The sequence below is a fragment of the Semicossyphus pulcher genome, unplaced genomic scaffold, assembly GCF_022749685.1.
Source record: "Semicossyphus pulcher isolate SPU_LCO1_2020_fin unplaced genomic scaffold, fSemPul1.0.p SCAF_22, whole genome shotgun sequence".
NCBI classification, from domain to species: domain Eukaryota; kingdom Metazoa; phylum Chordata; class Actinopteri; order Labriformes; family Labridae; genus Semicossyphus; species Semicossyphus pulcher.
In genome coordinates, this window is record NW_027211696.1 from 12963904 (window position 1) to 13076419 (window position 112516).

The 112516-nt window shown below is 41.4% G+C and overlaps 8 protein-coding genes across 9 annotated transcripts in view; 4 read left to right on the top strand and 4 right to left on the bottom strand.

The window, feature by feature from the left end:
• slc45a2 (solute carrier family 45 member 2) overlaps window positions 1-7258 on the top strand; it is a 24113-nt gene extending 16855 nt beyond the window's left edge. The window contains exons 5-7 of the mRNA XM_069673734.1: window positions 1868-1991; window positions 2581-2786; window positions 7022-7258. Coding sequence (XP_069529835.1) covers window positions 1868-1991; window positions 2581-2786; window positions 7022-7243 — 552 coding nt within the window. The 3' untranslated portion in view covers window positions 7244-7258. The remainder of the gene's footprint in view (window positions 1-1867; window positions 1992-2580; window positions 2787-7021) is intronic.
• Window positions 7259-11902: 4644 nt separating this feature from the next.
• On the bottom strand, window positions 11903-13734 carry rxfp3 (relaxin family peptide receptor 3). The gene has a single exon (XM_069673648.1). The coding sequence runs from the start codon at window positions 13435-13437 to the stop codon at window positions 12214-12216; it is 1224 nt and encodes a 407-aa protein (XP_069529749.1). The 5' UTR covers window positions 13438-13734; the 3' UTR covers window positions 11903-12213.
• A 7105-nt stretch (window positions 13735-20839) lies between these two features.
• On the bottom strand, window positions 20840-27591 carry btc (betacellulin, epidermal growth factor family member). 2 transcript variants are annotated; one of them, XM_069673695.1, is made up of 5 exons: window positions 27375-27591; window positions 26522-26620; window positions 23494-23614; window positions 23046-23192; window positions 20840-22039 (listed from the first exon to the last, which is right to left on the bottom strand). In XM_069673695.1, the coding sequence occupies exons 1-5, from the start codon at window positions 27412-27414 to the stop codon at window positions 21904-21906; spliced, it is 543 nt and encodes a 180-aa protein (XP_069529796.1). In that variant the 5' UTR covers window positions 27415-27591; the 3' UTR covers window positions 20840-21903. The 2 variants fall into 2 exon arrangements, with proteins under 2 accessions (XP_069529796.1, XP_069529795.1); XM_069673694.1 differs by having other exon boundaries at window positions 20840-22045.
• A 3290-nt stretch (window positions 27592-30881) lies between these two features.
• gng10 (guanine nucleotide binding protein (G protein), gamma 10) lies at window positions 30882-32949 on the bottom strand. The gene is made up of 3 exons (XM_069673635.1): window positions 32777-32949; window positions 31144-31271; window positions 30882-31042 (listed from the first exon to the last, which is right to left on the bottom strand). The coding sequence occupies exons 1-2, from the start codon at window positions 32855-32857 to the stop codon at window positions 31146-31148; spliced, it is 207 nt and encodes a 68-aa protein (XP_069529736.1). The 5' UTR covers window positions 32858-32949; the 3' UTR covers window positions 30882-31042; window positions 31144-31145.
• A 4231-nt stretch (window positions 32950-37180) lies between these two features.
• On the top strand, window positions 37181-39880 carry nxnl2 (nucleoredoxin like 2). The gene is made up of 2 exons (XM_069673742.1): window positions 37181-37716; window positions 39156-39880. The coding sequence occupies exons 1-2, from the start codon at window positions 37415-37417 to the stop codon at window positions 39322-39324; spliced, it is 471 nt and encodes a 156-aa protein (XP_069529843.1). The 5' UTR covers window positions 37181-37414; the 3' UTR covers window positions 39325-39880.
• Window positions 39881-43161: 3281 nt separating this feature from the next.
• LOC138601900 (chondroitin sulfate N-acetylgalactosaminyltransferase 1-like) lies at window positions 43162-90479 on the top strand. The gene is made up of 8 exons (XM_069673199.1): window positions 43162-43257; window positions 60773-62138; window positions 67316-67532; window positions 70097-70198; window positions 81517-81695; window positions 82883-82977; window positions 83207-83288; window positions 86462-90479. The coding sequence occupies exons 2-8, from the start codon at window positions 61325-61327 to the stop codon at window positions 86749-86751; spliced, it is 1779 nt and encodes a 592-aa protein (XP_069529300.1). The 5' UTR covers window positions 43162-43257; window positions 60773-61324; the 3' UTR covers window positions 86752-90479.
• Window positions 90480-92341: 1862 nt separating this feature from the next.
• On the top strand, window positions 92342-99544 carry spout1 (SPOUT domain containing methyltransferase 1). The gene is made up of 12 exons (XM_069673627.1): window positions 92342-92412; window positions 92496-92535; window positions 93403-93516; window positions 93605-93764; window positions 93862-93951; window positions 94037-94086; window positions 95847-95977; window positions 96343-96415; window positions 96511-96609; window positions 96713-96815; window positions 98485-98632; window positions 98883-99544. The coding sequence occupies exons 1-12, from the start codon at window positions 92347-92349 to the stop codon at window positions 98967-98969; spliced, it is 1161 nt and encodes a 386-aa protein (XP_069529728.1). The 5' UTR covers window positions 92342-92346; the 3' UTR covers window positions 98970-99544.
• Window positions 99545-101758: 2214 nt separating this feature from the next.
• LOC138601923 (alpha-N-acetylgalactosaminide alpha-2,6-sialyltransferase 6-like) lies at window positions 101759-107368 on the bottom strand. Its single transcript, XM_069673239.1, has 5 exons — window positions 107300-107368; window positions 106436-106627; window positions 105131-105543; window positions 104931-105038; window positions 101759-102765 (listed from the first exon to the last, which is right to left on the bottom strand). Exons 1-5 carry the CDS (start codon window positions 107321-107323, stop codon window positions 102579-102581), a joined length of 924 nt encoding a protein of 307 aa, XP_069529340.1. The 5' UTR covers window positions 107324-107368; the 3' UTR covers window positions 101759-102578.
• Window positions 107369-112516: the final 5148 nt, after the last annotated feature.

Consider the following 112516-nt stretch of genomic DNA (forward strand, 5'->3'; position numbering starts at 1 on the left):
GAGTGGAAATGGGGGTAAACAGCTAGCCTTGTTCTGTCCAGAGTCATGCTAAAGAGGTAGGAGTTTTCTTTTTAAATTTGGAGACAGCCAGGCTAGTTTCCCCTCTGCTTCAAGTATTCATGGTAAGGTAAGCTAACTGTCTCCCCCGGCTAAAGCTACATGTTATTGTACACTAAAAGCTAGCTAAGATAAAGTTGGTGGTTTTAATATGTTTAAGGCTGAAAATATATAAAAGATTAGTTTAAAAAATACAAATGAGAACACTAAATTCTTCATTTGTTTTATGTCATTGTAGACCAAATATATTTGTCTTTTAGCCAGTTTGAATGTGTCGCCTTGGGCTCTGGGAAAATTAGGTCATTTTTCATCATTATGTAACATTTTCTAAACTAAGTAGTTAATAAAGAAGGAATCAACAATGAAAGAGATAAGGTGGTGAAGAACAACAAGCTGTAATATATTGTTGCTTTCAAGCTCCATTAATCCCTGTTTGTGCGGGGGTGGACAGCGGGCGAGGGTGGGGGAGGTTTGGGGGAGAAGCCTACTTTTGTGTATAATTTTGCGTTGACATGCATTATAATGATGCATGCCCCACAGATTCACACTGTGAATGCTGATCAAAGGACGCACTGAGCACCATGACACAGTGCTCACCGCCACGGATCATTAAGACCTGAGGCGCAAGCATGTAATCTGAAAATGCAGACATTGTTATCAGGAAAGAGGAGTGGGCGATGTGCGGCCCCCTGTTGAGTTGCCTCTTTTGAAGAAAAAAAAACATGCATTAAGGCCATGAGGCCGACGTTTGATATGTTTATTAGTCAGGCTGCGTGCCGGATCTCCTCATGTTTTATTATTTACAGGGGCGTATCCAGACTTTTTTTTACCGGATTTTCACTTATTTTTGAAGTTGTATCTGTAGTCATCGATCTTTTCTTTGTTTGTTCAGCCATAGTAGATTACTGTTTACTCGCAACACTTGCAGAGACCGGAAAAGCAGCCGCTTAGCTCCGCCTACCCTCTCTGGCAGACCAACCACTGCTGGGTGATGGAAAACGCGTCACTTATACCCCTTTCCCACCTAAAATTAGCGTGTTGACGCGGGTTTTTCAGACCCTGAAGACCCGCTTATAGATGCAGATTGTCTCTGTTCCCATTGCCAGTGAAGTATACTCCTGTCAGTCTCTTTTCTGCTGCGTCACCATCTGACGTCACAAACGCGCCTGAAACAGGGTTAGTAAACAGCGAAGATGTTACGGTGGTTAGGTCTTTATTGTATCTATTACTCATTCAGTCTGTGTATCAAACTCTGCGGCGACAAATTTGGAACGATGTTCGAGCGCTGCTCAGATGGAGACGGGCGGAATTTGTAGCTGAGATGACAAGGAGTCGCAGAAGTTACTGACGAAGCATAACATCGCGCCGGAAAGGGGGCGGAGATTAGCGTTTCGACACAGGTTTTGTGTTCCCATCAATGCCGATCGGAGCCAAGGCGATAATTACCCGGGTCTACTGCAGAGTCATTTGACCCGGGTCTGAATGCCAATTGTAACCTTTCCCACTAAGCAAAAGGTTAGCAGGTTTTTGGACCAGTGGGAAAGCGGCTTAACTGGGTGCCGCTTGTGATTTTTTCCGCGAAAGACACCCAATCCGTAATACTATAAAATGTAAAGGCTTTCATCAGTGGACCATAGGCTAAATCATCATTGTGTTACCTCATTCGACGATTTATTTAAATGAAAATCTTCGAGATTATCACTTTACCCTGGTACGTGGGCTGGCCAATCAGATTTCATATTTGGTCTAATAAATTTCAAACACTCTAAAAACTCTTTCTTATCTCTTTTTGTCGTTGTTGTTTTTGCAGATTGTATACAAGGGAAATCCGTACGCAGACCATAACTCAGAATCCTACGCCAAATACGAGAGAGGAGTGGAAATTGGCTGCTGGGGGTTGTGTATCAATGCTGTTTCTTCTGCTCTCTACTCCTGTAAGTAACAGTGTGAATGATGGCAGCAAAGAGAGTAAATTATAGAGTTTTTATTTCTTTGTCCATGTTGGCAGACAGCTTCCATTTACATCACCATGTCAGGCACTGACATCATTACTTCCTGAGTGAATGACTGACAAGGTTATGTAGTGAGCAATTACCGCCTCTTCTTTATGGGATTACAGGCTGCACCCCGCTGCAGACATTCATTACAATAAATGTGCAGAGAGAAATTTGTTTAGCAGTAGCCATGTGAAGTAACAATGGTGAAAGGGAAAGAATTGATTTCCTACATAGAAAGTTCTGGCTCCTAGTGTGAAATTGGTTCTATTTATATCCTGGAGTCTGTACAGATGCTCTTTTTACATGCTTTTCTTTTTTACATTGCTGCCCTGAAACCGAGACAGCCTGTCCAATCACAAGTCCAGTCAGCCAGAGAAAATCTAATGTGTACTGTGGAGGGTTTTTAACTGTTTATGTGGTGCAATAAAAAGCGGCAGTTCACGGGGGTTTGTTGGGATCCTCAAATAAAATGGATCCTCTGTAACTAAGCATGACGTGTGCGTGTGTGTGTGTGTGTGTTTTACAGACGTGCAGAGGTTCCTTCTCCAGTACATCGGCCTGAAGGGATTATACTTTATGGGCTACTTTGTGTTCGGCTTGGGCACCAGCCTGATCGGCCTCTTCCCCAACATCATCGCCACGCTCATCCTCTGCAGCGTGTTCGGCGTCATGTCCAGCACGCTCTACACCATCCCGTTCAACCTGGTCGCGGAGTATCAGCGGGAAGAGGAGGTACTGGGCTGACTGACATGTAGAAATGCAAATGAGAAGAAGAGAAATGATTGAATTTCAATAACTGACCCTTCGCTCCAGTCCCGCCCCCCTTGGTAACTGTTGCTACGCCTGTCAATCTTTCGCACCGGCATGTAAATATTATGGCGTTTTCAACCATAACAGTGAGAGATGTTCAAAGGGAAATAATGGCACATTTCTAGAAAAAATAGTTCCCAAATATCAGAGAGAAGTCGACAGAAAGGACGATAATACGTATTTGAAAGCTTCATCCAGAATATAATCTGTCAGCGGAGTGTTGAGAATGAAGAGGACATAAAAATCGAGGCTCACCGCTCACAATGCAAGCGTCAGGCACCCCACGTCCTGACAGATCATCACATACAGGAACAACAATGTTCTCGCACAGCAGAGTCAATATATTGTTTTATTTGAAGCTAATATTCAGTTATGACTCCCTTTAACTCTCATTATCTGACATGTTTTAGCCAATGGCTAGCAAAACTAAATTATCCCACTTCAAGCGCGTCAGGATATTGCTCGCATGTCGTGGGCTTGATTCACACACTGGATCTGGATTAACTATTAATATTCAACCTTTCTTTGCTAACATGCTAACCTAGTCAAGTTAGTAAGCGTCTTTCCTTGGAGCAAAAGAAGGAGTTTTTGTTGATCCAAGCTGCAAGTCAGGTCCTCCACAATTTTTAATCCATGTCCGACATCTCTCCCCTTTGAGTTTTTGGCTTCGGAAAAAGTGAAAAATACGACACCCCTCTCTAAACTTTGAGGTGGGGGACAACGTGATTAAATATATGTTCGCTTTGTTTACATTTTCCAGGGCAGAAATTTAAAGTGAGTGATACATATGACTGTTAAAGAAAGCAGGATGAGATTTTTAAAACCACCACTTAAGCATGGACAAAATCAGCAAAGAGATAAGATGTACGGCTTTGTCCACAGGGGGCGCCAAAATCAACACAAACCAAAAGTTCCTCACAGGAGCTTTAAGAAACAAGACCAAAACATAACCCAAGACTACCAATATGTACTTTACAGAAACACAAGCTTGAGTCTGCTTATAAAAAGCGAAATTGGAAACCATGATTTGTTCTGAAAGGTGGTCCTGCATTATGTATTCATCACTTTTACAGATGACACATCGCTGTTCCTGTTAAGTTAGTCGACACTCTCAAACATCAGACTGTAAAAGATCACTTCTTTAATGGAATGATTTCACTCAGAATGAAATAAAAATATCCATCTCACCTTGGCTTTCAGGCGTCAGCCAACGTATGACTCACAGGAGCACTGCAGGGAGTGTCTGACTCTTTCTCAGAGCTGCCTCAACAAAGACCCACAAAGCCTCACGCTGACATTAACACCCAGCATAATCTCCGCCCCTTTCCGGCGCGATGCTATGCTCTGTCGGTAACTTCTGCAACTCTTTGTCATCTCAGCTACAAATTCCTCTCGTCTCTGTCCGAGCAGCGCTCGAACAAAGTTCCAAATTTGTCAACGCCGAGTTTGATACACAGACTGAATGAGTAATAGATACAATAAAGACCTAACCAGTGTAACATCTTCACTGTTTACTAACCCTGTTTCTGGTGCGTTTGTGACGTCAGACGGTGACGCAGCAGAAAAGAGACCGACAGGAGTATACTCCACTGGCAATGGGAACAAGTGGGTCTTCACGGGTCTGAAAAACCTGCGTCGACATGTTAATTTTAGATGGGAAAGAGGTATTAGAGCCAGACAGCCTTTCATGCTCAGACTTACACCTACGGGAAATTTAGAGTCACTTATTAACCTAACAAGCATGTCTTTGCACTGTGGGAGGAAGCAAAGTACCCAGAGAGAACGCACGCATGCATTGGGAGAACATGCAAACCCCGCACAGAGAGGCCCTCTGCACCATTTCTCCATTATCTACACAGGCCAATCCCAGCTTTCAGTGGGCGAAAGGCAAGTTCGCCTTGGACTGATGTCAATGACAGGGCTGACGCATAGAGACGCATGTCTTTGGACTTTGGGAGGAAGCAAACTACTCACGCATGCACGAGGAGAACATGCAAACTCCACACAGAAAGGCCACACAGGAGACTGATAGAAACAGAAAGATCAAAATAAAAGCAGAAAAGAAGACACTTTAAATTACCCTGCCTCGTTAAATCCACACTTCCAGTTTCAAAAATGACAGACTTCCTGTTTGTAGTGGCAACTTGAAATAAAAACCTTCTTTGCCACTCTTGCAGGACGTGAGGTTTCTGACACGTGCTCTCCAAAAGGCAAACTTCCAGTGATCCGAAAAGCGAAAGAGACGGATGTAAAAATTAAACAATCAGACGCTTTAATGAACAAAAGTTGTTTTCTCCTGACTTTCAACCTATAAACAAGAAAAAGGACTACAACATGCCCGTTATATTGTATTTGCAAGGCTCAGAAAAACTGGTGCTCCACGTCCTGCTCGCTTGAATGCGTCATTCACGGCGCATGTGCCCACAGATGCCCACATGGCACTTTACTACACTTGGCCGTGCTTTACGACACCAGCAACAACTTCAGATAGCAGGATGAACAAATTAAGGGAGCACAAAGGGAGCGCAAAGCTGCCCCAGTATGTGTTATTAAATAGCATTCCGGCATTGCGGAAGCATAACGTACGCGAGGTGTAAACAAACAGCACGTGCTTCAAATACACGCACACAGCGCTGTTCTGCCCTGCCGGCTCTGCAGTTTACACAGACGCCGGCTCAGAGGCAGAACAACTTCGCCCCACCATTCCACCTCCGTGCGTTTCACGTAGAAGACGGAACAGAGGCGTAATAATCCCATCTTGAACTGGCAGTGTAAAAAGGGCATGAGATAGAAGCTCCCTCCAGAGCCACAGAAGCTTTATTCAACAGTTTGCACAGGCCGAGTTGACTCAAATGACTTCTATAAATCAAATTGATTTAGTGTCCCTATAATTAGATTTACATTAGAACAACAGAGTTATTTACTTGACGGTTTCCAGTCCTGGCCTCATTTAAAAAACATTCAATAAAACCATAAAATGTCATTATATTTCACATTCAGACGTCAGATCACATTTGAAAGCCTGTAGACGAGTTTCTTTCCCCTTTTAAACTTGTTTAGTTGTTTCCAGATATAGGTTTCATTGTGGTGCTGGCAGCTGCTCTAAAACGCACCACTTTTGTCAGCAGGGAATTTCCAGGATCTGTCTGACTTTGCTGCTTATGTTTAAGGAACAGTTCAGTTCGAGAAACTGTGTTTTGACAGATGTGGAAGGCTGAAAAAATGTAGCTTTGTAAAAACATTTTGAACATAATTATTCCCACTCAGAACATTATATTTGACACCTGACAGCTGTTTTAACACTGCTGCAAACTGAACCATTAAAGGGGCCATATCTTTTGAATGGATATTCTGATATTTTATATAGATTTTTACATTTTTGGGTCTCTGGGTAAAAGTGCATAATTCTGTGTTTTCCCAGAATGACATTTTTAAAAAGGTCGCCTCTGAAATGGGCCGTTCAGAGCAGCTGCAGGTTTCTATGTAGAACCTTGCTTTCGCTGAAATCGACCAATCGTCACACACCTCAGGCTGCCTTCTTGCACAAGCTTGTAGTCAAGTCGTCGTCAAGATTTCAACTTACCGTTCTGATACCTCCTGGCGATTCTGGCTCGTACATACAAGGCCGAATAGCCGATCCTAGAGCAGCCGTGTTTTCTACAACTTTGGAGTGGCAGTGCAGTGCGGCCGCTGCCCCGTGTGGGATCGCACACGTAAGGGAAGGGGCTACGCTGTCACTCCATCGTGGCTAAGGTCACCAGTGTGAATCAAATCATTCGAATTATAGAAAACTGATTATATATATAAAATATGTCCCCTTTAAAACAAGATTATACTCAAAATTAATTTAAATACAACGTTGACTTTTTGGCGGTGGTTCAAAAATCAATGCTAAGGAGAAAAATGTGACCTGACGTAATCAATACCTTTTTTTGTGATTAACTTTTCACAGTAAGAAAGAAACAGCATCATTAAACACATGAGCTAGAAGTGACATTTAACATGATAGGATATATTGAGCATATATTAAAACATACTGTATATTTGAGCTCATATATTGCTGTTTTTCAGACCTGCATCTGTTTTATCTCTCTGTTTTCTTCCCTCCTCCTCCTCCTCCTCTCTTATCCCCTCCACACTACCCACTGTGCTTCCAGGAACAAATGAAGCTGCAAGGAAAAGAAGAAAGGCCGCGGGGCACCGGGGTGGACTGCGCCGCTCTCACCTGCATGGTCCAGCTGGCTCAGATAATTGTGGGCGCGGGGCTCGGTGCTCTGGTCAACATGGCAGGAAGTGTAATCGTGGTGGTCGTGTCGGCGTCGACCGTGTCCCTGTTAGGCTGCATCTTCATCGCCATCTTTATTAGAAATGTAGATTGATTCTGCTCGTATGAAATTATTTTAATGGTTCTCTTTTAATAAATGGAAATTCTTTATTATATCATTAAATGTCTTTGATTGGTGTGTTTCCATTCTTTTTATGCATGTGACCGTTTGATTGACATTAATGACTCTTTGTGTGGTTGGTCTTTTCACTTGGGCTGCTCTTGAAAAAATATGGGCCCTTTTCACTTTCTCGTCCACATGCGGTAATGCAATACATTCATGTAAAAGTACTTCCTAAGTAAATTACAGAACTATTATCAACTAAATGTACTTAGAATATGAAAAGTTAAAGTATTAATTCTGCAGAAAAAATTTAAAATGCTTACAACAGGCGGGGCCGGCAACATTATGCTTCAGGTTTTTGGCTGACCGACGGAGTCAGCCCTACACATGGGTCTGTATGTGACTGAGTGACGGTACTTTCCCAGCCGTAGAGAGAGACAGTTGGCGGATCATGGAGCCTATTGGACCTCCACTGACGTGACTCTCTGTCTATACGGTTCTGGATACTTTGTACGGGGAGTTGGCGGGGCTGCTCCTCCGCTACTCTTCCGCTGTCCTCACCTACGTCTGCAGCGCGCACCTGCTTTCAAAGACATCGTCATCGTCCTCATGAGAACAGTCCTTATAACACATTGCCCACAAAAGCGCACATTGACCTGATGCGGTCAGCCACATACTAGGTTTTGAGCTAGTCTTGTCGTCCATTCTTGCGAAAGTGATCTCTCAGGAAAACCTGGTGGGAATATATTTCAAATAGGCACAGATGTCCACTTGGACTCATGGATGAACTGATTTGATATTCAAGCGGTAGCCATCTTTTTTGACGTATGCTCAGACCGAGAAGCTCAAATGCTGTTGTGATATCACACTGCTGTGTTCCAGGCTGCAAGTAGTTTGAATGCAGGGAGTTGGATAAAATGTTACTGAAAAACCGATGAAAAGTCAAAACCCACAAGGTCAGCTGGCTATATTTGATAACCCGTAGCCATTGTCAGACAACAGCTAACGTTAGCATTTAAACGACGATTAAAAGGCTAACAAGAGTTTGTTAGCGTGAGTTTGTTATGATAAAATAGAAAAGGCGTAAATTCCTGGCTAACGTTAATGTTAGCTAAGAAGTGGTTGAATACTAACATTCATTGTTGTCTAAGGTAGCTAATGGGTTTCCAAATATGTTCATTTACGCTGTGTCCCAGTCCAGGGGCTGCAGCCTTTGAAGGACTTATTTGAAGGCAGATTGCGTCACAGCAGTGCGTCGGAACCTGTCTCCTTGAGATGCGGCCGACAAATGTGTCCTCCTTTTCCAATTCAAACAAGATGGCGGACTCTTATGCGGCCAAGGAATACACTTTTAAATGTAAACATTTTTGTTTTCAACTCAATCGAATAGCTAGTGTTACACGTTTAACAAAATGAAAGGGCCCTTGACACAAATTATCTTTAAAATAATAGGTTAACTTACTCGACGTTAGTTATGCTAGCTAGTTAGCCCGCTGGCTACCTGTTGCTAGGTAACAGGAGCAGCATGTGACGCAAATAGGAAATGCTCTGTAGACCAGACCGTCCCATTTCAGTTCCTCTGTAGATCGCCTCTTATTATTTATTATTTTTTACCCTAAAGGTCAGAGTTCAACTTCATTGTGACATCATAATCTACAGGAAGAAATACATTTCTGCCCATTATTCTAGCCCCATTCTTATGGGCACGATATCTCACTGGAGGGAATATCTTCTTATTTGCCACAAACGTCCATATTTTATCAAATTTTATTTTTTTAAATTTTTGAATTACTCTGAGAGAACGACACCATCCACGATCAGTTGGTAAGTGAACAATCTCTCTTCACTCTACCCCTCCAGCGCCCGTTCATTCTGCTGTTGCGAGAAAGGTCTACTGACAGTCACATGAGCTGCTGAGAAACAGAGAGAGACGTTTTAGGGTATCATGTGGCTCCTGTAAATCATTGTGGTGCGAACTCTCCTGTTTAACGCAGGCCTTCTTTAGCCAATGTTGTTTTTTTTATAAGATTTATCCTTTACATGTTTTTAATATACAATACCTTCCCCTTTAAACAATCGCAGCACAGCTACACTGTCACTCTGTGGGATACACTGGAAGAAGAAGAAGACTATGGTAATGAACTATGTTTCTCCCATTTCAGTGGTTCCAAACCTGGGGGACATGCCCGTCCAAAGGGTCACGAGACAAATGTGGGTGGTCATGTGAAGATGAATGAAGTAGGATCGATGAAATAAGAAGTTTAGCCCCAAAGATTTGTGTTAATTGTTTTGAACTTTCTCAAATTTTGAGATTTTGGTTGAAATATTGTTTGGCCTCACTCCGCTTGCCGACTAATCAATATGTTGCGGCCGTCCGCTTGTCTTGTAAGCATTGATCACACTGAGAAAACGTTCTTCTTTAACCTTCATTATTGTTATGTTTTCGCCCCAAGGCTCTGCAAGGAGAAAGCTAAGATAACTGTCAAAGCCTGTTTTCTCTCTTGTCTGTTATTCACTTGCAATAAACTGTTCTGACGTCCACAGAATACTGACAGCGTCTGAGGCATCCATAAACACTTCTTCCGACATTTCACAGGTGCTTTAAAATGTAAATTTATTTGAAAAAAAAAATGTTGCACAAAATCTTCTACTGAATGTATAAATACTTTTGAATAATTTGTTTCAATGTCCTTCAAAATCACATCAGAGAGTCTGCTCCTGCATCACTGGAGACATTAGCTTGTTTCTTGAGGTTAATTTTGAATTTCTAACTATTATTTTAATTCATGTTATTTTTCGCCCCAAGAAGCTAACAGACACTTTACCAAGAGCTACCAACAATTTAATAGGCCTACCATGTCCCTGGGGCAATTAGCCATTTATTTTTATAAGATTAGCCTGCCGGTATGTGCAGGAAGTTAGTCCATTTGCTTTGAGCTGCTTAATTAAAAAAATGAATGCTGTATTTATCTCAGGACGGATGTTGTTGTGGTTTTTGCCAGACTCCTGTGAGTCCCTCTCTTGTCAGATATGAATCTGTGCTTCCTGTTACCATCTGTCACCACCACACAAACGCACACACATGACGCCTGGAGGGTAGCAGCAGGAGAATAGGATTGATGATAATTCAACCAATTTAATCTATTTGGAATAAGCCGGAATTGAATCCAGCGTTTAATTGAATCTTCAACTTCTGTTTTGAGTCGATTTGTGGACAAAGCCCTACCTCTTATCTCTTTGCTGATTATGTCCTGTTCATGCTTAAGTGGTGTTTTAACAAAAAATCTCATCCTGCTTTCTTCAATAGTTATATGTATCACTCACTTTAAATTTTTGCCCTGGAAAATGTAAACAAAGGCAGCATGCAGTTAATCGCTTCATCTGACACCTACCCCCCGCCAGCAGTTTCAGGCATTAAAAATAACTACATAGAAATAATCAATCTTGTCGCTGATGGTCTGGTTTGCTTTTGTAGGTCATATAGAATAATCAGAATTAATTTCAGTCTGTTTCATAACCAGCGAAAAGCTCCTCACAGGAGCTTTAAAAAGAGAAAAAAAAACCTCTATCCAGGATAACATGTAGCCCACCTGGCCCAGCCCTTCATTAAACAGCCCCGCCCCTTTTCATTTTTTAAATTAAATTTTTTTATTGAATAAAATATGTAATTAATTAATATAGCGACATCAGTCTGGCTTATATTTATATCGATAAATAAATATATTCATAGTTCTTTACGACATTCATTTTTGTTATGACGTTGCAGTGACGTAGTGAAAATGACCGTTAACCTTTGCTGCATGTTTGATTTGATTGGTACGCGACTTTCCTTTCAAGTTTGATTGTATGTGTGGGACAACATAAACATACCTGTATATTACTTTTGTAGATGCTAGGCTAGCAATTACAACAAGTGTTAAATCAATTTGGTGAAATACAAGAACTTCCGCATCCCTTTTGTTGTTGATAAGAGACGAGGGAAAGTGGATGATGTTGGCAGAGGACATCAGAAGACAGCTAATTACAGCAATGAGGATGGTAATTGCTAAAGTAATAAGAGACATTTTGATGCCAAACATGGAGGATAAAGAGGAGGATGAAGAAGAGGAAGGTCTGGACGAGCTGCATTAATATTGTAAGTTAGCTTGGTGAGCTAAAAGTAAGCTACTTCTGTTAAATGCTCTTTACGTCGGGCTAACGTTAGCTAAAGCTAGCAGGCAGCTACCAGCAGTGTTCCAGTCGCGTTTGCTCATTACTTTGTAAATCAACGGATGCTTTTTGTCCTTACTTTGACATGGAAAGTGAGCGTTTGTGGTTGCTGTGCATTTGCTTTGAACATATGTAATGCACGGAATTACTCGTGTTATTGTTTGTTGCATTAGAAGTCAGTTGCGCCTGCTATAACCAATGCAGTTCTGCTCACATTTACTGTTAATTAGGAGGCATGAGTGCAGCCTTTGTGTTCATTACAAACACATTTTTTTGAATAATAAATAAAGGATTTATGTGAGATAAGGTTGGCAGGTTGCTCTGACATGTCCTTTTAAAAATAAGCACATAAAACATGATATACTTTAATTAACTTTAAAGACTTTTTGCATGTACAATGTTTTTATGTTAAAACAACTTTAAGCCAATATTCCCCCGTGTTGTTCCCCCCCAAAATCTAACACCTGAAGTTGGACTGTGTGGACCTCATGAGGACAGGCTGCTGCTCCTTTAAAACCCACTGTATGATTACGCAGGTTGTTCTTCCTCACTGAAAACCAACACAAGAGCACCTGAGTGTTTATTCTCACACACTTGACCAATGAAATGAAAAGCAAGTAGCACTTTACAAAATCTTTTTAAATATTCAAGAAATTTTTCCAGACAATTGCGAGACAATAAACGGAGCAATTAAAATAAATGCAACGCTATAAAAGAACAAAGCGGGTTTAAAAAGCTGTCCGCGTGTTCCTTTAATGGCTGTTTGGCAGATCTCGCCTGTCATTGTACATCACAGCCCCCGGAGGGTAAAACACCACAGCCGGCTCCTCGGGCGCGCTGACCGGGGCCAGCACGTGCCTCTGCTCGTCCATCTCCTGCTTCGTGGTGGCTGTGATCGGCCGGATGTTCGGCGAGGTCATCCGCCAGAAGAGTTTCTTGAGCGCCTTCCTGAACTCCCGCCTCATCAGGCAGTACAAGACGGGATTCAGGCAGCTGTTGGAGTGCGCGAGGCACACGGACACGGGGAAGACGTACACCTGCGTGGTGTAGTACTCATAACTGAAATGAACCGCGTTGAGTTTGATGAGGATGCCCCACACTGTGAGCGCCTGGTTGGGCAGCCAGCAGAGAAAGAAGGATAAAACCACAATGGTGACAGATTTGGTGACTTTTGCGCGCCGTTTTGCGCTCGATGTGTTGATGTTTTTGGATGTGATGAAGCGTAAAAGAAGAAGATAGCAGACAGAGATGATTCCTAGCGGCACCACAAATCCCAGCAGCACTTTCTGAGAGTGGTAGAGTCCCAGCCAAAGCTGCGCGCTTCCGTTTGTTTCCGGGAATTTGACGAGACACAAGTCCTCATTGGAAACTGTTACCGTTGTGGTGAAAACCGCGTGCGGCAGAGCGGCAGAGACAGCGGCAAACCAGATAAAAACAGTGATGCACCGCGCGGCGCAGCACAGCGGACGCCGCCTCCTTCCTTTGAGCGCAGAGGCGAGAGACCAGTACCGCGCCACGCTCATGGCAGTGAGGAAAAACACGCTGGCGTACATATTCATAGCTGTCACGTAGGATACGATCTTACACATCGCTTTGCCGAACAGCCACGTGAAGTCCAGCGCGTTCTCCACCGCCCAGAACGGCAGAGTCAGCACGAACTGAAAGTCAGTCACAGCCAAACTAGTTACGAAAAGATTAATTGAGGACTTTTTCCACATTTGTTTAGTCTTCATTAAATACAGGACCAGTACGTTTCCAACAAGACCCAGCGCGCAAACCAGGGAGTAAATGACAGAGATGATGATCCGGACAACAGCGGCGCCATCTCCCGCAAAGTCTGTTTTATCGAAGTCTGACAGGTGGAAGTAGTCCCCGTAGGAGCGGTTAAAGGTGTTCAGAACACCGCTGAAGTTGAAGGTTGCAGTATCGATCACTGCTGAGCCTTCATAATTAGTGTCCGTAGATTCTCCAGACATTTTGGTTCAAATCCCAGATGATGTATCCTGAAGTCATGCCCGTAAATCCAAATGCTTCACCTCTTGGAGAAAAACCCTCTGACTTTTGCTTCTTGCGCCAGATTCCATGTTTATTGTTAATAAAATGCCTCGTTAATATACACTGAAAAGCTTGTAAGTTATTAGAGAATTAAAGTATCCACAATAAAACCGGAGGGCTGTGCGTCTCCGAGAGGTGACGGAGCTTCTCCTCAGGTTTCCGTGTCGCTCTGAGATTTTTCTCTGTGCGTCTCAGCTCTCCATCCGTGAAAATATAAAAGCGTCCTGACGCAGCGCTCAGGCGCAGTCTGGCACTGTCCTTGGTTCTGATTGTATGCCGTGCCAAGTTAAAAAATAAAGTCCCAAAGCTCATTTCAAGTGAAGGAAACATCTAATTGAGTTAGATTTCAAAACAACTTACACTGCATGGAGTTAATTAGTTTTACAATAAAAGCCAACTGTTCCTGAATCGACTGTGTAATTACAGCACCACACACACACACACACACACACACACACACACACACACACACACACACACACACAGGAAGAGACAGAGCGATTGACTGTAGTGAAGGTTACAGATGTTACTGTTAAAAGCTTTTACGATCTGACTCACAGTCGCTCCATTGCAGATTCAACCATCTATTACTTTTAATTTACTTCCTATTGATTCCACCTCACTGTGCCTGTGTGTTTGAATGCAAACTGTTTCATGGTGTTTTCACTTCTGTCTGCAGATGAAACCGGCTGCATGCAGGTGGAGATGAGGGGAAGAATTGTTTCAGAGGAGGATGAACTGCGGAGTAGAGAGGGGATGGTGTCATCATGACCGGAGACTCTGGACTTCAGTTATCTGGAGAGGAGAGGTGAATCAGGGAGGTAATGATGCAGTAATTAGATTGTAAGTACCAACCAGGCCTGTTAGAATCATTAGGGTTTAATGATGTGCACAGTATGATGTGCCAGACAAGCAAGGGTGATCCACATCAATATGTCACTCACATTTTAAATTTAATTTCCACAAGCTGCAGTGGTTTAGTGTCTACTACAATGTTACTTTAAGCAAACTGCGTTTTTTGTAATTTAAGGGGGACAGGACTCACAGGTGAACCAAAGATGCACCAAATTACAAACAGGAGTGTTTACTCTAAGAACGATTAGCAGGACTAGCAACTTGCCCACCGTAAGCAGTGAATTGATTCATTTTTACAACAACGTTTACAACAAAAAATAAAATAACATTAGCATTTCCATACATTTTGGTGAACCAAAGACGCACCAAACTACAAACAGGAGTGTTTACTCTAAGGAGGATTAGCAGGACTAGCAACTTTCCATGTGCAGGCAGTGAATCGATTCATTTTTACAACAACTTTTACAACTGAAAGAAAACTACATTAGCATTCCCATACAATTTGAGCAACCAAAGATGCACAGAACTACAAACAGGAGTGTTCACTCTTTTTAGGACAAGTGTGCCTACTAACTACTAACTTTCAAATAAAACGCTGTAGTTTGATTCAGTTTTAAAACGTTTACAAACTGGTGAACCAAAGATGCACCAAACTACAAACAGGAGTGTTGACTCTCAGAAGGATTAGCAGGGCTAGCAACTTTCCCACTAAAGGCAGTGAATTTATTCAGTTTTATAACTTAAACAACAAAAAGAAAATTACATTAGCATTCCCATACAATTTGGTGAACCAAAGATGCACAGAACTACAAACAGGAGTGTTCACTCTTATTAGGATAAGTAGGACTACTTATTTTGAAATTAAAGGCTGTGATTTGATAAATTTTACAACTTTTACATCAAACATAAAATTACACTAGCATTCCTATACAAACTGGGTAACCAAAGATGCATAGACCTACAAACAGGAGTGTTCACTCTAAGTAGGAATAGAAGGACTAGCTTCTTTGCATATTACAGGCAGTGATTTGATTCAGTTTTACCTAAACAATTTTCCCCCCATTTTCTGTTAAACTCATCTGCTTTCACTTTTATACAATATGTCATTTTTCCCATCACACATATTTCCTGTACTATATCTAAGCACTGTCTATGTCTGGGTGGGTCTGTTCCAAGACAGTTTCTTGTGAGCTAGCTAACCCAGTAGGATTTTTACCAAGTAATTATCCTCCTTCAGAACCACTGTCGTCACATCACCCAGATATAGAATGGAACACTTCTTGGGGATTATATATATATATATATATATATAAATATTATATTATATATTATACCCTAACACCTCATTCAGTACTGAGTTCACTCTGTCCCAGAACGGCTCTATTTTGGGGTAACTCCAGAAGATGTGTGTGGTGTCCATCCGTATGACCACATCGCCTCCACATCATGACTTAAACATTGTTTGCTTTTTATGTTAGGTGTTTTAAAAAAACAAATGCAATTTTTCCAATTAGATTGTCTCTATTACATTAGCATTAGCACAGAACTACAAACAGGAGTATTTGCTCTTAGTAAGATTAGCAGGACCAGCAACTGTTTCATAAAAGAAATTCGGATGGAAATCATAACCTACTCGAAATGCATAATCTCAATATTACTAATGGATGTAAGGTCAACACGGTGGTAAGTTTTCTTGAGGCAGTTTTCTTGAGTTTGTCGTGCAACATACTTTTAATTAACGCACCAGACAGAATCGTGTCGGAACAAGTGTGCCGTCAGCATCGATCCTCGATGAATGAAAAAGCAAACTCGCTTCAAAATCCAGGAAATCAGCAGGGCATGAACTCCATCAATACTGATGTGTTTGGTCCTTTCACCGATTTCTATTTGTGAAATACTGTAGCTGCAGCACGGCAGTGAGTCTGGCCGGGGATTTTGAGTAGGAGGTAAAGAAAAAGGACATGGAGGAAAAAGGAGGAAGATGAAAAAACGCAAGAGGAGGAGGACAAATCTGCAGCAGATCTGTCCTGACCAAAATTAGAACTGAACTTAAAAGTCGTGTGTCCTTCATTCGCACAGCATAGTGACTATATTCTAGAACATGCGCTTCAACTGGTAGCAGCAAAGTCTGGTAGCTCGTTTTCGTGGTTGCCGTGCTGGTGCAGAGGTGAAGACTTGGAGATGGAGATGTAAGCCCTTTCTACCATCAGTTGTCGTGGGAGGTGTCAACTCTCTGCCCAAAAAAAGTGAAGCTTGAGATATTGGTGAAGACTCAGAAAGTATACCATGAGTGCAGTTTTCTGTGTTTTGCTGAAACCAGGTTGAATGAAAACATGTCTAGCTAGCAGCAAGAAAAAAGGAGGGGGTCTGGCTTTGTTTGTGAACCGGATGTGCTGTCCAGATATTGAATGATTGGCGGTTGGTGTTCGACCATGCTGTGTGCCAGGAGAATTCAGTCATGTAACAATACTGGTGTACATCCCACCCAAGGCAACTGCTGAAGTTCCATGTGAAGCTCTCCATGTAACAGTTGCCAGGATACAGACTAAACATCCTGAGGCACTTTTCATAATATCAGGAGACTGTGAAGAAGGTTTAGCCCATTCTTAACAACACGGATCATCCACTTCATAACACCTTGATGGATCAAAGAAAAAATGGTGGTGGATGGCTCCTCTCTCTTCATTAATGGAGAGATGTCAGAGTGAGGGGGCTGCACATGGACATACGCCCCGAGCCAAGTCCCTATAGACTGAGCTACCCCAAAGCTACCTTCTACCCCCAGGCATGAGATGTTATTATGTCCATTTTACATCACCCGGGTGATGGACTCACCTTTGACACCGATTGCGTGTCCTGATCATGTTGAGAAGACACAAGTCAGAGGTGGTTTCACTCTAAGACTTAAGCCCAGTTCAGATCAATGATTCGCAATGCAACAAAACAGTTTAAGAATGTTGCAGAGGAAATTGCAGCGGTGTGAACTGGTTAGTTGCAGTGCGTCTGAAGCCGTTGCATGAAGTTGCAAAAGATTTGACTTCAAATGCAGTTTTAGAATGGACTGATGTAGCTATTTCATTTCAGCCAATCAGGAAACAGCATACGCTGGCGTAGGCACCCTGTCTCTGGTGCTGCAGTAGCCAAAGACGGCTCCATGTCACTGTCACTGTCATCCATTTCTTTTTATAACGATAACAGAAATCCAGCTACGTTGTAACGCAGAAGTAGTGGGGTATGTCAGTGCGTTGTTGCTATGGAGACGGCCAGCTGCGTTGCGTTTCTTTGATGTGAACGGCCCAGTTTTAGAATGTTTACGATCAGAGGTCAAGGGATTCTATTGGCAGTTGCATCCAGTCTCGTTGCGAATCATTGATCCGAACTGGACTTTAGTCATCACCAGAGTTCCATGCATGGAAAGGCAGATGTCTTTCTCATGTTAAAGATTAACTTATTAAGACACGTATGAGAATGTAGGTATCAAGACAACAAAAGGATGTCTGTCATTTACTTTGTATGAGGATTGATGGCTCTATAAGTGACAAACTGGTGGTTTAAGTTTCTATTTTTCCTTTGGGTGGAAAATCACTGAAAAATATCTCATTTTCAAGCAGTTAAATTTACTGCATAACAATGCATCATCATTTTTTATGTTCATTCATGTTTTTGAAACATTAAAACAGCCAAGAAATAAGAAAGTTTAGCTGCAAAATAGTTTAAGTTTAGTTTAAATATTTCTGTTCAGTTTTTAATGTTACTGTGACAGATCCTCTGCTGACCTCCAGTGGTAGTCGTACAAACTGCACAAACTGAACACAAATTGAAAGTAACAGAAGAAGAAGATAAAACACTTCCTAGCGTTCACTTCTGGTGCTGATACATGGCCCCCTGTGTGCTGCGATCTCTCCCAGCCAAACTGCTTGGTAGTCATGGCACAGCTGTTGCAGCCTGCACACATACCAGGGAACAGATGGAGCTGTTAGCATTCAGTGTGAAAACTGCACTGAAGGAAGCCTGCTGTCACATCTACCCGTACTCAAGTGTAATATTTGCTAGAAGTCCACAGAGGCGTTTTCAGGATTACTGGTCAGGGTTTATGAAAGAGTTTTTATAGCGTCTGGTTGATATCAAACATCCAGCACAGTTTGTTTGGTATCTGTCTCTTATCATTCCCTCAGACACGCCCCTCATATAGAAACTCCGGCATTCCTCAGCTGTCACCCTTTTGAAGACAGCTGGGTCAATTAGGTGAAAGATCCAAACGCCTTCATCGTTAGCAGAGCACAGAATAGATGCCCTTGAGGCAAGTTAGGGGATATAAAAGTTAACTTATGAGCGGAAATTCTGTATCCTTCTTCTCTTCTTCTACAGCAAGGTTTCTGATAACATTTTTATTCACTCTCCGGCTGCTTAGTTTCCTTGAAATAGATCCTGAGACGAGCTTTCTTTTCAGGCATTTGGAGCCAAAAATTTCAGGGTAACAGAAGTCAAGAGCAAGTCAAGTCTCTGCCGTTACTAAATGAATAAAGGTCGCAATCTCACCTGTGTTCCGTTCTCTTTGGCAGCACCGACAGGGATAAGCTGTAGCCGTAGGTGTGTTTTTGGACCTCATTCGACCTCACTTTCCAGAAATCGAAACAGTCAGCTGTCAGTCACATCATTGAGCTTGGTTTTTTTCGTCTACATAACCCTGCTAACTCCGCTGATGTAAGGAGCCTTGAAATGCTATCAGGGTTTGGAAAACACTACTTCACACACAGGTGAGATGGAGAACATGCGTTGCGTTAGCTGTGCTTAGACAGGCCTCAGACTGCAGGAGGTTCCTGTAGTCCTCTCTACAACCTCTCTCGTGTACCATTCCCTGCAGTTTGACGGAAAGATTTCACTTACTGTGAGCAGCTCGAGATCTTTCACAGGACAGTCAGCTCAGCACCCATTGTTATTTCTTCTCTTTTACAGCAAATGTCTTTGATCAATGGTGTAAGAAATCACCGTTGTGTTATCGCGATAGGGACTTACAGATATTTATTGATTATTGAAAATATTTTACATCCTGTTTCAGCATCATAGACTATATAAAAAGAAGGACGACATGACAGCTCCCTAAAAGTGAAGCCAAAACATTTGGAGCGCCCCCTGCTGACTGGCTGCAGTATAGGTCATAAAGCCCGCCTCCTCCATGTTAACAGATGGGACATGAGTCAAACTATAAAATCTAAATACACGCAAAATAGATGTTTCTCAAACATGGTTTCTGTCATTATAGTTAGTTCTTATCATCCTGATTTACATCCAAGTGTTAATTTTTCTGACAAGTTTAGTTTTAATTAGTTATTTGATGCTGTAAAAAGGATGATTGACAGCTCTGTTGCTCCTGCAGCCGATCTGTTCCGGATTAGCAGAGTAGAGGAGGAACGGAGAGAGGAGACGTAACTAAAACAATCACTACAGTCATTGAAGTTTACACGTCTGAGAATGCTAACTTCAGACCAACACAAGAAGCTGTTCTGCTGTTAAACACGCCGACGTGCGGGATCCTTGCTGTTTATTTTCGGTAAATTAAGTGCGTGTTTTGGTTAGCGGAAGTGGCTATGGCGGCTCCACCTGCCGCTCTGTACTGCGCAGCTCTGGCTCCAAATCTCATCACCAGGTGAGATGGCAGCGCCTATCACAGGGGCTATTTTGGCTTATAGTTCGTACAATGAGAGCATATAGCATCTTTACTATATACAGACACTGGTCAGCATCAGTTGGGGGTAAAGAGAAGAAGTATGAAAATGAAAAAACAGTCCTCTGTTAGCTCCTCCTCTCTTCAAAAGGTGTGTAGCTCGTGGCTACTTTAGATACTATTAGCCACTAGCATACCACATCAAAATCTCTGACCAAACTGCCAGTGGTCGAGTTGCATTTTGGGTAGTGTAGGCGCTCTGCAATATAAGTATGCATGAAATAAAAATGATCTATTTACACATTGTAGGTGTGTGTGTCGACTTTACGGTTATTTGTTCAGCTAAAATAAACAGACGTTAATATCGACTACACTTAGATTCCCCTTGCCCACCTTTTCCACTTTCCATTGTGATGCTATCAATTTCATGCATTTGAATCTATAAATATATTGACACAGAATTGATACATTTCTGACAGCACATTTTAAAGAAGGACATTTAAAAGTTGTATACAAAATAATTCCCTTGTTCCAACAGGATTAAGTCTCGTTATGTCACAGGACTACACTGTATTATGACTGCTGCAACAAGACACTTCTGGTTTCAGCTTGTAATTCAGCACCATGGCAGCACAACAACACCATAAAACTGTTACCAAAGTTCAATCACATGTTGAGTAACCTCTCTTATAAAGTGCAACGTAATGTGACATTGCATTATACTGTATTTAATCTGTAAGGATTTGTGTTAAAATGCTGTAAGCAGTTCAATAACTAAACAGCTCATTAACAGTACACTTGTTTATTGATAGGTGACATAAAAAGCGACTTCACTGACTCCTTCACTCTACGTTTATATTTAATCTTAATACAGATAAACATTAAAAGTCCAGTGAAAGGCTGGCAGTTTAGAAGCTGTCTCGTACAGTGGAACACTTTCACTTGGTCGGAGCCTCCACACACAGGATCGGCTGTTCTGCCTCTTAAGCTCCGACGCTGCTCGGCTCCAAATATACAGTTCAAAAAAGCCTTCAGCACAAGTTCTCCTTGTCCTCCTCAAACCCCGGGAGTCCATACCTGCACTATTTAGTATATAGATGGCTCTTCTTGCATTGCTAACGTTGATGAGTAACAATATTCTGTGTGAGTTTACATGGAGACACTGCTGTGAATAAATTAAGATAACGGTCGATTTTGTGATTAACAAAGCTGTAGCTTACTTAAAGAGCATTCTGTAGCTACTGGAGCTTGTAATATTGCATATTTCTACTCATTTAGTGTTTCTATTTACATGGAAAGAGCTCCCAAAAGAGAGCATAGCGTGTAGTTTCTTCCCACAGTTCCTTTCCTCTAATTCTGCGGCGGCTGAGTTTCTCCCGATCAACTGTTATCACTCACTGACAGCTGGTGCCACAGCTTTTTCCAACATAGCAACAATTTATTAAGCGCTATGCAGGCTGCAGTGCCAAGTCAAAGGCTACAAGTGAGTGGGGGGAAAAAAACTCCCCTGCCAACGCACAACCAGCTGAACACTCGTCTCCAACTTGTGTTTATCGTAAATCCAGGAAGGCATCTTCTTTGTTCTGAAGCTTCAGCCAACTTCCAGACAGAGCTGCCCTTTAAGGGAAGGGTGCTAACGCCTGCGCTCCTGCTCGATCAAAAACAGCAAGACCAAAACTTTATCCAGAAATGTCCTTCCTTTGAGCAGGCCTCCCTCAGTCCAGCACAGAGGGGACCTCCTATAGCACTCGGCTGTCATTGTGAGACAAAGGGCAGCAGCTGTTACATTAATGGACAAAATCCTTTCAGGTCCCCATGTCTAAACAATTCCTATTTTTGTTGTCGCGCATGTGCTCACACACTCTCCTCACACACCGTCGGTTTGTGGTGGCTCTGTTGAGTCTAAGGTGGTGTGTGCAGCACCAGTGTCCATCATGCTGAGTTTCTCCGTCCCGTTCCTTGGTTCTTCCCTCCGTCTTCTCCTCCGCCAACACAATCTGCACCTGCGACTGACAGAGGTGTAAACATTACACAAACATTATACGGAGGATCCAATTCATTTAAGTGCAGCAGTAATAGCAAAGCCAGTCAGGAATATTTGTTCCTTTTTAAAGAACAGGTCAAAACTTACACGGGAAATACACTTGTTTGCCTTTTTGACGAGAATTAAGCAAGAACATTGATCATCTTAGTGTACTTGTTTAGCTATAGCCAGCAGGTGGTTACCTTAGCATAAAGACTGAAAACAGCAGGAAACCTACATTTGCCTGCTTAATGAGTATTAATTGAGAAGACTGATACAACGCTTGTCTCCGTATGCCAAGCTACAGCCAGCAGCATGTTAGCTTAGCTTAGCATAGAGACTATTAACATCAGGAAACACTTGCCGTCTTCATGGGCATTAAATGAGAAGATTGATACCACTCTCACCTTAGTACAATAAAAACAGCAGCCTGTTAGCTTAGCTTAGCTTAGCTTAGCAGCAAAAAGTGGGAAACACTTATTTCCTTTCTTTATAGACATGAAATGAGAAGACTGATACCACGCTAATCTAAGTACGCCAAATATGAAGCTACAGCTAGCAGTCACTTAGCTTAGCTTAGCATAAAGACTAGTAACACCAGGAAACACTTATTTGTCTTCTGTATGGACATGACATAGGAAGACAGATACCACTCTTGATTAGCATTAAATGTGAAGATACATAACACTCATCTCAGTATGGCAAGTATTAATATACAGCCATCAGCCGGCTAGCTTAGCTTAGCATAGACAATGAAAACAGCAGGAACCATCATTTGCTCCCTTGATGGGCATGAAACGAGAAGATACCATTCCATGCCATTCTCATCTCAGTACCCCAAATATGAAGCTACAGTCATGAGCCGGTTGGCTTAGCTTAGCATAGGAACTGAAAACAGCGGGTTTAACGTCAAAGGACAGTTCCCAAAATGTCAAACTATTCAGTACATTTTATTGACCAGTAAACCCATTTCTTATGTCGCTTACCTTGAACAAAAGCAGATGAATACAATAAGAAGAACGAGGATAACGAGCAATGTGATGACGCAGATAATTATGATTTTTCGCTTCTCTCCTATCTGCACGTCCAGGTTCACATATTCACACCTGGACCCAGTGTAACCATGCAGACACCTAAAAGAGAAGAAAAGACACTTTCATTACTTTTTCCTTGCAGCCCTCTGTGAGTCTGTCTGCTTCTTTAAATATATCAGGACTGTGATAAACTTTAAAACCCACAAACATACTGTACTTCAAATGAAACTTTACTGCCAATTTCATTTGTTCTTTTTTTTCTTCCTTGCCATTTAACTCTGTCTTTGACTCTGTCTTTAATTTGACTTTCTCTTGCCTGCCTTTTTAATACTACATCTGTCTCTTTATACATTTTTTAATCACCATCACCTCCATCCTTTTTGCAGTAGATGTCTCTCACCTGCAAGATGCTGTCTTCTGTTCTTTAACGTAACGACAGTCCCCGTGGACACAGTAGTGTGTTAGTTCCTCGGGACATTTTGAGAAGTGGCCGTTCCACTGTCCTGTATCCTCTGGGTCTGCTGGAGAGATCAAATGAAAAATCAGCATTTCATCATCTAACGTATAAGTATGCAAACTATTGAAAACCGATACCGATTATTAGTAGTCAAGGAGGCCGATAATCGATATTTGAAGCAGATATTCATTTGCAGTAAAAGTGAAAATATTGGCGTCAAAATTTTGAATAATACAAACTCCAACACTTAACTTTGTTTAAATGCCTTTAAGCATATGCATCAGAGCCAAAATAACCCAGTTTTAAATTGATCTCTTATCGGCCATCGAGAAAAAAATAAAAATAAATAAATTTAAAATAAAAAAAAGAAAAAGAAAAAGGCAAATGCCGATATGCGTCAAAATGCCGAATATCGGCGCCGATCCCTAGTAAAATACTCACACGATGAGCTAAATTGTGATCAAAGAAATAACGAGGAAACTATTTTTATTTACAGCTGCAGCCAGCAGTTGTTTAGCTTAGCCTAGCTTAGTTTAGCATATAAAGCTAGCCCGGCTCTATCTGAAAGTAACACAATCCACTTCAAAGCACCTCTTAATCTCAATAATAAACACTTTGGCCATCTGCTAAGCTAAGCCATCTCTCCTGGCTGTCACGTAATATTTCCCGTACAGACATTAAAGTGGCGCTGATGTTGTCACCTTACTTTTAAGTATCTCATTTTCAGAAGTGTCGAGAACTATTTCTGTAACTGTGTCACATTCTGTCAGCTTGCCTCTTTGACGTACACGCTCACCTTCTGGCATGGTCTGGTGTATTAATAGACTGTTTGCAATATGACCCGGAGAGAAGTCCTGATGAATCAGTGCCAGGAAAAGCCTGGTGTCATCGAGGTCTTATTAACCACGTGCCGAAATTTTAGCTGTTCTTTACATAAACATGCTGAAGTGGGATACCGTTTCAGTACAATTCCCGTTCTTCCTGTCTATGTCTTCCTATGCCACAAACAAATACACACTAAAACATCCTAACTGCTAGTAGGCTAGGTCACAATGCTGAACCTTTGACCCCCAGTTACACATAGCACTTTTAGCTGCCGCTATCTCTACAACCCATCCGCATGAAATTATCTTTGGAAAATGAGCTTGTAAAAGAATACTGCTTTTCAGGTGACTTCAATGAGAGCGCCTCTGTTGTTTGCTGAAACATGAGGCCCCGCTTGCTGCCATGACTTCCTTGTTGTAAAGAAAAATATCCAGTTACAGAGTTCAAAGGGATGATATGTTAATTTGCTTTCTGGACGAGAGTCAGCTTTGTTAAGTAGATGTCTATTCACTATACATAAAGCTAAAGCCAGCTGTTAGATAGCTTAGCTTAGCTTAACAGCAAAACAGCTGGCCTGAACTGAAATTAGAACATCTATGAGCATCAAAGCTAACTAATTAACATGTAAAATCTCCCATTGACTATGTACAAAAGCCATGGTGTCTAATTTACAAGTTACATTTGTTAGAAGAAAGTTGAGTAATTTGTTACATTAACCCCTGTTTCATTGTACAAGCTTAGCTAACATGGCCCGTACAGTGAAATTGCGAATGGCTCATTAAATCAGTTATCAGTTATCGTTAGCTGCATGTTTAAGCAGCCCAGCAGTTGGTTAGCTTAGTTTAGCTTCACTGTGGAAACACCTTAGGAATGATTAAAAACATCTTCCTTGACCTAATCTATTTAATTCACATTTCTTATTTGTGTAATGAGTTACATTCACCCATATATTTATCTGCCGAGCTTAGCTAATCTGCTCTCTTAAGCAGCCCCACAGTTGGTTAGATTAGCCTAGCTTAACGTGGGAAACAGCTAGTCTCGAAATAATTAAAAAGCCTACCAGCAACAAAGCTCATGTAAACACATAATCAGTTTTCTTTCATCTGTAAAGTTGCCATAGAATAAAAATTACAAGTTATGTTCCTAAATGAAGTTGAGAGATGAGTTACATTTAACCCTACGTCTTTCTGCTACACTAAGCTAACCTTGCGCTGGTTTTAATTAGGTTAGTAGTTGGTTATAGCTGAAAAGAATACAGTTCAAAAATTAATAGTTGTGGTGTTAGAGGAAGTTGTTGTCATGAGTTGTCTCTAGTCTTCTCCTATGCTAACCTGTTGCTGGTTGTAGCATGCCAGCAGTTGGCTAGTTTAGCTGAGCTCTTAAGGAAAAACAGCTAACCTTGAAAGGAATGCAAACTTCTAGCAGCCCCTAGACTAAGTAGTTACTTTGACATGTCAATTTGTTTAAACTGTATGTTAAATAGTGTAAAATGGCATGTTTTAGTTTAAAAGGGAGTTGGGTGATACCCCTGTTTCCAATCTTTCTGCTAAGCTAAGCTAACCTGCTGCTGGTTATTGCTTCATGTTTAGTGTACAGATTAGAGAGTGGTATGAATCTCCTAGCTTTTGGTATAAAGCAAAATGATATAGCAGCTTATAAATCACTTATTAGTGTTAGCGAAAGATACCTTTACTTTTATAGTTTAAACAGGAAGTTTTTGAATCAGAATCTGAAACAGGTTTTTTAGTTCAAACATGCCTACAAGACACACACCTCAGTAAAAGTAAATGTCAAGAGTCCTAAATACAATACATGATTTGCAAGTATATTTGCTTGTAAGAAGAACAAATACTCTGCAGAGTTAGTCGACCCTGCTTCTCAACAATACTCAGAGGAGTTGCTGACAACCAGTCCAGGCCGCTGACCAGTTCAGACACCTTAATTACTCCTCTGCTCTCTGGACGGCCAGGAATATGACTCCTCTACAATTAACCCTCCCTCTCTTTCTGTGTTTTTCCCCCCCGTGTTTCTAGGCATAGGTGTGTTTGCACGTTCACATCTGTGCTGTTCCCATTTTTCCAATAAACCTTCACTTCAAGGCAACATTTATGACCCCACAAAGGACCCGCCTCCTGTCCATATCTACCTGTGCAATTGCCTCTGTGATGACAGTCGGACACAGTGCGGTTGGCAGTCTCCTCGGTGACATTCCACTCAGCCTCAGAGTATTTGCACAAAGCCAGAGCTGCAGCCAGAAACACAAACAAAAAGGGCAATTACAGACACACACACACACAACAATCAAATATACGCATGTGCGCAATGCGCAAACATTTGCGATCACATTCCAACCACAGTATAGGATCTACGTAAGCGATGACAGGAAAAAAACATACAATCATATTGGATTGAATTGCTGCTGAGTCATGATGCCAGCCAGCCTTTTAGGGTAGGAGAGAGAGGTGATTCCTCTCGATCACGCCCACTACTGTTTCTCTCAAACACACACTTTTACTGCTCTAAACAGAACCATATTAATGGGTCAGTCTCAGAGCAGTCTGGGTTTACCACACACACTATATAAACCTGTATACATACGAGAATATTCCACATTAGGGAAGCCTGTTATGACAAGGATTAGTAATCACAGGGGATATACTGCAGGTGTATGGACTCAACACTGAAGTCTACTGTACAAATATAGCTCTGCCGGGAGAGCACTGTCTTCAAACTGGCTTTAGCTGCAGTGCTTTAAAGGCACATGGGTGGTGAAGAAGTGTGCCAACAATCACAACAATAGACTTGACTGACACTGTGGCCTTTTTTAACCTTATGTATCTTCAGAAGAAAATGAGCGTCTGCCTTGAACAACATTATACATAAACATCCCTTTAATAAGCGCGTCTGTGGCTGCCAACTTCTTATATTAAAGCCAGCCGTTCATTAACGATACAATAAGTATGGAGGTGAACACAAGATAAAGCAACAGTAAATCTTACCTGTTATTAGGCCTACATAGAGTCTGTACACCTTGGCCATCTCCTCACTTGATTAAAGCGCTCATCCGATAGATGAAAGTTCAGTTTCATTGACAAATCGAAGTGAAACTGGGTCAAGCCTTTCTCAGAGGTCGTTGACCTTTGAAAAAGGTGTGGACAAGCCGCGCAGGTTCCCCAGTGGCGTGTCGTATCGTGGTCCTTCATTGATGGCGGTTAAGTTCATAGTCATCCAGAAAGCTTGAGGCTAAAACCAAAGCACGCACACACACAGCTCAAAGTGCCTCCCTGGACTGGACTGCGCCACAGTGTGTGTGTGTGTGTGTGTGTGTGTGAGAATAGAGAAAAGGGGGATGGCACTGAAACCTAACTCTGCTCCCCGCCCACACCTTTAAAAGGAGAATACGACTCCTTTCAAGCTATGCCGGTTATTTCCTCGTCCAAGAACAACTGCACCTTTATGCGCGGGTTTCCTTAGAATGAAGTGGCAGGTTCAACTCTCATTGAAGAAGACAACAGATTAACAGCCAAGTTCCTACATGTATTTTCCATTGAATTTCTCTTTAAGGAAGTTTTTCAGGTTCCTTGGACCAACGGAAAGAGATACATTTAGAAAGCCTGACAGATACAGACAATGTAACACACTGCAGAAACATGAAACTGCTCGTGGGTCTCCTGCTCAGTATCAACAGGCAGAAAGTTAGTATGAAACTTTTAAACCTTTTTATACTTCTCTACATTACAGAGAGAAATATTGTACTTTTCCATCTTTTCATTCATCTCATAGCTGTAGTTACAAATTACTTGTACGTGTACCCAGAATGTAATTTCTACCACTAGGGGTCCAGTGATCAAAACAATAACAAAAGACGTAGTTTGATAACATTGTAAAGAAGCATGGAATCATGGGAGTTATTGTGTTCATTCATAATAATAATAACAAAAAAACACTATTAGTGATGAAAATATATCTCATATTCTGAAGCTTTATTCACGTTACTTTTAGTCATGTCTATTTATGTTATGTAGTTAAAGTGGTAATCTCGAAGATCTTAGTTTCGTTCTCTTTGGCGGCACCTATGGCGATAAACGGTAATTGCGGGAGCACACTTCCCAGCTATCCAGACAGTGCTGCATGTGTGACGTCCACGGTTGGCTCCAACTGTAACTCTTGATTTTCCTGGCTAACGGTCGCTTTCCTTTTTAGATTGTTTGTCTTCATCTGAGCGTCAAGTTTGTTTCTTTTTCTTTTGATTTTCACTTATTTTTGAAGTTGTATCTGTAGTCATCGATCTTTTCTTTGTTTGTTCAGTCATAGTAGATTACTGTTTACTCGCAACACTTGCAGAGAGCGGAAAAGCAGCCGCTTAGCTCCGCCTACCCTCTCTGGCAGACCAACCACTGCTGGCTGATGGAAAACGCGTCACTAACTGGGCGCCACTTGTGACACCCAGTCTGTAATACTGCAAATGCAAAGGCTTCATCAGTGGGCCATAGGCTCAATCACCATTGTGGTACCTCCTTCGGTGATGGATAGAGACTAAACAGACATTTATTTAAATGAAAATCTTTTCGATTATACCTTCAATTTTTTATGATATAGCTATAAATAATGTTAGCTCACGTAAACCTCCGACATTATCTGTTTTTCACAAGAAGACAAGTGACCAAGTGAAAAGCATTTTTACCTTGAATAAAAACCTGAAACATTTCTCTAGTATTTGGAATATATGACATGAATCAAATAATTTTAAAAGGAAAAAAAACTTCTCTGAAGTATTAGCAGAGATTTGACCAAGAAACAGTGGTGAAAAAGCAGAAAATTATATACATTTTGTTGATAATACTTAACCTAAGTTACATTTTCAGGGCAGGGCTTTAACTTTGTTGTATTTCTACTTTTAGCCTCATAAAGTATCTGAATACTTCTCCCCCGAGTAGCTGTCCCTGCTTCATAGAGCTGAAATGTTTGTAATTAGGGAAGTAACCAGCAGATGGCGTAAGTTGTCACTTTAAATAAGTATTTTTCCACATGTCTTGTAAAATGATGGTTGGTTTATGATAACCCACTTTCACCTTTGATTTTTATCTCATCCGTGTCGAGCCAGCCCCACAACATGCACTAACACAGCATGTAATGGTTAAAGTTATAATAAAAACTGCCTCTCATACTTTTCCTCTGATTTAATCTGCATGTGAAAAAACAGGTCGGTCATTTAGAAGAGTAAACAAAAACATCAGGAGGAAAAAGAAAAACAGATTGTGCCAGTTGCACCAATAAAAGTGGAGCAGTGCAAGATTTTGTTCAACCTGCACAGACAGCACTAAGAAAATGTAGTCTAAATCTAGCTATGTTTCTATACAGCGTAACACACACCAACTGCACTGTACCAAACACACAGGCCTGATTCAAACTTTTAGTCATGAACCTCTGACGAGTTTAAACAGGTTGAGTTACACCTGTGCTCTTTTACCGTCTTCTTTTGCGTCACAGGGTGACTGAGAAAAGTGCTAATTTCTGTTCCTTAAAAGAAGTGTAGAAACCGCCTCATACGCAGGGCAATCTGCCGCTCGCTGAGGTGGTGAGGGGGTAGCAGACGGATTGTGCAATAAGCATTAAATCCCTTACAACACACTGAACTCTCTGAACTGGTTTAAACCAATGTCTCTGATAGTTGTTGCACCTGCACCAAATCCCCAGAGTTACACCTTAACACCTCATGCATTTAGGTTGTTGTTAAAGTGCTTTATAAGTACTTATAAGTAATTAATACAGGGACAAAAACAATGTTTCTCTGTATCCTATTTAAGCAAAGCACATGTTGAAATGTACTAAAAAGTTTGAGCTCATTTTTATGTAAGATGTATCAAAAAGGAGGAACACCTGATGCCCTCATTGTGTTCTGCATCTGAACAAAGGTTGTAAGGAAAGGAGGCATCAACATGACTATTGAGACTCGTCCATGCACAGTGTACAGGGAGGAAAAGGAAGTGGCAAAGTAGAGAGCTCATGACCGGTTAGACCTCTTTAGAGCTGATCTAGACAGTTACTAGGGTCAATGTCGACATCTTCAAATATAGTAGTTCACTTTTATACTGAATATTTACACAAAAAAAGTGACTTTAATGATCTAAATAAAACATGATTCATAATTTCCACTTCCTACAATATGATGATTCATATTTTATTTCTAATCCAGCGTCGCCTTTAGCCTGTGAATAATAATCTAAAGTCTATAAAAGCTCAGTGAAGGAGTGAAGTGTGACTTTGTGTGGAGTGTGTTTGTAGTTTTGAACAGGAAGACCCAGTTTCCTCTCTCTCTCCCTCGTGCTCCGAAGTTAGACTGAACATCAGGAAGCTCCGACTCCACCAGATTCCAAGGCGTGATTTAGAGCCCGGCTATAAACATCCGCTTTCTACGCTGCAGAGATGATCTCTGTCAACTTTCACAGCAGTAGCTTTCAAAAGGTAAAGAAATATAGACATGAGAATTATGTAAGGCCTTTAATTTGTTAAGCAAAATAATATTTAAGGCATACAGTTGTGTAAAACAAGACATTTATTTGAAATACAAAAAAGTGTAAGACTTCATTTTCATGTGTTTTTCTTAATGAAATTAACAACCAATGAAAAAGGTCTTCGATGCCGCCATTGTGTCCGCTTCTTCTTCCTATGCAAAACAATGCAAATCATTTTATTCCTCGTTTGAAATTCTGCCACAATAACAGCTGATATATACAAATAAAGGCTGCAAACTTAGTGGACTCTGACCTTCACACGACAGCACAGGAGCGCGGCTCTCTGAAGGGGTTGCTGCCTGTGGGGACGCCGACCAGCAGGGCGTCTTTGCCCGCGTTCTGCAGACAGTACTGCTGCAGCTCTGCGGCCGCCTGGGACACCTGGAACACAAAAACACAGATTTATTTATACCTCTTTTTAAACCCCTACAACTGATTAACATTCCTTTATTAACAACGTATCAACATTAACAATGGCAGTGATAGATTACAAGAGGAGCCCTTTATAAATGGCTGGATAATATTTGTTTGCTTATAGTCTTTATTAAGATAAGATAAGATAGTCCCTTATCAATCCCCAGTACAACGACAAACTAAAAATACGAGGTATGCAAGTAGGAGTAAGTGACAAGATAAAGTGACATGTTATGCAGGATGAGATAATACAGTATGGTATGAGGTCTAAGGTTTACGATATGGTACAATATAAGGTGCAGTATAAAAGTGCTTAAGTAATATAACGGTAATAATTGCAATTATAGTATAAGATAGTATAGTGTATTACACGGCTGTGTTAAATACTTGATTCTGATTGGTTGATTACGGCATTCCAAGGTCAGTTATTTCTCGATATCAGACCGTTGTTATGAAGATATATAGGGATATAAAAACCGTAAGTTGTGGCCTTAGTAACTGCAGAGTTGAGGGCCTATGGGAAAGGGAGAAACCTGTGACTCTCTGCTTACTAATAAATATGAGTCCCTCATAATTTTAAGAGCTGAATATTGTTTAAAATGTTTTTGAAAAAAAACAGAAGCCCCACCAGTTAAATTCTGGCTCACTATCAAATAAATTGAGGCACTTTAACAAGATCTGGCATCCTCTTCTTCAGTACTTTGAAGATGCAAACTCAGGATAACTACACGACATTGATGAGCCCCTTTGGAGTGACAGTAAGTAAAGTCCCGGGGTCGGGGGAGGGGATAATTGTGTACCCTTGTTTTTTTCCCCCTCTTTTTTTGTGTCTTTTCTTCCTTCTGTTATTTTGCTTGCTGACTTGTGTGTTTGCTTTTTATTTTCCTAATTATAAATGAGGACAAATCTGTAATATTGAATATTTTATTACCGCTTCCTCAATAAAAAAAGATTAACAGAAGCAAGCAGCTGAAAGCAGAGTACATGCAGAGTAGGCAATTATAACATGAAAACAGAAGACATCAAGATAGTCTAAGATAGTCTAAGTAGGATAGAAAACATTTCTTATAAGTAGTCTGAAAATATTCAAACTGTTACATGTGTTGAAAGTCTTAATAATTCATGTTGTATTCTAAGTATATGTAAAAGTGTCAACACTTGAAAGTATTCAATTAAGGAGGGAGAGCACACTAACTATTTCCATCATTCTCTAAATTCACAACTGTGTGTGTAATGATGAATAATAGGAGAAGTTATGTGGCAGTGTTTAATAAGCAGGTTGTAATAGAAAAAGTAGGTGGATAATAAACTAACTTTCAAATATCTAAACAGTTACAGGCTGACTATAATACAGTTAGCTGTTGCTTTTTCAGTGCTCATATTTCATACAAACTTAGTTAAACTAATCAGGAAAGGCTTGTGAGTAAAGCCTAATCTCTTATCATCTTCTGTTGTGTTTCTTTTCTCTTTACCTTGATCCTCTCCACGCTGGCCTCCAGCTTCAGCTGCTCCACCAGCCGTCTCATGTTGGATAAATTAGAATTAGATGTCATGTCGGTGAAAGTTGTTTTGGGTAGAGAGAAAAATTTCCCTGTAAGAAACTTCCCTTCGGTCTTTCAACACAGGAGCGGACTCCACTAATGGGCAGAAAACGCTGGTGAAGGAAGAGCAGGGCTGGGTTTCTTTCCAAAGAGGTCAGTCCACTCCAACGAGGAAACAAGGAGGGATAGAACACTCAGCTCATGTGTACTTTATTCACACACCTATCTAAGTATTTAGACATCTTACTTTTTTTTTTTTTTTCTTACAATTGTGCGTTTGTTTGTTTCTTGCATTAATTTCTTGTATTATTATTATTCTAAGTTAACAGCAGTTTAAATATTTTGCTGTATGTTTATCACAGATACAACTTCTGAAATGTTGACAAGAACCTGGTTGCAGACAAGGTGGCAGACAACAACCCCAGTGGTCATTCTTACAGGAAATCATGTTGCGACAACAGGTGGAAGTGATTCTTCTATGCTGTTCTGTCATTGGAGAACAAAGAAGAAGACAACACCAGAGTCTTCTGCAACTTTTACAAGAAGAAGAAGAAGTGGTGTTGAATGCATTCTGAAGCTACGGCTTTCTTCAATACCGCAATTGGAGTATTATTTGGCACAAGTAAGTTAAAAATCCAGGTGTGTACCTACTTTGTCATGCAGTGTAAGATGTGCTCTGGTAACACAATGTTTTAATTGTAAGTTGTGGATTTCAAGTAATTAAGCAATACTGAGTAGTTTACACATTTCTAAAGTAGCAGAGTGTGTGATCTTGTGCGGATATTGAAACATTACAAAGCGGACAATATTAATGTGCCTGTTAACGTCTGACCCTGACAGTGAACAGCCTGGTTGGCCATAAGACTCTGATGATAAGATGATTGTTTCTATGTAAAGCAATCACAAAAGAAAACAGATCTTATTTAAAGCTCCTTGCGGTTTGTGTTGATTTTGGCGCCCCCTGTGGACAAAGCTGTCCCTCTTATCTCTTTGCTGATTTTGTCCTGTACATGCTTAAGTGGTGGTTTTTAACAAAAAATATCATCCTGCTTTCTTTAACAATCATGTAGCACTTTAAATTTTTGCCCTGGAAAATGTAAACAAAGGCAGCGTGCAGTTAATCGCTTCGTCTGACACCTACCCCCCCCGCCAGCGGTTTCAGACATTAAAAATAACTGTATAGAAATAATCAATCTTGTCGCTGATGGTCTGGTTTGCTTTTGTACGTCACATAGAGGCCTCAGAATTAATTTCAGTCTGTTTCATAACTAGTCAAAAAACACCTCACAGGAGCTTTAAGTTAAACAAATTAATATAATGAGGTTTATTGTTACATTGTGTATGCATCCACAATCAACCTAAAAAGTAAATAAATAAGAAATCCAGCAAAGTAAATATAATATAATGTGCTTTCTATGAAATTGTCATATCAACTAAACAGGACTTAATTAAAGTAAGAAGTCCGTGGGCCAGACCAGATATCGGTACCATCTGAGTGGGCAAAACCTTACCTATCCTAAATTGTCTATAGGGTCAATATAAGTAAATTAAAATATGATAGCCTTTCTACAGGAGCAGCTTTTCATATTTTGTGAGCATTTTCTTATTTTCCCGTATTTATGGCTTTTGAATGATTTGCAAAAAGCACAGAAACAGCCAATATCACATAAAGAGTGATGTAATCTTGAATCGAAGGCAACTAAAACATTAATAAAGGTTGTTCACAGTCATTTAAGCAATGTGTTAGAATGTGCAAACACATTCTGTTGTTTTGAAATGAAAAAAATGCTGTTTAAATAAGTAGGTTGAATAGTAATAGGGTGGAGTGGGACATTAAGCTTAATAATTTATGCATATACTTACATCCTACATACTAAAAATCCATACTGAGCTCATCATAAGCAAATATGTGCTAAAAAATATATAGGCTATATAGATTCTGCGGCCATGACATCTCTTCAGAGAGCGTAGAACATTCAACTCTGCAGTGAACTGTGATGGTAAGTAGCTCCATAGTGTTCTGTGTTATGGTGTTTGCAGTTTGGACTACTCCCTAGGCTGATGTGGCCACTGGCAGTCTATGAAATACCGATATCAAAGGTGGAAAGGCGAGAGAGGCTGGTTCATTTGTATATTAGGAAATGGCTTGGAGATACGGGAAAGGCATACTGCAGCTACCAATTACTAGCTGAACAGAGGAGTTTAAGTGTCGAAAGGTCAGGACAGAATTGTTGTTTTTAGGGAGCAAAGACATGGTAGTGAGTAAATTGTCCCCAATCCAACGAGAGGGAGGAAATGGAACCCAAGACGAGCAGTACAGGAAGCAAAGGCAGCTCCGAGGCATTCAGAGATGGTAGGCAACGTGCAGCAAGGCCGGAGGGGCTTGGGGCTTAGCTCGAGTAAACCAATGTGGAACAAAGGAAATCCCAGGGAAAGAAGGAAGCGGGAATGGAGCAGGTACGCCAACAAGAAGAAGTTGTAAGGTGTACTCAGCCTGTGACTCAGGCTAAGCAGGGACAGTGGATGAACTGGGAGAGTGTAGAGAAGAGGAAGCTTAGCTGGAGGGACCTGTGGAGTACGGAGGATAGTCAGATCAAGTTCCTGATAGGGGTTACTTATGATGCTCTGCTATCATCCCAGAACCTAAAATGTTGGGAAGAGGGGGACCCAGCGTGCCCATTGTGTTCAGAGACAGCCACCTTGAGGCATACTCTGCCAGGTTGTAAGTTTAGTCTGTCACAAGGCCGGTATATATGGCGACATGAACTTGAAAAGTTTAGCAGCGGGGGTTGAAGGTAGAAAGCAACAGGTGAATTTAATCAGGAAAAGAGTGCAGCAGTTTGTCCGTGAGGGTGAGAAACGTAAAGGAGGTAGGGGTTTAAGCAGGCAAGAGTCAGGCCAGCTAAAGGTTGCTCTAACTTGAGGCCTGACATATTGTTAGGGTCTGTGAGTCAGCAGAGAGTTTATTTCATAGACCTGACCGTGCCCTGGGAGGACTCAGTGGAGGAAGCGTATCAAAGGAAAAAGGTTAGGGATTAAAGGTTAGGGTTTGTCCTGTAGAATTTGATGTAGAGGGTTCATAGCACCATCAACTATCTCATTACTGGGAGAACTGGGATTGAGTGGACAAAGTCAGCGAAAGGCTGTAAAAGAGATGTCAGAGGAAGCAGTTAAAACAAATCAGTGGATTTGGATGAGGAGAAATAATACCAAAACAAATCTAACAGTAATCCTTATTCTATTCTTTCTTCGTACATAAAGTTAGCACAAAGAATAGTTGCATTGTTAACATAAGGATTTGATAGCACAAGGTTGTGATGGGCGGTGAGAGCTAGCATGGAAGGGGTGGCTCTGGGACACCAGAGCTAACTGTTGAGCCTCCCAGAGGTGTCGTGGGCCAAATGTAATGAAACACTAGTAAAGGGAGGTGCCTACTTGATAACCCTGTTGATTTGCTGCCTCTCGCCGCCCATCTAACTACAAGTTTGAGTTGTGGGGGCCGTTCAAAGCCGTGCGGTAGGGTAGGTAGTAACGGCTTGGGGTTAGAGTTACCCTTACCTACCTTAGCCTAAATCCACCATCTTCCTTGCTCTCTCTTCTCTCCTCTCTTCCCTCATGAAAGTGGGGAAGAAGCGGGAGGTAGAGCGTACAGCCTGATCCGGCAGGGGTGAGTGTTAGCCCCGGACTAGCCCTCTCTCTCTATTTTTCTTTTTGTGTTTAAAACATTACTTTAGTGTCAGTGTTGTCAATACCTGGAGCTCATATGAACGGAGCCTAAGTCTGTTGAAGATGACAATGCTGCTCGGGTTGCGGTGACGATTAGTGAGGGAGTGGCTTGCTAAGGTGAGCAGTGATGCAGGCAGGGTGGAGACTTGTGATTTAACATACCTTTGTTGATCCAATTAAAAAGAAAAATGATACAGGGGTGTGACAGGAAAGACAGGAAAAACAACAAGGTTCACTTGTAAGCAAAAGTAATTTTACAGAACAGAGCATGACATAAAGAGCTATTTTTGGTACAGTTTATTTTTTTGTTTGGAAAATCCACAAGAAGAAATTAATTTTTTTAATTAAAAACTGCATCAACAGGACTTAACTATAAGAGGCCTTTAAAATAAGAGGCATTTTAAACTAATTGTGTGTGTGTAAAAGTCGGATCAACCACTGATAAGTTATAAGATATGGACAGTTTTATGTTTAATGCTGTCAATATTCCAAAATACACTATATAAAGAATCAAAATCAAAAGAAGAACCTAAAGCGGCTCTGCGCATGCGCTCGTCTTGGCTGCCGTAAAGGGTCCAGAGTTGTCGTGCTGCGCCCGGTCTGGAAATTACTAGCATACGAGCGGCGTCTGAATGCAGCTTTCCCCAGAAACCCACATGGCTAATGAATTACAACAGTGTGTTCTTGTGTCCTCATTGGTCCACGGGTGATTATCGGGATTGGCTGTAAGTAGCTTTCTCAGAAAGGTGCACATTACAGCGGAACTAACACAAGGAAATGTGAGCTGGAGCGGTCACACCTCCACCTCTTTATTTTGAAGTGTGTCGGGAGACTCTCGCAGACATGGTGGAGGTTTTTACCGGGCGGACACTGCTGAATAAAGACGGGGATTTCGTGGACCCTGAAGAGGCTTTGAGGAATAAAGTAGTGGGGATCTATTTTTCTGCGGGATGGTGTCCGCCTTGTCGAGACTTTACACCCATCCTGTGCGACTTTTACACGGAGCTGGTGGAAGAAAATGAACCTCCTGCTCAATTTGAGATAGTTTTTATCTCTTCTGACAAGTCGACGGATGACATGGTTGAATACTATCATGATATGCACGGAGACTGGCTCGCTCTGCCCTGGACGGATGATTACAAACAGTGAGTATCAAAACTGAGTGAAAAGTCAATGGAGTTTGGTTCTTCAAGTTAGAAAGTGTATTTCTTTTAGCCTTTTCACTACTTAAATACATAAAACATACATTTTGGACTTCATTAAGTATGCCAAATACTTAATTAGCTGCTTTATTTGTCTTCTATCTTGTTAAGGTTTGACACTATTGACTCTCCAGCCTATTAGGCTGCGCTCCAGCTTATGTAAAATGCTTATGAGGGTCACCCTCTCAGGGATTAGGTTTAAGTGCAGAACAGGCAGCTGAGAGTGACAGTTACTTCAAGAGTGATCTAGGCTAGTCAGTTTTAATGTTATGGTTTAGTTTTTATTTCAATTTTATAACCTATGTTTCATTTCGTCTTTGTCTTTTGTTGTGTACACAAGTTTATCTTTGGACCTGCAGCAGCATATTCAGTACTTGTCTTCTTGTAAACGCATGTTCAGTGGTTGCATGAGTGGTGGATGAAGTGCTTTAAGTCAAAGTAGCAATACCACAGTAAAATCTCTGCATTTGAATGATTTTTTTAAGTAAAAGTAAAGATGTATAACAAGCTACATTTTCTTATCAATCAAAAAACGACTGTCAGCGTTATGTTGTATTAGAATATATTCATCTTTGATAATAACTTGTAATTTGAATAAAGTTAATCATAGTTACAACAATAACAATACAAGGGTTACAGCAATACAGCGGTTATTGTCACTACTGACTGATCTGCTGATTATTTTCATTGGTTTACAACATGTCAGGAAGTGGTGAAAGGTGTCCTTTCATATCTCGAGGAGTTCAAATCAACATGTTGAAATGTCATTTTTTGTCCAAGCAGGAGTTTAAAACTCCCAAATATTCAGTTTCTGATAAACCTGGAAAAATTGAACCAGGGAATTTTTGCATTTTTGCTCGAATTTTTGATCACTTATCAAAGCTATTAATAACGTTTTTTGTTGATATGCTCAACCCTTAATCCACAATAAAAAAATGTCACTAAACAGCCATTTTTATTCAAAAATTCTCATTTTTTCTGATTTCAACCTCTCAAATGTTTCTGTGGCTTGTCTTTGTTATATATTAGCCTTAACTTAACTGTAAATCTTTAAACTAATGGTCACATAAAACAAGAAAGTTTGAAGACATCACCCACGCTTCAGACATTTTTTTGCTGATATTTAATAGAGAGCATCATCAGCTAATTTATCAATAATGCCAGCCCTTAAAGGCTCATTAAAGGTGAGCTTTTTATGTATTTTAAAAATATAATTTGTTTCTTTAATATTCTAAGGAAAATGCCTCTACTCCACTCCATTAACCTGACAGTTAAAGCTACAAAATCCTTCCTCAGATAGAGATTTGTACATAAAGCTGAATATGTCATATATGTAATTGCCAAGTGTTCCAGTGTTTCTTTGTGTCTCTTTTCTCTCTCAGTGAGTTGAAGCAGCGCTTCAAGATCACAGCGGTGCCCAAACTGGTGATCGTGAAGGAGAACGGCGACGTGATCACGGACAAGGGCAGGAAACAGATCAGAGACCGTGGCCTGGCCGTCTTCAGGTCCTGGCTGGACGCTGCGGAGATCTTTCAGAACTTTAAGGGTTAGAAAAGGGAAACTGTCAGCCTTTCTTTTCATGATGGCTACTGCTGCCACATTAGAGAGATGAACGAAACCAAAATATTTCTGCTTGATCATGAGATTTCTAAAGAGACGTGACAGAGCAAATTATATTTATGTTGCATGAAATTGTAAATTTCTCTTTATTCAGGTCAAATCCTGGATATTTTCTGCTTCTTAAACACTCTTAAATGCTTCAAATGAAACATTTGGTTGAACTGTTCTCATAAAAGCTTTAATGAGTGTTTTTGGAATAGATGTTACTTTCTTTTTTAAGAATTTAAAAGCTCCAAAAGGTTTGGAAACACTGCTATTTTAGTTGCTAACTTTTACCCAACATGCTATGCATTTAAGACGATCCTCAGGCGTGGTGGTTCATATGTGAGAAATGCGCTGCTTTAGGGAAATGTTAGCTAGTGCATTAAACTTGCCTACTATAAGTAGATGACTTCTCTCCAGAGTGCTTGCTTTTGTACTTTTAAAGTCTGACTTGTAGTTCTTCTTTGAGCTGCATGTATATTTTTGTATTTTGTTTTTTATGAGTTAAGACTATTATTATTAAAAAAATATCTCTATACTCTGTTTGGTGACAGATTCATTGTCAGGTTTATTTCTGTTTTGATGTCAACAAGCTTCTGTGTTTGTTCATACGCAAACAGTTATTCCCTTTAGTCTCGTTAAGACACGCAAAGCCCACAGGACGCAGTTTTCAACATGCTAGCATTTTCACATCCTTCGTCCTAATTGCTCCCCCCCCCTTGTGCACGCTGACACTGCTGTTATCACTTTGTATATAAAACATCCATCAGGTATGATGACATTACGGTGAGTGTGCACAGGGGCCGGTTGCTCCAGCTCTGCCTGCTTTGTAATATTTAACGCTGCAAGTCTTCAAAGAATCGCCCGTCACATCTCATAACGCCTGAAGGCTTCATTCAGGGATAAATCCCCCTCATCAGGTCAGTATTTCATCACCGGCGGGTCTCGGAGGACGGTGCAGAGAAAAAGATCTTTCCTACATCTCAGTCCATCTGAGACTACAGTGATGCAACGCCTCAAAGCAAAGCAGAGGGAGGGAAAATGAAGCATATCACTTAAACTGTTAGTTAGACAGACATGGATAAAACTTCCTAATGTGTTATGACATCCACTAGAAACTTAATTGATGTCGTTTGCATCATTGTTCCTCTGGTGTTCTTTTGTAGAAGTTGCAGTTTCATAGTCAACCATGTGGGGTCACCATTTTGTCACTTATGAGGATATGGTGTTGACTTGCAGGAAAGATTTCCCCTCTATTCATTTAATCACTCATGCTTCATTTGAGGCATTCAGAGTATAAATGTTGCAGCAGTAGAATCAATACAGAGATAATTAAAGGAGCAACTCTCCCCTGGAAAAAGCCACTGTCAGTGAAAGATGGTGTTCTCTGTAATCAATATGGACTGTACTTATATAGCGCTTTTCTTGTCTTCTGACCACTCAAAGCTGCTTTTACACTACATGTCACCCAATATTTGAAATTGACGCCATAGCTGTGGAGAAAGTTGTACAAACAGCTTGTGTTTTTGCCCCTTCTACCAGCGTGCATTGCGCCGCTCCCTTTGAAAGGAACGGCTTAGTGAGAGATGCTGGAGTGTTTTCGCTGCAGGCAATGGCTCAGAGCGGTACAGAATCTGAAATATGACAAGAATATACCGGTGGATCATCAGGTCTGCAGTCTACATTTCAAACCTGACGGTTTTGAACGAGACATGACATCGAAGTGTAGTTTAGCGAGCTCCCCGGCCTCCGCCGGATGACGCGTTTTACGTGGTCTGGCGGAGTTTTTCCAGGGCCCATTGGAGAAGAGGGTAGCGTCCTCCAACGTCACAGAGCATTTTTTTCCCACTATAATGGCATTAGCTCCCCAGAATAGCATGATAAGACTGAGGTTGAAAATCGGCGAACTGGCCCTTTAAGTTGCAATTTAGTCTAGATCACTTACAGCCCCAATTTAAATCCAACTCCACTGGAAAATGTGATTTTATTATTGCGTCTTCATTCGGATGTTTGATACTCGAAGTCTTTTTTCACATTCATCTGCTAAAAGGGTAAGTTTACTTGTGCAGTTGAAGACATCCAAGCGCAATGACAATGTAATAACATGTTTATATCCATCAGTTAAACTTCTTAAAAGTCATAGATTATGTGTTTTTAACTTATGGACGCTGAATGGGAGGGGCTCTCTGTGTTCCATCTTTATGTCAGACATCGAGGGCAGCGATTTCGGCCTCACCTTGCCATGCACATTTCTTCCTCATCATATGACAGTCCGCCTATCTTATCACAGGTTTAAATGGAAATTACATTATCCTGTTGGGTGTAGGGGTGTGTGGGTGATTGTGTTATCATATTAGCTGTGAGTGTGTGAGTGTGACATGAAGCGAGGTCAAAGGTCAACATTACCCCCATTATTCTGGCTCTCAAGACCTCAAACAAGGATGTTGCTTATCAATACTTGAAATGTCACTTAAGGAGTATTTACAAGGTTGTAGATTGTAACTTCTCACTCTATAAAATGTCATTAAAATAAAAATAATAAATAAAATTAAAATCCACACGAGCTATACTGGACTCGGTGATGAAGCAAGTCTCCCCTCAGCTCTCTAGTTTTGTGTTGATAGTTCCTGCCTGCAGCCTGATACAGACCCGAGTCTGCAGGTCACCTCAGATGAAGATGGATCTTTATGTCGACTTCACGTTTATTGGACTCAGTTGGACTTGTTGAATGAAAGGCGGTAGTGTTTCTGCTCCTGTAACGGTGTTGTTGAATCAAGTAACAAGGCTGTCTTTATGCCAGAGCAGGGAGGAGGGAGGCGGAGAGCTGGGTGGACCGGCGGACCCTGCACGGAAAGAGCGACAGTGTCAAGGTAGGCTCGTTGTTAAATAGAACTTCCGTGCAAAACCTTCAAAATAAGAGGCGTTGATAAAATAGTGATCGGTTATATGCAAACACTTCGGTTCGTTCCAAGAGTTGCACTTTAACAGTGGATAAGGTGAGGTCACAGTAATGGACCTAGGCTGTTTGACTGTCATGGGGCACAGGAACTCAGAGAATTGTGTTGAATTTATGAAGAAAAAGTTTCAAACCCTGGTTAAGATTAAAACGGTTTTACTTTTAGTTTAAAAATAACTACTGCATCCTTTTATAAAAACACAGCAAACCATTTAATATTCAAACATTAAGAAGCGTGTAGAGGCAAGATAACAACAAATGATCTACCATATAGAAATCACCATGACTTGATATTGGGTTTTCTGGACTGGAAAATCACCTTCGTGAGGACATTATCACATTTTCTTACACATTTTTAGAGTGCACCAAGACCCTGTAGTTCAATAGTAATTTTAGGAGTGAGGTTTAAATATAAAGTATCCCTTGTTACCCTGTTAATAAAGAGTAATATTAAGGGTGTGTCACCTGACAAAGATCCAAGTAGGATGGACATTTTGTGATGATGATTTTGATTATTATTATAAACTATTATTATTGTTATTATTTGTGACATGGGGTATGTGTACAGTTTTGCCTGTTATTTTTTTTGAATTTTCTGTCAATAAAGTCTATCTTATCTTACCGATAATGAATCATAAAGCATCCACTGTTTTTTAATTTGTTAAAAATTCGTCTAATTTGTCTAATAGACCCACGTGTGTAACTCCATTTTATTTTGAAGGCAACCCCTCTCATTTCCGGTGCTGTTCTTCCTCTCCCCGGCAGGCTTCACGCTCCTCGGCGGTACAAACGCTCCCACCCGCTCGTGCACTCTGAATTGTCGGCTCTAGACCGGTAAAGGGCTGCAGGACGGGACTGCTGCAGCGCCGGGACGGAACAAAACCTCCAGTCAGGACTGACAGAAGAAACGAGTGAAGGAGTAAGAGGTACGTTGACCGGGCGAGAGAGCGATTTAACACTATAAACTATAGATATTGCCTGCCGATAGCCATAAATGTAAAATTATAATGATAAAATCTTAATTAAGTGCGCATAGGGTGAGTTTATAGTTATCTTAATCTCTCTGCTTAACGTTAACTTTAAGTTTGCTGTATTTCACCAGTCACTTTTAGAAAGTATTCATGAAAAAAAAAGACAGGCGTAAATTGTAATTTAATTAAGTCAAATTTTCCCCACAACGCACTTTTTGGACACGCTTTTATTTTGAAAGCAATCAGTGGAAACATTTTCCTCAATTACAGTTTAACTTGCCTTTCTGGGAGTTTAAGTGCTTCTTTGTTGTAGGTGAGAGCTGTGCGGAGGAGGTTTTATTTACTCATTTACTTAATACATACTTTCCTTTCATATTCTATATAAAAGAAACACTCCTTATCGGCAATGTTATGACATACCAGCCAGGTTATAAATCTGAGTCATGTTTAAGTCAATTGAAAAGCAAAATCACACACGGGAATAAAAAAACGAAAAAAAAAACGCCCACAATAATTTCTCTTAGGTAGCTAGACCCAGATAATGAAATTACAAGCACTCAGTGAAAGTGCAGCTTCTTTCCCACACAGTACTCCTCACTCACGCACGCACATGCGGAGAGTACACAGCATACTGAGCGAGCTTGTGGCTTTATCAGGAAAACGGTCCTAATCCTGCTTAGTGCATTCAGTAACAGGCACCTAGCACCCAGAAATATTTGGTTTTCATGCTGGCAGAGTTGTTTTTCTCTCACATTGGAAGAATGAAACTGCAGATTATGTAGGATTTGAGGATGTTCAGCAAACAAGAAACATGTGCACATGCTGAGAGTAAATTACTGCATGCGCCTGCACCCTATATGAGTGATTAAGTGGAAAAATTGATGTGATACTTGATGACATATACATGCCTGGAAGATAAAGTTGCCCCCCTTTTATATGCTCGATACACGTGTGCGGGTGTGTGCCCTAATTGTCTGTTTAGTGTGTCCATGTGTGTGTATTCTCATGTTTCACAGATCAGATAGCCGATTCCAACAGGACATTTACCCCGTAACATTTTGATGGCGCTGATGTAACGTCCCTGCAGCGTATTGCAAACCTCTGATTATATTACAGTTGCCCTTGCTCATTTAGATAATGCCGGTTTACAGAAATCTATTAAATTAAATGGAGAGCATATGAAAGGTGTATTGCCTCAAGGGCTGACTGTCAGTTTCGCTCAACCTGTGTATATTCTCAACGGCAGAGGGTGGAACGGGTTCAGTCACTGTTATTGCTGTAAACAACAATAAGACTTGTTTTTACTTGCTAACAGCCAAACCTCAAGTTGTACACCTTTGCATGCAAAGAGGCTACTGTTGACAAATTTAGCCTGGTAGTAAAGTCAGTGTTGCGGTTTACTGTCCGGGGAGAAGAGGGAAGTAATGAGCTCTGGCCCCGACTGACTCGCACTTCGCATCTTTCTCAACTCATTTCCCAAACATTTATGTAGGATATTGCAAAGTAGGTGATGTGCAATTATGACGGTTTGTTGCAGGTTAATGGCTGAGAACATTTTGCTCTATTCGTCATATTCCTATGGCAACCATTTCCCCTTAGCGGATAGTGTTGTATTTTTATATTACAGAGTTGTAAACTGTAAAACTGTTGGGAACCTGACAAATCACAACAATTTCACTGCTTCTGAATTGGTCAACCACTGAGAAAACAATGGTGAGGGAAAATCTTGAGGGGTTACTGACCATGTTCCAGCATCAAACAACATATCTGATAACTCATTAAAGACAACAGCTAATATAAGCATTAACCAATTCCTAGCTAGCATTAGTATTAGCTAGTGGAAAATTATAATTTACTCAATAATGGGTAACTTCTCTTTAGCAGAATATTCTCAACTGACAGGGCACACTGTTCTTAATCCAATGATGTCAGGTTGCTCTTCTTCTGCTAAGATATAACAATGTCTTGCTTTTGTGACCTTCACATTTTACTCCAAGATAAGAAGTTGTTTTTTTCTCACCACCAAGATGCATAAAAATACACAGAAAGAAATACTCTTCGCTTCTGCTTATGACTCTTTTGCATTGCAGTTGTCCCTTTACAAAAGTTGTAATAAAACACAATACAATAGTAAAGTTGTAAATTCCTAGCCAATGGTAATATTAGTTAGCTAACGGTTGGTTGAATAACTCATTAGCTTCAGGCATTAGGAAACAGTTAGCATTCAACCAATTCCTAGCTAACATTACTGTAAGCTAGCTAAACAATCCATTAGCTAGGATGCCTTTCCTTTCCTGTCGTGTAACATTGTCGAAAAACTAATATTAGCTAGGATGTGGTTGAATGCTTATATAAGCTGTTGTCTAACGCTAGCTAACGACTTGTCAAATATGTTCTTTTATCTTGAAATAACTCATTAGGGACAGACAGCTAAGTCACAACAGGTAACGATAGCATTCAACCAATTCCTAGCTAACATTACTGTAAGCTAGCTAAATAATCCGTTAGCTAGGGAATTACGCCTTTCCTATCATATCTTGTAACATTGTTGAAAAACTAATATTAGCTAGGATGTGGTTGAATGCTTATATAAGCTGTTGTCTAACGCTAGCTAACGACTTGTCAAATATGTTGTTTTATCTTTAAATAAATCATTAGGGACAGACAGCTAAGTCACAACAGGTAATGATAGCATTCAACTAATTCCTAGCTTACATTACTGTTAGCTTTTTTACATTACCGTTAGCTAGGAAATTACGCCTTTCCTATCATATTGTGTAACACTGTGGAAAACTAATATTAGCTAGGATATGGTTGAATGCTTTTTATAAGCTGTTGTCTAACGCTAGCTAATGCCTTGTCAAATATGTCCTTTTATCTTGAAATGACTCATTAGGGACATGCAGTTAAGTCACAACAGCTAGCGATAGCATTCAACCAATTCCTAGCTAACATTACTGTAAGCTAGCTAAATAATCTGTTAGCTAGGAAATTACGCCTTTCCTATCATATTGTGTAACACTGTGGAAAACTAATATAAGCGAGGATGTGGTTGAATCCTTATATAAGCTGTTGTCTAACGCTAGCTAATGCCTTGTCAAATATGTCCTTTTATCTTGAAATGACTCATTAGGGACATGCAGTTAAGTCACAACAGCTAGCATAAAATACAACCAATTCATAGCTTACATTACTGTAAGCTAGTAAATGATGCCTTATAGTATCGTGTATCATTGTCGAACACTAATGTTCGCTTGGAATAGGTTAATTGCTAACTTAGCTGTTGTCTAACAGTAGCTAGCAAGTAATGAGATATGTTTGTTTTTTTAATTATGGCCAAATGTCTCTCCCCATTTACACTATCCATCCCAATGGGGAAGCAATGACTGGATAAGGACTGTCAGATTCCCTACATTTATCTGGTGTGAAACACAACAACCTTATCCTGTTGATAACAGCATTTGAGTTTCCTATCCTGAGGATAAGGTTGCAGTGTAAATAAGGTGAGATGCCATCTGTATAATCAGCTAGTCAAAATTTCCCTCCTGTAAAATCACTGTCAGCAGCTGTGAAGCCTGTCAGAGAGGGAGTGTCTTAGTGCACAAACTAAGATTTATTATATCGCACCATAATTACCCGGAGATGAGCTGTGCCCTATCAGAACTGTATTGTGGTTTGTCATTATGTTCCACTGAATGAGGGAGGGCCAACTAATTTCCCTGTTGTGCTCAGACATACTGTATATAGCACATTGTAGAATTGGGTGGTGGCTGCTGTTTCATTGGTATATGGAAGAGATCAATCTCCTCTTTTGACTCCTAACGGCACTAAAATCAATGTTTTTCTTCCCTGCTGCTCATTTAAATCAGAGTAACTCACTTATGATGGCTGACAGATACTGTCTGCTGTCATAACACACTGACAGATGCTATTTTTTAATACTTATATTGCACATCTCCACACTCCAGACAGACAAGTTCTGTAGTCTTAAAGCTGCTTCTGTTATCCACATTTGATGTGATTTGTTCGTGATATACAGCAGATATCCACCAAAGAACACATAACACAAACAACAATCTTGATAATGCTGCCTTACAATTCTTTAAGTGTGTACTAAGATGAACATTTTACAGTTGATGAAAATGTAATCTGGTAAACAAACTATTTAAATGCAGAAGTGAGTGTTTCTAAATTTGTTAGCTCTTCATTTTTTCTGTTACATGCTTAAAGTGTGTAGAAGAAAATAATATCAGTATCTCAATCCATCCTCTTTTCCGTTAATGTTTATGCAAAAACATTTTTGGTGACTCATCTTGAACTAAGGGGAAATTTCTCCAATCAAATGTAGTTGGGGAGGTCACAAGCATCATATTGCCCTAATTAGGCCCACACATTTATTAGTTAATCTCATTCTATCTAATATTGTGTGTTAGGGCGCAACTAACATTTGCTCATCAACTGGCATAGAGAGGGTGTATTTGGATGCTACAACCAGTCAGAGCATGTACGTTCAGACTTCGGGTAAATGTGGCCCAACTCCGGTCAGGTCTGTTTTTTAATGACAGTGTGAACGGCACAAATCACATGGAATCTCATCTTTTCAACTGCCTCTTTCATATTTGGTCCTAAATCAGATACAGGTCTGATTTTGTTGCAATGCGACCTGAGTCTGAACTGTTGTACCTCCGTCAGTCGTCACAATTCTGCGCTGGCGGGAGTCAAACTGTAAACACAAACGGCTCCGACTCCGCCTCCACACACACCTCCAAACTAAAGTAGCAGCCATTGCTCCACAAAAAGCCATAACAAAAAAATGTGGCTCTCTTTCTCCTCATCCTCGTCTTCATTATCATCTGCTGTCGAATTCACTGGCTTCCACGGCACATCAATTTATACATGAAACTGTAAACGCTGACTTCCATGGCACCCATGTTTGTTTACGTACGACAGCGTGCTGCTCGTAGTCTCTGTTAGTGTTCTTTTGCGAATGCGGGTCAATTCAGAACTGTGACCAGTTCACACTGCAATCTGATATTGGCCACATTTTAAAATGAATCGTATCTTAACAATAAATCAGAATTGAGCACGAAGGCTTGCAGTGTTTGATGTAGCGGTAGGCTGCTAGATTTTGAGGCAAGGTAGCTAATTCCAGCATGTGTTTCATATGGTTTTAAGTTTAACATATGACACAGTGGTTTAGCGTAACATGAGTAAGTAAATGCCACAACGGTGCTTAAACCCGCCCCATATTAGACAAATGCTTGTGATTGGCCTGACCTAAATCCGGTCGGATGAAAATCAGTCTGAATGGTATGGGGCAAATAAAACATGATCTCCCAGACTCATGTTGTTCTTTGGCTGGACCAAGAGAAGATGTTCATTTTAAAGTGATATAAAACAATCAGAGAAGCTGGAATAAGAGAATAATCAGTGTGTCGTTGCAAAGTTTGCGTCACGTATCTATCTATATATCTAGCCATAGTTACATTCTCGTTTCCTGCAATGACCTATTTTCCCCATGGGGCTCCATTAAAGTTTCATCTGATACAATCTAACCTAACTGTGAAGAAATAGGACACTTTGAGGACCAGCAGATAGGAAAGGAAGGGGGGCGGGTGGTGAATGTTAACACGGGCCGCCTGTAGTGAAGTAGAGGAGTGTAATGTGGTTTGTTTTTTAAGGGCCTTCCAGATGGCACGTCGACAGGAAGGTTCCGGGGAAACCGGCCCCTAATGAATGGGAGGGAGAATCACCTGAGGGGACAGGAGACATCAAAGAAACCTTTCTCTGCCTCTCTCTCTCCTCCCTTTCCCTCACACATATGCTCTCTTTATCCTCTGCTCTTCATTTTCTCCTCACACCATGTATCTGATCTAACCAGTTTATTGGCTCCCTCAAGTAATCTGTGGGCACAGTTAACGTTGTTTTTTCCCATTCATTTTTTAATTTATCTTAATTAATCTCTCCTCTCCTCTTCCCTCTTCCTCTCACATCCTTGTTTCCCTCCCCAGAGGACATTCCTCATTTTTACAGTGCGATAGCCGGAGGGCAGGTTCAGACAGAGCTGTCGGAGGAGACGAAGCCCTGACATTCACCGAGGCCATGCTGCATATAAACGCATTAACATCCTTGACCTGTAACAAATACGCAGCCCACTAGAGGCTGTAGGAAGACAGGATAGAGAGGCGCTGACAGACAGTATGGAGCGGTGTTTAAACATGCACGGATCTGCGGTTTATCGGGTTGTTTGTAATGATGTCAGAGGCCACACGCTTAGGGAGAGGGGACGTGCATGGGAGGGGAGTGTTTAGGGAGGAAGGGTGTTGTTTAAACTTTGCAACCATGCACTCTACTATAAACACGCGTGCACTCTTTGGAGGATGACCATCTGTATTCAAGAGACCAAAACAGCAGTTTTCTTTGTATTAGCCCATTTCATACCATTAAAGCAGACCTGCTGGTTTTAATTGGCGGGCTATGGGCCCTTTAATCATTTATAAATGATACAATTATGAAAAATCTTTAAATTAAAAAAATAAAAAAAGACACCCCAACTCTCACACTGTTATTGCTGCCATATGGAGCTATTGTCAGTGCATTTGTTATTATATTTTTTGATAATTACGTTGTGATTGTATTATTAGAGGGTTTACAAGAGTCCAGCAATGATTAATTATTCAGCATTAGATGTTTTGCCTTGACAGCAACACTTGACAGATGACAGTAATCAAGCTGTGTTAGGCTTTGATTGTTTTCCCAACAGTTACTGTGTTAACATTCTTTCATAATAACTGTGATATAACAAGAATGAGACGTCTCTTCATTACTGAAGATGAGACTGTTGATGTATTTATGTTGTTTTGTTTGCTGTGATATTAGTGAGGTTGAGGTGTCTTTTCTGTAAAGTGCTAATCGCGAAGGTTTTCCTTTAAATAAATGTCTGTTAAGTCTCTATCTATCGCTGAATGAGGTAACACAATGGTGATTGAGGCTATGCCCCAGTGATGAAAGCCTTTGCATTTGCAGTATATAGTAGAATTTTGTAATGGGCGCATGTCGCGAAATATGTAGAAAAAATCACGCTCAGTTAGTGACGCGTTTCCATCAGCCAGCAGTGGTTGGTCTGCCAGAGAGGGTAGGCGGAGCTAAGTGGCTGCTTTTTCGATGAAAAGATTGATGACTACAGATACAACTTCAACAAGACGAGGTCAAAACCTAGTATGTGGCTGACCGCATCAGGTCAATGTGCGCTTTTGTGAGCAATGTGTTACAAGGACTGTCCTTATGAGGCCGATGATGATGTATTTGAAAGCAGGTGCGTGCTGCGGACGTAGGTGAGGACAGCGGACGAGCAGCCTAATCCCTAAACCGCCTACTCCCCAAACAAAGTATCCAGAGCCGTATTGAGAAGAGAGAAGATTGATGACTACAGATACAACTTCAAAAATAAGTGAAAATCCAAATTAAAAGAAACAAATTGGACGCTCAGATGAAGGCAAACAGTCTAAAAAGGAAAGCAACCGTCAGCGAGGAAAATCAAGAGTTACAACCGTGACAAAGGGAGCCAACTGTAGACGCGTCTTCCTACAATATCCGAGTATTGCCCCTAGGTGGCGCCCAAGAGAACAAAACTGAAATCATCAGGATTATAAATGTAGATTCAAAATTTTGTTTAATAGAATAACACGTTACTTCTTTTCTGAGTTTAAAAAGGGGGCATTAACACATTTAAATTCCTACATCCTGTAAGATGTCGGACATAAAAAATGTAAATGACCGGCTGCTTGGCACTTGTTTTCAAATCTGGCCCGTGTAAGACAAAGTTATTGAATTAACATGCATTGAAGTATACTTTACATAACAGGTAATTATCTCCATTCATTACCGTACAATATGAAAACCTCTTTGCAGTATCTTGCTTTAATTGAGTGACATTTTCAACATTCGGCCTGGATCAAGTTACATTTTTGTTAGATAATATGCAGAGTGTTAAAGTGGAACTCCTTTCACATCAAGATCCATTTATGTATTATGGCTGAGAACCTCTCAGTCGGAGGAAACAGTTGTTTAATGTCTCCAGTGTCTCCCTGAGGAGCTTCGTTGAGCGTATGATGATGTCATTGGGGTTTATCTCCCCTTGGGTTTGAAGACTTCCCCTTTTCAAACAAAAAAGCCTGTGTTACTATTTGGGAGTGTGGCTTTCTAAATACTCATGTGCTTATCAGTTGGGGATGCTCTAACTTAAAAACGCTACTATTTGAATTTTCTAAAATGTTTTTGGAGCTGTGCTTTTCAAAGAGACTTAAATGTCAGGATATCTGAAGCTGGGTTCGTACAGTAGTTGTTGCAAAGGGTTTACAAGAGTCCAGCAATGATTAATTATTCAGCATTAGATGTTTTGCCTTGACAGCAACACTTGACAGATGACAGTAATCAAGCTGTATTAGGCTTTGATTGTTTTCCCAACAGTTACTGTGTTAACATTCTTTCATAATAACTGTGATATAACAAGAATGAGACGTCTCTTCATTACTGAAGATGAGACTGTTGATGTATTTATGTTGTTTTGTTTGCTGTGATATTAGTGAGCTTGTTTAGAAAAGATTTTCATTTAAATAAATGTCTGTTGAGTCACTATCTTTCGCCAAATGAGGTCACACAATGGTGATTGAGCCTATGGCCCACTGATGAAAGCCTTTGCATTTGTACTATTTCAGACTGGGTGTCATGGAAACAATCCCAAGCGGCGGCCAGTTAGTGATGCGTTTTCCATCACCCACGCCATAGAGAGAGAGAGAGTTGCAACATGGCAATGATGGATCATGGAGCATATTGGACCTCCCCTGACATGACTCTCATCTATATAGCTCTGGATACTTTGTTCAGGGAGTAGACAGGGCTGCTCCTCCAATGCTCGTCCACTGTCCTCACCTACGTCCGCAGCGCACACCTGCTTTCAAACACATCATCATCGGCCTCATAAGGACAGTCCTTATAACACATTGCCCACAAAAGCGCACATTGACCTGATGCAGTCAGCCACATACTAGGTTTTGACCTAGTCTTGTTGAAGTTGTATCTGTAGTCATCGATCTTTTCTTGTCTTCAACAAGACGAGGTCAAAAGCTAGTATGTGGCTGACTGCATCAGGTCAATGTGCGCTTTTGTGGGCAATGTGTTTCAAGGACTGTCCTCGTGAGGCCGATGATGACGTGTTTGAAAGCAGGTACGTGCTGCAGACGTAGGTGAGGACAGTGGACGAGCAGCGGAGGAGCAGCCCCGTCTACTCCCCGAACAAAGTATCCAGAGCCGTGTAGATGAGAGTCGCGTCAGTGGAGGTCCAATATGCTCCATGATCCACCATTGCGATGTCGCAACTCTCTCTTTCTATGGCTCTGAAAATACCGTCACTCAATCACTCAGTCAGTCAGTCAGTCAGTCAGTCAACTTGCTTCACGTTGTATTAACTTTTAAGAAACTTTAGCTGCGTCAGACACTTGTAATAGAATATATCAGCTGCATATGCAGACCAATCAGATTTTCCACTTGGTGTCTTTGTAGTTGTCTGTCTACAGCTGCACTTGTACCACTTATTGTACAGCTCTGATTCCTGCTCTGCTGTAGCTTTGGTCTATTGTTATTTTCTCTCTCAAGTCACACACATTTCTGAAAGTGCATCCCTAAATCAAAAGTGTACCCTTTTAAACTGATTAACCATCCAATGATTATGTAACTTAATACAAATTGGATGTGCACCAACTCAAGCGAGTTCCACTCTTCTGGTTTCAGATCCTAGATTTTCATACCCATACTTCATTTTGAACAAAAATACACTTAAATATCTAAAAGTAAAATATGAAAAAGGTCAGCAGAAATGTAAAGTGCTTTATTTGCAGCTAGGAAGCGAAAAACATGCTCACACTGATCATTTCAGCCCATATACGCAATCCACCCTGCTGTGGGCCTATTTCTTATTTCTTTCCTGCCATTTCTCTCACTCCTTTTCACACACTCTCAATTAAAGCATCTGCAAAGTGCATCTGCCTTTGAGCAGAACACATACTGTATGGTCTCAGTGCATACATTATTCTTTAAGTGTGGCCTGCTTGGCCTTGAATATATTCAAATACAAGCAGAGCGCAGAAAAAAATCTGCTCTTTAAATCCGACTACGAGGCTGAGACGCTACATTTGTCACGACGAGAGGGTCGCAAGGTTGCTTCTCAAATGTCTCAGACATTTAAAAGGCTGACCTGTGAAGGCTGTAGTACAGAGACGAGTACACACACAAAGATAACCTGTCACTTGCGTGTGATATCTGCTGCACTAGTGCGACCAGAAATGGAGGACTGAGAGAAAATTCATACTTTGTGTTGTCAAACAGCAAACTCTGTTTTCGCACTCTTTCCTTCCTTACTTCTTTTCACTCCTTTTTTTAACAGGTGTTAAAAGGGTTACATTAATATTTTTGCTGCATTCACACTTACTGAAGCACACACACACAAACACACAGCTAGCCTGTGGGCAGGAAGCAGTAGCAGCAGGAGGGGAGGAAGTGATTTCGAAGGCTGAACCAGATGCCGCAGAGCTCTGCTTTGGAAACATGTCTGGCCACCAAATACTAAATCATTCTCTTTTTCTTCTTTCTTTTTCTCTCCTTTATGACAGCCCGATCATTTATTTCATCTCTTTCTCTTCATGTGACCCTGAACTACTCTCGTCCCTGCATCTGTTTCTATTTCGAGACGAGAGAATGAAACACGCGATAAGAGGGGAAAACACATTTATCAGTTATGCCATCTCAGGAAGTGGAAAGAAATGTGTCCTCTGCCTTGTTTCTCTGTTGGTAAACACGCCTGCATGTCGATTTATTAGTTCTGTGGATTTCTGCAGATGAGGTCCTGTTGAAACAAACACCAGGAAGCTGCAGTCAGGTGCTCCTCCTGCCAGAGATGCAGAGATAAAGAGGGGGTTGTTCCACAGGAAGTGTTGCATATCATGTCAGGTTCCAACTAAGTTGTGTTTCTGTTGAAACTGGCAGCTACTGAGAATATACAGTAAAAGAGTGGCAATATACAAAACTAATTTGCATTATATAAGGGGAAGTCAGGGCAGGGTTGTTATGGTGAGGTGCCAAACGGAAAGTCACACATTTAAATTATGTATTTTCTCTTTCAGTTTGGGTTTACTGGAAATTCTAGCAAAACACAATCTGTGATAACAACTTTCACGAACCTTAACTAAAGTAGATTTGTTGCCTTAGCCAGTGGTTCTCAGCTGATGCAGCCTCAGGACCCACCATCACCTCCCATCATCAGCCCTCAAATTTCTTTATTAAAAAATGGTGCAGTTGAGAGGACCTGAGACAGAAAGAAACATCACAGTGTGTTAGCCTCACAAAACACAACAGTAAAATAGTCAAGCAAAATGACCAGCAGGTGGCAGTGCGAGGAAAATAGTCCCTCTACAAGTCATTCAATTAGCAGCCTTTTTTAAAGCTCCTGTGAGGAGTTTTTATCTGGTTATGAAACAGACTGAAATTAATTGGCATTACTCTTTATGAGCTACAAAAACAAACCAGACCATCAGCGACAAGATTGATTATTTCTATATAGTTATTTTTAATGCCTGAAACTGCTGGTCGGGGGGGTAGGTGTCAGACGAAGTGATTAACTGCACGCTGTCTTTGTTTATTTTCCAGGGCAAAAATTTAAAGTTACTGATACATATGACTGTTAAAGAAAGCAGGGTGAGATTTTTTGTTAAAAACCACGACTTGTACGGCTTTGTCCACAGGGGGCGCCAAAATCAACACAAACCGAAAGTTCGTCACAGGAGCTTTAACAGAAATGAGCTAAAAAGGTGCATCATAAATGCAACTGTCCGGCTCATTAAGTTTCAAGAATGTAACTAATCGGTGGATACAGAGTGTGAATTAACTACACTGCTGCTGCACACACGTCATAGGAAACCCATGTCCTTCAAAATATAAAAACTAAAAAGGAAAGCGACCGTCAGCGAGGAAAATCAAGAGTTACAACCGGAGCCAACCGTGGACGTCACACATGCAACACTGTCTGGATATCTGGGAAGTGTGCTCCCGCAAATACCGAGTTTCGCCATAGGAGCCACCAACGAGTTTGGGGGTAATTCCTGGGGGAATACACAACCAACCCAATATGTGTGGGAATATTTCAGTTAAGACCAAAATAGTGGACCCGTTGCCTATCCCAAAAGCTACTATAGCTATGCAAGACGAAAAACACTATAAGGGCCCGATCAGACAGTGTTTTGCAGGCTGTAAAACGCGAGGCGCACCGCACTGCCTTTTTTGTGGAAGTAAACACCCGATTAGACAGAGCGCGTTTTAGCAGCTGGGCTTTTTTTCTACTGTTGTCAAGGCAACCACCAAATCGTTAGCTGTCATTAACCTAACCAATAAAGCCCGCCTCTCCTTTCATACGATTGGACAATGAGAAAAAAACGGCCATGACGTCGGTCGCTTTTCTGCTTTGAGTTAAAGTTTTTTCAGCTGGAGGCACTCGGAGCGTTTCCTCAAAAACGCAGGGCGCTCTGCAACGCAAAAGCAGCGCGCAAAAAGCGTCCCTCTCATTGAAAACAATGACAAAAAGCCGCCCCCAGCTGCTTAAACGCGTTCTGTCTGATCGGGCCCTAAGGGAACTATTGAATATACCTTGTAAACAGTTCCGTTTAATAGAAATGGAATGTGTTATTCATTGATTTCTTAATGTGATAATATTTGCTTTACACAGTGTCTAAAGGAAAAATAAGTATCACTTATAAAACAAAGATAAGAATTGTATGGTTACAAGTCCGATAACACAGAACAGGAAGTTGCAGAAGCCTGTTTAGACATCCCACTTGCCAATATAAGCAAACATGATTATTTAGCTGTCGGTGTTCCTGTGTAGCAGCCATGCCTATCCCCATGGGGAGTCAAATAACCAGCCCTCAATCCACCCATTCATTCCCGGTGAGACTCGGTGGTTTGACTGTGAGGCTCTGCTCATAAATCTCAGCCACACCAGCCTCTTTTCAGTGATGAATCTTTCGCTTGTCGCTTGTAACAACAGGGATTGACGGCTTTTTTCACAGAGGACCTGTACTTCTATTGTGTTTGTGATGCGTCTGACAATGTTTCTAAAAGTAACGTGTCTCAGCAAGGTCGCAGGGGAAGAAGTGCATTGTTGTCAGATAGAGATATTCAGGATGCTTTGGTATTGTTTCCGTATTATGTGTGACATTATGCCATATTTCACCTACTTTATATCAGCACTGAAAGTATTTGCCATTAAATTCATCTACAGAAACTAATTGACAGCAATAATAATATTTTTTAAAGTAGGTTTAGCCTTAAAGGAAATATCCTTATTCGCTCTACTGCTAAAAGTTAGCCTAAATATTAAGCTAAAACCAGTACATTGGTAGCTAGCTTAGCAGATGAGCTAACTGACAATAAACAGGGAAACCAGCTAGTCAAAAACAAGTCAACACAAACAAAATACATAAATGAGTTGTTGTTTTACTCAGTTATGTCCATAGACACAGTAACTTTAGCAAAAAAACATTACTTTGATTTGTCTGTACGCTAAATTTGAAGCTACAGCCAGCAGAAGATTAGCTTAATTTAGCAGAGGAGCTTAAAGGCAGGGTGAGTCAGCAAAATAACCAAAAATGAAACTTTGTGGTTTTGTCCTGGACTTTTTTTTTGTTTTGGGTCAGTGCACATTAACTTCTCCATAAAGTTTCACCTTTACATGTCTGTAGACTATGCTAATTATGAAAACACAACCAGGAGACAAATAGCTTAGCTTAGCAGAGGAGCCTAAAGACCTGAGGAAACAGCTAGTCAAAGCAAAGGCTAACTAACACAAAAAAAACAAAAATTCTGAATGTAAGTTTGTGGTTATCTTGGAATAGTAGTTATAACCTGGACATTTTTTGTCCATGCGCAGTACTTCTCCATAAAACATCACCTTTAAATGTCTGTCAGGGCAATATGAACAACAAGAGTTAGCTACATACATTTAACATACATTTTACACTTCAGATTTGTGGTAATCAGTGAGCTCTAGGTGATGGTAGGTCTATTTTTTAGTGTTTCAAACAGAGCCAAGCAACTCTTTCCCCCCCTGTTTTCAGTCTTCATGCTAAGTATGCTAAGTGCCTTTTGGCTGAAGTTAGCAGGACATTTATCGGTTAAAGTTACTTAACTATAAAAGCTTAGCTAAAGTTCTCTGTTATGTGTATGTCGAATATCCTTCTAGGAATATAATTGCTGGTCCGTCAAATATAGCAATTGGACGCCGTAAACGTTAGCTCTGGCAAATTGTGACAAACATTTTCAGTTTTTTTCCTGAAATTTTACAGATTCTCCTGGAAAAAATGATGAATAAAATCATAGGTATTGTGTTCTTTAGTGTGTATTTAGAGTAATTTACTTTCATCATTAGTTTTTTTATTGTTTCAGTGAGTGTTACGGCAATTAAAGATGCAAAGAAGTGCATTTTTCCCCACATAAAAAAGGCTAATTTGCCTCCACAATGTAAGAACTAACTTCATGCTTTCATCTGTGTGAAGGCTTGTGGTCCCTTTTACTGGCATTAGTGCACCTCATTGCAGGAAGTCTTGAAACCAGGAGAGCCAAAGTCATCTGGGAGAAGTGATGTAATTATTTAAAGGGTTCCCAGCTTGTGATCACATGGATACAAGAATAATGAGGCCTGCTTGTGAACCAGGCAGAGAAAGTGATTAAACTGCCACCACACCATTAATGTCTTGCCATATTTTGTTGAGGATTTATGGACTTGTATAATGACATCATGAGGATTTTCCTGTAATTGAAAAGATGATGCTCCATCAAAGCGTCCATATTTCGCTTGACAGAACTCACTCACCCACTTTTCCCCCCCGAGCAGCCTCTCAAACGTTTTCTAAGTCGCAGCGGAGGTCCTGCTGGAGAGACGCCCTGGCTCTCCTGATTCAGCCGTCTGTTCAAGCACAGTCCAGTATTCACCACTGCCGTATACTAATCCTTTCATTAGGCTCGGCTTCAGGCAGCGCTGTCAAAGAGCCGACTGTGTGGGGAGTCAGGAGAGGCTGAGGCTGATACACAGAGATACATTTACAGATATGTACTGTAACTTAAACACTGAAACACCTGTATGCATACTCAAGACTCACATTCCTTCCACACCTTTTCTACTGGATACAAGACAGCATCTACCCTCTTAAATTACATTTGTGACCATATTTGTTAATAATCTCTTTATGGCTTGAGACACGTTAAATTAACTAGTATCAACTTGTGATCCCTCATCACAGTTTTAGCCTCATAGTGATAGTTTGATTTTTGCATCTTGGATTGTTTCCTTTGAAGGATTTTTAAGGCCTCAAGAGAGTCAAGTTTCTCACAAGGAAAACATTGTTTGTTTCTCTTTTTCCCTGAAAGGGATAGAGGGATCTATTGTGAAATGTTTATTCACTCTCTTGCAAAGTTACATGAGAAGACTTGATTTTGCTCTCATGTCTCTACAATAAATCTGGACTTGGAACCAGGAGAAGGTTAGCATAGCTTAGCATAAAGGCTGGAAACGTGTAGTTTGACATGTTGGGTAATACACTTTTGCTTTTTGCAGTGAGTTAGATGAGGAAATATATGACACTATCATATCTCTCCCTTTAAAAATAAAAAGGCTACAGCCAGGAGACAGTTAGCATAGCTTAGCACGAAGACTGGAAATGGGAAAAAAACATTAAAAACAGAAACAATAGAAAATTCTAATAAGTATACTTAAGAGTTGTTTGAAGGTGTATTTTGCTACTGATTCGGCCAAGCTAGCTGCATACCTGTTTTCAGTCTAATGCTAAGCTATTCAACTATGCAACTTACTGCAGTCATATATTTAAAGCAATAGTTTAAAATGTTGGGTAATACACTTTTGATTTTAACAGTAAGTGAAATATATGACACTATCATATCTCTCCCTTTAAAATTAAAAAGGCTACGGCCAGGAGACGGTTAGCATAGCTTAGCACGAAGACTGGAAATGGGTGAAAAACATTAAAAACAGAAACAATAGAAAATTCTAATAAGTATACTTAAGAGTTGTTTGAAGGTGTATTTTGCTACTGATTCGGCCAAGCTAGCTGCATACCTGTTTTCAGTCTAATGCTAAGCTATTCAACTATGCAACTTACTGCAGTCATATATTTAAAGCAATAGTTTAACATGTTGGATAATACACTTTTGCTTTTTGCATTAAGTTGGATGAGAAAATATATGACACTATCATATCTCTCCCTTTAAAATTAAAAAGGCTACGACCAGGAGACGGTTAGCATAGCTTAGCATAAAGACTGGAAAGGGGTGAAAAACATTAAAAACATTAAAAAGATGAGAAAATATATGACACTATCATATGTCTCCCTTTAAAAAAAATAAAAAAAGGCTAAAGCCATGAGTTCGTTAGCTTAGCTTAGCATAAAGACTTGAAATTAGGTAAAACAGCTAGCATGAAACTGTCCAGAGGTAACAAAATCCACCTACCAGCACCTCCTAAAAGTTTTATATTTATGACAAATAAGTGTCAGGGCTCTTTCTGCATTTTCAAGATAACCAGCGAGGACTAGCTGTTTTCACTTGCTCTTTATGCTAAGCTATGCTAATCATCTCATGGTTCTATTATTTCTTCTTTTGTGGGCTGGTGTATATTTATACAGTCTATTACAGTCGGGGTAAATCAGGACAGTGTGCCAGTCTATCACGGGCAGGGAGACAATCATTCATGCTCACAATCACGTTTATAGATTATTTAGAGTCGCCAAATGATGTTAATTTGCATATATTTGGACAGAAGGGAAAAACTGGGGCAACCTGGGGCTTAAAATAACAATTAGAGAAACCTGATTTAGAAATGCTGCATTTGTATCCGTCATTCAAACAGTACGTAAAAATAAAATGCTTCAGGGTGAATGTAATGGTTTTTAAATAGGCAAAGATATCACCTCTCTCAAAATAGAGATAATGTATCTCAAGAGACGCTGTGGTTTAATAAAACTTCAATAAATAAATAAATAGAGCAGTCTAGCAGTACAACACTACACTTCCTCCGCTGTATACAGCAGGTATACATAGATAGATGTAAGGATATGTCCCAGTTTCCCCTGTATCCACTGAACACTCACACCAACACACGCACGCACTGTTATTTGTACACTTTTAAGCACACACCCATTGCCTCATATTCTAACACATCAGTGACAACATTGTTTGCCAGGAGCTGCAGCCCTGAAGGAATGCTTAGTTTGGCGCAGTCAGTTAAACCCTTTGCCATGTCAGAGTGGTCTGGTATGTTTAAGACTCCTAAATGGGACAAGAAATGTTGATGTGATACACTGTTTTGTCTCTCTGATGACAAACCTCTCTCTCTGTCTGTTTTCTCTTTTAGAAAAACAACACACTGAAACCACCACCGCCCAGCGAGGATTTGCTTTCTCATGAAACGTACCATTTTTGGCCCGTGCATCACCATCGCCTCATCGGGGCTGAATATTGAATCACTTCGAGGCACTTCCTGAGACACTTTCTCCGTGCTTGGTAACCGTCTGGCAGACAGGAAGAGGACATTATGGACAGACTGAGAGCTCATGCGAACAGATGAGTCACATATGAGTGATGTAACAGTGTTTGGGACAGAGTCTTCCAGCAGAATATGGAGCTAATTGGAGCAACAGAACGGGAGAAAATGTTTTTTTCCAGGCTTTTGAGCGTCGTACATTCAATTTGCAAATGACAAAACACGTTACAATCTCGGGCGGCGAGGAGGCAATGACCTAATTCAGATTAAATGACCTCATACTGATAAGTAGCCGGCCTCCTCACTGGGTGATGGAACATAATCACAAATGGACTCTTATCATCGAAGCTGGAGTGTGTGAGGTTACATGATATTTCTGCGCGCGTGTGTGGATGGCTGTTTAACTCAGAGGAGGGAGATTTGATGCTACACGCAGTGATGTTGCGCCGTGGACTTCTGGCCTGGGTTTCCCGTGTTGGAGGCGTGCTGGTGCTCCTCTGCTGCTCCCTCTCGCTCCTCTATGTGATGACCTGCAGTCCACCGCACTCTGACGACCCTCCACTTAGCCACGCTCTACCCCGCGCCGGACCCAACCACCCCAGTCTGGGGGGCACAGGCCCAGGGGTCGGAGCAGGAGCCGGTGGGACTGGAGGAGCACGAGCTGGGGCTTCTCAAAGCGGAGGTCCCCCTGGTGCTCAGTCTTATCAGGTGCTCCTCCAAGAGCGCGAGGAGCAGCACCGCCTCCACATCTCTTCCCTGAAGAAGCAGATAGCTCAGCTTAAAGAGGCTTTGCAGGAGCGCAGCCAGCAGCTGAAAGGAGTGCAGGAGAGCCTAAAGAGAGCCGCAGGAGGCCCAGCAGAGGTACAGGAAGCTGGGGTTGGCTCGCAAGGAGGTGGCCTCGGGGAGGCTCAGGGAGCCAAGAGCCAGCAAACGGACCTCCAGGAGTTCCTGCGGAGCCAGCTGTCGAAGGCCGAGGTGACCGCCGGCTCCAGGTTGCCCAGCGAGTACGCGGTGGTGCCCTTTGAGAGCTTCACCCTGCAGAGGGTGTACCAGCTGGAGATGGGCCTGACCCGGCACCCCGAGGAGAAGCCTGTCAGGAAGGACAAGAGAGAGGAGCTGGGGGAGGTGCTGGAGACGGCCCTGCACAGCCTCAACGCGCCATCAGGACAGCAAGACGGCAGTGACGCAGGGAAGAGTCAAACAAGCAAAGTGTACTCACCGTCTGACTTCATAGAAGGTGAGAACACGTTAAATTTCAACCCCTTCCTCTAGAAATGACTTTATACAACTTTTGACTTTGTTGATATTGAGTGCGACAATGCATAATTGTTCTCTGAGAAATTATCCAGACTTTTGGAACAATAATAGATATTAGTAGAGCATGCATGGGCCTCATTTGGGTTAGGTTAACTTCAACTGGGCATGAGCTCTGAGTGGGATTTAAAGAGGGTTGGTGTCAGTTGCTACATTAGTAACAGAGACAAATACGCATGGACTAGAAACGAGTATACCAATTGAACAAGACATGAGTTTGGATGGGTCTAAAGTGGGCTACATTCATTTTAATAGGCCCTGTATGGAGCCCATTCAACCCATTTGGGCAAGCCCCTGTGGGGTCTCCATGGAAACTGAGGACCAAATTGGCCGGGCCCCAGTTGGGGATCCAAGATGAGCCCAGGTGCAACCAATTTGGTTCCCACTTGGATGTGCTGGCTTGGATCGTGGCCTGGTTTGACACAGAACAAGGTTCACAGTAACCTGAAGCACAAGACAGAAGAGCTGCAACAATTAATCTATTTTATTCGTTAATCAAAGACAAATAATCGCCAAATATTTTGATAATCAATGAACGAACATTTGCTGGTTCAAGCTTCTTAAAAGGAAGGATTTGCATTTTTTTTAATTATGTGAAAGTGGATTAAAAGTGGATTTTGAGCTGTTGGAAGCAATTTGAAGAGCTAACTTTGGGTTCTGGGAAATATTGATGAGCAACTTTGTAAAGTTTGTTTAGACTAAACGATTGATATTTGGTAAATTAATCAGCACTGAAATATTTGTTTGTTGCAGCCCTACAAGACAGGAAGTTTAACATTTAACTGAAAAAAACAATCTTTCCCTGAACCATTACCCAACTGCTTTTGTTTGTTTAAACCAATGACTGTATTTGAAGATGGACGACGTGTCTCCATCTGCTCTCATTGTATGAAACTGATGCCAAAACAGCCCCCGTGATGGGCGCTGCCATCTTGAGATGGTGACGTCATTTGGAGACAGAGTCTGCTCAGTAGAGATCGGCGGGTGGAGCCGCCGTAGCCACTTCCGCTAAACAAAACACACACATAACTTACCGAAAAAACATCAAGGATCCCACACGCCCGCCTATTTAAAAGCAGAACAGCTTCTTGTGTTGGTCTGAAGCAGACGTTTACAGATGTGTAAACTTCAATGACTGTAGTGATTGTTTTAGTTACTTCTCCTCTTGCCGTTCCTCCTTTGATCTGCTAATCCGGAACTGATCAGTTGCAGGAGCCGGATTTGTTAACAGAGCTGTCAATCATCCTTTTTACAGCATCCAATTAAAATAAACTTGTCCGAAAAATGAACACTTGGACGTAAATCAGCATGATAAGAACTAACTATAATGACAGAACACCATGTTTGAGAAACATTTATTTGGCATGTATTTTGATTTTATAGTTTGACTCATGTCCCATCTGTTAACATAATGGAGGCGGGCTTTGTGACATATACAGTCAGCAGGGGGCGCTCGAAACGTTTCGGCTTCACTTTTAGGGAGCTGTCATGTCGTCCATCTTTTTATACAGTCTGTGGTTTAAACCAAACCAAGATTAAATCATCACATGATGCTTTCAATCAGAGAACATGTCTGGCACAGTGATGCTTATATTGGACTGTGCACAGCTGTGAGCTAAGTGTGTTAGTGGACTCATCCCTCTCTGCGTCTGACTTCTCGATAATCACTTGTCAGCACGACCTAATTGAGGAAACGATTTAGCACGTTAGAAACATAATTTCCTGGAGACACGGTTGCGAATTGACAACCTTATTTCTACATCCAAACACTCGACTCCGCCATGTCTTCAACCCTGGCTTACTGGGATTTTTTTTTTCTTTTGGCCCATAAATCCCTTGAAGGTCAGAAATATATGAGTGTGTTTGTTAGGAGCCAGGATATCCCCCTGGTTTGTTCAGCTCAGCTTCGATCGCAACCTCAGGAAATGAACACAGCTGCTCTTCATTCACAGAGCAGCATCTTTTCCAACACTGTATTTAACTCCGTGTGTGTGAGTGTGTGTGTATGAGAATACCTCTGCGGTGGGTGATCTACTCTTTGAAGGTCACCCCCTTCAGCGTGTGAGTGGGTGGAGGATTTAAAGTGAGTAATAGGGGCACCTGGCTCAGAGGGAAGTGAGCCATAGGTCACTATAAGGAGCCTCGTACATGTGTATGAGCTTGCGTGTGGTCCCGTGTAATGTACGCGTGTTTATGTGAGGCTGATTTTAATAGATGTGCATACATTTCTGTGTATCTAAACAGCCTCGACAACTCCCAGACAAATCAGCAGGGGAGTGCAGCTTGCTTTTAGCGAAATAGCGACTCGCTCCTGCTTATATTTGGCTCTTAATGCTCTTTAATGGATATTGATTTTAAGCAAATCTTGAACAAGCGGGGATTTATCCAACCAGGCAGACAGACAAATGAAAGACAGGCAAGATTGCCAGACTGACAAAAGCATCTTCGGGGAGCTTTCAGGGCTGCATTAGCGGGCTGGTGAGCTGAAACTGCACACAAACAGAGGAGGTATGCAGAATGGACTCTGCGACCACTGAGATCTGTCCTTTAGAGAGGGACAGGAAAGCCGAAAGACGGACAGGAAGTGAAGGCATTTAGAGTAATTTGTTCGGCATATTTGCTTAATGAAAGCTTATCGTGTCCCTTTAGGAAATGAGGCAGGAAGCTAGCCAACTTAACAGGAAGGCCTTCATTTTAAGGTGGTATCAGGCTGTACATCTTACCCCACAGACATCTGTCTGTTCCCTCTTTTCACTTTCTTCTCTATATCTGTCTGTCTGTGAAGGCCGTGTCTCTTTCCAGTGATGTGTCTTCCTCTTTCTCACTGTAGATTCCTCTCCTCTTTCACTTCTTACTGTCCCTCTTCTTTCTGCCCCCGCAGACATCAGCGGGTCCATTTGCAAGTAATAATCCTTGTAATAGCAGAGTAATTGAAAAATAACTTCTGTCCTGAGGAACAAGCTGATGTAAGGAAGGCCTGCAGCGAGGAAATTGGTCCGGATCACCCCAATAGCCTCTCTGTCAGTGTGAGCGTGGTATATGTTCAGTTGGGGCTTTCTGCCCAGCTGAGTGCATGGACAATGCCTCCAATGGCCTTACATGCCCTCTTTATTCCCCTCACACAGTATCGGTCTTGTCGGAGAGAAAGAGCTAAGACATAATGATGAATCTGATGCTAAAATGTCCCCTTGAAAAATGTTTATTCTGCAGATACTTTCTAAGATAAGATTAAAAATAAACTCACAGGGAAAAACATGATCTTTGGCACTCACAGACACCGAAATCTCGAGGGATGTAAACAAAAGCGGAACCCCGGAGAAAACGAGAAAAACCAAATCACACAGACAAAGAGATAAACAGAAACTACAGACACAGAAAGCTAAAGTAAGACTTTAAAACTCATGTATTCTTACATAATTATGATGTTAAGAATGTTAGAAGTTAAATTTATAGAAGATTTATGGTTTCTTTGCAGCAACAAGAAGTTCAGTAGATGAAAAGATCAATATCCCTTTAGTATCTGTGTGTTCAATATTAGATGGAGTCGGGGGACCCCCTGTTAAACCACAAATAGATGTTTTTAGGCTTCGGTTTTTGCAGGGATTAAATAAACAAGCTGTAGCGTGTCAATCAGTGAGCCTTAGAGGGGGTGGTTAGGAGATTGTTTTTCCAATGCCCGAGGCCGGCCTGCTGGTGATCCAAACGTTTTGCTCCGGCTACAGGATGGATAACCATGAAAGGTTGTACGGACATTCATGGTCATGGACATTCTTCGTCATGAGGATGACTTTTTCAACTCTTCTTTTTGTTCTTCATCTCTCTATTTCTCCTCGACAGAAATATATACCTCACTGTACTTAAAAGTCTAATCACGAAGTTCTCAGGTCGTTCTCTTTGGCGGCACCTTTGGCGATAACCGGTAATTGCAGGAGGACACTTCCCAATTTCGTCTACAGTTGGCTCCGGTTGTAACTCTTGATTTTCCTCGCTGGCGGTCGCTTTCCTTTTCAGACTGTTTGCCTTCATGTGAGCGTCGAGTTTGTTTCTTCTTCTTTGGATTTTCACTTATTTTTGAAGTTGTATCTGCAGTCATCGATCTTTTCTTTGTTTGTTCAGCCATAGTAGATTACTGTTTACTCGCGACACTTGCAGAGACCGGAAAAGCAGCCGCTTAGCTCCGCCTACCCTCTCTGGCAGACCAACCACTGCTGGCTGATGGAAAACGCGTCACTAAGTGGGCGCCGCTTGTGATTTTTTCTGCTAAATTCGCCACAGACTTTATATACATGAAAATCTTCGAGATTATCACTTTAACCAAATAAAATTATTCAAACAATATAAAGCAAATTATCACAGATAAATGGCGCTTACAAAACTAATAATAGAACTAATAATAGTCCGGTAGCCTGCCGTCGCATGTTGCGGTAGCGACTGGCAGTTCCCCTGGCAGGTCCTGGCAGCTACCATATGTGCCACGTATAAGCTAGCGCTATCACAATAGAGCTTGCCCTTGCTGCCTCAGATTGTAATAACTTTTGATCCCTTAACGTTGCATAGAGTCGCATCATTACTTAGAAAAATATCCTACACCTTTATTAATGAGCAAAACAGCTTCTAACAGGACTCCATTCAGTTGTACTATGCCTTTAGTATATGCTAGCATGCTAAAATGTTAAACAAAGACGATGAGGACGATAACTACATTGCCTGGTTAGCATCAGCGTGCTAGCATTGTTGTTGTGCCCTTGTTAGCCTGCTGATATTAGCATTTAGCTCTCAAGGCACCTAGCTTAAACCACTAGCTGGAATGTACACTTTTTTCTATCTTTGGAAAGAACCAGGCTAGCTGTTTTCACCTTCTCTTTATACTAAGCTAAGCTAACATTTGCTGCCTGTAGCTTCATATTAAACCAAGATAGAGTATTATCAATATTCTTTTCTAACTTTCAGCACGAAATCAAGTAAAAATATTCTTTTAAACATGCTAAAATGCTACACATTACTGCCCTGCATACATGTAGCTACTGAGTATAAAACAAGCATGATTACAGGCATCGTATCTAAACTGGTTTGGTCATGTGTCTGTGCGTCACCCGTCAGGTATCACCCGTACAGAGAGGGACAAAGGGACGCTGTACGAGCTGACCTTCAGAGGCGAGTCGAGTCATGAATTCAGGCGCCTGGTCCTCTTCCGTCCCTTCGGACCGCTGCTGAAGGTGAGAAACGAGCGGGTGGACACCGTCAACATCCCCATCAACATCATCGTCCCGCTGTCCCGACGCACGGACAAGTTCAAACAGTTCATGCACAACTTCAGGTGAGACTCAGCGATCAAAGCTTTCCTTTAATTGTTTTAATTCTTGATCCTTTTTTTCGAGCTCTTAATTTGAAAGTTTGACAAACTCTGTGACATAAACAGAAGATGCTGAATTATTCAGGCTGGTTCTCTGTGTCACACGTAACTAACTCAGGAAAATGTGATCTGCTGTTTTCAGACCAAGTTTCAACTCCAGTTTTACATTTTAATTGGGGAACTGGCAGACAGAGACAAGGAGGGGGAGAGATTAGAGGAAAGAATTAACATCAGAGGGGCTATTTTTGAAGAAACTGCACATGTAGTGTTATCAGTTAATTTATTTCGGTGCTGGTCGGCGTAATTAGAACGTAAACAAATCAGAGCGAGGTTTAAATGAATCAGACAGGAGCATGAATAAATGCGGCTTACAGAGCCCAGCTCAGCTCTTACAACATGCCTGGAGAAAAATGTGGCAAATTGTAGCTAATTAGCATCTCAGATGTGCATTATATCACAAATCTAACCACGGTAGCTTGTGTATGTTGTAGAAGAATTGTTAATAAAGACAAACTATGAGGGGCTGACTGGCAGCAGGAACCCATCAGCTCACAGTTAAACCTTCTTTCTTCATCCCCGCCGTCCGTCACCATCAGTTCAGGAAACATCCTCCTTAGCGTCTAATTTATTGCGCTGCCGCTGCTGCTTATCACAGCTCTTTTTACATGATAAATCCTGCTTAGTAGCAGTGTTGCGGCCCATTAAAATGCCCCCCCTGGGCGCACCAGCAGTAGTTGATATACAGCGTGGCACGAAGTGTACTTACTTGAAAGAGCCGGCGAGTCGCTGAGCAAACACTTTACCCTCATCCATATTAAAGGTGCGCCAGGAGAAATTGCACGTGTGCGTGTTTAGGGGGTGATAACGGTGAGTAACTGCGTGTTTATCAAATATTCTTTACTCGCATTTAGACTGCGAAATGACAGCACTTATGATGCAGTGTGATGTGTCTCCCCAGTGCAGAATAAAGCGATAAAATGTGCATCACAGAAAAAAAAACAGACGGGAGTTTGTAAAGGAAACGTTGCTCGTACTATGCTGACATATTTACACCTTTTTTTATGTACTTTGGGGTTCCAGTGACAATGCCTCATACGATTGCAGCAAAAGAGGAAATAGCTTATAATAATGCCTGAATGTATGTGTAACAACAGTAAAACAAATCATATTATTCATGACTTCTCAGCATCCAAAGCACCATTTTTGTTTTTAGAGACATTTTCCCTCATGAGCTTTTGGGCAGAAGTCTGACATGCCTTATGCGTGTGTGTCGTGGGAGAGGAGGTGAATTATCTTCAGCATGTGTGTGATGTATTTGACATGTCTCCATCACAGTGCCTGCAGGCATCTCCCACCTGGTCTCTCTTCTTGAGAGAGTTTTCTACTGTCGTCTACTCTACCCCGGCACTTTTAACTCGAACGAGGAAAAACGGGATTTTTTTCTCAGATTTAGATTATTTTTATGATCAGTTTTATTGTTGTGTTTATTTTTTGTTTAATTTATTAATAATTTAGCCTGTAAATGAAATGATGGGAAAGAACATTACAATCTCCCAGATCTGAACAGGCTGCATTTTTACAGCTGAAAATTTAGATATTATTTTTATTTCAAATCTATTTTAATCTGTTGGGGTAAAGTTTTTGGGTTAAAGTGAAAACCTCGAGGATTTAAATTTAGATAAATGTCTGTTCAGTCACTATCTATCACCGAATGAGGTAACACAACAGTGAGTGAGTCTATGGCCCACTGATGAAAGCCTTTGCATTCGCAGTATAAGTGACACGTTTTCCATCACCCAGCAGTAGTTGGTCTGCCAGAGAGGGTAGGCGGAGCTAAGCGGCTACTATGGCTGAACAAACAAAGGAAAGATGGATGACTACAGATACAACTTCAACAAGAAGTGAAAATCCAAAGAAAAATAAACAAATTCGACGCTCAGATGAAGGCAAACAGTCTAAAAAGGAAAGCGACCGTCAGCCAGGAAAATCAAGAGTTACAGCCGGAGCCAACGTGGACGTCACACATGAGACACTGTCTGGATATCTGGGAAGTGTGCTCCCGCAATTACCGTTTATCGGCATAGGTGCCACCAAAGGGAGCGAAACTGAGATCTACGAGATTATCACTTTAATGTATTCATCCCATAGCCTATAAATACCAGGAAACAATGTAAAAAGATCATTAAAATGTCTCCGATCCAAAAGGTGCCATTTTTTTAATACATAAAAAAACCCAAACCCCAGATTTCCGCTGATATAAAGCAGGGAAAAGCAGTAAATCATCACAAGTAAGAAGCCAAAACCAGCAAAAGCTCGATATTTTTACTCCATGATTGATTGGAGCTATTTATTCGAGTTATTGTTGGACTTCTCTGTCGGGACTTGGGAGAATAAAAACCTCCTGTTTTTCAAAAACCCTCATTTTTATCTCAAAGCTCTTCCTTCCTGTAATCCCCCCCCCCTCCTCCTCCTGCTGCCTTTTAGAGCGCTTTCATCCCTAATGTCCTTTGTCCTCTGTGTGTGTACAGGGAAGTGTGTGTGCGTCAGGACGGCCGGGTCCATCTGACGGTGGTGTATTTTGGGAAAGAGCAGATGAGCGAAGTCCGAAGCACTTTGGAGAACACATCCAGGTGGGTTGGAGCCGCAGCCGCGATCAGATCTTTGGATTTGAAGCTAAATATGGAGGATTGTTGTTTGTGATAAAATGAGCCGTACTGCAGTCTCACTCGCTTTCACTAGAAGCAGACGCGCACCCAAAAACCTCTTCTTCTTCTTCTTCTCCACATTCTGTAATCTGTCTCTCTCGACATTCACACAAAACACGCACACACACCTCCTGGCTGGGCGTCCTGCCACAGCCACTCATCTGTCTGATGAATAATGGAGTAGCAGAGTGCCACCCACGCCGAGGAGCTGAGAGCCACCAGCCAACACAGATAAATTACAACGGGCCTGTGATCATCCCTGACTCACGCTAAAACCTCTCACACGGACCTCGACTCCCACACCTCCGGAGAGATCGCTGCGGGCCGATGGGATCTTCTCTGTGGGTTTGAGCCGCGGATTCCCAGAGGGGGGTGTCTTTTTTTCGATCCCCCAGCCTCGAAGGATTCTGTTTGGCCCCGAGTCAGCTGGACGATCTGTGGTATCACACGGCGCTTCTTTGTCTCCCGGTGTCTCTGCCAGCTGCTGACGCTTAAAAGAAACTGAGCAGATAAGAAGAAGGCATCACTGAAGATAAAAAAAAAGGCAAATTTAAACCAGTTAATGTGGAAATACGAACAAAGAAACTGTAATATTATTGATTTTAGTGTCGGAAGAATCCTTAAAGAAGGGATTGAGAAGCTTTGTAAGAGCAACACAGTGAATTGAAAACAGCGGAAGTGAAGGTTCAGTCAGTGAAAGAAGAGACGTTGGAAACTCTCCTGTAATTTCCCCGAGCAGCGGTTCAGCCTTGAACTCCTTCAGGTGTTTTGTATTCTCCTCACAGTGCGCGCGATGCGTTCATCGGTTATGTAGCGGCTTAGAGTGAATCAGAGCTTGTAATCAACTCCTCTTTTCTGTATCTGGCTTTCAGACTGTGATTGAAATGAATGGGAAACATCATTGGGAGATAGCTACCTGTGGTTCAGGTAGACACAGCATGCACACAGATACAATCGGCACACAGAGGAAGATGAATGGATGTGTGCACGGGCAATTTGGCTGCAACTGAGGAGGGTTATTATTCTTTATCTGGTTTTTTATCTGCTTATTTTGATGAATACACTATTTAAGTATTTTGTCTATAAAAGTGGAAAATAATTAGAGCAGCGATTAGTCTGTCGTGTGGAAAGTTGCCTCCATCGGCTTTTCTGTCACAACGCCGTGAACACTTTCCAGAAGAGACTGTCTGACAACGTGCCCGGTATCAATGGCTGCTGGCTTTGCATCCCTCCTCTGAGTGCGGTCATTGGAACAACTATATACACGTTTGGCTTCAGACATATTCCAACAACTCTTGATATGAGCTGGATCTTTTTTGGAGAGAAACCCCGGCCCTCATGCTGAGCAATGGTTTGAGCTTATGCTAACGTTGGAATGCTAACATGCACACAATGACAGTAGCTGGGTTTACGTGGAGCCTAATCTCTATTTCTACATAGAAATGTAGAATCTGTAGGCAGGGACGGGGATTTTAGGGACGGCAAGTGTTCTCGTTTCCGTTTGTACTACGCTTGTAGTCCAAGTAATATTGACCAATCACGTATCAGCATGCTGTGGCGTATACCAGAAAATTAGTCCGTGAGGAGAGCAAAAGCTCTAATGATGTCCTACCATCAGCGGCTATCTGACGACGATTTAGCTTCTTATTAATCTCTATAAACATCTGCATGCTAACAGCTAACAACCTGTTCTAGATCTAAAATTCAACTTGAGATAAATTCCTTTGACGCGGTGTCACGAAAGCCGTTCAGCGTTCAGATTTCCCGACTTCCTCGAATGCATCAGAAATGATCGATCTGACCTCCGTTCAACAAACGAGCATTTTAAAAGTGGTTTTCTTCTCCTCTTGAGGACAGGTCTGACAAAGCTTCATTTTTACTTTTTAATAATCTGCATCATGATGTTGAAAGGTAAGTAAATTAAAGTAAATCACAAGAAAAACATCGGCTACATGCCCCGGCATGTTCACCGTCCCCAGAGGCTATATCATTGTCAGACTATAGCCGATGGGATCTGAAATTGGGATACACCTAAATGATGTCTATAAATATGAGGTGCCTTGGGGTGCTTGTTAAGCTCTGTTGGTAGAGAACAATGACTGTATATATATAGATGGACAACGCGTCTCCATCTGCTCTCATTGTACAGCATTGGTGCCAAAATAGCCCTTGTGATAGGCGCTGACATCTTGCGATGCTGATGTCATTTGGAGCCAGAGACTGCGCAGTAGAGAACGGCGGATGGAGCCACCTTAGCCACTTCTGCTAACCAAAACACACGTCAGTTACGTCTCCTCTCTCCGTTCCTCCTCTACTCAGCTAATCCAGAACAGATCGGCTGCAGGAGCCGTATCTGTCAACAGAGCTGTCAATCATCCTTTTTACAGCATCAAATAACTAATTAAAATAAATTTGTCAGAAAAATGAACACTTGGACGTAAATCAGCATAAGAAGTAAATGTTTTTGACGTGTATTTTGATTTTATAGTTTGACTCATGTCCCATCTGTTAACATGGAGGAGGCGGGCTTTATGACCTATACTGCAGCCAGTCAGCAGGGGGCGATAGAGATGTTTTGGCTTCACTTTTAGGGAGCTGTCATGTCGTCCATCTTTTTATACAGTCTATGGTAGAGTAGGTGTCCAACAGAGGCTACAGTCCTGAACACAGCAGCCTCAGGCTCAACTCCCACCCTCGCCCCTTTGCTGCAGTCAGCCCCCACTCTCTTCTTCCCATATCTCCTGTCTCTCTTCAGCTGTCAAAAAATAAGCTTAAAAAGTGTAAGTGGGAACTTTAACGTGCATGTATTGTTAAAGGCAAAGTCGGGGAATGAACAGAGTTATTGGGATTCATCCTCTGGGGAACATGAATACCTGTACCAAATTTGATGCCAATCAGTCCAATTGTTGTTGAGTTATTTCAGCATTAAGCCAAACTGGTGACTGAAAGTCACCCCTGAGCGGCGCTGCTTGCCAAAAAACAAGCACAAACCAATCTTGACTTTTTTTTTAACCTGTTATTAATTAGAGTAATTTAACGTGATTAATGACTTTAATTTAATCAGTTATCACAGTTGTCTTTTATCGGGCAGTTAATCTGTCACACTAATTGACTGAGAGTCTCGCTGATAGCCCAAACATGCGTGCAGATTAACCCCAAACACCAAGTCCAAACTCTAAAGGAATAGTTTAAGAGCTGCCAAACAACCTCTCGCACTCTCAAGCGCTCAAACTCAAATTGGTTCCCACAAGGTACACTTGGAGCGCAAGCACACACAAACACACACACACCTTCACCCACAAACAAGTCAATATCTGTTCCCAGCAGTGATGGCATCATTAGCGGCTGATCGGATTCTGCGCCGCCCTTCCTACAAATTAAATTCACCTCTAGAAAGTGGTTTGATTTGTGTCTGCTCGCCAACAACCTCTAGCTATTTGTCCTTTCTTTTTTCAGTCTCAAGCAGTCACACTCGCTGCTTTTAGTAGCCTTGTGTGCCCGCTCTAATTCTCTAAATACAAACACATTTATACGGCTGATATGAACCACTTGAGGGAAGTTCCTCAAGGTCTAAACTCTCTATGTCTCCACCAGCTTTCTAACCCCTTTTCAGTGATTAAATGGGGATGAAATATGCTTGGGTTTAGATCGCAGGTGACAATTATTAAGGTGAGATCAACTGCAGAACTGGTTTTCCTGTAACTGAAGCCAAAACAAGAAGAATAGATAAAAAGCAACGCTCCGGAAAATCAGAGCCTCCGTTTTCAAGCCTCCTGCCAGACACCAGGGATATCGTTCAAAATAGATGGGATCAGCTGCTGAAGTTTCAAGCATTACTGCTTACACATCCACACTTCAAAGCCTCGAACTCAGGATCAAACCATCAGGGGGCATGTACGTTTCTGAGCCTTACATGCTCGGGAATAATGATTCAGAACAACACAAGATAAAGAGGAAGAGATGCAACACAGAAGGGGCGAGCGAGGGAGAAGAATGACTGATGTGTTTTAAAGCGATACCAGTCGATTCGCAGGAACGGGAGCCGCGTTTCAGGCGCTGAGGGGGGAAAAAACAGTGAGAAAGGAAGTTGGAGCCGAGGTGCAAAGATAAGATGAGAGAAGTCGGAGGAAAGGCAGATTTTCCGAGGATGGAAGAAGGAGGATATCAAAAGATGTCGTAGGTTAAGATGAAAGAGGAGGATCAGAATTTGGGACAGATAAAGAAACAAAAGGATGAGATCACTCCGTCGCTCCCTCATCCCTCGTCTTTCTCTTGCACCATATTACCGACAGGCCTCGGTGATAAACCGTTCATGTTATTGTGGCATATTATTCAGTTCACAGTCGGGTCAACGACACTCTGAAGAGCCCCTGACAGCTCTAAAGGAGTAAGAGGATAATGTCGACCAGAAGGCGTCTGAGACGAAGATCGCGAGCGGATGAAATGATAAACAAATCGCAGAGGAGATGTGAAAGCTGTCCATTATTCATCCTAAAGAGAGCGAATGTGTCTTAACACAAATTACTCGCCGCTGATAACTCGTGTAGCTGTCTCGCCTCAGGGCTGAGCCTCAGAGTGATCACAACAAGTCTACATTTTTTATAGCTTGCACTTACCTCTCCATTACATGCGCAGACTGCTGATTCCCCGGCTCACTGTAAAGCCCCCACCTCACCCCCCCTTTTTCTTCTACACAAAAGCCCAGAGAGAATACAGCAGCATGCCTGCTCTGTAAACAGCAGACAAGATGAAAGACAGGCGAGCAGGAAAATTGAGTTGCTTAAAATCGATTGCAGGTATTAAAAAAAAAAAATCCAAGGTAGAAGAGAGCTAACGACCGGCACTGCTGCAGCAGGAAAGGCCGAGAGGTGTTCAGGAAGAGAAAGCAGTTTTGTTTCTTTGGTTGAAATGTATTTATGAGGCAATCAGACGTATGTAAAGGCCCATTGAATTTGCCGTGATGTGACCAAAGTTTGCCCCATTCGTTTTATATGGGGCATGAGGAACTGCTGTGCAAGGCATTGTGGGATTCGACGCAACACATGAATGACCAGCGATGCTAAAAACATAAATTTATTAGCAAAGGTTTTGAACTTTGTAACATTATGCAAATGAGGAGCTATGTAGTAATTTGCAGAAACAAGACGAGGTCAAAAGCTAGTATGTGGCTGACCGCATCAGGTCAACGTGCGCTTATGTGGGCAATGTGTTACAAGGACTGTCCTTATGAGGGCGATGACAACGTGTTTAAAAGCAGGTGCGTGCTGCGGACGTAGGTGAGGACAGCGTAGGAGCAGCGGAGGAGCAGCCCCGCCTACTCCCCAAAGTATCCAGAGCTGTATAGACAGAGAGTCGCGTCAGTGGAGGTCCAATATGCTCCATGATCCACCATTGCGATGTCGCAACTCTCTCCCTCTATGGCTCTGAAAGTACCGTCAGTCAGTCAGTCACATACAGACCCAAAAAACTACAAGAAAACTGCTGTGTTGGGGGAACAGGAAGTGGATGAATATCTGGAGGAGTAAAATGTCATCGTTCTTTCTAGGATCCCTCTTTTCTATGTCCCTGGACAACAGGATGAAAAACATAGTGCTGCTTAATTTGGCACATCTGTGAGCAGGTGGGCTGATCCTGTGACGAATGAGAAGTGGTGGAGGTGATGTTCTGAGGTTTGTTTGTAACAATTGGTCTTATTTTTTCGGGATAGGCGATGCAATCAAATGGCTTTGCAAGGCATTGTGGGATTCCAGCTAATGTGGGACTGACAAGCAAAGCAAGAAAGGGCAGAATTTGTCAGCTGGCTGATGGGTCAGATAATAACAATAATAATAATAATACGTTTATTTGGTATAGCACCTTTCACAGAGCAGAGTCACAAAGTGCTTCACAAAACAACACAACAACAACAATACAATACAAAAATAGTAATAACAATCATTAATAGAATTGAACAGAGAAGAACTGCAAATGTGCAAATTACAGGAGATGATCAAAGGCCAATTTAAAAAGGTGCGTCTTAAGCTGCTTTTTAAAACATCTGTAGAAACTGCAGAACGTTTTTGCGTAGGCAGTGTGTTCCAAAGTGTTGGATCTACAACTTTGAAAGCACGATCACCTTTAGTTTTCAGTCGGATACAAGGGACGACAAGTAGACCCTGGTCAGAAGACCTGAGGGAAAGTGAAATTCTGAATTTAACTGGAAGCCAATGTAATGAAAATAAGATTGGTGTAATGTGACTTGACCTGCTGGACCTGGTCAGCAGCCTTGCAGCAGCGTTCTGGACTATTTGTAGACGGTCGGGGGAGGACTTACTGAGGCAGGTGAAAAGGGAATTGCAATAGTCGAGCCGGGAAGAAACAAAAGCAAGGATAAGCATCTCTAACTCGATTTGTGAGACAACAGATTTTAGTTTGGTAATTTTTCTAAGAGGGAAGAAACATGAACGGGTTAATGACCTAATGTGTTGTTCAAAGAGCATTGCCTGATCAAAGATAGTTTGGTCTTTAGTTAGATGCTTTCATCAGCATGTTAACCTGCTCCTAATGATGATGCTAACATGTTGATGTTGAAGTACATCTAAGTCTGATTGAAATGTATTTTGTTCAGATAGAGTTGGACAATTGAGATAAAAAAAGTTGAACATCAACATAGACAACGTTTACACCTGGTATTAAAATGCAGTCTGTATCCGCACTAGTGTTCGGGACAACAAACGAGCCACTCTTGCTTTTGCATTTACACCTATATTTTTAATGTGTACGTTTTATCCTTATTGAGATCTGATGTCGGTCCTCCAGAGAAAACCTGCGAACAGAAGTCAGAGCAGAATAACCTCCTCAGTACGGACGCCGGCACGTTGTACAGATTACATTTACATCTGAACACAGTGTGAGCAAGACGAGGTTGGATTAAGGGCCTGTGTCCACTGATGCCGCTTTTTGGGCTGGCAGCGCGCACAGCCTCAATTTTAGAGCGCTTCTTGTCTGCGTTTACTGTTGCTAGGTTACGAAAGTTGTCTGGCGGTACTTCCGCTTCCCTCTGTAGTGATTGTTAAGTCTCTTTTAAATCGCTCTGTATGATTAATATTTGCTTTATTTTAATACAATTTTACTGAGAAAACATAAAAATGATGGAATAATGTCGTGTCCTGACATTAGCAGCAGCAGACTTGGAAATTGTATCCTCAAAAAAAAAAGAAACGATGCTCTTCTCCTCCGCCATTGTTGATGACAAAGTTGATATCTGAAGTCCCGCCCCTTCTTTGGTGACACTAACAAGTGTGGCGCTGTTCCAAAAGTTTAGCTATTTTCAACTGAGAGCGCAGCGATAAAAACCCAAAGGTGTGTTTGCGCTGAGGGACGCTACTAAGCGCTGAAAAGCTTCTGCACCAAATCTATCAAAAAAGACGTTTCACTTAAGATCACAGAAGAACGTCATTGTGTAAGACAAGAAGTCATGGAACCACCAAAGTCTGTAGGATTCATCCCCTAAGGACCATGAATATTTGGAAACAAAAAAATGTCAGGGCAATCCTTGAAGTGGCTGTTGAGGTATTTCTTTCTGGACTTATGTGGTGGGCTGACAAACAGCCTAACACTGCCCTCCTTAGAGCCATGTTGCTAGCGTGGCTAAAAAGCAAGAATGCTTCTCTGGTATCTCTCCAACGTGTTTAGACTGAAAAGAAGCCTGGATATGGTCACGTATAGCAGCTTACAGTGGAGAATTTTCACATTCAGTTAGCACCGTATCTGCAGCCAGTCCTCAAGATACATCCACACGCAAGCAAATAAACACAGCGGTTACACAGAGGCGCAGATTCACAAAGAAAGAGACGAGAGAAAATCTGGTCTCGGCTCCCTGTCCTCAGCAGAACTAACAGGATCAGGCCTGCTGCTGAGACACAACATGACAGCTCTTTACAGGATTCTCACTCTGACACACTTTCAACAATTTAGCCCGTACTAGGTACCAGCCATCTCGCCCACAGTAAACAAATTGACTATTTTAAACCATAATAGGGGTGCTGTTGCCTGTGGGGAAGACAGGAAATAAACAGCAGAATATAAAAAGTAATTTAGAAAACAAGGCTACTGCAGGGTTCAAGTGGAGTTTTTCCACTTGGCGGTAATAGTGCGTGTGTTCATATTTCAGGCATTTTTAGAGACTCTGGAAATAGGTAAGGGGATAAATAAACGCCGGAGGGTTATTTAGAGAGCTAGGACGCTCAGGCCAGCACATAACACACACACTGTACACTTATTAAAATGAATAATAGATAAACTTTGGCGCTCTGAGACAATTATATTTCCCCTAAATGATGTTGTTAATAAGGAACACATCACCACCACAAAAAAGTGCATATGAATTATTAATCTCTTTAGATGTGAAAATGCACAGCAGATTTTGTAAATCATTGCAGGTTATTCAGGAATGAAAACTGCAAGAGTGATATGAAGAGATGCTTAGCCTAGCTTAGCATGAAGGCAGGGAAAACCTAGTCTGTCCAAAGGTACCAAAATACTCCTACAAGCACCTCTAAAGCTCATTAACGAACACATTACAAAGTCTATTTTGTGTGTGTTCGTGCAAAAACAAAAACTATAAAAAGCTTTGGCTGGATTTTTTTTTATTATTTTGCACCTTAGGGGAGAGTTAGCTGTTTTCCTCCACTTCCTGTTTTTAAGCAGCAGCATGTATCAGCATATCTCATAGCCCCACGTACTCCCACTCTGTATTTTAGGTGAGAAATACTGGCTCTCATGACAGATTTATTTCAGTGTAGTTTCCGTCTAAAGGGAAATAAATTTAAGGCTACGAAGAAATTCAAAGTGAAGTATAGTTTAGAGCCCTGACACACCAACACACACAAGCATGGTAATGCTCCCACTTGTTCCAAAATGTAAAAGAAGGCTACATAAATCCTTTTTATAGTCAAGCTAAACTTTTTTGGTACTACACTTGTTTATTTTCATGGTGGCAAGCACCATACACAATACAGCCAGTAACTGAGTTAGCTTAGCCTAGCTTGTACACTGCAAACAGGGAGGGAGCTCCTATGAGAGGAGCTAGCTTAAAATCCCTGCAAAGCTAGCTTAAAGCTGCATACCAGCACCTTCAAAGCTAACTAACCTTACAGTATATCTTCCAACACAATTCCAACACAGAAGACAAGTTAGCCAATTAGCTTTTAGAAATACCAAAATGTAAAATAAGGCTTCATAAATCTGTTTTAAAGAAATAGCTAATAACTTTTTTTTGGTACTACAGTTGTTTATTTTCTCGCTGATGGCCACTTTTCTCATTACAGTCAGTAGCTGGTTAGCTTAGCTTAATGTATACTGAAAACTGGAGGAAAAGAGCTAGCTTGTATCCCTGCAAAGCTAGCTTAAAGCTGCATACCAGCACCTCCAAAGCTAACTAACCTTATATATTGTTTGTTATATAAATTCCAACACAGAAGACAACATAAAATCACAAATAATCATTTTTCCAATTAAATTTTAGTACAGGTTAAAAGAGCGAGACGTAATGAGTTACTCTGAGAGCTTTAGAGATGCTAGTAGGTACATTTTAGCATGTTAGCCAAGTTTGTTTAATGTCATACACAGCACTGAAATGTAAGAATGTCTTTACAGGTGCTGGTAGGTGGAGAGACTTCTGCTTAGCTGTTGTCCCCTGTTTTGAGTCTTTCTGCTAATTTAAGATATGCTAGCCTAAGACTAGCTTAGCGGCTACTGGCTGTAACCTCACATTCAGCGTATAGATATGAGAGAGGCATCAAATATTCTCATCCATATTCAGAAAGCCAAACATTTCCGTCTAGTCCTTCAAAGAAAATCAATATTTTTTGTTTATTTGCCAGAAATAATCTTCTCACAGAGGTGCTGCCTTTTGAAGCTTCCCGCCCCATTAAAATCGAGACTAATTCAACATGTGAGCGTAGCTGCTATTGCATTAACATTGTTTGAGACAAACAGAGCTATTGTGCCTGGTCTCCGCCATCTGTGGACAGTTTGGTGCCAGCGGGTGGGTCAGCCTCTCCTGGGACTCTCTGCAGACTGAAACAGATCGACTCTGTTTGGATTCATAAACTGTAGACAGACGTGGAGCCTGGACTCTGTCTGCAGACTTATTGACGGACAGCACATAAACACACACGGACAAATGTATCGTAATTGTTTTGATGCTTTACTTGAGTTGTTCGCAGTCTGATGAATGAGCTAACAATGTGGGGTCATGTTTATACGTGTCTCTTTTTTTATAAGAAAGGCTAAAAGGAAGCAAGCGAGACAAAGACTGTTACATACACCTGAATAAATATACTGAAACAGTGCTCACAGACATCCACACAGCAGTGAGATGGGAAAGGATGATTCAAGCTGCCTGTAGCACAAACAAACCCCATGTTTCCTCTGGTCATGCTGGTTTCCTCTAACGAAACTGTCTGCCTCCGTCTAACTGCTTTTACATGTGTTATGTCACACAACGTCAAATCGATGATGTAGGCGGTTAGATCCTGTTTGTTCTGCATTGTACATTTTTACACAGTGTCTCCAATCTACAGTCAGTAAGTGTGTGTGTGTGTGAGTCTGCGCATGCATGAGTAACGGATTAGTCACTAACAGCGTGAATCGAGCCACAGCTGTATACATCTGGATCCAGCTGCTCGTCTGTACTCTAACCACATCCTTTTCAAAACTTTGTGTGCAATTAATTTCTGACCAGAGTCCAAAACAGAAATTAGAAAATTGTTGGGAAATGAAAGTTGTGCCGAAGCGAACCAGAGGATTTGTGAGGTCATTATGTTGTAATCTTTGGATGGGAAATATTAGAGGCAGAAAACAGAGGATAACCAGGGACAGATTAACCCCTGAGGAAAGCCCGGGGCAGAATTGCACAGTTGTTGGCCTCTGTTGACCTTCCTCTGTTGGCTTTAAGTACCCATTAAATTCAGGGCATTTGGCAGCTTCGTGACTCCTAGAAAACAACCACTGCTCTGAAAATAATCTGTCGACTTGTGTGCCATGTTGTGTTGGTTTGTCGTTATTTGATTTAACACAAATTTATTGAGGAGTAGGCGCTATTTGAGGACAATAAAAGGATGTAAATGAAGACATTTAAATGGGATTTTGACACATGATAGAATAACCACACACTAATTGATTAAAAAAGGAGTGAATGTGAGGCCCTCGAGCAGTTTAAATTCAGAATAACCACCATCTTTCTCTTTGTGTCTCTACAGGGAAGTGAACTTTAAGAACTTCACTCTGCTGCAGCTGGACGAGGAGTTTTCTCGGGGGCGGGGTCTGGACGTCGGGGCCCGAGCCTGGAAAGGAGGCAACGTGCTGCTCTTCTTCTGCGACGTGGATATTTACTTCACCGCTGACTTCCTCAACACCTGCCGACTCAACACACAGCCCGGTGAGACACGTACAAACAAACTGTAGCGAGCCTGTTTTAACATATAAAACACTGACGGGATGTCCACAATACATTTATGACTTACCAGAACTTTAAATCATAATATGATTTAAAGTTCTGGGGGGGGTTCCTCACAGGAGCTTTAAAAGAAACTGTGCATTAATAGTAGATAAGATTCATTGTAGTTTTGGCTCGCTGTAACTGCAGTTTCAGATATTTACACTTGAATTAACCAGTATAAATTTAGTTTGAGATATCGCAAGAGATAATTATAATTAACTTCAAATATGCTGGAGTTCAGATATCCTGAATTGAAATAAAGAATATTTAAATCGACAGTGAGAATATCTTTAATATGACGTAATTGTATGTATTTTTGATTCGATTCTGTTTCCAACTCTGTGATTTAATGAATTTAAAAAGATACATCCTAAATTCAAATTTCTTGAATGTCTTGAATGTCTTTCGTTCTCTTTAGCGACAACTGTGGCGATAAACTGTTATTGCAGGAGCACACTTCACAGATATCCAGACAGTGTTGCATGTGTGACGTCCACGGTTGGCTCCGGTTGTAACTCTTGATTTTGCTCGCTGACGGTCGCTTTCCTTTTTAGACTGTTTGCCTTCATCTGAGCGTCAAATTTGTTTCTTTTTCTTTGGATTTTCACTTATTTTTGAAGTTGTATCTGTAGTCATCGATCTTTTCTTTGTTTGTTCAGCCATAGTAGATTACTGTTTACTCGCAACACTTGCAGAGACCGGAAAAGCAGCCGCTTAGCTCCACCTACCCTCTCTGGCAGACCAACCACTGCTGGGTGATGGAAAACGCGCTACTAACTGGGCGCAGCTTGTGATTTTGGCACACAGTCTGTAATAGTGCAAATGCAAAGGCTTTCATCAGTGGGCCATAGGCTCAATCACCATTGTGTTATGTCATTCGCCGATAGATAGTGACTTAACAGACATTTATTTAAATGAAAATCTTTGAGATTATGACTTTAAAAAGTCTAATTCTGTCAGCAATGATTTCTCCTTCAACAAATTGTTAGAACAACAAGTCAAAATGCATTTGGAGATGTTTAAATTGTCTTGTGAACCTTCTTAAATGTTAAAACAGCTTGCCATACAAACACAGTCAACCCCTTCAAATCACCACCTGTCTGACATTGTGTCTCGCTCCCTCTCAGGTAAAAAGGTGTTCTACCCGGTGTTATTCAGCCAGTACAACCCCACTTTGATCTACGGAAGTCCTGAACACGTCCCTTCCGTGGAGCAACAGCTGGTAACACACACCAATCAAATCTTTGCCCTTCTATTTTCAAACACTCGGCAAGCCACTTTTCATTTTCATTTGTGTGCTGCATTACTGTGAGGTGTAGAAATATTTTCCCTCTCCAGCTGCTCGGTGTTCAAATCCATAGAAGAGGCGTGCTCCTGTTGAAGAGGCTCCCCTGTGTGTTGAGCATATATATGTCTGTGCAGAAGCTCTCTAAGACTTCTCTTCTGTGCAGGTGATCAAGAAAGACACGGGCTTCTGGAGGGACTTCGGTTTCGGCATGACCTGCCAGTACAGGTCCGACTTCATCAACATCGGTAAATATTACAGCGACGACATTTACGACACAACTTACACTGCAGTGATACACAACATCTTAGCGATGCATGAATTCATAAACAGCGGCTCTTGGGGTTTATTATCTGTGCAGAGGTGTTGCATAACGCAGGGTAAAAATGGGCTTCCTGGATGGCTACCAAAAATACCCGCTCTGCTATGTTAATGGAGCCATAGCTTAATGGCTGTGAAACACATCAGGGCAGAAATATTACATTACTTGTCTTAACTGGAAGGAGATTTCATTATATCACTCTGCATGAAACAGCTCTGAGCAGCAGCAGCCGCAGCAGCATATATTAGCATATCTCAGAGCCGCATGTCCTCTCCATCTGTATATTAGGTGAGGAATATTGGCTCTCAAGGCAGATTTACATCAATTTAGTTTCCCTCCAAAGTGAAATCAATGAGAGGCTAGAGGGAAATTCAAAGTGGTTTATTGTATCAGACACACACACACACACACACACACACACACACACAAACATTAGCATGCAAATGCTCTCACTAAGTTTGATACAAGAAAGAGAAGTAGAAAAAAAATTTTAAGGGCCCTATCGTCCACCCAGCGCAAAGCGCCAAATCATGCAGCGCAAGTGTCATTGCTATCTTCCACCCGGTGCAGTCGTCATTTTCAAGCCCAGCGCACACTGGCACCCTGTGGAAATAGCAAGTGATCCTGCGCCAGTGTTGGGTTTGAAATGAGGTGTGGTGCGGCAAAGGGATGGCGCGTTGCTATCTTGAGGACGCAGAAAACGACTGCGCCTTCGGCCAACAAAAACCTGGTCTACACTCTAAAGTCCATGGCGCAGTCTGTCTCTGCTATTTAGAGGGCGAATTATGGACATACATCCGAGAGTTCACACCAGGAGTCTGTGCTTGTTACACACACGGGGACGCACAGCAGCGCTTCTACTCATGAGGAAAAAGCAGTGTCGATACAGTTAAATAACATAATTTAAGGGACAGACTGCAAGCTTTGGTTTCCCTCGTCTCCTTAAATCAGGATGCTGCTTTCGGTTTGTTACTGATCTGCTGAGAAGTGCAGGAAGACGTGGACCAGCTCACCGCTGCCTCCACACACAGCTGTTTCACCTCAGGGAGATTCCTGCTCGAGCCACACACGTGCCAAAAACTACTGAGACCGACACAAAGCTCTCCATCGTGCGCGCTCATTCTGACGCACGCTCTCTCTCTAATACACGCAGAAACAGACACACACTCAGACTCACACAACTAAGAAGTAAGTTTATTACAATACTCAAATGTAACTACCTGTGGTGCTGACAATCGTGCCCACAGACATTAAAACACTGTCTTGTGTCAATTACCCAGTTACACACGCAGGAGACAGTACAGCCATGTGGTCCAGCAGCAACAATTAGTAAATAAACATTTAAAGCTGACCTTTCTTTGATGGTCAGCATACAGAACTTTAACATAAGATCCTGTCCATTTGGAGATTTAAATCATTAATGCTGTGCCTCGTGCCGACACAGCGTGCCTCTTTAAATTTTAGTTTCTGTTGGGCAGTGAGATAACTTCAGGGTTAGGGTTATTATGCTAATTTGAAGCTTCATATTTCATACTGTGTTACCTGTGGAGTAGCTTAGCATAAGCATAGCCCTGTCCCTTTAAGAAACCCCGCTCCAACAAGTCTGCTTTCTTCTGATTGGCCAGCTCTCACGCTGCACTTTGTGATGTCACAAAGTGCAGCGTGTAGAAAAAACTGTGTGAAACCTGGCGTTCACAGCAGCCTGCAGACTGAGCTGAGAAGCCTGGGGATTACTCCAACATACTTTTACCTACAGATTTGAAACTTCACCCACGTTTACTTTGGACATCCAACACTGTAACAACTTATATACAGTATGTCTTAAAATTTGAAACAGCATAATACCCCCTCTTTAAGAAAGTGCTATTTTAAATTTATCTACAATCTCTCCCTAATTTCATTTAGCCAACGTCATGTTCCCACTTGTTCGGGGACGACTGATTGAAGCATCAAATTTAGCATTTTGGCTGTTGCCATTTGGTTTTTTGGGTATCTGGAATGATGATCTTAAGACAACAAGGTGGACACATTTTGTTCCTACTCTATCCTTGTGAGTTGTCAATTGCATTGTAGCCATACCCAAAAGCATACCGGGCTTTATCGTCTTTAATCAGACTTCTTTCGAAACCAGTGTAGTCGCCCCCTGCTGGCCAGTTTAAGGCACTTCTGCATTTGCTTCACTTCTCAGACACAAAGGCTACGTCCCCTCCGTGGCCTAAGTAATGGCCTAAGCCTTCCCAGAGTGGTGCCACAGTAAAAAGCGTGGGGGGTCATGGACAAGTAAAAATTTTCTTTTTAATTTTGTGGAAAGGTAGTGTGTTTTGTTTGTTTAATCACCTTATAAACAACAAATGACAGGGTTTTATTTGAGACTATTTATTGGTTTATTACTTCCTATAAAACCTCAAGTTCTTGGGATTTCACTTTGTATGGATTTAATATTGATACACAGAGAGGTACGCATATTTTTAAACCTACACAGAGAACCAAGCTGGCTGTATTTATCACACAGACTTATCATATTCTAAGCCAAGTCTTGGTGAAAATTGGAACGAGTATGTTTCCCCCAAAATTGAGTTTTAAGCTCTGCAGCATCCCCACCGCAATATGTTATCTGTGTGAGCGTGTACACACAAACAACTGAACAATTGATCAGTTGGGTTCAGAATCCCGTCTTATCTCTGTTTAGCCCCGGAGCGAGAGTTAAAACGAGAGACAGAGACAGACAGAATAATCAAAACGAAGCTGCAGAGAGAGACGGCGTGTGAGCCAAAGCCGAGTAATTCAGACGTGTAAAGATGCAGGTTTAAACACGCCCGGTCAAGAAGTGCTCGGTACACAGCATCAGATGAAAGTTTCATCACCGCCCCCTCGTGAGACAACAGACCTGGCAGAGTGGAAAGAAAACTGATTATGATCACATACTGTCGACTCTAAACGGGACTCATCAGCATTCCTTTAAGAGGAACACAGCTCTGAAAACAATCCTCAGAAATGATTGCATATTAAAAGGTTTTTAATCTCCATTCAACACAACACATCCACTGATGGTATAATGAAGGTTTATACGCTGCATTCACTCTGCGCTCTTACCTCCAGGTGGTTTTGACATCGACATCAAAGGCTGGGGCGGCGAAGATGTCCACCTGTACAGGAAGTACCTCCATAGCAACCTCCTAGTGGTGCGAGCGCCGTCACGAGGCCTGTTCCACCTGTGGCATGAGAAACATTGTGCGGACGAGCTCCCGCCAGACCAGTACCGCATGTGCATGCAGTCCAAGGCCATGAACGAGGCCTCGCACGGCCAGCTGGGGATGCTGTTCTTCAGGCACGAGATCGAAGCTCACCTCCGCAAACAGAAACAAAACTCAAACCCCAAGAAGACATGAAGAAGGATGGTTGATTATGATCCACCACAATGACTGCAATCTGTCTGTTTATGGGAATAGCTTTTGGGTAATACACTTATTTGCTTTCTTGCTGACAATGCTCTCATCTCTTTGCTGTGAATATAGAGCTAGAGCCAGCTGGTGTTAAGCTAAGCTTAGCATCAAGACTGAAACAGCTAGTGTGCCACTTTCTGAAAAATGAAAAACGCTGCCTGGCAGCACCTCCAAAGCTGACAAATTAACATTTATATAAAGTGTTAATTATTCAGCTCTAATCCCTCAAAAAGCAAAGTGTTAAAAGGACAAATTGAGGATTTTTGGTGGTTATGTTCTGCACTATTTACCGCCCATAATAGTTAAGAGAAAGAAACTATAATGTTTAGTTTCCCTTGGACAGAGCCAGGCTAGCTGTCTCCCCCTGTTTCCAGTGTTAATGCTAAGCTATGCTGACCACCAGATGAGGAGGCACGGTGCTATGAGATATGCTAATGCTGCTGATGTAAGTGGAGGGAAACAGCTAGCTCGGCTGTGTCCAAAGGTTAAGAATAACATCCTCCTAAGAGCGACGGTTGTTTTACATGGTAAATGCTCTGCACTCATGTAGCTGTAGCTCTTCTAGTCGTCGGACCACATGTCACATTCACCCTTTCTACCACAAACGACAGAGGCAGAGGGCCAGTCTCCAATCAGCGACTAATCTCTACAGATACATAGAAATGTAGAATCTGTAGGCAGGGACGTGGATTTCCGGGAATGCAAACATCCTGTTTGAACTACGCTTGTTGTCCGAGTAATATTGACCAATCACGTATGAGCAGGAAAAACAGTCCGTGAGGAGACAAAAGCAGACCGACATCCCGGCTCAAATCAGCGTGATCTGACGACGATTTAGCTTCTTATTGATCTCTCTAAACAGACATCTGCATTCTAACAGCTAACAATCTGTTCTAGATCTGAAATTCAACTTGAGATGAATTCCCCTGATGCTGTGTCACGAAAGCCGTTCAGCGTTTAGATTTCCCGACTTCCTCGAATGCATCAGATCGCACCGACCTCCGTTCAACAAACGAGCATTTTAAAAGTTTTCTTCTCCTCTCCAGGACAGACCTGACAAAGCTTCATTTTTACTTCTTACAAATCTGCATCATAATGTTGAAATTTCGGCAAAGGTAAGGTCAGGTACCCGTTAATAACAAGTGTGTTGTAAACAATGCAACACGCTGGAAAGCAAGTCTTGATGGGAAGTCGATCATCGCTTACCGCCCGGCACTTTCACCGGTGTCCCCAGAGGCTATATCGTCTCAGACTATTGTCGATGGCTTTGCCTTCGGGAGAAATTTTGCGGCCCAAGGACACATGTAGCAGTCAGGGATCAAACCACCCACCTTTAGATCGGGACAGAGCTACAGCCGCCTCTACATTTTTCTTTCTTTACTGATTAAAGAAACAAAATATGATGAGTTATTTTGCGAGGTGCTGCTCGGCCGATTTTTTTCCATTTGGATAGAGCTGGAGAAGCTGTTTCCTTTTATTTCCAGCCTCTATGCTAAGCTAAGCTAACTATCGCCAAGCTTCATAATTAGTGTACAGTTATAAGACCTTTTTATTTTACTCACAACAAGAAAGCAAATTGGCATATTTCCTAAAATATCAAACAATTCCTTTAATGAAAAATGTGAAGACCTTTTTTACTTTTAAGAGACTTGTGGCACTTTGTTGCTTTGTTTGAGAGGACGACGTGATACTGTCATTTTTAAAAAGCGATTGAACTGCTCGAGGGATTCATCCACACAGCTGGAGTTGGACATTCATCAACAGATCTCCTGTCTTAAACGTCCTTCAACAACGTGAGAACAAATTCCTCTGTAACTGCAGCAAGTCCTTTCAGAAAGGAAACACCAAACTTTTCTTTTGAACTTGAGATATGAAGTCTCTCTGAACCGTGTGCCTTCTGTGGATAAGAACCCAAACACTGTCTCCTCAGGGTGGCTGGTGAAAATTGAACCAACACACAGGTTTTTATATGTAGACAAACAGGGCCACCTAGTGGACTGATTGTGAACAACATGCTGGTTGAATAAACAATGAAGGACTCTTTTAAAGCCTGGAAAGGCCTTGTAAAACGTTTTTTAATAAATTATTGATCATTTATCTTCATTCATTTATTTATGTTTGTTATGCATTTGTTTTATAAGATCATTTTTGATGCAGTTGTTGCTTCGACAGTATTATATGTAGATAGACAGACTGCTATTTATGACAGTATGTATACAGCCCTACTAAGACAGAAACCACAGAAGAAGTGAAGTTGAGAAAAAAGGTTTAAAAGTGTCAGGCTCGACGGCACAAAGTAAAACATACAGAAAGGTTATAAAGCTATCTCTTTTTAATAGGACTCTTTTACCCCTAAAACACAATGGCATAAAAGCCATATATAAATGAAGATAGTGAGCGCTGCCTTTGGATAAACTGTACAGCATGCTCAGAGAAACTGATGCAGCTAACAAGAACTCTTAGCATTAATCCATTTCATGTGGTTAATATACAAAAATAACTTTTGTTGAATTATCATTTACACTCTAAAGCTTGTAAGTGTCGTTGACATTTAAATTCATTCATATATGTGGTTCAAAAGTAGCCTAGCCGCACCAAATCACACATTTAATGTCAAAAATAAGCAGGATGCTAATGGCAGCTGTTTAGCTAGTTACCTGTAGCTAGCTTCCTTTAGCTAGCTGTTTTTCTTTTTTGTTAAATGTTAGCATGCCCAGCTTTCGCTTTCTTTACTTATGTGGACTAACAAATCCAGTTAATAAAGATTAATAATTTACATGTACAGGTAACAGTAAGGGGAAATCAATAAATTCACAAAGCTGCTATCTCACAAGCTAGCTTTCACTTGATTCTCTTAACGTTAGCCGTCTGATGAGCTGCATTTCTATGGCAGAGAGAGTGACTACATTAGCTTAACAGTGTATTTTTGCTTTTTAGGTTTGTTTTAAGGTTTCTGCAAATTTTACAAGATGTTTTTACAAACAAGTGAACCTTTTTATAACACTTAAAGACCTAGTTTCTGTGTTTTGTATTCGTAGGGAAGTAACCTATAGCCTAGGTGTTTGTCTGATTTTTGTTTTCTGGAAAGCCTTCAAAGTTTGAGACATATTTGTTCCCAAAATATAACTAAAGATACGTTTATTTTTCAGATGTTTAACTTAAAATTGTAAACTAATTTGTGTTTACTGTCTCATTACTAATTTGTGGATGACTAAAGGACAACAGTGTTGCTGTATTAAACTGTATTACAAGACAGTATTGCTGTTTAGTGTCTGATATTGACGATGACTTGACTAAAGTCAGATTAAGACTATTAATCTTAACAGTTTTGTTTCTGTCAATCAAACACGACTAGCAATCGTGAAGATTAGTTGTTACTGAGGAGTCACAGAAACTGGATGTTATAGGATTAGAGATGAAACTGTCATGATGGATCTTAAATTTCGTTTTAAACGTATCATCTTCCTCCGGCACTTCTTCAGTCCTTAGAGGCAAAACGAGCTGTATTGTGGTGGACGACCAAAGATGTGAAAAGAGGCACTTTTTGAATCATGTTTTTATTGTATGTCATTGAACATTCCCTGTAATAATTCATTTAATTATTTTCTTTACATTTCAAGTTATTTTTTTCACTTCATGTAAATGATTTGAATAAAACACATTTGTGCATTTTGTATGTTTTATCATGTTGTGGTAATTAAGTCTTAAGATCTCAATATTAGGTTGATTGTAAAACTTAGATATTAGAGTTTATTTATTTCTTGGCTAGCCTGTTATGTTGTATGTAATAATGTAAAATATCATTTTTGGGCCTAAGGACATATTTAGGAACAGCAGTCTGTAAAACCCAAATCTTCATTAATGTGTTGAATGTGATATTGTTCTGCTTATTTTCACAATCAAAACATTTATTGAGTTGCTCGTTTAATTTTTGCCTTTTTTTAATTGTAGTTTTGTTTCATTTTTTTCTCACATTTTTCACAGAAGTATTCACCTTTTTAATTATGACAAACTCAGCAAGGCCGGTTATGTGATTAACTGTGAGAGAGCCACATTTAACACCTTGGGCCTCCTTACAAAAGTCCTCTTTGTTAAAGCTTTACAAAAACACAGAATCTCAATAAGTACTTGTTTTTCACTGGTTATGAAACAGACTGAAATTAATTCTGATGCCTCTATATGAGCTACAAATGCAAACCAGACCATCAGCGACAAGATTGATTATTTCTATATAGTTATTTTTAATGCCTGAAACTGCTGGCGGGGGGTAGGTGTCAGACGAAGTGATTAGCTACATGCTGCCTTTGTTTACACTTTCAATGACAAAGATTTAAGGTGAGTGATACATATGACTGTATAAATGCAGAAAGCAGAATCAGTTTGTGTTGATTTTGGCGCCCCCTGTGGACAAAGCCGTACCTCTTATCTCTGTTGATTTTGTCCTGTACAAAAATCTCATCATGCTTTCTTTAACAGTCATATATATCACTCACTTTAAATCTTTGTCATTGAAAGTGTCGCATTGAATTTCTGCCTTGGAAAATGTAAACAAAGGCAGCGTGCAGTTAATCACTTCGTCTGACACCTACCCCCCGCCAGCAGTTTCAGGCATTACAAATAAGTATATAGAAATAATCAATCTTGTCACTGATGGTCTGGTTTGCTTTTGTAGCTCATATAGAGTCATCAGAATTAATTTCAGTCTGTTTCATAACCAGTGAAAAACTCCTCACAGGAGCTTTAACTACTTTAACTTAATTTAAAAATTTTGAAAATGAAAATATTTACACTTGAAGGATGTGAATGCAGAGGAGCAGTTCCATCCTCGCTCTCTGTCAACTGAACTCCGAGAAATAATAACAACATTAATAATCACATTTTAAACCTTGCTCGAATGAATAGAAGTTTCATATTTAGTTTAAATTATATTTATTTTTATATTTGAGTTTACATCAGGATGAAAAAAAACAGCAAGGTCCTTCTTTTAAAGCTTTCAATCATAGGACAACAGTACAAAGATGCTCTGATATACAGCATTAGTATATGGTTTATTATTCATCAATAAAGACATTACTTTGTGTTTGTCAATCCCTAAAGCTGCCATGGTCATATTTAAGAGAACTCCCTACTGTCAGTAAGTTAAGGAGAGGGACTTTAGTTTACAATATATTGTAAGTTCATCATCAACAGCAAATCTCTACAACTTTAGGGGTCTGTACTAATAGTTTTTAGACTTAAAAAAAAAGTATGATTAATTGATGAATATGATGAACTATACGTCAAAGAAGTTGTAGTCCCCACCAACTACGTCCTTGAGGGAATGAGAAGATCAGGATGAAGGACATACCGGACTTTGGTGAGAGTGGACAAGGCAGGAAATATCTGGTCAACTTTGAACAAGTGAACGGGACTGATGAGAAAAATAAAAACTTGACACTGTAAAGAATACTAACTCCAGAATGCGGCAGTAGTGCAACACTGGATGCAAGCTGCCGGTATAACCCAAAGAAGAAGAAGAACCCGGAAGTAAATAAACTTCACATGTTGGTGCGTGTAAAAATGTCCGCCGGCGTAGCAGCAAAAAGACCCAAAGTTGTATCCTCTCAGGTACCGTTACTCGATTATTTTACATTAAAAGCACATTGTACTTTTCTTTGTATCAACTATAATGCGTGTATTGATTTTCACAGCCTGTAGAGAGGGTGGACTGGAAGAAAAGGAAAACGGAAAGTAAGTGAACAGCTAACGTTAGCTACATAAAGCTAACAGCTCTCAGCTGCATGCTTATCAATCTGCGTGTTGGTTTTATACATATACGATGTCAATGTTAACGTGCTTCCAAGTGTCTATGTTTGACAATGGATGTGTGGGTTTTGTTGTTTGTTACAAATTGTAATTATGTCAGCAATTTTAAATGTACACATTTTTACCATGTGTGTAGTAGAACAGCATTAATCAGAATCAGAAATACTTGATTTATCCCCGGGGGGAAGTTGGGCGTTGCAGTTGCTCTGACACAGAGAAAGCATAGAGAAATATAAGGCATACAATAGAAGTAAGAAAAATATGTGCATTATATATACAACAAAATAAGAGATAAAGATAAGGCTTAAAGGTTGAGCAGCGGATCTACGGTGATTTAAATATGAATGCCAGAATTAAATACAATTGCCCAAATTAAATATAATTGCCAGAATAAAGTTAAATGCAAAGTAAGAGTTATGATGCAAAGAGTTATATGCATAAGGCTTCTTTACAAATGAACAGTATAAGGCAGTGTTTATGTCAACATATTGCACAGTTGAATTATTGCACAATTATCCAGCTTATCTACAGTAAGAGTTCAGTGCATATTAATCTATCATTTATGGTTATCTGTAGCTCTGTAAAATGTCCTCTTGGACGGTAGTTTAATTATAATCATCAGTTTAGCTCCAGCACTGTGGTCCTGGAGGTCCAAAGTTGAGTCAAATAAGAAATCTAGTTACCTAAAGTTATTTACTTGCGACCCCAACTAATCTTAAATACTTATTTATCTCCGGTCTGTTTACATATCCTAATCTCTCACCAATGTCACCCATTCTTAAACACTAACAGTAAAAGAGACTCAGAAGCAGAGAAAAGAGGCCAAGCTGATCAAACAGTTGGAAAAGCAGAAGGAGCTAGAGGCGGCAGAGGCTGCAAAACCTGGCTGGAGCCAAAACAAAAAAGGTAACCTTATCATCATCTCCCGGATTGCTGTTTGCCCCTGTACCTGTGATTGTACTTTAAATGTGTGATCTGTATATGTACGTGTTAGGTCGGGCTTACACAGTGAGCGTGGCTCTGCCAGGGTCTGTCCTGGATAACGCTCAGTCCACTGAACTCCGTACGTACCTGGCCGGACAGATCGCTCGAGCCTGTGTGGTGTTCTGTGTTGATGAGATTGTTGTGTTTGATGAACAAGGAGAAGATGTCAAGTAAGTTACATTAAGAGCTTTAATTTAATTGATTAACAGTCTTTAAATCATCTGAAACGAATACAGGAGATTTTGATGTTCTCTCTTTGTCACACAGGAGTGTTGAAGGAGAATTTACAGGTGTTGGGAAGAAAGGACACGCTTGTATTCAGCTCGCCAGAATACTTCAGTACCTGGAATGTCCCCAGTGAGTAGAAATGTTATTCTAATCAGATCGACAGTATCAGCGCTCTTTGTCAGATTGTGTGATTACAGATTTTCTTCTCCACCAGGTATCTGCGTAAGTGGTTCTTCCCAAAGCATCAAGATTTACAATATGCAGGTAAAAGTCCATATTTTCTTTTAATTTATAGCAGGGGTATTCAAAGTCTGACAGTAAGAGATCTCTGACAAAATTGAGACGACTGTGCCCTCAAAGTTTCACTGCAAAAAGCCGAATTTGCTTTTGGCAGTTTCTGTTTGCAATGTACTCATGGATGTACAGACGGTTATTATTGCATAACTTTGATACTAAAAACTATTTATGAAATAACGTTTCGTTGGGAAGAATAAATCACAGTGAATAAACGCACTCTGTTACATGTGTGATTTCAAATTTGAATGGGTTATGTCACTGAGAGGGAATATAATGTTTAATGCAAAATACAGCAATTTGAATATGTTTAAAGTGCCTCTCTGAGTATCACTTATACCCCTTTCCCATCTAAAATTAGCGTGTTGACGCAGGTTTTTCAGACCCTGGAAGACCCGCTTGTAGATGCTGATTGTCTCTTTTCCCATCGCCAGTGAAGTATACTCCTGTCGGTCTCTTTCCATCTCTTCCATCATTGTCTGACGTCACAAACGCACCCGTAAACAGTGAAGATGTTACGGTGGTTAGGTCTTTATTGTATCTATTACTCATTCAGTCTATTTATCAAACTCTGCGCCGACAAATTTTGAACGATGTTCGAGCGCTGCTCGGACGGAGACGGGCGGAATTTGTAGCTGAGATGACGAAGAGTCACAGAAGTTACCGACGGAGCATAGCAGAGAGGGGGCGGAGATTAGCGCGTCGACACGGGTTTTGTGTTCCCATCAATGCCAATCAGAGCCGAGGCGATAATTACCCGGGTCTACAGCAGAGTCATTTGACCCGGGTCTGAATGCCGATTATAGCCTTTCTCACTAAGCAAAAAAGCCGGGTGTTAGCAGGTTTTTTGACCAGTGGGAAAGCGGCTATAGTAAATAGGCTTTGTCTAAGTACAGCCTTGTCTTGTTATGCAATTATTAATTAAGTGAACCAAATACAACAGCTACCTTTGTATTGTTTTTAAAGGGGTCATATCTTTTGAATGGATATTCTTATATTTTTCATGGGATTCCCATTTTTTGTGTGTTTATTGTTCACAGTGAAAAAGTGAAAAACTGCATAATTCCGTGTTTTTCCAGAATCACATGTTTAAAAAGGTCGCCTCTGAAATGGGCCGTTCAGAACAGCTGCAGGTTTCTACGTAGCACCTTGCTTTGGCTGAAATCGACCAATCATTCACCGTTATTTACCTCAGGCTGCCTTCTTGCATTAGCTTGTGGTCAAGTCGTTGTCAAGATTTCAACTTACCATTCTGATACCTCCTGGTGATTCTGGCTCGTACATATAAGGCCGAATAACTGATCCTAGAGCAGCCTTTCTACAACTTTGGAGTGACAGTGCAGTGCAGTACAGCTGATCCTCCACATGGGGGACGGGCTACGTGGTCAAATTTGAATGGTAAAACGGCTTGTTCGTTTCAGGAGGAAGGAGAGGCTCCGAAAACTAAATACCATAATGTATATAATTTTTAAAACGAAACAAACTTTACCAACATAATAGAAAATTGATTTCATAGCTAAAATATGTCCCTCTCCCTCTACGCCAAAACATTTGTCACTTTTAATTAAGATATTATCTTTCTTTCTCACAAAATGTATACACATTTATCTGTCATGCTGTTGGAGCAACCCTCTGGGGTTGTATCCGGTTGAAAGTAACAACAGGGGTCCTTCAAATGAGGCGAAAAAAGGACACTTGTTCACAAGGTATTGGTCTCTATTTTCAACCAGGTTTGCTGAACCCTTTAGACTCGCCTCACCACATGAGGATAGACGATGAATCAGAATACCGGGAAGGAATAGTCCTCGACAGGCCGGGCAAACAAGGAAAAGGCTCGTTAGTGAACTGTGGAATGAGAAAGGTGAGTGTGTCTTAACAGAGTAGAGGTTATCGTATTCTGATGAAGTAACTAGGAACAAAGATATTAAAACAGACTGTAGGGCTGCAAGTAAGGTTTATTTTTTAGTCCTATTAATCTACTAGGTTCTTTCAAGATTAATTGAGTATAAACTGTCAAATAAATTGTGAGATGTGCACATTAAAATATAACCATCATCAGAGTTTGATTTGTCCAAAACCCAAATATTTGTGTTTACAATCATAGAAGAAAAAACAGCTTATTTTTTTCAGTTGTTGTTTAAAAAATGACCCACACAATTAATTAACGATCAGTTTCCTGACCTGCTGTTAGAAAAAGCTCTTATAGTCTGAATTTTGCTCCCACAGGACGTTCGGATTGATAAACAGCTGCAGTCTGGACTTCGAGTTACAGTCCAGCTCAATCAAACCCAGAATCAAGGTAATCTCCATCACAGTGTCTTTTTATAATGTTTTTTACTTTATTGAAGTTCTCACTTCACCTAAGTCATTGTATCATCTTTCCATCATCCTCAGAGAGCAAACTATATAAAGGTGTGGTGGTGGCTCCTCACATGCCCAGGACTGAAGGAGGCCTCTACTGGGGTTACAGTGTCCGCCTGGCGTCTTGCCTCAGTAGGTTTCCTGTGCTCACATTTCTCTCCCATCACTCGAGACGTGTTCTAAATTAATTGTTAGAATCCAGTTTGAAACTTGTCTTGTCTTTTTTGAATTGCAGGTGCAGTCTTCACAGAAAGCCCACATAAAGAAGGATACGACCTGACTATTGGCACGTCAGAGAGAGGCAGCAACCTGGACCAAGCGACACTGCCACCATTCAAGTAGGCTCAGAGGGACTTTCTCCTTAGCCATTACCTACTTATATTTTTTTAACCATTCCTGATCCCCAGAGGATTAATTCTAAGCCTTTAAAAAACACACACTGGGGCGGCTTAAAGCGTGTTTTTAAATAGCGAAACAAAAAAAGTAAAACATGCGCTAGGTGTAAACAAACCGCGTGTGCTTCAAATACACACACATGGTGCTGTTCCGCCCTGCCGGCTCTGCAGTTTACACAGACGCCGTTTTGCTTCTGTTACTACCTCCGATGCCGGCTCAGAGGCGGGACGACTTCGCTCCACCATTCAGCCTCCGTGCGTTCTACATAGAAGACGAAATGTAACAGAGGCGTAATAATCCCGCCTTCAACTGGCAGTGTAAAAGGGTCGTTCTGCCTCTGAGGTAGCAACAGAGGCAAAACGGCGTCGGTGAAAACAACTAATGAATGACTTCCCAGAATTGCCAATGTTTACTGAAACCTTTATTTCTCAGCCTCTGAAGCAGATAGAAACATCAAATGAAAACTATTGGATAGCGTAAACCTTTGGCATTCATTGTAATGTCTTGCCTTTCCCCTACAATCATTAACATTTTAAAAAACAGGGAATAAACAACAAAACTTGAACTGACTGAAAATGTTTATAAATATGAAAAATGTAAGTTGCTTTGGATGAATGTATTATTATCCATCATCATCAGACATTATTATTAGAATTATAATCATTATCTGAATCAATTTATTACCACATTATCATTATTATTATTATTGTTATTATTATTATTATAACCTCCACGTCATTACATTGCATTCTGTCGAAAGCCTCCGCGTGCTCCGCCTCCTCCTCAAACATCTCTCTCATCCACTGAGCCCTGGCTAACGGGTCAGCAGGCATGTCAAAGTCTGGCTCTAAATCTCCAAATCTTTTTTAGAGCCAAGTGCTACAATTCCCATAAGGCATTTCACCTTCCCCGTGTGTATTTCAGCGAATCACAGTGTATCTCATCGGTCACATGTCTCGAAACCGAAGTCATGATGTAAAATGCGCTCATGTCGCATCTGGCTCTAAACGAAGAAGCACGCATACTTCACACCCGGTCTTAAAGACATATAAACACATGTTGCATCCGGTCTTAAAGCCATATACACACATATGTTGCATCCGGTCTTAAAGCCATATACACGCATATGTTGCATCCGGTCTTAAAGCCATATACACGCATATGTTGCATCCGGTCTTAAAGCCATATACACACATATGTTGCATCCGGTCTTAAAGCCATATACACACATATGTTGCATCCGGTCTTAAAGCCATATACACACATATGTTGCATCCGGTCTTAAAGCCATATACACACATATGTTGCATCTGGTCTTAAAGCCATATACACACATATGTTGCATCCGGTCTTAAAGCCATATACACACATATGTTGCATCTGGTCTTAAAGCCATATACACACATATGTTGCATCCGGTCTTAAAGCCATATACACGCATGTGTTGCATCTGGTCTAAATGGGTTAATATGCTGCCTTGAACATTTACCTCTTGCTGTACCTATGCACAGTCCCACAGAGCTGCATGACTGTAAACTGTTAGTCTTGTTATGCCATTAATGCAATTTTATCATCTTGGTTAGTGATTCCAACCTTTTTCCAACTTTTTAGGCATCTGCTGGTAGTTTTTGGAGGTCTTCAGGGATTGGAGGCAAGTGTGGATTCCGACCAAAACCTGGAGGTGACTGACCCCAGTGTGTTATTTGACCTTTACTTAAACACATGTCCCAGTCAGGGCAGCCGGACCATTCGCACAGAGGTAAGGGCAAATTATATGAGCAAACTGCACTGATCTGAATATCGCTTGAATATCAGTTTGCTTTGTGAATCGGACCTTGAGACGGAGCAGATAGCGGGTGCAAATGATGCGCAATTTATGGTGCTATCAGCGGCCGCAGTTCTTCCTTAGTGAATTCCGTTTAAGAATGTATAAAAGTTTAACTTTGTTTTACTAAATGGTTTAACTTGCATCCTCTCTGCATCACTTCTTCCTATTTTCTTCTCAACAGGAGGCCATCTTAGTTTCCATGGCGGGGCTGAGACAGAAGATCACAGCTGCCTTCACAGATGTTTCCAATGGTTCATTAAAGAGTTAGTGATGGAGGACGCTAAACAAAGACATGCTGGCAGACATTAACTCGTATTCACCATGTGTTTCATTTTCATAATTGGAGTTAGCATTTCTGACTGCTCAAACAGCTTTCACCTCAAACATCACACACAGAAGCGTATCAGCTGCAGGTGGTGCGAGATAAGTGTCACAGGTCACTTGTGTTGTTGGTCATAGTTCAGTGTGTCTGAGGCCATGTCCACACGTACACGGGTATTCTTTTTCTCTGTGCTTTGGCCTTTCGTCCACGCGTTTTAGGTCACTTAAAACATATCTTTTGTAAAAACTGAGTTTCCATGGAGACGTGTCATGTTGGCCGCGATTCTTCTTCTTTGCATGACCGTGTTATATCGCCACCTGTTGGTTTGGCACTCTCATGACAGCGCTTCTGTTGTGTTTTTGCGTTTTCGTTTGGACGGGGATTTTTCAATAACCGTGCTTGTGTGGACGGGTTTTGTTTTTTAAACAAAGGAGGCAAAAACTAATTCCCGTGTACGTGTAGACATGGCCTCAGTTTCTGAATGGCTCAACAAATTGTACATATTTAAATAAAATTCTATCCACGGGCTTGAACTGACTTGTATTTTTTTCAATTTTTCTTTGATAAAAGGTACAGAACATTTCATCGTGTTGAGACCAGCACAACTTAGATGAACAAATGTGTCACAGTTGGCTTTATGAGAGAGGAGATTAAACACAAGCCTGCAGTAAGAGAGAGTCAACCATCTTGTTTTCTTTAAACCTAATTACATTCATGCAGGAAGGATTAGTTACAGGCCAGGTTGTATCAGATTAAACTGTTATAGAGGTATTAACTAAACCTTTTAGCTCATTTTGAAGCCTGTCGTTTCTGACGCTGCTTTAATTTCTTCAGGATTTATTCAGTGGTGTTTTATAACTGTGGTGGATTAATGATTACAGACTGAGTGTGTCATATCCATAAAATTAGAGCATCTGTGTTGTAGATATTGACAGTGTTATTTATGGTCCTCAGTTCATAGTGAAGTAAATGATAATGTTGATAAAAAATGAGTTATTTAATAAGCTTAAATCATATACAGAAAATACTGGAAATTTCAAGGCGAATATTAATAAATTTAGCAGGCAATTTATTCTTAATTATGTAGTACAACAGTCAGTGCAGTCTATATAATTTAATGCTGTTGATTATTGACTTTTTCATCACTAATCAAGCACATAGCGTGCATATACATGTAGATAAAGGCAGCTATTAAATGAATATTGTAGTTTTCTGCTTCCACAATCAAATTTGTAGTTTAATCGTGCAGTCCTTAAATCAAAAATATTGATACGTACCACTAAAATGCATTCTGTGGACTTTTTGAAATGACTCTGCATGCACCGGAATACAGACGAGGCAAAAATGTAATCACTACTAATAGCTTCAAATTGTAAGGGTGTATCAAGTGTAACATTACGAAAAGTAACCGTACATAAAAAGGGATTTAGGTGTGACTTTTCGGCACTGGCAGTAAGCAAAAATGAAGGCTTGATGAACCAGGAGGCAGAAGTCTTTGCAAAAAGAACTCAAGGTTTTATTATTCAAAAAATGGAAACAAAGCAACCAAAGAAAGCCCCAGGTAAACTAAGATAAATCAAATAAACTTGAAACAAGTGCAAAAACCCAGCCTCACAGCAAGCTGTTTCCCCCCAGTCTATGTCTCTTTTTATACCTCTTCTGGCCCCGCCCTAATTGGACTGACACATTGTAGGGGTAAGGAAAACCTGAGAGTATTATTCCCACTAAAACGACAGAAAAACTAACCACAGCACGGAAAGCCCATATTTTAAAGTGGGACACCGAAAACACATTAATACAAATCAACAAAATAAAACATGATTTTTAAAACCTGTTGTATTCACTCAGTTTTGTTGAAACAGAAAAAAAACTCTTCACAAACCGTCCCTTCACCCGGAAGCAGGACAGCCCCCAGGCCCACGCCCGAGGCATCCGTTTGAACAATGAAGCGCTGGCTGAAGTCCGGGCTCTGCAACACTGGGTCATTACAGAGGGCATCCTTCAGGTCAAGGAATGCTAGTTCATGTTTTTCTTCGCACAGCAGTTGATTAAGGCTGGACTTCCTGGTGAGGTCAGTTAAAGGGGCTGCACGTGTGGCAAAGTGGGAAACAAAGCACCGACACCACCCAGCCAGTCCAAGAAAGGACTTGAGCTCTTTCTTGGTTCAGGGACGTGGACAATTCTTCACTGCCTGCACCTTGGCTTGTTGGGGCCGTATCACTCCACGGCCCAGCTAACAGCCCAAATACTTGACCTCCGGTTTGGGCTGAACTGTCAAACCGGCCTGCTTAAGCCGCTGTAGAATCTCTCCCAGATGATGCATGTGCTCCTCCCACGTGAGGTGGAAAATAACAACGTCATCCAGGTAGGCAGCGGAGAAGGATTCCGTTCCCTCTAAGACCCGGTCCATGAGCCGCTGAAACGTGGCTGGGGAACCCAGTTTACCAAAGGGCATGACTGTAAACTTAAAGAGACCCTGGGGAGTTCGGAAAGCTGTGTACTGTCTGGCCAGTAGCCTTTACATAAATCCAAAGTCCTGATGTACTGTGCTTGGCCAACAAGCTCTATAAGGTCATCCAGCCTTGGAGTGGGATATGCATTAAACCCGGACTGAGCATTCAGTTTACTAAAGTCAATACAAAATCTTATCGTGCCGTCCTTTTGAAGCACAAGCACTACAGGACTGCTCCACTCACTGTGTGACCTTTCAGTGACTCCTGATGACAACATTAAGTCCAGTTCCTCCTTTAAGGCTGGGACCAATCGCTCTGGGATCTTCTGACGGACCGGAGAAGGATCATCCAGGATGATGCCATGTTCCAGCACGGTGGTGTAACCTGGTTTGTCTTGGAACAAATCTGTGGGAATAATGGCCATCAAACTGATCCGTTTGATCCTCCTCAGTCTTTACAGCCCTGACCAAGAGCTGCTGGCTAGCTTGAGCAGCCTTGGGTCTCCATTCCTTTAGAAGATTGATGTGATAGGTCTGCTTCTTTCTGCGATGCTGTGGCATATCAAGCTCATAAGTAGCAGGACCCATTTACCTCAGAACTTTAAAGGGCCCCTGCCACTTGGCTAGCAGCTTGTTCTCTGTGGTGGGTAGAAGCAAAGAACCTCTTGCCCTGGCTGGAAAACTCTGGCCTTTGCCTTCTTATCAAACCAGTCTTTCCGTCTCTTTTGAGCATCCTCAATGTTTTCATGTACCCGAGTTGTCATCTTCTCCAACTTTTCCCTCATTTGAAGAACATATTGGAGGACAGGGACTGGCTGCCTATTAGATGGCTTGAGGGACCTCAGCCAAAAATAAGTGAAAATCCAAAGAAAAAGAAACGAATTGGACGCTCAAATGAAGGCAAACGTCTAAAAAGGAAAGCGACCGCCAGCGAGGAGTATTATAAACTTATATTCGCTTCTTTTTCCAAGCAGCTTCTTCGTTCTCTCTTCGAGTCCTTAAAATAGGCGTCATTCATCGTGTCTATCTAAATCTCATTCAAGGGAAGTTACAAAGAAATCCCACTCAAAGCGCACAGAGAGATCTCTTTTATAAAAGTCTTTTCACCATTTGGGGTGAGTGAAAGTGATGTTGTACAGCTTAGCCCAGCGTGCAAACACCTGTTTCTCTGTGATAAAGCGATGGTGGCCCCCTTTGCTGGCGTTCTCGTTGTACACATAAGTTGAACATTCATCAGGCCCCCTGGGCTCGTAGTAGTGGTAGGGCATCTTCTTCGATCCAGGTTTTTTTCTAGAAAAAGAAGTGTTTTAATCAGTTTAACAACAAGATTATCTGGGATTATTATAATGTGGCAACTAATGGATTGTTAGAGTTTTAAGGGCCAGTGTGTAAGATTGGGGGATATACTGGTTAAAATGGAAAATACTACTCATTAGTGTGTTTTCATTTATATTTAATCACCTGAAAAAAGTTATTTTTTTTACCTTAGAATGAGCTCTTTAACTCTTTAAAGGGGGGGAATTATGCTAACTTCAAACTTCAAATTTCACTCTGTGATACCTGTGGAGTATCTTAGCATAATTTACAGTTAAAAAAACTCAGTCAGGTCTGTACTTTTAAGAAACCCCGCCCTTACACACACGCTTTCTTCTGATAGGTCAGCTCTCTGAAGCATGCGCTGGCTGCACTTGATGACGTCACAAACCTGTGTGAAACCTGCTGTACACATTAGCCTGCAGACTGAGCTGAGAAGCCTGGGGACTTCATATTTCACTCTGTGATACCTGTGGAGTACCTTAGCATAATTTACAGTTAAAAAAACTCAACATTTTTCTCACACTGGTGCTCTCTGCAGGCCCTCATACAGCCTCTGCCTGAAATCACTCAGTCAGCTCTGTCCCTTTAGGAAACCCCGCCCCTACAAGCCCACTTTCTTCTGATTGGCCCACTTGTGCAGAGCTGATGATCAGAGTGGTGGAGTAAAAGAAATTTCCGAGGCAGACTGAGCTGCTGGGTCGGCGTGTCCTGGTTGAGAGGTAAAACAGTCCATGTTGAGAGCAAAAGCAGGCGGAACATAATGCGCTGTAATGATATCCCGACTCCCATCAGCGGCTATCTGACGATGATTTAGCTTCTTATTAATCTCTGTAAACAGACATCTGCATGCTAACAGCTAACAATCTGTTCTAGATCTAAAATTCAACTTGAGATAAATTCCAACACGTCAGCGGTCAGATTTCCCGACTTCTTTGAATGCATCAGAAATGACCAATCCGACCTCCGTTCAACAACTGAGCATTTTAAAAGTAGTTTTCTTCTCCTCTTGACGACTGACCTGACAAAGCTTCATTTTTACTTTTTACAAATCTGCAACATGATGTTGAAATTTCGGCAAAGGTAAGACCCGTATATCACAAGAAAAACGGGTTCTTTTCCTGTAAATAATGCAGCACGCAGAAAAGGAAGTCATGACTGGAAGTCGTTTATCGCTAACCGCCCAGCGTGTTCACCGGTGTCCCCAGAGGTTACATCGTTGTCAGACGATAGCCGATGGGATCTGAGATTGTCTCAACATTGACATATGAATCAAAGGCAGCCAGGCCCTAAAGCATACTCTAATGTCCTCTAGATGAGAACAAAAGAACATCATGCCGTATTGAAGAAGACTTGAAACCAGCGACTGAAACCGTTTTATCATTATCTGAGAGGGAGGGTCATTTTCCCACCTGGTTATGTCACTTCTGCCTTAACGTCACTTTTGAAACCAATACCCCTTTCCCACCTAAATATAGTGTGTTGACGCGTGGTTTTTAAGTGGAGTATACTCCTGTCGCTCTCTTTTCTTCTGCGTCACCGTCTGACGTCACAAACACGCCGGACACAGGTCAGTAAACAGTGAAGATGTTACGGTGGTTAGGTCTTTATTGTATCTATTACTCATTCAGTCTGTTTATCAAACTCGGAGCGATGTTTGAGCGCTGCTCGGACGAAGACAGGTGGAATTAGTAGCTGAGATTACAAGGAGTCGCAGAAGTTACCGACGGAGCATAACATCGCGCCGGAAAGAGGGCAGAGATTACTGTGTCGACCTGGGTTTTGTGTTCCCATCACTGCCGATCAGAGCTGAGGCGATAATTACCTGGCAGGGTCATTTGACCCAGGTCTGAATGCCGATTGTAACCTTTCCCATTAAGCAAAAAAGCCGGGTGTTAGCGGGTTTTTTGACCAGTGGGAAAGCAGCTCGAGAGGCTACTTCCACTTCTCAGATACAGTTTATGGTTTCTACGGTACCCCGGAACGGACAAACAAAACACTCTGGCTCTAGAGAAGGCTTCTCATATTTATTTTCCAGTCACCTTTAGGTTCTTCTACTGCTCGGAAGGAGAGAGTTAGAGGAGTGATTGTCAGTTGGATTTAATCTTTAATCTTTGGATTAGTGTCATCACTATACTCACACGCAGTGATTGGGTGAAACCATCCCGTAAACTTTGATATTATCACAAATCTCAATGGCCATGACCATGGTGAACCAGCCTGTGCTCAACCACGAGTGAGATTTTTGTCTGAGCAAAAGAAACCAAATGGAAAACAGTGTTAGTGAAAGTGTGGGGCTGAAACACAAATACATTGAATTTACACAACCTTATCTTCTCACCTGTCTCGTCCCGTCTCCCTATGAAACAGATTATCAAATCTGCGCATCTTGCTGGGCGTGACACTGAAACAAGACAAGTTGCTGTAGGTTGTACTGACCCTCTGGATCACACTGTACAAGGTGCCTTTGGCATCCTTCCCTATCTTGTTCGGGGGTCCCCAGAAGATGATCACAGGGTTGCCGTCTGTCCGTTGCAGGAACTCATTAGGCCTGCGAACCACCCTGAACACACTGGAGTGGGCTACGACCCTCAGAGTGGTGCGGTTCCCCACGTCAGTCTCGTACCCCATCGTGGGGGCATCGTTCATACGGATCACACACTCCGTACGGTCGATCTCTTCTCCTGCTCCAGTGCCCAAGATGTGGCTGGAGCTCGTCACCAGCGCACACTTATGACAGTGCAGGGACAAATTCTGAAAGGTAAAGACAACAATACACTTTTCAAGGTAATATCCATTATTAATAGTGTGTTGAAAATAAAGTCCACGATTGTACAATGAGCTCACACTCACACCTACGGCAATTTAGCATCACCAATGAACCTAACGAGCATGTCTTTGGACTGTGGGAGGAAGTACCTGGAGGGAGCCCACGCATGCACGGGGAGAACATGCAAACTTCGTCTGAACCGGGGTTTGAACTACGAACCTTCTAGCTGTGAGGCAACTACGCTAACCACTGCACCGAGAAGCCAAACCCTGAACCCTAACGGCACCTGATGCTTACCAAAGGTGTGTTTAAATAAGAAACAGTTGAGCATCTACCATCGCTTTATGAGTTTGTGTTAATGCAGTGAATAGCGATCAGTATAAAGTGCTTTGGTTTTTCTGAAGACTATAAAAGTGCATACGCACTCACATAGAAGAGGTGCAGTCCATTAGCAATTACTCAACCAAGATGAGAAATGTGGAAAAACCTGCTTAGCATTTACCTTCGAAGCACCACATAAACGCCAGCATGGCTCTATACTCTTTGTGTAGTTATGTAAAGTATAACCAGATTCAGAAGATGTTGCAAATATAAAAGGCTCATGGCAACAACAACCTCACACTTCTGGAAACAGTGAGTAGTGCTTAGATGGCTGCTTTCAGCCTCAGATTATATACAGTACAATCTGTTTTAATCATGACTATGATGAACAAGTACTGCGCTAACAGGCAGAATGAAAGCTCAGATCCAGAATAATTGGTGCTACATTTGAGGTGTCGAAGATAATTCCCTTCTGTTCTGTGTACATGCATACTAGTATTCCTCATCTCACTGCAGTAGAATGATTTCTATGTTTGCATACAGCCCATGATGTACCTTGTTCCCACTGATTGGCATATATTCCCTTCTGCCAACCCACGCCCTCAGATCTGTGGTCACACGAGCATGCTTTGTGGCCAGGGGGATGGGAGCATGGACGTCATTGCTAAGATTGTTAGAGCCATACAGGAAGAGGAGTGTCGTCAAGATGAAGATGGCAGCCAAGAACACCATGTGGCTCTGTTGTCCCTGCAATGTAAGCAACAGTGGTGATAGATAGATAGATAGATAGATGGATTCACTCAAGTAATGCACGTCATACTCCTCCCTTCCTTTTTACAAGGTTATGGTGCTATTTACTCCAGAACTTTCCTCATGAAAGGTTTCATTCAAATTTTCGATTCTGCATGCAATGACCTAATAAAATTTACTTCCTCATTACAAAGTAAAACAACCAAATGGTTTATAACCTAGAGCTGAAACCATTGGACAACACATATTATTGATATTTGCATGGTGACATTGCACCAGCGGGCTCTTGCGTTTCCATGGCACCAAATGGATTGGCGGGCTGGGCTGAGAGTCCAGGGCTGTTTTTCACTACCAGTCTGTCCCTGATTGCAATCTAATGCAATCAATAACATTTGACAATATAAGTCACAGAGCTACAAAGAGAGTACTTTCACTTTTGGTACCTAAAGCATTTTATTCTGTATCTAAACATGTTCAATCCAGGACTAGTATTTTATACACTGAGGTGTTCAAACTTATACAACAGAATCCTCTACCACTTTCGACTACGAAGCTTTCATTATACTGATGTGCAAGACAACAAATACAACGAGAAGAAAAAGTGAACTCGTAGACATTAAAGACAATGACAATCATGCATGGATGTAAAACGGTATTAGAAAGGCTTACCTTGCCGTTGAGCCTGAGCTTCATGCTTTCTGATCAGTACCAACACACTGACTGTTACTATCTCTCATCATACCTGACAGGAAGAGAGCGAACGAGCGTCAACATCCAAATCTATCTTACCTAGCAGGGCGGAGTCTTGAGATGATACGTAGATGGAAAAATGCAAATGTAACAGGTGAAAGAGAGGGGAAACAGGTGTGGTGGCTTCAGCTATGGTGAGTGAACGGATATTAGTTTCTCAGAGTGAATCATGCTTGTATTCAGCTCGCCAGAATACTTCAGTACCTGGAATGTCTCCAGCGAGTAGAAATGTTTTTCTAATCAGATCGACAGTATCAGCGCTCTTTAACAGATTGTGTGATTACGGATTTTGTTTCAACGTATTAGCAGTTCCTGTTTGCAAAGTTAAGGGGCTTAGTAAGTTAGTTTGTTAAGTTAAGGAGTTTAATAAGTTATAAGGAGCCTTTTTTTAAATTTCAAAGCAGATTTATGAAATAACGTTTCCTTGGAAAGAATAAGTCACAGTGAATAAACGCACTCTGTTACATGTGTGATTTCCAATTTGAATGCGTTATGACACTGAGAGGGAATATAATGTTTAATGCAAAATACAGCAATTTGAACATATTTAAAGTGCCACTCTGAGATTTATCACATATCCTCCTTTCCCATCTAAAATTAGCGTGTTGACACGAGTTTTTAGACCCGGGAAAACTGCTTATAGATGCTGATTGTCTCTTTTCCCATTGCCAGTGAAGTATTCTCCTGTCGGTCTCTTTTCTGCTGCGTCACCGTCTGACGTCACAAACGCACCCGCAACAGGGTTAGTAAACAGTGGAGATGTTACAGTGGTTAGGTCTTTACTGTATCTATTACTCATTCAGTCTGTGTATCAAACTCAGCGCCGACAAATTTGGAACGATGTTCGAGCGCTGCTCGGATGGAAACGGGAGGAATTTGTAGCTGAGATGACAAGGAGTCGCAGAAGTTACCGACGGAGCATAGCAACGCGCTCGGAGAGAGGGCGGAGATGAACGTGTTGACCCGGGTTTTGTGTTACCATCAATGCCGATCGGAGCCGAGGCGATAATTACTTGGGTCTGAATGCTGATTGTAACCTTTCTCACCAAGCAAAAAAGCCAGGTGTTCACCGTCGTTCACCTCAGGCTGCCTTCTAGCGCTTGCGTCCAGTCGTTGTCAAAATATCAACTTACCATTCTGACCTCCTGGTGATTCTGGCTCGTACCTATAAGGCAGAATAACCGATCCTAGAGCAGCCATGTTTTCTACAACTTTGGAGTGACAGTGCAGTGCGGCCGCTCCCCCACGTGAGATCGCACACGTTGGGGAGGAGGGGCTACGCGGTCACTCCAAATACTGTCAGCCAATCGTGGCTGAGGTCTGATCTTTGAAAGGCAAAACAGCTTGTTGGTTTCAGGAGGAAGGAGAGGCTCCGAAAAATAATTAAACTAAAATATGTATACAATTTTTAAAACGAAACAAACTTTACAAAGGTCCTTCAAATAAGGTTAAAAAAGGACACTTGTTCACAAGGTATTGGTCTCTATTTTCTACCAGGTTTGCTGAACCCTTTAGACTCGCCTCACCACATGAGGATAGACGATGAATCAGAATACCGGGAAGGAATAGTCCTCGACAGGCCGGGCAAACAAGGAAAAGGCTCGTTAGTGAACTGTGGAATGAGAAAGGTGAGTGTGTCTTAACAGAGTAGAGGTTATTGTATTCTGATGAGGTAACTAGGAACAAAGATATTCATACAGACTGTAGGGCTGCAAGTAAGGTTTATTTTTACTCCTATTAATCTACTAGGTTCTTTCAAGATTAATTGAATATAAACTGTCAAATATATTGTGAGATGTGCACATTAAAATATAACCATCATCAGAGTTTGATTTGTCCAAAACACAAATATTTGTGTTTACAATCATAGAAGAAAAAATTTTTTTTCAGTTGTTGTTTAAAAAATGACCCACACAATTAATTAACGATCACTTTCCTGACCTGCTGTTAGAAAAAGCTCTTATAGTCTAAATTTTGCTCCCACAGGACGTTCGGATTGATAAACAGCTGCAGTCTTTTTATAATGTTTTTAACAATAAGAAGAGATTAAACAGGCTGCCCTCGGGGTGTCAATCCCGAGACTTTCGTGTTCGCGACGGAACGTTCATTAACCTTCCGCCTGTGGCACTCACGGATCGACGGGACTATGCTAGCTGGCCCTTAAGCCTCGAGGAACGACTGACTTAAGATCCCAATCAAAAGATTCATACGATTTTTACTTTAAATCTTAATTTTAATCTCTAACTTTAAAGACACATTTTAACTTTACCTCTATCAGATAATCAATAACAACTTATTACTTTAAATCTTAACATCGATCTCGGCTAGTTTCTCTATCCCCTTGTCCGGTTACCACCGTGGGTCCCCTAGTGTTCGGTCCTCGCTCACTGGCCTCGTCCTCGACCTGAAACACTTATGAGCCTTGAGGCGTGCGGACACAGGAAGGGGGGGAGGTGGAGTAAGGCTTCCCTATGTGATATCTCCCCTACTGGCTTCTGTAAGTCTCCCGACTCCCTGACAAACTTTTTACTACTCACTTAGTTTTGTTGTCTAGTACTTAGCCCCTGTAGGAGTCTCTCTTTGGACCTCCCCAGGCTCACCAAGGGGAACTCTGAAACCTACAGCTATCTCTTCTCTCCGTCTGAAGAACCCGTAAGGATCCCTAACCTCAAAAAGCCTAACAGTTATAAGCTTCTAACCAGGCCCCAGCCCGGGGAGGGGCCCTGACAGATTCTCTACTACATTTATATATGTATATGTGTGCCCTAAGGTCGTCAGTCGTGTCGCCTTCCTGTGGATGCACTTGAGCTTACCTTCGGGGGCGCCACGAAGATCTTTGAAGAAAACTCTTACGTGTGTACTCTTGTGAGCAACTCACAGAAACTGATAACCAGAAAAGTTTTAAAGGGTTTTTATTTAAGTCAAATGTGTCCACACCAATTTAGTCTCAAAAGAAAAAAATCAATAAAAGACATTCAAAGGGGGCTCTAAACTGAAGGGCACCAAAAGTTCCCTAATCTAGTTTCCTATTGTCCTGTCCCTCCTAAGACTTTAATCACACCTTTGCAGTCAAGCCATCCCAGACAAGCGTTTGTTGTCCCACTTGTGAGTTGACTAATAAACTCCGAGCTTCACAACTGTGCTCCACACATTCCCTCACCTATAGCACCTCGATCTGTTAAAAAGAAGTCAGTGTGCTATACACCTCTAAACTAACACTTGTCCAAGAGGCTCTTGTACCATGTGATTTTCTATCCCTATAGCTGATAAAACTTTGAGTTTGTTTAAAAAAACTCTCATGCTGTATGACTTTGCGAGCCAATTGAGATCTGGTTTGAGTCTTGTGAGAAGACTTGCGAGCAGCAGGAGATGGCTGCTTTTATACTCTAAGGGGAAGTTCCTAACCATTCCGTCCTCGTACAACACGTGCGTGAAAGGACCTTTTTCTCTATGCAAAACTGTTGAACAGTCCGTTCTTGCACACACACGCACATATCAAGAATGCGTCAGTGCACCTGCACTCTAGCTGGAAAGTCCCTGGGTCAAACAGGGGTGAACACCTGCTGGCTTGTAAAAAAAAAAAAAGACAGAATTAAAGAAATACAAAATTTAAAAAATGTCACATCTGGCATGTTTCTGTGTGTATTCCTGTGCAGTTACAGTTGCTTCCTGTTTACACACACACACACACACACACACACACACACTCACACACTCACACACTCACACACACTTTCTTACAGCAATTACAGAAGCATAACAATATGTTCATTAAAACAAATGCAAACTTATAAAAAACTTATTTCCCCTTTTTTTCTTGTTACAAGATCTAACAAACCAAATAATATTGCAAATATAAAATGCTTAAACCTTAAAAAAGCAAAAACACCAAGCAGATTATATGTTGTCAAGCAAATGCAATCATTTTAAAAAAGTAATATTATGAGCAAACAATCTTTTGAGCATATATAGGTAACTTCAACCTGTCAGATGACTTAAAGCATCGGTACAATACTTCTGGAGATTTCCTCCTTACATTATTTTGTTTTTGGTGTTTTAGTCTCTTCAATTTGTTTGGTAATCAACTATTGATGAAGATCCATAATCAAATTTTATAAGCCATCCCATCCTAAAGACGGCCTGTCCAAAGGACGAATGAAACAGAACACTGTAATTGCGCAATTTCTCCTACTCATTCAACAACTCCCATCACTCAAGACGTGTTCTAAATTAACTGTTAGAATCCAGTTTAAAACTTGGCCCTGCTGTACATGCTGTCAGTTTATGTCTTTTTTTAATTGCAGGTGCACAGAAACATACAAAGAAAGATACGACCTGACTATTGGCACGTCAGAGAGAGGCAGCAACTTGGACCAAGTGACACTGTCACCATTCAAGTAGGCTCAGAGGGTCTTTCTCCTCATCCATCCATCTATACCACTTATCCTGTTTCAGGGTCACAGGGGGGGCTATCCCAGCTGTCATTGGGCGAACGGCGGGGTACACCCTGGACTGGTCGCTAATCAATCACAGGGCTGACACATAGAGAGACAGACAACCTTTCGCACTCACACCCACACCCACACCTATGGGCCATTTAGAGTCACCAATTAACCTTACAAGCATGTCTTTGGACTGTGGGAGGAAGCCGGAGACCCCAGAGGGAACCCACGCATGCACAAGGAGAACATGCAAACTCCGCACAGAAAGGCCCACCTTGCCCGAACCGGGGTTTGAACCAGTGACTTTTTAGCTGTGAGGCAACAGCGCTAACCACTGCACCACCGTGCAGCCTCATTACCTACTTATATTTTTTTTTAACGATTAGAATGGAATATCTCAAAAGCTTTTGGATGGATTGCCATGACATTTTGTAAGAGCATTCCTAAACCCCTGAGGATGAATCATACTGACTTTTTTTACACTGCCCGCTAAACCTGTGCAACTGATGCAAGAAGGCTCATTCTGGAAGCACACGCAGAGGGTTGAACGCACTTCAAAGTGTGCAGCAGAGCAAGCAGAATCTCTGTGCTCCGGTGCCGTTTGCACTGTTTAAATGAGTCATTATGCAAACAACTGTCACGCTCAGAGTTTCCAGTGATCATGACAACAATTCCACCTTTTCTGTCACCAAAA

Excerpts from the sequence above, each read along its gene's own strand:
- LOC138601900 (XM_069673199.1), top strand. The coding sequence starts at position 61,325 with ATGCTACACGCAGTGATGTTGCGCCGTGGACTTCTGGCCTGGGTTTCC. Across the intron at positions 62,139-67,315 it reads ACCGTCTGACTTCATAGAAG|GTATCACCCGTACAGAGAGG; the intron begins GTGAGAACACGT and ends GTCACCCGTCAG. Across the intron at positions 82,978-83,206 it reads CTTCCGTGGAGCAACAGCTG|GTGATCAAGAAAGACACGGG; the intron begins GTAACACACACC and ends TCTTCTGTGCAG.
- btc (XM_069673694.1), bottom strand. The coding sequence starts at position 27,414 with ATGGCCAAGGTGTACAGACTCTATGTAGGCCTAATAACAG. Across the intron at positions 23,193-23,493 it reads CAGAAGACAGCATCTTGCAG|GTGTCTGCATGGTTACACTG; the intron begins GTGAGAGACATC and ends CTTCTCTTTTAG. Across the intron at positions 22,046-23,045 it reads TTCATCTGCTTTTGTTCAAG|TCGCAGGTGCAGATTGTGTT; the intron begins GTAAGCGACATA and ends CACCTCTGTCAG.
- gng10 (XM_069673635.1), bottom strand. The coding sequence starts at position 32,857 with ATGACATCTAATTCTAATTTATCCAACATGAGACGGCTGGTGGAGCAG. Across the intron at positions 31,272-32,776 it reads CCAGCGTGGAGAGGATCAAG|GTGTCCCAGGCGGCCGCAGA; the intron begins GTAAAGAGAAAA and ends TTTGTGTTCCAG.
- LOC138601923 (XM_069673239.1), bottom strand. The coding sequence starts at position 107,323 with ATGAAGCTCAGGCTCAACGGCAAG. Across the intron at positions 106,628-107,299 it reads AGCTCAGGCTCAACGGCAAG|GGACAACAGAGCCACATGGT; the intron begins GTAAGCCTTTCT and ends CTTACATTGCAG. Across the intron at positions 105,039-105,130 it reads AGGGAGACGGGACGAGACAG|ACAAAAATCTCACTCGTGGT; the intron begins GTGAGAAGATAA and ends TCTTTTGCTCAG.
- rxfp3 (XM_069673648.1), bottom strand. The coding sequence starts at position 13,437 with ATGTCTGGAGAATCTACGGACACTAATTATGAAGGCTCAGCAGTGATC.
- nxnl2 (XM_069673742.1), top strand. The coding sequence starts at position 37,415 with ATGGTGGAGGTTTTTACCGGGCGGACACTGCTGAATAAAGACGGGGAT. Across the intron at positions 37,717-39,155 it reads TGGACGGATGATTACAAACA|TGAGTTGAAGCAGCGCTTCA; the intron begins GTGAGTATCAAA and ends TTTCTCTCTCAG.
- spout1 (XM_069673627.1), top strand. The coding sequence starts at position 92,347 with ATGTTGGTGCGTGTAAAAATGTCCGCCGGCGTAGCAGCAAAAAGACCC. Across the intron at positions 94,087-95,846 it reads TCAAGATTTACAATATGCAG|GTTTGCTGAACCCTTTAGAC; the intron begins GTAAAAGTCCAT and ends ATTTTCAACCAG. Across the intron at positions 96,816-98,484 it reads GCGACACTGCCACCATTCAA|GCATCTGCTGGTAGTTTTTG; the intron begins GTAGGCTCAGAG and ends CCAACTTTTTAG.